At 43.5% G+C, this 110,365-nt stretch overlaps 2 protein-coding genes across 7 annotated transcripts; both read left to right on the top strand.

Annotated features, from left to right (window-relative positions):
• The first annotated feature begins 562 nt into the window (after window positions 1-562).
• Window positions 563-85,441, top strand: ldb2a (LIM domain binding 2a). 6 transcript variants are annotated; one of them, XM_061835055.1, is made up of 9 exons: window positions 563-952; window positions 23,431-23,533; window positions 50,134-50,306; window positions 58,757-58,879; window positions 64,091-64,174; window positions 70,378-70,501; window positions 73,003-73,056; window positions 74,350-74,480; window positions 82,881-85,440. In XM_061835055.1, the coding sequence occupies exons 1-9, from the start codon at window positions 740-742 to the stop codon at window positions 83,112-83,114; spliced, it is 1,239 nt and encodes a 412-aa protein (XP_061691039.1). In that variant the 5' UTR covers window positions 563-739; the 3' UTR covers window positions 83,115-85,440. The 6 variants fall into 6 exon arrangements, with proteins under 6 accessions (XP_061691039.1, XP_061691038.1, XP_061691037.1 ...); XM_061835054.1 differs by having other exon boundaries at window positions 74,350-74,486; XM_061835053.1 differs by having other exon boundaries at window positions 73,003-73,058; window positions 74,340-74,480.
• A 1,192-nt stretch (window positions 85,442-86,633) lies between these two features.
• Window positions 86,634-107,542, top strand: tapt1a (transmembrane anterior posterior transformation 1a). The gene is made up of 14 exons (XM_061835456.1): window positions 86,634-86,896; window positions 88,063-88,193; window positions 89,444-89,562; window positions 91,469-91,631; window positions 93,498-93,633; window positions 93,804-93,901; window positions 94,922-94,991; window positions 95,333-95,413; window positions 97,565-97,674; window positions 98,494-98,553; window positions 98,621-98,689; window positions 98,768-98,844; window positions 102,387-102,559; window positions 105,860-107,542. The coding sequence occupies exons 1-14, from the start codon at window positions 86,698-86,700 to the stop codon at window positions 106,144-106,146; spliced, it is 1,773 nt and encodes a 590-aa protein (XP_061691440.1). The 5' UTR covers window positions 86,634-86,697; the 3' UTR covers window positions 106,147-107,542.
• Window positions 107,543-110,365: the final 2,823 nt, after the last annotated feature.

The raw sequence follows: 110,365 nt of genomic DNA, 5'->3' as shown, positions 1-110,365 counted from the left end.
CATCAATTTTCTTTGCCGCTTATCCTCATGAGGGTCACGGGAAGTGCTGGAGCCTATCCCACCTGTCATCAGGCAGGAGGCGGGTACACACTGAACTGGTTGCCAGCCAATCGCAGGGCACATGGAGACAAACAGCCCGACTCACAATTACACCAAGGGGCAATTTAGAGTGTCCAATTAATTTTGCACGGCGGGGAACATGCAAACTCCACACAGGCGGGGCAGGGATTTGAACCCCGGTCTTCAGAACCGCGAGGCCCACACTCTGACCAGTTGCGTCACCGTTTCTCGGATGAATGAATGAATCCAACAGAATCATTCTTGTTTTGCTATGACGTTGCGATACTGCTATGTCGGCAGGTGCCTCTCCCATCTGCTGTTGAGTAAATGAGGAAGTTTTAGTAGCCCCCCCCCCCCCGCCCCCTTTTAAAAAAGGCGCACGTGAACTTTGCAAAAGTCAAGAGGAAATGTCTGGTTTCGGAGGGTGGGTGGGGTGTGTGCGCGGGGGGGGGGTCCTCGCAGGAAACAACCCCCCCCCCCTCCTCCTCCTCCTCTTCCTCCTTCGCACACTCCTCCACATCTGCCCCCTCCCTGCCTCCTCTTCTTCCTCCTCCTCTTCCTCCGGCGAGCAAGTTGCAGAGTGCCGCTCAGCCTCGACCGTGCGGCCGCCGCTTGACGCCGGTGGTCCCCGCAGAGGAGCGCCCGCCCGCCCGCCCGCCTCCATGTGCGTGTCCGCTGCATGCTGAGATCGCGCGCCGGCCCCCCCCCTTCTCTCCCTACCCCTCAACCCTCCCACCGAAGCGAAGCGCCGAACCGAACCATGTCCAACCCCAACCACGACCCCTTCTACTCGTCCCCCTTCGGACCCTTCTACCGGAGGCACTCGCCCTACATGGTCCAGCCCGAGTACCGGATCTACGAGATGAACAAGCGGCTCCAGACGCGCACCGAGGTGAGTGAGGCGGCGTGCCCGGCCGGCAAGCTGCACACTGCGGCTTCTTGTCGGAGGAGGCACCGGTGAACGGTGGAGGAGTTAAAAGTGCCATTTTTTTATTTTCATTTTTCGAGTTGGCGGGTCCGAGGGTTCGGTGTGGGGTTCAGGTACCCAATAAATTGGTTTCACCTGATTTTTGTCCATTGCCTACTTCACGTGCAGTGATAACAGTTTTTGTTGCCTCGTTTTTGCGAATTCATATTTGAAGTTGTTTGGTGCAATGATACTTTCAAGTAACCAACATGCACCTGAATTATATGATAAAGCACTTTTTTTTTAAAATGAAATATTTGTGAAATGTATTTAAATGTGCCGTAATTCCAGTTTCCCCCCCATTTATCAAGTTTCTCCATGAATTCGGCTTCTTAAACCATGTAACTATTTCTGACAGAAATCGTGCTGTATTTTCATACTTTTAAAGCAGAAATGCTGACTTTATAGTTGCATCACGGGTATAATCTGTTCCAGTCACCAAAAACATTTATGGTGCACCTGAATTAAGTCGGGGGAACAAAACTTTTTTTTTTTTTTTCCCCCAAGGATTTAAAGATTTGTGGAGTCTCACCGTATTATTTAGCTGCATTACAATACTCGTTTTCCCCATTTCTCAAGTTTCAACCTCAAGCCTTCATCTCCTTTTAAACTTGAAAAAATGCTGTATTTTCATATTTTAAGGAAGAAATCACAAGGTTAAACGTCTTGTTTAAATTCATATTTTGTTATCTGATGACTTTGAGGAAAAGAAGGGAACATTGCACATCAGTTTAACACATTTCAATCATGCGCAACCCAAAAGCCGAAGTATGAAATACTTTGTTTACATTAATTCTTCTCCATCTCAAGTTTTCTAAAGGGAGTCATATTCTTCTAATCTGTTGAAATGACTTTTTTTTTCTTCAGAAATCTTCCATTTAGAGATGTTCAAGTGAAAATACAGATTTTTTTTTTTAAAACAGTGCAAATCATTAATTTCTTCTAGTTTAACTCCAGAAGCTGTGCTGTATATTCATATTTTAAGGCATACATTCACTGTGTGTTGTTTTCAACTTAAAAAAAAATTATTAATTGCATGTTCCGTGTTGTTTACTCCTGCTGCACTTTACGCATTATTAATTAGTTGAGTGCAGGAATCCCGAGTTTTAATCCTGAAGTTACATTTAAATGTAATATTGCAATTGTGTGATGCGGTCAAGTACCCAAATTTGTTGCGTTCAAGTAGGAGAAAAGATGCAGTTTCATCTTTTCAAGCAGTTTTTTCCCCTCTCCAATCTTTTCCAGAAATTGTCACCTTCAAAAATCACCATAATGACCAACATTTAAAAAAAAAAAAAATGTCACCTGAATTAATACAGCAAACAGTTCCAAGTATTGTAACTAAAAGTTAAACACAACTGAACTCTACTTGTGTACTGAAGTGGGTTGGAAAACAAAGCCAAAAAGTTGACGCAAATAAACTATTTGGCACAGCTTCAACATCGATTCCGTAATTGTTGTGTGCGCCACTAGGGGGAGCCAGCACACCACCAGTGGTACTCGGACCACACTTTTGACAGTTTTAAGGCGTAGTCGTGTGGAGGAATGCTTAGATTTAATCCTGCATCCAGTGATTTTATTTAAATTTTTATATGAGTATGAAAGTGATGCGTTCAAGAGCACATTTAGTTGTCCTGCATCCAAATGAAGAAATGATTTCTTTGACTCCAATCACGTATGGAAGACCATTTTGCAAATTTTTTCAACACAATGCGCAATTAAAAGACACGTTTCCCCACATGCAGTGTATTCATTTGCATGGATTTGCATGCAAAACGCTGCATGTTTTATGTATTTTTTTTTTTTGTTTGGTTTTTTTTTTTGCTCTCTTTTGAGCAAAATAGAAGCCGGAAGCTCACGCGGGACAACTCTTTTGACCCACCACTTGAAATTATTGATGACGCCTTTAGTTTTTGAAGTTATGAAGTAAGTTTATGTACTTTTTAGAACTGGAGGTCATTGGTGTGCGTACAGTATACTGTCTCACACTATTGTGATTTATTTCTCTCTTTTTTTTTTTTTTTTTTTTTTTAAATTTGGGGGTTAACTGAATTTTAAAGCCAGGCAGCAGCGGCGGCAGCTTGCAGATGGTAGATTTTTTTTTTTTTCCCCCCTTCCCCTTAAGAGGAACTTAAAGCCGAGCGAGGCGGCGCGGTGTAGCCGCGTGATGCATTATTCATATATATCGCGGAGCCCTCTGTCCGAGCACCCCCCCGCCGGACCCCCGCACCGCCCTCGCTCGCGCACAGTGCGATAAAACACGCTTGTGTGTGTGTGCAGACAATCTAATGAGATGTATGTAAAATTCTGCCTTTACAAAGATAATGATGCGGGCATTTGATTCGGATTGACAACCGGCAGAATGGCTGTCGTCCGCCAAGAAATATACGCTTCCCTCAAAAAGATTGCCTCCTTTTTTTATGATCAGGGAAATAACATTAATAATAATAGGAACTATAATGACCTGAGTACGTAGACACCGTCCAATGTTTTTTTCCTGGCGCGCATTGAGCTGGTACACGTGCGAATGCCGCGCCTGCCGCTGGCCCAAACAAACACTTTTTAATTTTATTTTGTTTATTTACATGCATTTAATTGTTCTTTAACATCTTATGTCGCTTTAATCACACGTGACAGTGAAATACATAAAAAATAAAGCATGTAACCAGGAATCATGTGAGATGAGTGACTCAAGGTTTTCTGCAATATGATCCATTGTTAGTTAATTTTTGTCTTGTGGCTAATTGGTGCAAAAAAAGATTTCAAACTGTTCATTGCCGCGACTGGACGAAGTTTGCTGTCAAACTAAACATAAAACAAAGAGAATTACATATTGTGTATTTATTAATACAACCACATAGCATTTGCTAAGTGAATGCTAACAAAGAGTGGGGAAACTCCATAGGCGCACTGGCTAACACTTAGCATCTTTTTGGAGGCAGTGTTTCCTTTGAGGCAATGGATATCGGAACACAAACGGTGTGGCAACACACATGTACAAACAACGGTCTGTAGCAACTCTCACAGGCACGTATTCTTTATCTTTTGCGATGAACAGTATATATTAGTGCCGTATTGAGAAGGCAGGAGGGTTATAGTACAAAAAGTGATGCATCGAGATTCTCGACTTGCTTGGCGCAGCGAGGGGTGGAGTCAAATTTTCTTGTCACAAAGTCTAAAGTCGATCAAGTTTTAACTTGAGAGAATATTTAAGCCTCCGAGTTTTGATTTGGCAATATGTCTTGTCACTAAAAAGTAAAAATGATTTGTTTTAAATAGCCATTACTTTCATTTACTACTTTTAGGCAAAATTCCATAAATTATGATTTTAACTCAACTAATCTCTGGTAGGCGGCACAGTGGGTCAGCTGGTAAAGTGTTGGCTTCACAGTTTTGAGGACCCGGGTTCGGTCCTGGCCCCGCCTGTGTAGAGTTTACATTTTCTCCACGTGCCTGCGTGGGTTTCCTACGGGCACTCCGGTTTACTCGGGTGTGTGTTCTGGTTGTAATTATAAGTGTACCCCTTTAAGAGCTGAGGGGGGCGGTGGGAAAACATGCAACATTAATTGGACATTCTAAATTGCCCGTAGGTGTGATTGTGAGTGCAGCTGTTTGCCTCGATGTGCCCTGCGGTTGTTCTAGCAACCAGTTCAGGGTGCACCCCGCCTCCTGCCCGTTGACAGCTGGGATAGGCTCCAGCGCTCCCCGCGACCCTCGTGAGGATAAGCGGCAAAGAAAATGAATAGATGGATAATGTCTGGTTATTATTTTCCTGAGCAATCAAGCAATCACACTTTGTTCCAAAAGAGATCATATTTACCTGTTTGTCCATGAACTCATCAGACAACAATCATATTTTTGAATTATCATTATATTTTCTACCATGTAACTTTTTTTTTTTTTTTTTTAATTGAGTCGGCGTTCCTCCAACTGTGACCGGCTCAGACTTAAGCGCTAATTGCTGAGCCCGTTTGATCTCAGTTACGAACCAAAACAGCAGTGAGTAAACAGTGTCTCGGTTACGTTTGAGTGTAGAATCTTAACGAGTTCCCTGCGCAAAAAATGGAAGATGGTACGCCATGTGAAAATTGCGCTTTTAGCAGAGTTCCGGTAGACTCCAGAATGCTGCGTGTCAAAACATTTTTTTTTTTTTTTTTTTTTGTCTCCGGTTTCCTCCCGCATCCCAAAAACACGCAACATTAATTGGACACTCTAAATTGCCCCTAGGTGTGATCGTGAGTGCGACTGTTGCCTGTCTCAATGTGCCCTGCGACCAGTTCAGGGTGTTCCCCGCCTCCTGCCCGATGACAGCTGGGATAGGCTCCAGCACGTCTGCAAACCCTTGTGAGGATAAGCAGCTAAGAAAATGGATAGATTGATGGATAATCTTTAAAATAGTTGTATTCAATTTTAAATATGTGCAAAGTAAATTATTATTATTATTTTGACACTTTCATTGCAGTGTTTTTAATTACAAATTACATAATTTGTATCATTTATTTCACTGAATAAAATTGCTAATTCAAAAGCATAAAATATCTCATTGCCCTTTGTTGTATTTTAATGTCATTTGTTTCATCAGTTGTTTCATCATAATAAAAATCATAAAATATAATCACTCATTAATTTTTTCATGTATTGTTATAAAATTAATCCTGCATTGCATGTCATCAAATAGTTAAAATTAATAAGTAATCATATTCTCCTTTATATTATTTTTTTCTGTTTAATTATATTTATTAGATATAGATTTTTTTCATTAATTCATTACTTTTTTATTTAAACAAAGTACATGTAATATTATTCATTCGTATCATCCATCCATTTTCTTCGCCGCTTATCCTCACGAGGGTCGCAGGAGGGCTGGAGCCGATCCCAGCCGTCGACGGGCACGAGGCCGGGTACACCCTCGACTGGTCTCCAGCCAATCGCAGGCCACATCGAGACAAACAGCCGCACTCGCGATCACACCTACGGGCAATTCACAGTGACCAATTAACGTCTCCTTCAATGTTTTAAAAAGTTGCTCGCTCGTGCTGACGAGTCTCTTCGCGGACCGGCTGGAAGAAGTCACGTGATCCACGTGGGCCCGACTCGAGCCGAGTTTCCTTCCCAGCACAACAAGTCACTCGTTAGCTATTCCGTCATCTTTGGAGCGCCTCTAACCAGAGAAGGTGACCGACCTCGGCGCAATGCCGCCTCGTATGAAAGTCGACTCAAGTCACATACGCCCCCCCCCCCCAAACCCACAACCCCCCCCCCCCCCCGTCCTCCTTCACCCTCCCATTTGTCTTATTCATGAGCGAGCGTTTGAACGCACTCGCCTGCCGCTCACGCTCAAGGACTTGACATTCAGAGGAGACTCACGTCGGCTCCCGAGAGGACGCCGTCGTCTCGGCGAGTATTGCTGGCGTCGCCCCCCCGGGTGTCATTTTGTTCCGCGTTTCGCCTAAACGCCTTCATCGGTGCCTTCCGGACCGCCGATAGGAACACTTTTGATCGATTCGAGAGCCGTCCGTCGCTCTGACCTTGTTGAGATGAGTTATTAGTTTTGTGCTTTATGAGTAGCTCCAAACTTCCCCGAGCAAGCTACGCCCCAAAATTGACAAAAAATGTCCATTTATTTTCCATATTTGCTTCAAATTCGGTCGTAAACGAGTCTTTGGGGACCCTCCGAAATGAGCCACTCGTAGCTGCTAAGAACCAAAATGGCAGCCTGTGGATTTATCGGCATGGGTTTCGGAGACTTTTTGTGGGTCCGCTCACCGAATTTTTACGTCATGTCATTATCCAAGCTGCTTATCCTCACAAGGGTTGCGAGAAAATCTGGAGCTTATCCCGGCTAGCTTCGGGCGAAAGGCGGACTACACCCTGAACTGGTCGCCAGTCAGTGGCAGGTCAGATAATCGGCACCAACGCTGAGCGGGAATCGATCCCACGTTACCAGGACCAAAGTGAGTCCTCCGAAATGTTATGTTGCGAAGTAAAAGTGAAGGCGGCACGGTGGAGCAGTTGTTAAAGCGTTGGCCTCACAGTTCTGAGGTCCCGGGTTCAATCCTGGACCCGCCTGTGTGGCGTTTGCATGTTCTCCGCGTGCCTGCGTGGGTTTTCTCCGGGCACTCCGGTTTCCTCCCACGTCCCAAAAACACGCAACATTGATTGGACACTCTAAATTGCCCCTAGGTGGGATTGTGAGTGCGGCTGTTTGTCTCCATGTGCCCCGCGATTGGCTGGCGACCGGTTCAGGGTGTAGCCCACCTCCTGCCCGTCGACAGCTGGGATAGGCTCTAGCCCTCCTTGTGAGGATAAGCGGCAAAGAAAAAGGATGGATGGAATTAAGTGACATTGGGGGCTAGACTTTTTAAAACGACAGTTTGTGGCGTTATCGGAGTTTTGTGTTGCATGGCAAGTCATTAACCTTGGTTGCCGGGCAACGACAGACAATTTACCTTTCCAGCAATTACAATTTTCAAGTTTTTTGATTCAATTTTACGATTGGACATAATTTCTAGGATACGTTTGTCTTAAAAAGACTCCCCAAAACATCCAAAAAGAGGGTAAATAGGCAGACCTACTGTGGGTTTGCAGGTCTGGTTTCTCGAGAGGTTTTTTTTGTGGTTCTGCTCATAATGGACCTTTCCGATTGGCCGTCTTAAGCTCCGCCCCCTTAGCTACGTCCCACAACCTTTCAAAATGGCAACTGAACAGAACATGTTTGAAGTCATTTCTCTATTGCAGATAATATTGCAGTATGTTTTTTTGCCAAATGTGTCAGACTTGTCCAAGAGAGTTCTACAGAGAGGTCTCAACTATTTCACGCAAGGATATTTACGCGGAATTAAGATCTTGGACGGAGCGGGATGCGATGTCAGAGTTACAGTGAAACGTTAGCGATTGACGCAAAAAAAAGTTTGACGACTCACAAACTTCAGATTGAAATCCAACAGGATAAAATAGCGGAATCGTACTGCGCGTGTAAAGCAGGGTGAGTACTTTTTACTTGGAAAGATCACGAGCAATATCACCGTAGTCTCTAAGTGGTTCGATTTTCTAGACACTTCGTCAACTGTGTTTTCGGCTTTGGAAAATGAATCAAGCGGGCCCCTTGTAACCTAGCAGGATATCTTTCATCAGAATTGCACGTTCCCCAAGCGCATCTGAGGACCATTTTCTTCGTAATGTTAACTTTTCCAAGCGCACGCTACTAGCAACCAGCATCGCTTGTGGGGCAATACGGCGAGAGGGGCGTGTCAAGGCAATGCGGCTATCTGATTGGCTAGGTCGGAAAGGTCCATAGACATGTCTAGAAAATTTCGTGTTCCAACGCCAAAACTGGCCGCGGGAGCAGAATTGAGCAGAACTCTGCGATCAAACAAGAGGATGATTTTGAAAACAAACTTTCCCAGTGGAAGTTTCCACAATTGGGCGATCGGAACAGCTCGCGCGGAAAATGAAAAGGGAGCAACAATCCAAAGCCGCGCCGCCGTCGGGATTGACCCTCGCAACCTGCGGCGACTTAAGCGCTTGCGCCCCCGTGATGACACTGTCCGTGTTTCCACCGACGCCTCATTACCGCCCGGGTTCGTGCTTATTCCGCGCAGGCCGTATTGCCACACGGCGCCGCCGCCGCTATCCCATTACCTTCGTTTTCGACTGCCGCGACCCCCGTCGCGACCCGCGACAATCTTAAACGGGGGGGGGTCGGGGGGCTTGGGGGGGGGGATTTGATGCGGCTTTTGATGCGACGCCACGGCGCCGTTGTTTCTCCGTCTGCGGTGATTTACAGGTTGAATTTGACACTTAAGCGTATGCAAATGAGGCGGCGGATTAGCATTCAGAGGAGGAGCTTGATGCGACCTCCGCTGCACCGAGGCCATTAGCATAGAGCGCATTAATATGCAGCGCAGGCACAAAAATCGCTGTAAGTAAAGCAGTAAGACAAAAGCCTTGGGGGGGGTTGTTGTTATTGTTGACTTTTCAGGAGGGGGCGCTGTTATGACACCTCACGGAATACTCGAGAATGAGCCTTTTTTTTTTTTTTAATGTGGCAACCATTTAAATACAGCAATATGGCTGTTGAGGCAAATTCCAAACTGTGCACGGATAATAGATGTACAGAGAAGCGAATCTGAACCGCAGCGAGAAGAGTTAGCAGCGTTGTAAGCGGTCCAAAACGAGAATAAAATACCAATAATGCTATGAGCAGTGCGCCGACGGCTAGATTTACAGTGAGAGTATCCGGTATGGAACAATAATAATGTACTAAGATGTTGCCGTAGACAAAAAGCGGGAAGTGATGCTAATGCTAACGGGCTCTCCCCGACTGGACGCGGGAATCGCAGCCCTGACTCGATTGGATTCCCCCCCCCCCCCCATCCCGCATTCAAACGACTCTCCCGACTCGTCGTCCGGCGCTCCCGCGGAGTGTTCATTACGACCAAATCCCTTGTTCCCGTCAGGGCTAGAAGTGGACGTGCCCCCTCTTGCTCCCCTCACACGCGTCACATTAGCCTTACTATGTGGGGTCAAGCTGAGCGGAAAGGATTAAGATGGACGGTCGGGGAGATCAGCATAATGTAGGACGTGGACGCCGACTCAAAATTTCCATCAGGATAGGAAAAAAAAAAAAAAAAAACAGAAGGGGAGCCGTAATCACCGCAATTTATAGACGTAAAAATTCAAGAATTCAAATATTTGCAGTCTGTTGTTAGCCAAAACAGCAGCAACTAATAAGGCGACATTAATCGAGCACAAATATTTCTGCTTTTTATTTTTATAAAAAGTTCAATGTGTGCTACTAAAGATGATTTAAGGCAGTGGATCTCAAAAAGGCGCCCCCCCCCCCCTTCAACAAATATGCACAAAATCACGGGTGCTCGATGCGTCGATCGCGACCCAGGCTAAAATCCCAATTGGCCGCACGGCAGTCACTTTTCACACAACGTAGTTCAACGGCGGAAGCCGCCAACCGAAGGATCGTCACATCATCGTTAATAACGAGAAGTCCTTCCTTCCGAGACGGCACGCCTGGCTCGTTGTTCCGATCTTTTAAAAAAGTAAGGCGGAAATATTATCTTTGATAAAATCTGACGTGCGGAAGGACATCGGAGATAGTGAGTGTTTCTCGGACGAATCAGCTAACGTGAGTGACACGGACCGATTGTGCAGTTTAGAGATCGTCAACGTGAACTCAGATAGTTACAAAAAAAAATGTTTATGGTTAATTATGTTGTGTAATATTGGCTCATGCGGTTGTGCAAGGGTCACAAACACATTTTACACGTAAAGAATCGTCAATATACTTTCAAAGAAATATGTTTTGCATTTTTGTAGTGGGTAGAGCTTTGTGACTAGGTCATTTCATAATTGGGCATTCTGACCCCCCCCCCCCCTCGATCCTGAGAGGCTGGATGCTTGAAAAGTAGATCTTGGGGTTAAAAAAAAAAAAAAAAAAAGAGTCTGGGCACCCCTGCTCTAGATAGATTCATTAAAGAAGCTCTGATATGATTGTAACGTGTCCTGACACAAATGTGACATCCCTGCATGAATAAAGTATCTTTATTTTTTTTTTTTGTAAAACAAAAAGCATTTCGTTCCAGGAATAACATTTTTTTTTTAATGTAGAACACAGTCGAGTTCTTTTCAGAGAGTAAAGGTGTCTTTTTAAATAAATTCCGATCAAAGGCAGGCATCCAAGACAGGTGGGTGAGCTCAATCTTTGCCAGCTTGCTAATCGCTGTTTTAATTATCCTTTGATTGTTTTAACAACAACAAAATAAAAAAAAATTATCAGGCACCCATAAAAAAAAGTTATTTTAGTGACTGAATCTTTTACTTGATTTATTTCTGCTCAAATTCGGTTTATAAATTCCTCAATCCCGATCAAAATAGTCAAACGTCGAGAGCTCACCCAAATCAAAAGAGTCCTCATTAAAGTGCCGTCGTCCTAAAATATCCTGATGCATATTCTATAATATTGTACAACAGTTAGTATTAAAATTATCGTCATTTCCGGCCTCCAAGCAGCGACTTTTTTTTCACATGCTTTCAACCCTGCGGTTTATGCGGTGATGCGGCGCTAGTGTTCGTGTTGGTTATCAGGCTTGTAAACAGAGTTTAGCACGGCGCTAGCGTTAGCTTGGCGCTAACATTAGCTTGGCGCTAGCGTTAAATTCTTTCTGTGTACCGAGGTTTATAACCAGGTGCGCTCTCTACGCCGGGAATTACGGTACTAGCAAGATTTGAATCTACCTCGGTTTCAGGCCCCGCCCCCACCACTGCTCCCTGCCCCGCCCCCGCTACATCACCTCTATGCACAGAGAAACGCCCAAAGCTCACTCAACGGGAACAAAAAACCACCGCGGCTCGTCACGCTCGGCTTCCCTGCTAAAAATTTTCTATGGAACATTTCTAAAGAATTTAGAAAGAACTTTAGGACACGAGTCCTATAGAATTTCTGATAGAAATTCTATTGTTCTATAGAACAAGAATTTCCATAGAAAAGTTTTTAGCAGGGTCTCCTCGGTCAGCCGGGTGAGCAAGACAAAGTTTCACAACTGCCGCGAGTGACTCAATAGAAGCTGTTTTTAATCGGAGTCGCTCCTCGCAGAGGATAAAGAATGTACACAGCACCTGTGACTGCTTACATGTGTTGATGCGCAGGTTGAGATCAAATACTCAGTCACCTAAGCTATTTGTTAGCCCATCTATGGCGTTTGGAATTGCGTGTTACCGTTAAACGAGCAGGTTTAAAGGCAAAGTATGCGATCATTTTGAATGCGCAAGACGTAATTGGTAATTTGCTCCGACGGGAAACTTCAACTATGACTCACTGATGGTGTCGTGGTACACACGATCGATTCCCGCTCAGTGATGGTGTCTATCTGCCCTGTTACTGACTGACTGCTAACCAATTCAGGGTGTAGTCCGCCTTTAGCCCGAAGCTAGCCGGGATAGGCTCCAGCTTTCCCGCAACCCTTGTGAGGATAAGCGGCTTGGATGAAGCCATGACTTCAACTCTGAGTGGAATTACATATTTTGGGTTTGGGATTCTGTTGAAGAAGAATCGTTCACAACCTGCCCAACTGGTGTTGTTAGTTGACTCACGCCATACGGCGCAAGTTTGAGCTAAAATTGCCCGTATGAAATAAAACACTCGTACCAAAAATTAGAATTTAAAAATTTGGATCGGCACCCGCTTTTAGCGAGGATAACGACCGGAGTGCTCGATCACAGTCGAAGAAGGAAAGTCACCGGAAGCTGCTGCGTGGTGCGATGCTTTACGTTCCCAACGTGGTTGCCACAAGCAAAGTTTTGTAAAGATGATTAGCGGGGGAAGTGAGGGGGGGGGTAGTCGGGGGGGGGGGGGGGGGGGAGAAGTGGATTTTATTCATCCTTTTCTGCCCACGCATAAAGCTGGCTGCTGGAGATTTACTTGGAATCCACTCCCAGTCCGCTAACTCGTGCGTTGCCATGCAAAATATTCAACCAGACGATATTTCATCATTAAAAAAAAAAAAAAGGAAACGAAGGTTGGTGTTAGTTATCAGGCGGGTTGCACTTTCTGCGCGTTTCATCATTTTGCTGATCTTCTCTGCGGGAATGAACCCGCTTGAACTCAAAACTGGGAGCAGAATATCGCCGCTGATGATGATGTTTATTTTTTTTTTTTCCCCGCCACTTGTCTTATTTATTTTGGAACTGACGCTCGGAACACTTAACAGGTGTAAGATCACAGATTTTATTTTATTTTTTTTTGAACATCTAATTTCTCATAATTGCGGGGACGAATGTAGAAAAAAATCCCTGCTCAAGTTAAATGTTATCTTGCAGCGGAGATGATTGAATTCTTTTCGTGGTTATTTTAAACTTCTGCACGGTTGTTTGTTGCTGGGCGGGATTTGGTCGGCGACATCATTTGCCGTCGTGTCAATTTCTGCGCGGTCACTTGTTGCTAGGCAGAAATTATCGGTTGCAAACGTATGCGGCCATGTCAAACTTTTGCCCGTTTGCTTGTTTTCAAGACGAAGTTGTGGAAGTAAATATGTGCCACTGGGAATTGAATTTGAAATGTAAAAAAAAAAAAAAACATTCAGTGTAATTATTCAATGTTAACAATTCAACTGGCTACAAATCCATCCACCCATCCATTTTCTTAGCCGCTTATCCTCACAAGGGTCGCAGGGAGCGCCGGAGCCGATCCCAGCTGTCAACGGGCAGGAGGGGGGGTACACCCTGAACTGGCTGCCAGCCAATCGCAGGCGAGGCAGAATTTTGTTTTGCAAAATAATTTGTGGTCATGTCAAAATATTTTGCGTGGCATGGTGGCCTGTTGCTAGGCAGAATCAGTTGGGTCCACTGCTCCAAGTATCCGACAAAACGACAGGGAGACCCGGCGGGAACAAAACACACCACTGAGGATGTGTTCAAAGTGGTCCCTCGGCACTTGTGCGCGTGTCCATGTTTATGTCTTGACATTCCGGTTAAAGTGCGCTTGTTCAAGGGCAACGTGTTTTTTTAATATTCTGCATTAATTTAGCTTCATTTGCCTAATGCAACAGCCGCCGGCGGTGGCCGCCGCGCGTCGGCCAAGAATGGCAACATTTTCGGGCCAAGAGGGTGTAAAACCCGCATAACATCTGGAGATGATTCAAGCGCTCTGCGGTCGGAAAGTCGCAGTCCAGGTACTTTTAGGACCACAAATTGGATCTGCGGTGGGTTTTCAACGCTGGGAGGGGCTTTTCCACGTTAATTGTGGTCTTCATTGTTTATAGGACGAGATTTACTAAATGTTTGTGCATCAGAAAACCGGCACAAACGTCATCGTGTGTGCTAACCGTCATGAGTTCGTTGCTTGGCGTTAGTGAGTTGCGTTCACTGCCTGTGGGACTCTCCGCCTCACAGCGATTCTGTGCCCTTTTGTTTGATCGTGTCCTGTCGAGGTTGTTAGTTTGCCATAGTCATCGAACCCTTGCTGCATGTCTTTTGGATCCTGCCTAGCCTCGCTAGCGTTTCTGTGCCTCTGCCTTGTCGGACTGCTACGCTGTGTATGATCCAGTTTCCGGAATAAACCGCATTGAACATCATGCCTCTGGTTCGAAGTCCTGCATTCGGGTCCGCCCCCGCACCGGAGGTTCCTGACACTAACAGATGCGGAAGCTGAACCTCTAACCAGGTACAGAACCGGGCTTTTGCCAAATGCGCAAAATCACTGCACGGTTAATTTTGCGGTAAATTTTAAAATGCGCAATATGATTTTTCAACCCTAAAATTGTTTTAAATAGCGTGACTGAGAGGCAGATGCGGGACCAGGACGCAAAGCGGGACAATCATAGTAGTGTGGGCAAAATGAGGACTTTTCTGCTCACGTAAGCATTTTTTTTTTTTTTACATCCCAGAAGCAAAATATGTAACAAAATATTGTTATTCAGCAAAATCATTATTGACTTTGATGAAGTCAGCCCGTCACAAGAAGGAGTCCTGACATGTGGTTTAAGGTTTAAGGTGATCTGTAAAGCTGCAACACTGCCCCCAAGTGTCCCGGAGACTTAGTCCACCACTAAAAATGCATACGTGTTTACATTTGGCGCAGTAACTGATGGTGTGGTGGCGGCGTGGGATCGATTCCCGCTCAGTGATGCTGTCCATATCTGCCCTGTGACTATCCGGCGACTGGTTCACGGTGTAGTCCGCTTTTTGCCCGAAGCTAGCTGGGATAGGCTCCATCTTTCCCGCAACACCTTGTGAGGATAAGCGGCTTGGGTAATGGCATGACATGGTTACATTTTGGTGGCTCTGGATAAAACTAATGATAGTGATGGTGAAACTCCTTGGACCGTGGACCAGATCCCTGACCGGGCTTGAGGAGGAATGGAATACACGTAGCATCCATCCATCCATCCATTTTCTTAGCTGCTTATCCTCACTAGGGTTGCGGGGAGTGCTGGAGCCTATCCGGGCTGTCAACGGGCAGGAGGCGGGGCACTCCCTGAACTGGTCGCCAGCCAATCGCAGGGCACGTAGAGACAAACATCCGCACTCACAATCACACCTTGGGGCAATTTAGAGGGTCCAATTAATGTTGCACGTTTTTGGGATGTGGGAGGAAATCGGAGTGCCCACCCGGAGAAAACCCGACGCAGACTCGGGGAGAACGTGCAAAGTCCACACAAGTGGGTCCGGGATCGAACCCAGGTCCTCGGAACTGCGAGGCCAACGCTTTTACCACCATTCCGCCTCCGCGTAACAGTGTTATATAATCAGATTGTGCTACAGTTGCAAACACAATCGGATTACAAGTACATTTCTAAAAAATTGGGATTATTTCACAGGAGAGAGGGAGAGGAAGGGACGGACGGGGTTGTTAATTGGAGCCCTCGGCCGCTTCCGAACCGGAGGGCTGATCGCCGTCGTCTGGAATTGGCAGCGCGACAGCCGACGACCGGCCGAAATTGTCACAGGCACAGCTCAAAGGGCTCCCGTGCCGCCATCCGCCCGCTCGTTGCCATGATAACCGGCGAGCTTGCGTTCCGCTCTGAAGCGACGTTGGCGAGGTCGGAAGCGGCTCGTCGTCGGGACGGCCGCGTCGAGTTTTCCCGGAAAGCGGACGGTTCGCCAGCGGCTGTTTGGAAGAAATTCATTTTTAATTGCGTTTGCGCAGAAAAGGCGGCACGGTGGACGGACTGCTTAGAGTGTCTCCATCACGGTTCTGAGGACCGGGGTTCAAACCCCAGTCCTGCCAGTGGAGTGTCTGCATATTCTCCCGGTACCTGCGTGGGTTTTCTCCGGGCGCTCCGCTTTCCTCCTACATCCCAAAAATATGCAACATTAATTGGACACTCTAAATTGCCCGTAGGTGTGGTTGTGAGTGCGACTCTTGTCTGTCTCCATGTGCGCTGCGATTGCCTGGCAACCAGTTTCGGGTTTACCCAAAGATGGGTGAAATTGGCTGCAGCACTCCTGTGACCCTTGTGAGGATAAGCGGCTCATTGATGGAAGAATATTCTCGGCTATTCCTTACTTCAATTTTTGAAAACGTTTTTCTTTTCTATTCATATGTATTTTTTTTAATAAATTGCATGAATACTCGGTTCCCGAACGTCTCCATTCCCGGAAAAATCTGTTTTCGAATGAAAATCGGGACTCGAGCGCCCCCGAAATATCATAACGCGCGCGGTCCGACCAGCTTTTTTCTTCCTATTGAGGACTACTAGCCCCCAATCGTGGAACTTCCAGGGGGCGAGTCCCCCCCACCAAAGAGATTTCATACAGTAGTTGATAGTTTTGCATTGCTTTTTTTCTCGAGAACTTTAATAATGCTCTGTTCCATTACCATTTCTGCATTTTTTTCTTTTGATTCAAAGATTTTTTTTTTTAAAGTTATTCTACACTTCTTTTAATACTAAAAAAAAAGTTTACATGGTTGGGGGCCGAGTCGCAACAGATACGGCAATGCGCTCCGAGCCTAGCCTACTCTACTACTAAAGCATACATTCAAAGCAAAAAAAATATATATTTATTCAATCATTTTATTATATAAAGTATTTCAACTATAAATGTATCCCTATTATGCAATTTATTATCAGGAAAAAAAATGCTTTCAAAAGGCTAATTTGGAACGCATTATTTCTTTTTCCATTAATTGTAATGGGAAATATCGATTCGGTTTTCGAACAAATCTCTTCTTGGACTGTGGATTTTGGATTTTTTTCAACACCATCTGATTTTTATGCTGGTATTACATTTTAGGACTCGGTCCTCTTCCCTTTTTTTCCCCCATTTTATTGTATTTTTCTGTTGCGGTTGAAGTTGCAGAAACGACAGTGCTCGATTATGACTTTCTTCTGGCTTCCAACTTAAATTGTCAGGTGTTATTTTTTATTATTTTTAGAGCGTAGAGTTGCACGGAGTACCTGTTTATGCGTCACCCAGCTCGCAGACCATTAAATAAAGCCGAGCTCGCTAAACAATCTTCCTCCGTGTCTGGCGTTCCGGTTGGTTCTGCACTCCCACATGTGCGATCTTAACCAGAGGCTCTTTTCAGTCTCCGTCAAACTCGCTTTCCCCGCCGGTCGCTTCGCAGGCGCCGCGTTGCGTTCCGGGAGCCGAAAAAGGCTTTCAGAAAAATGTTATTTCTCTGAGATCACGGCCCCTGAAAAACGCCCACGCTACACTCCGAGGAGACGCTGGAAGCGATGAGAGAGGAAAAAATATTCATGCAGACGAGCGAAAGCTATGTGGTTAAAAAAAAAAAAAAAAAATATATATATATATATATATATATATATTTAAAGTGGGTGTGGAGTTTCTTAAATGTTCAGTTGTATAGATTTATAACTACGGTGACGCAGCCGGTTAGGTTGTTGGCCTCGCAGTTCTGAGGACCGGGGTTCGAATCCCGGGTCCGTCTGTGTGGAGTTTGTATGTTCTCCCCGTGCCTGCGTGGGTTTTCTCCAGCTTTCATCCCACACCCCCCCTTAAAAAAACATGCATTCATTGGAGACTCTAAATTGCCCGTGGGTGTGATTGTGACTGTTGTTTGTCTGCATGTGCCCTGCGATTGGCTGGCAACCAGTTCAGGGTGCACCCCGCCTCCTGCCCGATGAGAGCTGGAATTGGCTCCAACACTTCCACGACCCTTGTGAGGATAAGCGGCTCACATCCGGACATTTTTTAATCAATGAATTAATCTTGGCATTTAATTAGTCAACCTTCACTCTGCGAAAAGGATTAAGTTAGCAAGCGAACTGTGTAATGTTTCAGAAATATACATTTTTTTCACCGCTTATCCTCACGAGGGTCGCGGGGATTGCTGGAGCCTATCCTAGCTGTCAACGGGCAGGAGGAGGGGTACACTCTGACCTGGTTGCCAGCCAATCACAGGGCACATCGAGACAAACAGCCGCACTCACAATCACACCTAGGGGCAATTTAGAGTTTCCAATTAATGTTGCATGTTTTTGCACCCCCCCCCCCCCCCTCAGCTCTTAAAAGGGTATACTCACAATTACAACCAGAACACACACCCGAGGAAACCGGAGTGCCTGGAGAAAACCCACGCAGGCACGGGGAGAACATGTAAACTCCACACAGACGGACCCGGGATTTGAACCCGGGTCCTAAGAACTATGAGGCCAACGCTTTTACCAGCTGCTCCATCGTGCTGCCCTACACATAATACCATGAGAAAAAAAAAATCAGTAACACTGAATAAAAACAAAACACTGGTTGTAATGTCACTAAAATATTTTTAATGGACACATACAGAGTATTAAATATTATTTATGACGACAGCATGCAGTAATCGTGATCCTGCAATCTTGCGGAATGTATTACATTGTTACTACTTTTTTTTTCAGTCTTTATACAATATTATCCCCCAATCACAATATACAGTATTTAGATTTTAAATGTATTTAGATTTGTCAAAACTTTTTTACAGACCTAAAAAATATCTCAAATGCTATAAAATATGCATATGGAGTGCATTTACAGTGAAGAGCGTATTTCTATAGCGCAGATTTCACTTATTGCGGGGGAGGTTTGTCAGGTTACAAATGACTTGTTGTCAACAACAAAACCGGGCACAAAATTAGATTTGGTATCATTTAAGCGCTTATTATATACACTTTAGTGAGCAGAGCGGTGTGTGGGAGGTGCCAAAAATCACCGACAGCCACTGAAATAAAAATGAAGAGTATTTCAATAAGAGAATTTTAAGAGCGTTATCCATTTTTACTGGAACGGAATGTGTTCAAACATTTGCAACATTTTCATAATGATTCATGATGTTATCGTGTCCAATATTACGATGAAACTTTGCTTTTCATTATATATTCACCCCCCCCCAAAAAAAAGTCTGACGATAACCAAATTATATAAAAACTGGAGCAAAATGTCCCATTGGGATTAATATAAATCCAGTTAATATGTTCCAGGCACCCATGAATATTAAAAAAAACATTAAGATTAATATGCATAAAACAATATCAAAGGAAAATATGACTATTGAAATGAATGAATGAATATCACATTTACAGTCACCGTGATTTGACGGGCGCGTCTGCGCCCGTGCGCCATCGCACTTGCAAATCTGCACAGTCGAGCACGAAAAATCCATCCATCCATCCATTTTCTTAGTCGCTTATCCTCACAAGTGTCGTGGGGGGTGCTGGAGCCTATCCCAGCTGTCAAGGGGCAGGAGGCGGGGTACACCCTGAACTGGTTGCCAGCCAATCGCAGGGCACGTGGAGACAAACAGCCGCACTCACAATCTCACCTAGGGGCAATTTAGAGTATGTAGAGAGCAATTGCGCACTTGCCGCACACTCTCAGCGCACACGGAAACAGATCCAGCGCAGTGAACCAGAGCCTGACGTCTTTTTTTTTAACACGGAAGCACACGGCCTCTAACAACGAGCTGCCGCTCAGCCTACTTCTACTTCCTAGTTTACCTGACACCGCCCCCCTCCGCTCTTAAAGGGGTACACTCATAATTACAACCACAACACACCCCCAACTTTATATCCGCAGGCATGACTGACCACACCTGTACATTTTTTCAAATGTGAGTGACTGTATTTTCCCTTATTGAAGACTTGATGGCATATGAAAGATGGCAAAAAGTGGAGAGGGAGGAGGAATGCTATTTTATCTTTTTTATTTAGTTCTTTCCCGAAGAAGTCTATGGCGTTTGTACACTTAGAGAAGCCTTAGCCTAAGGCAACAGTTTCTGATCAAAAGGTCGGCACTTGGAACTTTCTTTGGACCCCATGTTGGCTTAAAAAACACCCCCCAAAAAAACATTAGAAATGGTTCCAGTCACCGCGCGGTGAGAAACATAGACTCAAGACAACACTCGATAAACTTGTGATTTTTTGTGGGTCTAGATTCCAAAAAATGAGTGGCAGAGTCAAACACGTTTCCAGATGAGTTCGGCGCCAATCATTTTCAACCGTATGAAAATGGAGTCAAAACAAAAACACAACAAGCGCATAAGCAAACAAGAGATTCCTCTGCATATCAGGTGGACATATTTAGTTTGTCCCAAATGCGTCGCAGCGTCCTGCTCCGCACCCTCACCTCCGGGCGACCGGGCGGGCGGGTGCGCCTGATTTGTAGCATATGACAACAAACACGGTCACGCCACGCGGCTCGTCAGGGAGGCTGAAGGCGTGAATGAAGGGAGGATGTTGTCTGTCAGCCAGCTGCGGGGAGGCGAGCGGCGCGGCGCACCTCGCCACTTTAAGGCCGCGGGGAGCCTGAACTACGCTAAATATATCATTTGCAAGTGGCGCGCTCGCTTTGCTGACGGTAGCTGCCCCGCGAGGCGAGCTGCGGGATTTGTACGGCGCCAAAATCAAGCGTACCCCCGCCTGTCATTTGTTTTATTAATTCCACATATACTTGTTGAATTCATTTGGACGTTCTCAAAGAACCTGCGCGGTCGTCGCGTTGTCTAGTTAGCGTCGCGATACGCCACGCTTGTCGGGTGGATTGATTATTTCGGAAAAGCAGAAGCCTTCGCTACCATTTGGGGGCACGTTTGTGAGCAATAATCCAGAGAAATGTGCCTTTTGTGTCCCCTGAAAAAGTATTACATCTTTGAGTTCTGCTCATGAAAAATGGGAGCGACAACGAAAGAGAGGTCTTTCGGTTTTTTGGTCAGTACACTTAAGTACTTCCTGCCATTTGCCTGAAGAGTATTTAATTCTGGCTATCGCTCTAAGTCACTGACAAAGACATTTAGACAAAGATTTGTGGGTTTTACTTAGCTACATAAAATTTAGAAGGAATGTCTATCTATCTTGCTATCTAGCTATCTAGCTTGATAGCGATCTAGCTTTGTAAACAGAGTGTAAATGTCTATCTATCTAGCTAGCTAGCTAGCTAGCTAGCTTTGTAAACACAGAATGTAAATGCCTGTCTATCTATTTAGAAGGAATGTCTATTGCGAAGAGACTCAAGCAAAAAGTCTCTGGTCCTGGTCCTGAAAAGACAAAGTCTTCTGTTTTGGTTTGAAGCTGCCATTTTGGACATCAGTGAACATGGACCACGGAGGTACACACTGCAAAAGAGAGGAATGAAGATTAGCCGACGTAAAACAGAATATATGCGCGAGAACGAGAAGGGGCGGTGGTGGAAGAGTGAAGCTCCGGGGAGAAGAGATGGCGAGGGTAGATGACCTCAAATACTTGGGGTCACCAATCCAACCCGATCTCGTCAGATCTCGGAAGCTAAGCGGGTTTGGCCCTGATTAGTACTTGGATGGGAGACCGTCTGGCAATACCGGGTGCTGTAAGGTTCTCTCCCCGGCTAAAACCCGGCGTAAAACTGCGCTAAACAAATATGCGTTCATCTGAGATGACACGCTGTGGCGACCCCTAACGGGACAAGCCGAAAGAAAAAGGAGAAGAATGACCACCTCATTCTGGAGAACTTGTCCAGTTCGTAGCCAGTTTCACAGACAGCCACTGTTGAATTGTAAGAATTTTTAGTTTTCGTCCTCGCGTGTGGTCAGAGCAGGGCCGCAGAATTCGGTGACTCGCCGTCGAACATGAAATTCTAAACCAGCTTGCCGACGGTTTCACTTGGAAGCATGAAACTTGGTTGACATTTTTATCACGAGCAGACCCACACACACCCAAAAAAAATCTCTCGAAGACATGAACCAAGAGACAAAGTCAGCCATTTTGCTAGGCTCAGTTTGTCAATTTTCCAGAGATCGTTCCCAAGTGGACCTGTCTTAAAGATTATGACATCATCATATCAAATTTAAACAACCTATAATATGTATATTTTTTGATAATATTAAATTACCAAGGATTTTAGTTTTCATGATTGCGGTCTGTGAACTTTGACTCCCTGTAAAACAGGAAACTCACAAGGTCAAAGTTGAACCAAGCCTTTGTTTTTAGAATCTCACGGAGGCCCGGATTGATTTTGTGGGTCATGGACCGAAGGGCAACCCCCCCCCCCCCCCCCCCAACCACGCCTTGATTTAATATGTAAACGTAACTTTGTCAGCGCATGATGGACAAGTTTGTCGGACACATCTGGATGGCGCTAGCGCTAATTGTCAACATGTGGGAAGTGCTCGGCGCGCTTAAAGAAAGGTGGTGATGTGGCATAACTTGTCAGAGGATATTAGCATCAATGCTAAGTCTTGAACGAGGGGTGGGGGGTGGGAGAGCAGGGAGAGAGTCTGCAAATCCCATCTGGACCGCCGGGAACGAATGTAACAACACTGAAGAGCTGCCAGTCTCCAATGTAATCCCATTATCATTAAAGCTCGCGTTAGCGTGTGGAGTGTTATTTGTGACAGGCGTGCAGGACGGAGAACGAATGGTTAAGTGCGGGATTCGGAGAGGCGGCGGAGAGCGTCCTCGGATGGCGCGAAGCTCGCGCCGTTCAAAGCGGCCGGACTTCACTGTGACTTGTCGGGGCCTCGGGCTAAGTCCGCAGTCAAGAATAGTCCAAAGCCCCGCTTACCGTACCGCGGCTTCGCTAAGCTCGCCTGTGGGATGCAAAGACTCTTTGGTATTCAATGAACCTAACATGTTATTTAAAAAAAAAAAAAAAAAAATCTAGCCGTTGTAAACACAGTGTGTAAATATCTATGTCTACAGTGTGTAAATATCTATCTATTTAGCTATCTCGCTTGATAGCTATCTAGCTTTGTAAACACAGAGTGTAAATATCTATCTATCTATCTATCTATCTATCTATCTATCTATCTATCTATCTATCTATCTATCTATCTATCTATCTATCTATCTATCTATCTATCTATCTATCTATCTATCTATCTATCTATCTATCTATCTATCTATCTATCTATCTATCTATCTATCTATCTATCTCTATCTATCTATCTAATCTAGTTTGATAGCTATCTATCTAGCTTGCTAGCTAGCTAGCAGGTTATTCAGGGAATGGCATTATATTTATATGACGGTAGATCGTTTTGTGTCATTAGTAAACGGCGTGCCTGTGACACCAAAACAAATTCCGACTTTCAACATAAACCGTCCCAGCCCTCGTTACGTTACTTAGCTGCACTGCGAGTGTTCCGAATTTTGTCATTTTTATTTTTAACGGTCTCGAACTGGTTTACCAGTCAGCTAAACGGTTTAAATTAGCTTCCCTTTTCTGGAGTATTTGGCAAAGTCAGTCGCAAGTCATAAAACTGGAAACTCGAGTCGAATCCCTCCTTCCCCATCTCTAGCAAAGAATCTAAATAAATAAAACAAATGTACACATTCTGTTGGGAAGAAATTCTCCCTGTTTATTTAAATGTTGATGATATTTTAATAGTCAGTGATGAAACTTGTTTTCTATTCATTTTTTCCACTTCAAGACTCAATTAATCAGCATCGATTCTGGGCAATTTCGTTTTTGCGCAGGAAAGCGACAGTTTGTGGTGGGACGCCTTCGCCACAGAATTCTTCGAGGAGGACGCCACCCTCACGCTGTCCTTCTGCCTGGAGGATGGACCAAAGAGATACAGTAAGATCTTTTGAACTTTCTTGCTGAGAAGCTGCGACACGTGGTCGTTCCGCCATGTTGTGCGCGTCCACGTTTTGTCTGCCCCGGAGATACGAGACCTCCTCGTTTTGGTTCCGCTTGCTCCATTCTCGCTGATGTCTCCGTAACAGTCCTCAAACGCCACCTTCAAAGTATACGCCGACGACTCAGTCGCCCCACGATGTGGAGTACAACGACTTCTGATCAGTTACGTTATCGTGTTTATTATTCGATATCGTGGCTCGGTCGCATCTGCGCGCAGTGGACATATTGATGCAGATAAGGAAGCGGCGCTCGCGCGATTTCGCACCCTCACGGAGGAGGCGAGGCGACGTCTCGTTTTGGATGCGAAATTTCCAAAAGAAAGAAAAATATCCCCAAACGGCATCGAGGCGGAAACCTCGTTTCCCCCGAGGGGCGCGCGAGTCTTGGCGGCATCCGAAGCGGCGACGGCTCACTGTCGTTCGCTCGCCGATTATGGAATCCACCTGTGGAGAAAACGGCGTGATCCGCTGCGGGAGCCGGATTTGACTAAACGCTGAAAAAAGGCAGCTATCCCTTTTACAATTGGAAGGAAAGCTTCTGTTTTCTGCTCCTGCCCGAGCTCCCCGCCGAGCGAGATCCGGGGCTCGGCCGGGGAGCGAGATCCTGGGTTCGGTAGGGAGCGAGATCGGGGGCTCGCCGGGGAGTGAGCTCACGGTTCCGTTGCTCGGCCGGGGAGCGAGATCCGGGGCTCGGCGGGGAGCGAGCTCACAGTTCCACTGCTCGGCCAGGGAGCAAACTCGGAAGACTCCGCGTCATCCCTCCTGAACGACCATCCGAATATTCAACATTATCTACAGCCGAGCGGCGGAGCTCACTCCCCAGCCGAGCGAGCTCCGGAGCTCGGCGGGGAGAGAGATCTGGGCTTCGGTAAGGAGCGATATCCGAGGCTTGCCGCGGAGCGAACTCATGGTTCCGCTGCTCGGCCGGAGAGCGAGCTCGTCCGAACCGTCCGAATATTCAACAATTTTTCCAGCCGTCCGGCGGAGCTCCGTCACTCGGCGGCATTATTTACAGCCGCAGGTTCAAATCTGTACGGAAGTATTCCTCCGTCTTCCCGATCAAACCGATACTACTAGTTCTTCATCAGATGAGGATAAATTCGAGAAATCAGCGCTGGGCATAATGGTGTCGCGTGCAATCGAGCGTTTGGAACGGCACGTAACATGTCACATTCGCCCACGTAGGTCAAGTGACTAGCGAAAATGGCAGCACCCCTGAAAATTCGTAAATGCCGATTTAAAAAAAAAAAAAATCTTCTCCAAACACGATTAAATGAGAGAGCGTTTAACATCACATTGTCAAAATAGAGTACATGTTTCATGACCTATTGGATACATTGTTAGTGCAAACCACCGGAATTTCCCCTTTTAAAGAGGAGCAAAGTCAAGTAAAGGAGCAGATACTAAATGCCTGCCATATGTTTATTTTTTAATAACAATTTGCCGATTTTTAATGAAATCTTTCAAGTCAACATGCTAGCATTAGCCATCCTGTCGATGATATTTCGGAGAGAATTGAACGCCGCAACAACTCCACCGCATTCAATGAAAAGTCAACAGCTAATGCTTGCTTGGATTCACACACGCCTGTAAGATATTCTCTTTTTGAAAAAAATCATTTGCTATTTTGCGCATTATTGTTATTGCGCAATCAGTAATAACAACACCGGCGGTTCGCCCAATCACATATCAGCCGTCCTCGTCTTGCAATTTGGGGGGCCGCGTGTCGGGTTCCCTCACGTCGTAAGCGAGCACATTAAAATCTTTTTTACAGCCGCGACGTTATATTACCTCGTACCTGCTAATATTTTTAATGCCGGCCCGAGTGTCAAAAAATGTCCTGGCGGGGAGCGTGCGAGATGCGTGTTGTTGATGCCGGCCAAATCTCCATCATGCAATTATTGCAAGCCGTGCCGCGCCGTATCCGAATATTCAACAGGAATGCGTCTAATTGCACGCCGCCCCTCCGCTCGCCACCGCGGCCCTCGTCCGGTCGTGGGCGTCTGACGAAAGCGTCGTGATGCAACCGGGGAGCAAGGCTCGTCCCCCCCCCCCCCCCCCCCCCAAATGAGAACAACGGCGTCAACGCGCTCCTCGCAATTGTTGCAACAGCGGGATGACCGCTTATTAAGCCAGTCAGACAGGCTTCAGTCTTGTTCGTTCTCCCCCGTGCCCGCGTGGCTTTTCTCCGGGCACTCCGGTTTCCTCCCGCATCCCAAAAACATGCATCATTAATCGGACACTCTAAATTGCCCCGAGGTGTGATTGTGAGTGCGGCTGTTTGTCTCTACGTGCTCTACGATTGGCCGGCAACCAGTTCAGGGTGTACCCCTGCCTCCTGCCGGTTGACAGCTGGGATATGCTCCAGCACTCCCTGAGACTCTCGTGGGGATAAGCGGCAACGAAAATGGATGGATGGATGGATGGATGGATAAATTGCCCCGAGGTGTGATTGTGTCAACGGTTGTTCGGTTCTAAGTGCCCTGCATTTCGCTTGCAACCAGTTCAGGGTGTACTCCGCCTCCAGCCCGTTGACAGCTGGGATACCCTCCAGGACTCCCTGAGACTGTGGTGAGGATAAGCGGCAAAGAAAATGGATGGATGGATGGATAAATTGCCCCGAGGTGTGATTGTGAGTGTCAATGGTTGTTCGGTTCTAAGTGCCTTGCATTTGGCTTGCAACCAGTTCAGGGTGTACCCCGCCTCCAGCCCGTTGACAGCTGGGATACCCTCCAGGACTCCCTGAGACTCTTGTGAGGATAAGCGGCAAAGAAAATGGATGGATAGTTAACAAAATAATTACATGAAGTGAATTGATTGATGTGTTGATGACATATTGATTCATTTAGTATACACTCGCAACAATGGGTGTAATTCTTATTCTTGAAAACAGTGTTATCATTTTTATTAAACAAACGATGCAGCAATACATGTAGACAGACAAAATGACTTGTATATATACTGTATATATGAAAGTAATATATTCTCTATTTGTTGGAAAAAAAAGGGCAAATATCATTGCGATTTAGTAATCTTGAATTGAATCATGTATTTATTATTATTATTTATTCATAATACTTCCCCCTGGTGGCCAAGTCACACATACCAAAATGATCATCATGTCTCGGCAGCACATCAAGGCTCCACTGTTCTTGTTTTTTGATCTGTGGTCTCGCTTTTTTGTGGATTTTTACCAGAGGTGGGTGCGTTCGGAACGACTCGCCCGGGATGAGCGACGGTTCTCCGTACGAAAACATGAAAAATGGGTGAAACGTCAAAAATCCAAACGTGTCGCTCCTGCCTCGACATATTTCACGACACACATTTGAACATGTTTAGCAGCAGCGTGCAATATCAAGAAGGATGTTTTGCAGAGTTGTACATATGAAAGAAGGGGGGGGGGGGCGGGGAGGGGAGGGGGTGTCACGGCTCGGAGGTGAAGTCCGCCATCCGACTCCCTTTCTGTCGAATCAAAAGATTGACAGCGGCGAGGGTGCCGGAGTGGGAAGCTGCTTTTATTGAATCGGCTGCTGGAGTGTGCGTTGAAGGAGTGGGGTGGGGGGGTGGGGCTGTTGTGGGGGGGGGGGGGGGGGTGGCGTATTGAAGGTGCACGGCGTGATTGACAGGCGGGATGATGCGGCGGCGGTAGAGGCGGCGGCGGCGACGGCGGCGGCTCAGCTGCAGAGCGGAGATGTAGCCCCCCCCCCCAACCCCCCTCCCTTTCCTCGCCGTTGATTGACAGCTGAGGCCCGTCCTCACTAACGCAGCAGTGGAAGATTCCGTGGTTTGGGTGGGGGGGGGGGGTTAGTCACTGAAATCGTGTTTCACGCAGCTTTCGGCGTTTTTGTTTCGCGTTGTTGGTGCTTCTGTGCCACGGGTCTTCAAAATGTGGCACGGGGGCCATTTGTTGACTGCTGCCCATCTGGTATCGGTCCACTGCATGTTCTAATGGTGTTCCCTCTTTAATGTGTTTACTCGTTCTGATCTCGCATGTGGCAAAGCCATTTATTGAGTGTCAGGAGAATAGTAAACCCACAAACACAATGAGCATATGTGCGCGAAAGCTGCTGCGTGGCTTTTCTCCGGGTGGGCACTCCGGTTTCCTCCCACATTCCAAAAACATGCAACATTAATTGGACACTCTAAATTGCCCCAAGGTGTGTTTGTCAGTGCGAGTGTTTGTCTCGATGTGCCCCGCGATTGGCAAGCAACCAGTTCACTTCCTGTTGACAGCTGGGATAGGCTCCAGCACTCCCTGTGACCCTTGTGAGGATAAGCGGCAAAGAAAATGGATGGATGGATGTTTCACACGGCAGGAGAAAGTTGAAGTTGAGGGGTGTGTCCCCTAAGTCCTCAAGGTCCTCGTTGTAGTCTTCCTACTTTTGGTCCAATGTAGGCCTCGCTCGCGTTAGCTCGTCGCTCGCGTTAGCTCGTCGCTACCATTAGCACGTCGCTAGCGTTAGCTCGTCGCTAGTTTTAGCACATTGCCGCTGTGCCAAACCCTAACGGGACAAGCCGAAAGGAAAACATGAAAAAAGTTGACAATTTTTAAATTCACTAATAATAGGTAAGAGCTGATTTAAAAATAATGTCTACATTTTGAAAGGATAAATGATTGCTAAAAATGACGTATCAAGATGGTCGGTCGGAGGAACTTTGACCTTTGACCTGTTTTGCAAAGGAGCCGATTGGCTGTTTGATAAAAGGGAGAATTCCTTAAAGGTTGTGCGGACAAAATAATTAAAAACAAAATTGAAAAGTCAATCATGTTCTCGCGCCGCGTCAAAACGTGGCGAAGGATCCTCGTTTCGAGCCGCCGCCGAGTTAAGGTGACAAGTACGGATTTAACCTTCGACCTCGACTACGTCTGCCGTCTTTTTTTGTCGCCCGTGATTAAAAATCAATTACGTTCCGGCTTTGGCGTGGAACAATTCGTCCATTCGGGTTGAGGAAGCGCGGCGGAGAGGAGAAGAGAATCTTTTCCGCGGCGCTGCCAATCAATAATAAAAGCCCAAATTGAGGCAGGTTGACTTTGATGATTTTTTCATGCAGTCTGCGTGACTCAAGTGGGCGTCGGCACGCTGGCGCTATTTATTTTAGCCCCATGGATGAGAAGCCAGCGGCAGAATATCATTCATGAGAATTATTCTGAGCGCTTCGTCACACCGAAAAATCCATTTCCAGTAAAATCCCCCCCAAAAATATACGTACGTGCAATTTGATTAACGTGTAATAATGCAAGAAAAAAAAAAACCTCAGAAAAAGACTTAAATTATTCTAATTTGTAAATGTTTATGAATAAAACTGCAAATAAAATGACACAAAAGGTTGAAATAGCTTGTAAAAAAAATGCAAATATTTAACTGTAAAAAAAGCACAAAAAATGAGTACAGAATTTCATAAACAGAGTAAAATGACAAATAAAACAATAGACAATGTAGCAAAAAAATGCAATAAATAAATGCGGTTTAACTATCAGATACATAAAAAAATATAGGGCGGCACGGTGAATCAGCTGGTAAAGCGTTGGCCTCACAGTTCTGAGGTCCCGGGTTTGATTCCGGCCCCGCCAATGTGGAGTTTGCATGTGTGGGTTTTCTCCATGCACTCTGGTTTCCTCGGGTGTGTGTTCTGGTTGTAATTATGAGTATACCCCTTTAAGAGCTGAAGGGGGCGGTGCAAAAACATGCAACATTAATTGGACGCTAAATTGCCCGTTAGTGCGGCTGCTTGTCTCAATGTACCCTGCAACCAGGTCAGAGTGTACCCCGCCTCCTGCCCGTTGACAGCTGGGACAGGCTCCGGCGCTCCCCGCGACCCTTGTGAGGATAAGCGGCAAAAGAAAATGGATGGATGAAAAATATATATCCGCCATGAAACATCACATTTTAAAGAATGAAAAATACACCACCTACAACAATAAAAATAATTAGAATTATGTCAGAGATGAGCAATTGATCAATTGATGAGCCCGACTGAACTCTGTTGCTAACCAAAACAGCAGCACCTGTTGAGGAAGTGAAATATTATTATTATATTCTCTTAGATGAACTCAAATGTGCAGTGAGACGATAATTAGTTCACTAGCAGACCCATACGCAGATTGTTCTTGTTTTGGCTCAACTCTTGCGTCGGACGTGACCGGGTCACGGGCGTCCCCAATGTTGCGTCCGCCGGGCGGCGGAGGGCGGGAACGCGGCCCACAGGAAGGCCGGCGGCGGCTATCGGAGGGCACCAGCCGTCCGCGAGGACGGGCCGCCCCTCGGACTTCCCGTCCCGCGCCGCGCCTGGCGAGATGAGACAAGCGCAAACGGCGGCCTCGGGAACAATAGCAGAGCCCGATGTTAGCGGGCGAAGCCGGCGAAGTCGTCCTTCCTCCGGCGCCCCCCTCGCGGATCAACATCCTGCCCTGAATCAGTGCGTCTTCATCAACCGTTGCATTGTGCTGTCACTTGTCACTTTCCACAGAAAACATTCGCGACCGCCGCAAGCTGCGGACCGCTAACAATGGCGCCTTGCTATTATTTGAGCGCTCGTGCTACGACGATTGGGATTCATAATTTGCACGTTCCCATCACAAAATACAATAAAACAAGAACAAGCACAAAATGGAAAATACAAAAAGTTACTCCAGAAAACAATAGTGACTAAATACAAACATCATAAATTGCAATACAATACCTTGAAATCCAATGCAAGAAAAATGGGATTTATTTTTAAACAAACAAAACAAACAAAATTATGATTTTTAAAAAAATAAAAATATAAAATAAAAATGTGATTTTTATTTTTCCAAAGAAATAAAGTGAGTTACAATGTAATGGAATCTTAAACTCTAATAAAATAAGAGTAAAAATACATGAAATTTCCACTTATCTAAGGTAGCTTTGCAAAATTAAAACACAAAATGAAATATTAAAGAATCAAAATACATATTTCAATAAAATAGCTCAAAATTACAGTTTAATAGAAACTGAATTAAAATGAAATGAAGAAAACAAACTACAATGAAATGGAAAAATAAAGTGGGATTAAAAACAAAGTCCAGTAAAATAAGAAAATAAAATAAAAATAAAACAATAATACAACAAAGTGGAAAAAAGCTAAAAGGATGAGATACTGTTAAAATGCAAAAATATTATAATAATAAATCATAAAATATTATAATAAAAATACAAAATGACAGAAAACTAACAATATAAAATAAAACCTGAAAATAAAAATGATTTACACATATAACATATATAAGTACAAAATCCAACAAAATGAAATAACATGAAAAATATAATGTACTTCTATTCCTTTTAAAGAGTTCCAAAAAAAAAAAAGACCAAAAAATTACCTTTTTTTTTTTTTAAATAATTGTTACCTGTGGTTGGTGTTATTTGTTTGTGATCAACCAGGATGACAAAAACAATTCGCGCAAACTGCCGAATATGTTAAGCGGGGTTCCCTTCACTTTGTCAAAAAACTTTTAGTCTGGAATCTGCATTTGATGTAGAATTCAGACCTCCCTTCTTGCCAGAGATCGGGTCTGACATGTTTCTAACTTGATTTATTAAAAAATCCGAGCGAGTTAGCTGCGAGTGTGCGACGGCCGGCGTGCGCACACTTAATTGAAAGCGACTTGCGCTCCCGTGTGACGTCCACGGGCCCGGTGTTTCCGCCGCGTCCCTCTCGGCCCTTCGGTGTCATCTTTTCCGGCCAATTAAACAAGCGAGCTCCACGGCGAGGAGACTTGTCACTGACACAAATCTCCCGAGTGAATTAGTGCGTGAACGGAGAGAACGCGGGGGATTAAAAAAAAAAAAAAAAAAAAGGATAAATTACGCGCCTAGCAAAGCCCTCGTCCTCCTCTTTCCTCGTCTTTGGGTCGCCGTCGCGGGACTTTTCTCGGCCATCTGGAGTGAAGAAATGCATCAAAGTGGTGTGAACGCGCTTGGCTAACTTTGTTCATTTCGCGAGTTCTATAAGTTCTTACAGCGGAGGGAGCACGCGGGAGACGTACGGCGCTTATTTCATAACGGCGACAAAAGTGTGGGTGTTCAACCCTTTCACTGGGACGAAACGATGGCGCCCCCGTTGAACGCGTTCCTAAGGACACCGATTGAGACCATCTGGCACGGTGACGGGCTTTAACGCCGTCTCGGTCGGATTCGACGAGTTGTCTGCGTTTTAGCGAAGGAGGAATTTCTAAATCGATTGATGTTAGACTCCACCCCAGCACCCCCACCCCCCCAAACAAAAAATATTGATGTTGCGCTTTCCAAAAAGACAAAAGTGATTTTGCACTTTGTAAAACCGAAGACGTACTGTAATTTCTGGGCTATAAGACGCACCTGATTATAAGCCTCACCCGGTACATTTTTAAAGGAAAAAACATTTTTGTACGTACATAAGCCGCACCTGTCTACGTGCCGCATGTGCCCACATTGAAACACGAGATATTTACAAAGAGAGTTTTCAAAGTTTTAATAATATACCTTAGCTTAGCGCTTGGGTAACTTTGTTCATTTCGCGAGTTCTAGAAGTTCTTACAGCAGGGGGAGGATGTGGGAGACGTACACGCAGTACCGTAATCTCTGGACTTTGAGCCGCACCTGATTATAAGACTCACCCAGTACATTTTTAAAGTTAAAAAAAAAAAACATTTTCGTACGTACATAAGCCGCACCTGTCTACAAGCCGCATGTGCCCACATTGAAACACGAGATATTTACAAAAAAAGAGATTTCAAAGTTTTAATAATATACCTTAGCTTAGCGCGGGAGACGTACTCGTCTGCGTTTTAGCGAAGGAGGAATTTCTAAATCTATTGATGTTAGACTCCACCCCAGCCCCCCCTCCCCCAAAAAATATTGATGTTGCACTTTCCAAAAAGACAAAAGTGATTTTGCACTTTGTAAAACCGAATACATACCGTAATTTCTGGACTATAAGCCGCACCTGATTATGAGACTCACCCGGTACATTTTTAAAGGAAAAAACATTTTTGTATGTACATAAGCCGCACCTGTCTATAAGCCGCATGTGCCCACATTGAAACATGAGATATTTACAAAGAAATAGAGCACAACAACAAAGTTTTAATAATATACCTTAGCTTTTCTTTCGAAACAGTGCCTGTGACGCGGGAGCAATACGGTAGTAGCGCAGCGCTAACAGGGCTGGGTAAAAAATAACATACCGGTAAAAGTCACTGAGACGCGGAAGTAACACCGTAGCAACACGGTTCAGGCTACCTGCTTTTATTACCTATGAAAGCTTTCTTTCGTCTTTTTACCTTGCTCCAGTTCTTCCCGCTGCCATTTCCAGCATCTCACTATCGATTCATTTATGCCATATTTACGTCCAGCAGCTCCGTTTCCTTCTTTGTCGGCCAGCTCGGTTGCTTTTAACTTGAAACTTGCGTTGTATGCATTTCTTCATACGTTTTCCATGATGAGGGTCGCTTCATGCTCATTTTAACCACGCACAAAGAGCGAAGTTACATTCAACTTGCGTCTTCCTCGACACGTATATCCCACCCGTCTCACTCTCACCTTTTCTGCTCCAGTGCCCCTTAGGAAAAATCCATAAATTAGCCGCATCATTGCATAAAGTCCGGGATGAGATCCTTCCCCAAGTGGAGGAGTTCAAGTATCTTGGGGTCTTGTTCACAAGTAAGGGAAGAATGGGGCGGTTCAGCGTCTGCAGTGATGCGGACTTTGTATCGGTCCGTTGTGGTAAAGAGGGAGCTAAGTCGAAAGGCAAAGCTCTCAATTTACCAGTCGATCAACGTTCCTGCCCTCACTTATGGGCATGAGCTGTGGGTTGTGACCGAAAGAACAAGATCCCGGATACAACCGGCTGAAATGTGTTTCCTCCACAGGGTGTCTGGGCTCTCCCTTAGAGAATGGGTGAGAAGCTCGGTCATCAGGGAGGGGCTCAGTGTCGAGCCGCCGCTCCTCCGCATTGAGAGGAGCCAGATGAGGTGGCTGGGGCATCTGATTCGGATGCCTCCTGGACGCCTCCCTGGTGGGGTGTTCCAAGTATGTCCCACCGGAAAGAGACCCCGAGGACGACCCGGGACATGCTGGAGTTATCCACGAGGTGCTCAGCGTCGAGCCGCTACTCCTCCGCATTGAGAGGTGCCAAATGAAGTGGCTGGGGCATCTGATCCGGATGACTCCCGGACGCCTCCCTGGGGAGGTGTTCCGGGCACGTCCCACCGGAAAGAGACCCGGATGATGACCCGGGACACGCTGGAGTCATCCAGGAGGGGCTCAGTGTCGAACCGCTACTCCTCCGCATTGAGAGGAGCCAGATGAGGTGGCTGGGGCATCTGATCCGGATGCCTCCTGGACGCCTCCCTGGGGAGGTGTTCCGGCCACGTCCCACCGGAAAGAGACCCCGAGGACTACCCAGGACACGCTGGAGAGACTACGTCTCTCGGCTGGCTGGGGAACACCTCGGGAACCTCCCAGAAGAGCTGGAAGAAGTGGCTGGGGGAAGGGAAGTCTGGGTATTCCGGCTGAAGCTACTTCCCCCGCCACTGGAAAAGCGGCGGATGGATGGATGGATGGATTGCATGAGCCGCAGGGTTGAAAGCGTGTGACAAAAGTTGCGACTTACAGTCCGTAAATTACAATATTTGCTTGTCTTTGCTATCACACTTTGCCCAAAAGGAAATTCAGTATTTCGGCTGTTTGGCTGTATATTGCTCCAGACAGGAAGGGGTGGGGCCAAGGTCCAAACCCAGAAACTGGGAGGTGCGAGTCACACATGCCAACCACTATTTAGCCAGTTCAACTTTGCTCTTTCGGGGAAAGTCAACCTCAACGTCTGAGCGCTTCCAAACACGACACATACGCATTTACATCTCAAAGCTTCCGACCCGGGCTAAGTAGTCCCGCGAGGTCCGTTACCGAACAAATCTGCCATTTTGTTTTTCCCTCTTTTATTTATTTTTTCGGGTGTCTCCCCGTGTAATTTAGCCCGTGCGCTTTTTATTTTATTTTATTTTTTTTTTTTACAGCGACAAAACAAGGCGCTCATGAAAAAATGACGCGCAAAGTGCAGCGGGCGGGCTTTTAACAGTGGAAAAACTCCGACGGAAGGTCAGCGAGGCGAGCGCGCGGGGAGAGCAGAGACGGATTAATAATGAATACCGGCCTCATCTGCGAAGCCCGCCGACGGACGGACGGACGGACGGATGGACGGATGCGCGGCAACGCATTCACCTAGAAAAGATTCGCGTACACACGCCGGCAGGAAGCGACGTGATGCGCACGCACGCACACACATTATTATTGACACATGGAAGAAAAATCCATATTTATATATAATACAGTGCGCAGGAGATCCATCAGCCTCTCTGGTCCGCGCAAGCCTTTACTTAAGGCATGAAAAGTTTATGTGGGCCCTTTACACAAACACACACATGCTGTTTGTAGGCCAAAGCAACAGGTGGCAATTAGGGTTTCAAATCCGGTTTTGGGTTTCAGTTTAGACTCTCGCAGTAGGATTTGGAATGATTCTAAATGATGGTTTCAAATGCAGGGTTCGGTGTTACTTGCTAGGGTTACGGATCGGGGGTTTCAAGCCAGTGCCGGCTTGGAAATGAAGGTTAAAAGGTTGGTTCGCGAATGTGGGTTTCAAACCTGGGTAAAGGGGTTTTGAACAAAGGTTGGGGTTTTAAGTCTAGGTTTGTGCTTCAAATGAACGGTTTAAGGTTGTGTTAGGATTTGGATTTAGGATTTCAAGGGTTTCCAATGGACCTTTCCGACCTGTCAATCACTCGTACAATGATAGCCAATCAGATTAGCCGCATTCTGTCTTGACACGCCCCCTCTCGCCGTATTGTCCCACAAGCAATGCCCGGTTGTCAGTAGCGTGCGCCTGGAAAAGTTCATGTTACGAAGAAAATGGTCCTCAGATGCGCTTGGGGAACGTGCAGTTTCGATGAAAGATATCCGGCTAGGTTACAAGGGGCCCGCTTGGTTCAGTTTCCAAAGCCTAAAACACAGATGACTTGGGATCTTTCCAAGTAAAAAGTACGTAGTACGATTCCACTATTTAATCCCTTTGGATGTCAATATGAAGTTTGTGAGGCGTCGATCGCCAACGTTTCACTGTAACCCTGACATTGCGTCCTGCTCCGTCCAGAATCTTAATTCCCTGTACATATCCTTGCGTGAAATAGTCGAGACTTCTCTGTGGAACTCTCTTGGGCAAGTCTGACGCATTTGGCAAAAAACATACCGCAATATTATCTGGAATACGCGATAGAGAATCGACTTCAAACACGTTCTGTTCGGTCGCCATTTTGGAAGCTTGTGGGATGTGGCTAAGGGGGCGGAGTTTAAGATCGCCATCGGAAAGATTCATTCTAAATTATGGTTTCAAATGCAGGTTTAGGTGTTCTTGTTCGGGTTACGGATTGGGAGTTCCAAGCCAGTCCTGGCTTGGAAATAAAGGTTAAAAGGTTGGTTCACGTATTTGGGCTTTAAACCTTTTTCAAGGGTTTTGGGTCTAGGTTTGGGCTTCAAATGAAGGTTTTACGGATGTGTTAGGATTTGGATTTTGGGTTTGAAGGCCGAGTTTCCAATTCGGGCTTTCGTTAGGAGATTGTGTGTCTGCGTGTGTGCATGTGTGTGCGCACAACTGTCACTTCCTTGAAGGTTATGCGGACTTGGATCGCCATGGTAACCATAAATGACTCACGTTGTTGACCACGCAAAGCGCAGCTGCGTGCAGACATTCGTTATCCGAGCCGCTTATCCTCACAAGGGAGCCCATCCCGGCTATCTCCGGGCAGCAGGCGGGGTGCGCCCTGAACCGGTCGCCAGCCAAATTACAGGGCACGTAGAGACAAACGGTCCCACTCACAATCCCACCTCGGGGCAATTTAGAGTTTCCAATTAATGTTGCATGTTTTTGCACCGCCCCCTCTCAGCTCTTAAAGGGGTATACTCATAATTACAAGCAGAACACACACCCGAGGAAAGCGGACAGCCCGGAAAAAACCCACGCAGACGCACAGGCGGTGGCCGGGATTTGAACCCCGGTCCTCAGCAGTGCGAGGCCGATTTTCAAACTGTTTACACCACCGTGCCGCCTGTATACAATTTTTTTTTTTTTTTTTTCTGAGCATCCAGGGAATGACAGTGGGTGCGGTGGGGGTTGGGGGGGTTGTTCATCAACCAAGATGGCCTAAGACCACCCCCTGACCCCCTCACACACACACTGGCGGGTACTTTGCCAGGTATCATTGGCCCTTTCAGATTAGAGCTTGATTATCAGAGACCAAACAGAGACAAGCGGTGCTCATTATCATTGATTCAGACTTCTGCGGGAATTTGTGTGCGTGGGGAGCACGCGTGTGTGTCGGTATTGAACGACACAGCGTGGGGACGCCTTGTCACAGCAGTCCCCTCACGATGACTGTTTTATGGGGAAAGTGATACACGGCGTTACGGGTGTTTGGGTGGTGCTGCCGTTTGGTTATCAGGGGTTGGGGTAAAGGAAGGGGGGTGGGGGCGGTGGGGTACATCTATCCCTACCGTTTCCCAAGGGGGGGGTAAGTGCAGGAAACACCCCCCCCTCCCCCCGTCCAACCCCCCTCGCACTGTTGAATTATGGATGGAGGTGAAGAGGGGATGAGGGCTGCCCTCAAGGGGACAAACTTCCTCCCCTTGCCTCACCCCCCCTTCCTCCGTCTCCCAGCCCGCCTCCCCCCATCTTTATTTCTCCCTCATGTTTTTTTTTTTTCCCCCTCCCACTTTTGTCGCACCTTCACCCTCATCCCTCGCTTCCTTCCAACATTCGGTTCGCTCCACCGAAACTAGCCGGCAACATGCGTGATGCCATTTGACGCTTAAAACGGATGGTTCACTTTTTTTGTGCCTTATGACGCGCATACGCAAAAAAAAAAAAAAAACACAAATTGCCATTTTTAACCCAAATAAATCCTTCAAACTACGTCAGCCAGGAAAATTTGCATTGTGTGTACAAAAAATTAAAAAATGTCACCCACTGAGAATGAAAATTTATTTTTATCATAAACTCATATTATCCTCCGTGAAGGTGAGTTTGCATATTTTTGTCATCCATCCATCCATCCATCCATTTTCTTTGCCGCTTATTTTTGTCATCCATCCATCCATCCATCCATTTTCTTTGCCGCTCATCCTCACAAGGGTCGCGGGGAGTGCTGGAGTCAATCCCAGCGCTATCTTTTCGTACACCCTGAACTGGTTGCCATCCAATCGGAGGGCACATGCAGACAGACAATAGTCGCACTCATAACCACACCTACGGGCAATTTAGAGTGTCCAATTAATGTTGGATGTTTTTGGGATGTGGGGAGGAAACCGGAGTGCCCGGAGGGAAACCCACGCAGGCACGGGGAGAACAGGCAAACTCCACAAAGGCGGGGCTGGGATCGAAACCGGGTCCTCAGAACTGTGAGGCCAACGCTTTACCAGCTGACCCACAGTTCCACCGTGCCGCCGCTTTTGTCATATAATTTGTTATTATATGTGTATTATATTTGTTAAAACTCTAATAATGACTTAACTGTAGAACACGGGTGTCAAACTCAAGGCCCGGGGGCCGGATCCGGCCCGCCGCGCGATTTCATGTGGCCCGCGAAGGCAAATCATCGGTGTCAAAATTCGCGATTCTTGTGAAAATATGTCCCAGCATTTCAAATTGTCATTTATCATAAATGATACTGTTGAGATACGATGAGCATTTTTGTGCTACCAAACATGAAAAATGGTTGAAAAACCCATCGCGCTTGATTTCTGATTCCAAAACGCGATCATAAATTTCATGCGTAAATACGATGAGGCGATTCAGGATTTCTATGGTTTCGGCCCTCGTAACCACAATGTGACCCACGGCAAAAATGACTTTGACACCCGTGCTGTAGAACATTATGAAAATTAAAATTTGCGAAAACAGCAGCAGTATACAAGAAACCACCACGCCTGAGGAAAAACAATCAAGTTGTAAATTAGGGTTTCAAGAGAGTGTAATGGTTTCAAAGTAGCATTTCAAAATAGGGTTTCCAAACTTGGGTTCGGGTTTCAACTTGCTGAGGGTGATTAATTTAGGGTTAATATTCAATATTCATTAGCGTAGCATGCACAAGAAGTCAATTAGCCTGTTTTCCAGGCTTGACGCTCCAGAAAAAGACAATTCTTATCCTGTTTTTTTTTTTTTTTTTTAAGTTGTTCAGGTTTCTGATTGGCTAAGTGGTCTTTCGTGGAGGGGTTAGACCACCTCGAGATTTTCACAAGGGTCGTTCAAACTCGTTAACACTCCACACAATTCCAATTGCCCCCTCGTGGAAAGAAGGATTTGGAGAATAATTCCTGGATACACACGTTAATTCCTTGCCGCTGCGAGATTAAATTGCCTTTTTTTTTTTTTTGGTTTTGTTAGCACATTCTGAGGCTTTAAAGCAGCTTATTGGATGGAAAACTTCCCGGATGGACATAAAGACGGCAGAAATTGGAAGAAAAGTCTGTTCTTTTTTTAAACGTGACTGAATTGGATATCAATTTTTTTTTGGGGGGGGGGACTAAACGTGAAGAGAGAGAGTGAAATTAGGGTTAGCGCTGAGGTTTGAAGTCATTGCTAAAAATTGCGGTTTCAAGTCTGGGATTGGGTTTTAAGTCAGGGTAGCGGTTTCAAACTTGGGTTAGGGTGTCAAGTCGGGGTCTCTTTTTGACATCAGTGTGAGAAATTATTACGTCAAGTCATGGTTAGCGTTTCCAAAGTACCGTAATTCCGGGCCTACACACTTGATCATAAGCCTCGGTACACAGAAAGAGTTTAACGCTATCTAGCTAACACTGTGTCCCGAGGCTTATAAACCAGGTGCGCTAACGCTAGCCGCGCTTACGCTTCCGCCACGCTAATGCTAACGCCGCGCTAACGCCAGCGCCGCATCACGGCAATAAACCGCAGGGTTGAAAGCGTGTGAAAACATTGGCAGCTTGTAGGCTGGAAATTATGATAGATGCAAATCATGGGTTGGAAATTAAGGTTGTCAATTTAGTAATTAATAAAGTTGCAAACCTTATTTGTTTTCAACATTAGCTTATTCAAATCCGAGTTATGTTGAGAAACATTTTTATATAGGCTTTTTTAAGTAACGAAAAAAAATCTGATTTTTGACATCTTAATCGGAAAGGAATCAATTAACATATTTCATCCACGAGGAGACCTTCTGATTGGTTGAATTAAAGGTGTTGTTGTTTTTCCGGTAGCAAAGTTGTTGAGCTGACAAAAAAAAAAAAAACACAAGATGCCAGCTTTGATGACAGGAAGTATGCAGAGAAGACGACCAGAGAAGGAATTAAACTTTTATGACCAATGAATATTTCATGTTCTGGGCAGTGATTCCCACAATCTGGCGCATATACCGCGTATGTATGTGTGTGCGTGTGTCTAGGAGGACCCTGCGAGTTCTGAGTATTCCTCTGGATTTGTGGTTTTCATTTACATAGTAACAGTTTTGGGAAATTCAGCCCTTGAAGCCGGTTCCACTTGGACTCGTGAAATCTGGTGGATCATATCACAAGTTGACCCACCAAAAAGTCTCAAGAAGCCACGGTCAAGATGACACAGGAAGTCTACCGTTTTGGCTAAAAGCCGCCATTTCAGGGTTGTTTTAAAACCCCTACAAGGTTCCTCCGCAACTTCGAATGTTCATCCCCTGGAGACTAAAATTTGATGGGATCTCGATCTTGAGGAGACCCCGGAAAATTCTCAAGAAACCATGACCAAGATGACACAGGAAGTCTAGCATTTTGGCTTAAAGCCGCCATTTCAGGGTTGTTTTAAAACCCCAACAAGGTTCCTCCACAACTTTGACCATTCATCCTCTGGAGACTGTAAAATTTGGTCGGGATCTCGTTCTTGAAGAGACCCCAGAAAATTCACAAGAGACCAAGACCAAGATAACACAGGAAGTCTACCGTTTCATCTTAAATCCGCCATTTTAGGGTTATTTTGAAACTTTAACAGGTTCCTCCACAACTTTAAATATTCATCCCCTGGAGACTGTAAAATTTGGTTGGGATCTCGATCTTGAAGAGACCCCAGAAAATTCACTAGAAACCAAGACCAAGATGACACAGCAAGTCTAGCATTTTGGCTTAAAGCCGCCATTTCAGGGTTGTTTTAAAACCCCAACAAGGTTCCTCCACAACTTTGACTATTCATCCCCTGGAAACTGTAAAATTTGGTTGGGATCTCGATCTTGAAGAGACCCCAGAAAATTCACAAGAAACCAAGACCAAGATAACACAGGAAGTCTACCGTTTCAGCTTAAATCCGCCATTTTAGGGTTATTTTGAAACTTTAACAGGTTCCTCCACAATTTTGAATATTCATCCCCTGGAGACTGTAAAATTTGGTTGGGATCTCGATCTTGAGGAGACCCCGGAAAATTCTCGAGAAACCAAGACCAAAAAGACATGGGAAGTCTGCCATTTTGGATTGAAGTCACCACTTTGAGGTAACGTTGCGCTTTTCTTGGAGTCCTTCACCGACTAATTTGTCAAAGAGAACTTGTAAGATTTCTTCTAAAACAAAAACATTTGTCGATCGTGTGAACTCAAAGTCGTGCCAGAAAAGAGTGGAAGTCTACAATTTTGGTCTGGATCTGCCGTTTTATTGTAATTTGGGCCAGTTTGTCTGATCGCTACCAAATTTGCGCCGGAAATGCTCGACAAATGCAGACGCCAAATTCCAAGATGTTGATTTTCATCCGTTGAACACGGCGGCCAAGTTCGACGGGTCGCCCAGAGGCAGGCCGAAGTTTTAACTTGAGTCCACTTAATTATTGCGCCAGTGACGCTCGGATCCTCCTTTCCCGTTCGGGCCGCGACGGCGGAACCGGCTCGATCGTCGATTGAGCCGGGGCCGATCAATACGTCAGTCCGGTTTTCGACCCCGCCTCGCTCGTCCCGCCGCGCAAGAACACCGGCAAATGCCGAAGGCTAATCATCGATTTGCGGGACTATTTTTAGCTTAGCATATTGATCACAGGCCGCACCGTAGGTCGAACGGCGCGCGGGTTTGTACACAACGCCTCGCACTGTAAAAAAAAATAAAAAATGAAAATCAATAGACCTCATCCAGATTCTTGATCCATTGTGTTGTTCCTGCTCCTGTAATGCGTTTGCTTATATTTGTCAATGCTAGTCATTAGCCATTATGCTACCGACCATTTGCTATTGACGTTGGTATGCGCTCGGGAAAATTAATTGGTTTTCGCTGATATTCGATTTATAGAATACTCGTACTAGATATTAACAATATACTGTATTGTGTATTGTAAAAAAAAAAAAAAAAAACTAATTCAAATAAGCCGAAAATAAAGCAAAACACGCTTGGGGAGTTCAGCCTTTCGATCAGTGATTCCCAACCACTGTGCCTTATCATATTTTAGGGAAGTGGTCAAAAAATGATTCATTATTTACTACAATTATTCTATCTTTGTTAAAAAATGTATTCTGGTAACATATAGTGTCTCGTGAGATTTGCCCCCAGTTTTCACTTTTTAATTCAATTGTTATAATATTAAACTACATTTTAAAAACTATATTTAGGCAACTAATTCTGGAATATGCGGAGTTGCTACTTTTTGGATGAAATGCCTCAAAATCTCTCTTCAGGATATGCGATGGCGTGAACATTGTAACAAATGAAGTATACCTCATGAATAATTAAATTAAATTAAAGTGAAACTAAATTGGGTACATGACAACTAAGACCCTGCCTAATTGAAATAAACAAAAATATTGCAAAGTATGTAAAGTGAGGCTCTAAAATCATAAAAAATAGGGCCCACCTCTAAGCTGTCGCTCGCTGCTGATGTATTGCGCGACCTCGCCACTGCTATAGGACGTTTGCTAGCTTATTAGCGCGCTAGCATGTTCGCTCGTGAGCTCACAATTTAGTGAATGTCGTAGTTAACTTTGTCTTTGTTGTGTGGATCTACGTGAGGCTGTGGAACATTGAATGGAGCCAGCGGTGGTTCACATGTTGACTGGCAGCTACTAGCTACCAGCTGATAGTGGCTGTTAGCCCCTCGCAGGCTTGCAAACCGGCAGTGGAGCTATCAAATTCACTATTACCTCGCTCTGTGTACTGCTTTTTAATTTTTCTTTATAACAGGTTCTAGATTTAGCTTGATTGCTAACCGCATGCTCTAGTGGTAGAGATGGCCCAAGTAATTAAATAATGTGCTATAGCCCGTTTGCTAGCTTATTAGTGCGCTAGCATGTTAGCTTGTGACCTCACAGGTTGCTGAATGTCACAGTTAACTTTGTCTTTGTTGTGTGGATCTACGCGCCTTGCATAGAGCGAGGATGTGGAACATTGAATGGAGCCAGCGTTGGTTAACAAGTTTACTGGCAGCTACTAGCTATTAGCTTATCATGGGTATTAGCCCCTCGCAGGCTTGCAAACCAGGAGTGGAGCTATCAAATTCACTATCACCTCGCTCTCTGTACTGCCTTTTTTTATTTTTTTTAACAAGTTTTGGGTATAGCTTGATGGCTAACCGCATTGGTGTAGTGGTAGAAATGGTCCAAGTTAATTATGTGCTACAGCACATTTGCTAGTTTATTATCGCGCTAGCATGTTAGCTTGTGACCTCACAGATTAGTGAATGTCACAGTTAACTTTGTCTTTGTTGTGTGGATCTACGCGCCTTGCATAGAGCGAGGCTGTGGAACATTGAATGGAGCCAGCGTTGGTTAACAAGTTTACTGGCAGCTATTAGCTATTAGCTTATCGTGGGTATTAGCCCCTCGCAGGCTTACAAACCAGGAGTGGAGCTATCAAATTCACTATCACCTCGCTCTCTGTACTGCGTTTTTTTATTTTTTAAAAGGTTTTAGGTATAGCTTGATGGCTAACCGCATGGTGTGGTGGTAGAACCGGTCCAAGTTAATAAATAATGTGCTGCAGCACATTTGCTATCTTATTACTGCACTAGCAAGTTAGCTTGTGAGCTCACAGGTTAGTGAATGTCAAAGCTAACGTTCCCTTTCATTTCTTTGTGTGCTACTAGATAGCTGATAGTGACCGTTAGCCCCTCGCAGGCTTGCAAACCAGGAGTGGAGCTATCAAATTCACTATCGCCTCGCTCTCTGTACTGCTTTTTTTATTTTTTAAAAGTTTTAGGTATAGCTTGATGGCTAACCGCATGCTGTAGTGGGAGAAACGGTCCAAGTTAATAAATAATGTGCTGCAGCCCATTTGCTATCTTATTAGCGCTAGCATGTTAGCTGTGAGCTCACAGGTTAGTGAATGTCAAAGCTAACGTTCCCTTTGATTTCTTTGTTGTGCTACTAGATAGCTGATAGTGACTGTTAGCCCCTCGCAGGCTTGCAAACCGGCAGCGGAGGTATCAAATTCACTATCGCCTCGCTCTGTGTACTGCTTTTTAATTTTTTTAAACGCATTTTGGGTATAGCTTTATGGCTAACCGCATGCTGTAGAGGTAGAAATGGGCCAAGTTATTCAATAATGTGCTCTTGTGCCAAATAGCCACCGAGGAAAACGCCGTTCTGTACTTTTCTAGCGCGGGAGGGCTGACTAAATCCCAAGTGTGTATTTGGCCTTGTTTTTCCGCCCCACCCAAATAATCGGTAGAACTGAGATGCTGGTGACTGCATCTCACCAATTCCCTACTAAATTCTTTGCCGTTTTCAACACTTCAGAAACAAAAACACAGAAATGATTTTACACGGTCTGTCATATTTGACGCTAAACTCATTTCTTGTGTACAGTATGTGTATTATGGGATGTACAGTATGATCTTTGTGTTTCTTGCTTGTGGGTGTGCTTGTTGTTCGCCCGGCAGCCTTTCCCCTCCCTCTGCGCATCATTATGACTCTAAATGTACAATATGTATCTATACTCTTGGTATGTGCGTCTGTACCTATATGCGTGTGTGGATAGCTCAAAGCGCAGCGGCTTATTGTGACATTTGTACCATACGCGTCAGTGGTTTAGGTCCATATATGGCTTTAACAAAAATAATAATCTAAGGAAATATTACAAAGACACATCCACAGTACCACAAGAAAATGTCTTTATTGTCAAAATGTATTCAAAGTAGCAACCCCCCCCCTGTAATATTTTGAAAATACTCCCCCCTGGAGACAGTTTTACCGAACAACCTGAAATTTGGTAGACCCAAGCGACGCGTGAAAAGACACAAGATGTCGGTTGTTTTTGTTAAAAGCGGATATTTTTTTGGCAAGTTTCTTCAAAAATGAACTTGTCCTTCAGGTCTGGTACCATTGCTAATAACTCGAAAAATGGTTTTCACCATCGCAAGTAAAGGGGGGGGGCGTGGCGGACGCTGCTTCTGAAATAAAAACCCGCTGGACATTATGCCTTTGCCTCGGGGTCCTGCATTTGGGTCCAACCCCTGGCACCGATGTTACGTGATAGCAGGTGCAACATGGCTAATCAATCGAAAGATGGACAGCGCTAAATTGCGATGTGCTTCTATTTTCACCATCGCAAGTAAAGGAGGGGCGTGGCCCGGTCACCGCCCCCGGGCGGTCCCACCTCCGGCCCTCGTCGCAGCCGTTGCGCATTTGGCACGTTAATTGACCGTGTATTTGTGTATTTGGTCACCGGTTGCGGACGCTGCTTCTGAAATAAAAACCTGCTGGACATTATGCCCTTGCCTCGGGGTCCTGCATTTGGGTCCACCCCCTGGCACCGATGTTATGTGCCAGCAGGTGCAACATGGCAGCTAAATGAAACTACATTGATTGTCAAATGTGTATATCGTATTTCCACAAACATGATTTATTTACTTCGGATCGGATGAGGACTTTTATTTGTATGAACGCATTTTTGTGTGTATATACCCCCCCCCCACAATTCCCCCTCCCCCCTCCTGTAAATGATACATGTATTTGTTGCCAGCGGGACTCTCGTGCACTCGCCTCGGTTTGTTTTGTGTACGTGTGTGCAGCGTCCGTACTTTTTAAACGCACGCTGAATGTAGTGTACGAGCTTTTGTGTACCATCCGTGTACGTACGTGCGTGCGTGCGTGCGAGCGAGCGGCCTCTCTTTATTCAGAGCGCAAACAAAAAGGGCTCCTGACGTCTTTTCTGGCTGGCTGACGTTGCTGGCAGGAGTCCTGGGCACCGCCGGTGGTGGTGGGATGGGGCGGAGCGGGTGGGGAATTTGGGGGGGGGGGGGGGGGAACAATCTCGACAAAGTGGCGTGAATTAATGTGACTAATTAACACGGCGTTAATTATTTGTAAATTGCATGTTTGGATACACATTACTTGAGAGGCATATGCCGCTCGTTGTCTTCCCTCCTGAGCACGTGCCAGCTATCGCGCATCTCTGAAGGCGCGCCAGCCCGCCAGCCCGCCAGCCCGCCAGCCAGGGGAAAGACTACACAAAAAGTGAGATATGCTGTCCCAGTGTAATTCATATCGCGTGCAGTAGCGGCTCGAGATACAAGTTTTAATACGTTCTGGTACTATCGAACGTGTTCTCGCAAGTAATCTCTCCCGATTGAAATGAATGGAGATGCAATGAATCCGTTTCCTGCTCACTCGCAAAACACCCCACATTCATTTTTTAAAAAAGAACATTTTCACTTAATGGTATTGTACTGTACACAAATATTACGTAAAATATTTACTTGTCAAGAAATAATTATAATCATAAAAAAATGATGGCCAATGCATTGTCCTTCATTGCTCTTCTGTGGGGTCTTTTAGTGATTGGTGAACGAGCCACCAACTGATATCTTCCTTGTCTTCCATCCATCCATCATTTTCTTCGCCGCTTATACTCACGAGGGTCACGGGGAGTGCTGGAGCCCATCCCAGCTGTCAACGGACAGGAGGGGCGGGGGGTACAGCCTGAACTTGTTGCCAGCCAATCGCAGGGCACGTTGAGACAAACAGCCGCGCTCACAATCACACCTACGGGCAATTTATTGTCCCCAATTAATGTTGCATGATTTTGGGATGCGGGAAGAAACCGGAGTGCCTGGAGGAAACCCACGCAAGGCACGGGGAGAACATGCAAAAACTCCACACAGGCGGGGCCGGGATCGAACCCGGGTCCTCAGCACTGTGAGGCCAACAGTTTACCACCGTGCCACCACTATTATTTGTTATGATGTTATATGTATATGTTATGTGTTCAAACACTAATAATGACTCAACTGTAGAACACAGGTGTCAAACTCAAGGCCCGGGGGCCGGATTCCGGCCCGCCACATGATTTCACGTGGCCCGCGGACGCAAATCATCGGTGTCAAAATTTGTTATTCCTGTGAAAATATGTCCCAACATTTAAAATTTTAATATATCATAAATGATAATGTTGCGCTACTGTAAGCATTTTTGTGCTATCAAACTAGAACAATGGTTGAAAAACGCACCACGCTTGATTTCTGATTCCAAAACTATACATTTCAGGAATAAATAAATACATTTCATAAATTTCACCATCACGGCCCTCTTAACTACAATGTGGCCCGTGACAAAAATGAGTTTGACACCCCCGCTGTAGAACATTATAAAACTAATCATTTGCAAAGGCAAATCATCGGTGTCAAAATCCGCGATTCCTGTGAAAATATGTCCCAGCATTTAAAATTTTCATATCTCATAAATGATGTTTGTGCTTGTCTGTGTTTGCATGTTCTCCCCGTTTCCTCCCACATCCCAAAAACATGCAACATTAATTTGGGACAATAAATTGCCCGGTTTTAGCCAATAACATGACAAAAGAGGCGGCACAGTGGAGCAGCTGGTAAAAGCGTTGGCCTCACAGTTCTGAGGTCCCGGGTTCAATCCCGGCCCCGCCTGTGTGGAGTTTACATGTTCTCCCCGTGGCTGCGTGGCTCTTCTCCGGCACTCTGGTTTCCTCTCATTGTAATTATGAGTATAGCCCTTTAAGAGCTGAGGGGGGTGGTGCAAAAAACACGCAAGATTAATTCGACATTAAATTGCCCAAAGGTGTGATTTTTGAGTGACGCCGTTTGTCTCGACGTGCCCTGCGATTGGTTGGGAACCAGTTCAGGATGTACCCCGCCTATTGCCTGTTGACAGCTGGGGTAGGCTCCACCACTCCCCGCGACCCTCGTGAGGATAAGCGGCAAAGAAGATGGATGGATGGATGGAAATTTGGTGGGCGTGTCTATGGATACAATACAATATCCCTCTGAGTCCTCGTGAAATCATAACCCATAAGCGGTATCCTACAAAAACAGGCGGGACTACACGCTAAGTGGTTTTAGCGGACCACGTTGAAACTTGACTCGGACTGAAAGTTTTGACGATCGTGTTGAAGTTTTTCGCCGTCAAGTAACAGTCGCAGTCCCTGAATGGACGTCAGCCGACATGTCCACCAGAATCTGCGGGCTTTTGCGAGGGGACCTCGAGCTGCTCGTTCTTGCGTCGAGCCGGTTCCAGTACTACAAAAAAAAAAAAAAAAAAACCCAAATCCGAGCGACGACGGCAGAGCTTGAAACGGTCCCAGCGTGGCCACCATTACTCGCCATCTATCACTCTGTCACCCCCGGCGACGCACGCTGGGTTTGATTGTGACGCCTTTTTTTTTTTTTTTTTGGCAAGACAAACTCTGGGCCTCGCTCCACCTCGCCACCTCTCTCTCTCTCTCTCTCTCTCTCTCTCTCTCCTTAGCACCATCCGTCCCTCCCTAACTCGCTGACAACCCTTATTTTTTCATCTTCCCTCCTTCTACCGCTCCCTCTCTCCATCTTTCATCCCCCCCCACCACCCGCCCCCAACCCCCATCCCCCTTGGAGCTCCTGCTCATTAGCAGTCAGCTCCATTGCGAGACGTACTTTGTTTTGCGGTGCGGGCCGAGCGAGGGATGCAGAGACCGAGAGAGCGAGGGAGCGTGAGGGGTCCAATTCCTGCTCACGATGCCAAACGCTGTATGTGTTATTTAGCCATGCCTGACTGTATTGAGTTGGAAAAACATGCCAGTCATGGCTGTGCGCAGACACACACGTGCGCACAAATGCACACACATACATTGAGATATTACCCCCCCCCCCTCCGTAAGTCGCAATAGAAATGGAAATAGTCTTCTGAAGTCAAACTGCAGCTATGGTAAAAGCTTTAATGTGACGTTTTAACCTTTTTTACCCGCCTTGCAGACAAGTATAAAACAGAAAAACGACACACCAGACCAGTTTACATCTTGTAGATCAGAAGAGACCATGCATATAGTGATGCTGGAGTCGCACCGATTTGAACGAGAGGTCACTTTAGCATAGCGATTGTTAGCATGTTAGCATCACATCCATTATTGAAAGGGTATGCGACTACAGGGCGTAACTCAAAACTTTGGTGTGACTGACTACAGGTGTAAAATGCCGATACATCTTCCTGAAGTTGCTCTCTTTTTCGCTAACTCTTAGCATGTAAACGTTTCATCCGAGTTTGTGGTAAATTGCTACTTTTTAATCGAAATGAAGCTCTCAACTCTCTTAACATAGTTCCAAAGCACAGAAATGACACGGAACGGTGGCAAAGCACTTCTTTTTGTCTAAATGAAGTCCGTGAAGTCACTTCAGCGTAGTTCACCACCGAGATGTGGCAAGACTGTGGCAAAGCACTATATTTATCCAGAGGAAGCTCCTCAACTCACCCCAACATAGTTCCTTGGCACCAAGGCCCCACAAGATGGTCAATACTTATAGGTTCCCTCCAAATTCCACTGATCGGTGTATGGATCAACGCAGAACCGCACACGTGTGATATTCAAGCTGCAATCATGCTTGACCCTAGCACCACCCCCTTCTCCCCCCCCCTCGCCCCGCCCCCCACATTCTCATTTGGGCGTAATATAAACATTTTCCCGCTTTTTTTATATACTAACATGGCCGTCTTGCTATAAGTTACCATGGCAACTCTGTGCGTTACTCTTACGTTCTCTATTTATAAAAGGTGTTCAGAAACAAACACAGATTATTGTATAATAGATATTAGCATACTAGCTGTTTGGAAAGTTTAGCAGACAAGCTAGTAGCATGTTAGCATTTTATCCATTCCCATTTGAAAGGGTATCTAGATACAGGAAGTCGTGTAAAATTCCTTTTTCTCTTTATTCAATGTGAATTCTCGCTTCCGTATTCACGTTTTAGCAGCTATTAGCATGTTAGCATTAGCGGTGTTCCGTTGACCACCCCTTTCCTACTTTGTTACCATGGCAACTCTGTGAGTTACTCTTGGGATGTCTTAGCGTTCTCTATTTATAGATAGAAGATGTTCACAAAAAAAACACAGATTATTATAGAATATATATTAGCATACTAGTAGCATGTTAGCATTTGATCCATTCCCGTTTGAAAGGGTAGATGCACGAAGTCGTGTAAAATTCCTTTCTTTCCCTTTATTCAAGGTGAATTCTCGTGTCCGTATTCGCGTTTTAGCAGCTATCAGCATGTTAGCACTAGCGGCGTTCCGTTGACCACCCCTTTCATACTCGTCCCCGCTGCAGCGATCGGCCGGACGCTGATCCCGCGCTACTTCAGCACGGTGTTCGAGGGTGGCGTCAGCGAGCTGCACTACATCCTCAAGCACTCCAAGGAGTCCTTCCACAACTCCTGCATCACGCTGGACTGCGACCAATGCACCATGGTCACCCAGCACGGGAAACCCATGTTCACCAAGGTAGGCTGGACCCACGGTTTTTGCAACTATTCATGCTTGTAATATCTCAACGTTGTCATTGATGATACATGACAGCTTGAAATGTTGGTACTGGTTTTTACAATAATCACGGAAATTGACACTGTAGATTGGGCTTCGCGGGCCACATAATATCATGCGGGGGACCGGATCTGGCCCCCGGCCCTCTAGTTTGACACCCGTGTTTTAACACATATTTAATCGAAATAAAACATGATTCATAACCCATATGCTGTCATCATAGACTTGGTTGCGTCTTCATCCGGTAAACGTCGACACTGTGTGTGTGTGTTTTTTTTATTCTGTGTTTCACCTCACACCTGCGGATTATTAATATACATATTTGAGCGGCCTTGTCAGGTGTTCAATTTTGATTTATGATGGAAAGCATGTTTTCTCAGGGGGGCAAAATTGCATTGCGCTTCAATTAAAAATATTTCCCCCACCACACACACACACACACACACACACACACAACTCCCATTTTTTCATGCTCCATTCATGTTACACAATATTTAAATTTGTTTTTTTTTTTTTTGAGTGGGCAAAACAGGCCGAAATTATATGCTTGAAACAAAATGGCTGACTTCCTGTCTTTTCTTTATGTGGAGGGGAATTTCCAACAAATTTAAACTGAAATTAAAAATGGTTTACAGTGCCAAATTTTCAATTTTGTGGTGTTATGATATTAGAGTTTGCTGGTTTATGACCTTTGTCACAAAGCTCTTGCCCACACACAATGACAAAACTAAAATGTTTTACATTTTTTGCATCATCCATCTGTCTAGATTACTGTACGTGTGGCTTATATTTTGTAACAAATGGGAACGTCTCAAGGTCAAGTTTAGCTTTTAAAGACGGCTGGAACTGGTCCAAATTGGCCAGAAAATAAATGGTCATTTCAACCCACAATGGCCGACTTCCTGTCATGAGCAAGACTTGGCCGCTGCCAAGAGGGGCGTGGCCACGCCACTGCTCTGGGCGGTGACGCCTGGCACCGCTCACAGCTGTTTCACATTGGGACCGTAATTAGACGGGTATTTAAATTGGAGTTTTTGTCACTGGTGTTTGCCAGTTCGTTGCCTTTGAGTTAGTGAGTTGCGTTCACTGCCAGCAGGAATCTCCACCGCCGAGAGAAAGTGGAGTTTGAGCTATCCTCGTCACAGCGATTCTGTGCCGCCATAGTTTAGTCCCGTCTTAGTTCATGTTTCTAAGTTTGCCTACAAGTCATCAGACCTTGCTGCATGTCTTTTGGATCCCTCCTAGCCTAGCGTTGTTGTGCCTCTGCCTTCTCGGACTGCTATGACCTCAGCTTTGAATAAAACAAACATCATGCCCTCGTCTCGGAGTCCTGCATTTGGGTCCAGCCCCGTACCGGAAGTTCGTGACACTTCAGGGCGATTTGATTTTTTTTTTTTTTGTATGGATTTTTGAGGCTTTTTTTTTTTTGGGTGGTTCTACTTATAAAAGTCACATTGCTAAGTGGAGCCAATTTTGGAGGCTGAATTTTTCATTTTTTTGTGGGTGGGGCAGGAATCGGGGAAGGCGGTAGCCGACTGATCAGAGCATTGGCCTCACAGTTCTGAGGACCGAGGTTCAAATCCCGGCCCCGCCTGTGTGGCACTCCGGTTTCCTCACACATCCCAAAATCCATGCATTCGTTGGAAACTAAATTGCCCGTAGGTGTGATTGGGAGTGCGACTGTTGTCTGTCTCTATGCGCCCTGTGATTGGCTGACAACCAGTCCAGCGTGTTTCCCGCCTCTTGTCCAAAGATAGCTGGGATTGGCTCCAGCACTCCCACCATACTCGTGAGGATAAGCAGCTCAGAAAATTGATGGACTGGTGAATGGATGGGATTGGAGTAAAAAAAAAAAAAAACTCTGTAAGGCAAATTCATTTTTAAAAAACATTAAAAATGAGGAAAATGACCAGAAAATCTGATCCGTTCCAAAATGCCACTCTTTCCTTTAATTTCTTGGGCACCGCTTCTGGAAACCTTTTTTTTTTTTTTGGGGGGGGGGGGGGGCGCCAAGGAAGTGACTTTTACCGGTCTGGGCCTGTTAGCGCTGTGCTAGCGCGTTAGAGCCGTGTCTCAATGATTTTTACCGGTATGTTTTTTTTTTTTTTGTTTTTTTTTTTAACTGGCCCTGTTAGTGCGCCGCTAGCATTAGCGTTAGCGTTAGTGTTAGCGTTAGCATGGGGGTTGAATGGACGGAATAGGGGAAAACAAGTCTGTCGGGCAAATTCATCTTTGAAAAACACCAAAAATTAGCCAAATGACCAGAAGATCTGATCGGATACAAAATGCCAGTGTTTAATTTCTTGGGAATGGCTTTTTTTTTGTCACCACATGATAGTCACGCGTACCAGAGTTCTCGATGCTATCTGGACCTGGCTTCAGGGGCTGAATCCCCCCCCCCCCCCCCCCCAATTTCAAGGGTTTCACGGTTTTCACCAGTATGAGCAATTTTTGTTTTTCGCCCTCAATTTTTTTTTTTTTTTTTAATCTGGCATGAGAAAAATATCCACGCAACAATTTTACCAAGCGCTCTAATGATAATTAACACAATACATAACATTCCAATTCAGATAAGAGCACGGTGCCCCCCGGCCCGGTCAACACGAAGCTGCATTTTTATCCCCCCCCCCCCTCCTCGTGATTCTCTCGCTCTTTTCATCTTGCTCTAAATTGGATGAGAATAATTAATTTATTAGGAAAAAGAAAGAGAGAGGGGGGGGAGAAAAAGAAAAAGAAAAGCAGAATTCCAATAAGCAAGCGTGTTCTCCCTCAGCTCCCAGCAGCGCCGCCGAGCCTTGCAGCTCCGGAGGCCCGAATCTCAATCAGCTCTGCTTCGCCTCGCTTTTCCCTTACGCGCCCCCCCAACGCACCATCCCAACCTCACCTCAACACCCCCACCCCCCCATCATCCCCTTGCCTTGCCTCGCTCGCTCACTCATTCTCCCTCCGCTCTCTCTCCTCCACCGTTCCCCCTCTCATCCCAACCCCCCCCCCCCAAACCCCCATGCGCACCCTCGACACACACACACACACACACACACACACACACATGCACACGCACACACACGCTTCCTTCATCCCTAGAGAAATCATCCCCAGCTCCCATCTCGCTCTCCTCCACCCTCTCCCTCTCTTCCTCTTTCTCTCGCTCATTCTCTCTGTTTGTCTCTTCCTTTGAATGTCTCTCGCCCGCAATTCCACATTCGCGGCGTGAGCGCATTTTGAGTTTTATTGCAATTCACCCTAGTCTCATTTTCTTCTTAATTTTTTTTTCGCGATGCTGTCGTAATACATAATTAGTTTTGTGGCATAAATGTGTAATGACAGTGTGCGAACGGTTGAGTGTAACAACTTGGTAATAACATTGTAATAACGACCATTAAGAAATTATACATCTTTTCAACTTAGCCCTAAAAAGTTTTTGTAAAAACATAATTTGAACCCCCCCCCCCGCAAAAAAATCCCCAACTGTTTAAGTACAAAAGTAAAATGTTTGCAAATGTAGGCTTTTGTGTACATATTTGTTCAGTCTTTTTTTTTTTTAAATATAATTTCAACAACTGTAGCCTAATTTGCACAGAAAGCCTCCATAGATTTTTTTTAAATCTATTTTTGTGTAGTACGTGCTCATTAACCTCATGCTACTTTGTATAAAATGATAATTAAATGCAAAAAAAGGTTAGGGCTACATTCAAATATTGGGCTTTTGAGCAAAACTTAAATTGGTACAAAATGTTTTCTAATATCATCTCCTCATCTTGACACTAATTTACATGAAAGTCCAGCTAAGTAGTCACAAAGGTCATGTAAAATTGAATAATATAAATCAGTTTTTAGATTTTTTTTTACATTTGATTGTAATACAATCTCATAAAGTAACAAACATTACATTTGCATGATAAAAAGTAAAACAAAAAACAATTTCCAGGAATGGATTGTGCACTGAACACAAATTTTCAGTTATTTTCCTTTGTTATGATTTTGGGGTTGGTTTTGAATACATTAATACATTTTCATCCAATTTACGTTCATTTGCACATTAGTACCTTGTAATTACATACCAAAAAAAATGTAAGGAGATTGAATTTTGGGGGCAGTGTGGGATTTTGTGCCAAATTTGAATTGCAAACAAACGTGCTTATTTTTATTTTTTTCTTTAGTTTTATAGTTTTTGACTTAAATATGGACTATGTAAATCATCGCATGAAAATGTTATGCGATAATTCCCGCCGTCGCGCATTTCCGTCAACTTTTGTCGCGTCATTTGTATTCGCGGCCAAAGTCTCGCACTGTCCAAATTGATTTAACCACGCCCGGGCTCGCGAGTCGCTAACTGATTGAGCGCCACCGTGTTGTCCTTTGGCGCCGGTCGCCGTCGGAGATGCCCTCGTCTCGGAGTCGCCGAGCGCGAGATTTACAACCCCCTCGGTCCTAAATCAATAGGTTGGGGGGCGGGGGGGGGGGGGGTTGGGCGACAGTGTGCCGACCGTTTAATAGAGCGCTTTTTAATCTGGGGTGTTCTCCCTCAGCTTTTCAGAGGCTATTTATCGTCATGTAAATTGATTGGAGAGCATTGTGCATTTGCCTGTGATTTAAAAAAAAAAAAAAAAAAAGTATCAGCGTGATAATATCCATGCTGGATTTTGTACAAAAAGCTCATATTTGGGGGGTGAAATATTATGTGTCTGCAAAGATGCCGCCGAGATGTGAAATTACACAATCACAATGGGAAATTAATTCTGATTCAAGATATGCGGTAATGTTGGCTATCGAAGAGCTAGCAGAGGCTAAGTTAACCACACAGTTTGTAATGTTCAAATCCATAAATATGTACACGTGTACATTTGAGCCTCAACTCATGAACAACTCGAATTTTCGTCTTCGTCGTGACTGCGAACTTCCCAACACGCACAAGTTTGCGAAACGGTGCTTCAACCGTTTCATTTCCATGCCCACTTGAAGCTTATTACCAAACGGAATATGAAACAAGTTATTAAATGTTTCGGTATTTGACCGCACCTCATAACGTTGGCTAACAAATCACAGTGCAGAATGCCAAAGACGGGCTAACGGAGCTAATATCCATTACGTGGTAGCAACGCATGCAGACAGAAAATACAACATTACTCACAAGAATCTATTATTTACCTGTGTGCGCTCCGAAAAATGATTAATATTACCGAACCTTAGCTGCAACTGTCTTCTTCTGTGTTTTGTCATCAAATCCACATGTATTGTACTGCCCCCGGTGGCCAAAGATCAAATATCACAAGGAGACCCACTGAATTAAAGCATGAAATCATGATAATTCATTGCACATCATATAATTACGATATTACTGTGTACTTAAATTTTTTTTAAAAATACTGCAGTGTTAATTTACTCATTGCAAATTGCTGTGCTGTTTTTTTTTTTTTTTTTTTTTTTTTTGCTGGGGGGACTGCAACAGATAAATGGCATATATCAACTCTTTTGAATGTTGAAAAATGATTCAATTTCATCAATTCCACTTCATTGCAGTCCCCTCAATTAAAATAATCCACATTCCCGAGTGGACGTGCGTTCAGCGTTCCCCCTCCCCCACAGCGCCATCTACTGGACCGCTCGTCACCGTCCCACCCTGGCCCCGATGCAAGCAGACAGGAATGACAATATCATAAAATTGACTGTTTATGTGTGCGTATATGTTTACCCATCCATTTTTCTTATCCTCCGCTTATCCTCACAAGGGGAGTGCCGGAGCATATCCCGGCTGTCAACCGGCTTGTCAGCCAAGTGCAGGGCACATTGAGACAAACAGTCACACCTAGGGGCAATTTAGAGTGTCCAATTAATGTCGCATGTTTTTCGGGTTGTTGGAGGAAACCCGAGTCCCCGGAGGAAACCAACGCAGGCACGGGGGGGAGAACATGCGAACTCCACACGGGGGATCAAACTGGACCCCAGAACTGTGAGGCTAATGCTTTGCATGTGCTCCATCATGCCGCCCTAAATGCGTAAACATTTTTGGTTAATTTTCTTCAATTTAAATGTAGTTTTTTTTTCAGTTTTTTTTTTTTTTTTTTATGGGCCTCACGCGTAGGTGTTGTCCCATCTCTTTTGCACCACGGCGGTTTTCCTCGACTAACCTCTCGAGATCATTGTAGTTAGATGACACGATGATGCTATTTGTACAAAAACAGGAAAACATTTTATAACGGTGTATTAAGTTATTAGGATGTTGAACAAAAACATCCCGACTGGATCTTTTCAGCGATTATTAGCTTGGATTACTAAAATCCTGCCGGGGGGAAAAAAAAAAAGTTGAACCTGTTTTTTGCTACCAGTTATGAAGTGTTTTATGTATTTTTTTTTCTTCCTTCCCGTGTGTGGGCCTCCTTTGGAGCAGCATTGCTTAAAAAAATAAAAGATTTAAAAAAAAAATGAGCGTAAAAGTATATAATCCTGTGAGACTGTTTTGACGCTCGAGACAAAAGAAGTTCAGGTCAGGCAGAGTTGCCAATTAGGCGAGAGAGAGAGAGAAAGAGAGAGAGAGAGAGAGGGAGAAACGATGAAGGAAGAGAACATTTTCTGGCTCCCTTTCGCTGAAGCCGGCGCTCGCCGGGGCGCTCGCTCCAGCTTCTCCTCGTGCCGTGTTGCCGTGACAACCGGCTCGCGAGAGAGAAACGGTGCAAAAAAAAGAAAAAAAGAATCAGCTGATTAGTCGGCATGGCAACGGCCAAGATGTAATCCCAGCAGACACACTTGCTCTAATCAATGCCCCCCCCCCCCCCCCAATACTCCCCACCCCACCCCCCAGCGCAGATGCTCTCCTGAGGATCAACAAGAACGACGCTGCCGGCCATATTGCGCGCCATGTGAACCGTCAACCGATGCCAACGCGCCTCGCTCCGCCCCCCCCCCCCAAAAAAAAAATAAAATAATTAGTAAAAATCCAAGCTCCGCCCACTCTTTGTGGTGCATTTGGGGCGAATTCCCTCGGTGGTGTTTGTCGAACTGCATGCGAAATGCATGTAAGCAAAAATGGCCGATTTCCTGTTTAATTCGGGCCAGGGGTCCTATTCGTCGCAGTTGTTCACTCATTGTTTTCATCCATCCATTTATGTTTTGCCGCTTATCCTCACGAGGGTCGCGGGGAGTGCCGGAGCCTATCCCGGCTGTCGACGGGCAGGAGGCGGGGTGCACCCTGAACTGGTTGCCAGCCAATCCCAGGGCACAAAGAGACAAACTGTCACACTCACAATCACACCTAGGGGCAATTTAGATGGTCCGATTCATGCTGCATGTTTTTGGGGATGTGGGAGGAAAACCGGAGCGCCCGGAGAAAACCCACGCAGGCACCGGGGAGAGGATGCAAACTCCACACATGCGGGCTCCACCAGTTCAGGGTGTTTCCTGCCTCCGTCCAAAGATAGCTGGGGATTGGCTCCAGCACTCCCACCACACTCATGAGGATAATCGGCCCAGAAAATGGATGGATGGGTAAATGTATGGGCTAGTGTTAGTGTTAGCATTAGCATGGCGGGTGAACGGGTGGAATTGGGGGTAAAAAAAATCTCTCAGGCAAATTCATCTTTGAAAAACACCAAAAATGAGCAAAATGACCAGGAAATATGAACCGATCCAAAATGCCACTCTTTCCTTTAATTTCTTGGGCACACCTTTTTGTTTTTTGGGGGGTCGCCAAGGAAGTGACTTTTACCGGTCCGGCCCTGTTAGCGCTGCGCTAGCGTGTTACCGCTGTGAATCAGTGATTTGTTTTTATTTTTATTTTTTATTTTTTTTACCGGTATGTTTTTTTTTTTTTTTAACCGGCGCTAGAGTTAGCGTTAGCGCGACGCTACTGTTAGCATTAGCACGGCGGGTGAATGGATGAAATCTGGGAAAAACAATCTGGAAGGCAAATTCATCTTTGAAAAACACCATAAATGAGCAAAATGACCAGAATATCTGAACCGATCCAAAATGCCACTCTTTCCTTTAATTTCTTGGGCACGGCTTCTGGAAATCTTATTGGTTTTTTTTTTTTGGGGGGGGGGGGGGGGTCGCTGAGGAAGTAACTTTTACCGGTCTGGCACTGTTACCGCTAGAGTTAGCGTTAGGGCGACGCTAGCGTTAGCATTAGTGTTAGCGTTAGCACAGCGGGTGAATGGATGGAATCGGGGAAAAACAATCTGTAAGGCAAATTCATCTTTGAAAAACACCATAAATGAGCAAAATGACCAGAAAATGTGAACCGATCCAAAATGCCACTCTTTCCTTTAATTTTCAATTTGAATTGAAACCCGGGACCTCAGAACTGTGAGGCCAACGCTTTACCAGCTGTTTTCACTGCTGACAAATGTTAAAGCCTTGGCAGAGGTCGTCATTTTTTCCCCAAAATCCATTAACGAGTGACAACGTTGCGGCAGGTTTGCACGGAGGGTCGCCTGATCGTGGAGTTCGCCTTCGACGACCTGATGAGGATCAAGACGTGGCACTTTACCATCCGGCAGTACCGAGAGCTCATTCCCCGCAGCATCCTGGCCATGCACGTGAGTTGCATCGCGCACAAACACACACACAAAAAAAAAAAAAATGGAAAATGCATCTTTTTATTTTCAAACAGAGCGTTATTGTGTTTGTTGGCGTGGTTGGATAATAATAATAATAATCGGCTTAATGCCAGTAAGTGATGTTTAGTCCCTTGATTTGTCGACGATGTCTAGACATGCAGGGTGTTGTAAAAAACATAAATTATTCCACACAATTACATTACAAAAGGGCCTTTTAATCTGCAATTTGATAATCAATAAATCGTTTGGGCAAAGGTCTTGATTGTGTTTTTGACATGGGCAAGGCTTGGGCACTACCAGGAGGGGCGTGGCCGGGCCGCCCCTCTGGGCGGTGTCATTTCTGGCACTTGTCACCGGTCACAGATGATTCGCATGAGGCGCTATGATTAGACCAAGTATTTAAGTTGCAGTTTTGGCGAACTGGCGTTTGCCAGTTCGTTGCTTTGTGTTAGTGAGTGTGCCTCACCGCATCCCGGATTACTCCGATACTGAGATTCATAGTCATTGAATCCCGTTTCTCATTTTTTTTTTGGGATCCTGCTTTCTTGGACTGTGTAATTGTGCATTTCTTTAGTTAAGCATAATAACCCACTGAACATTATGCCTTTGCCTGGGAGTCCTGCATTTGGGTCCTCCTCTGCACTGTTGGCTTGTGACACTTTTGAATGCTTCCAGCTTTGCGGGCCAAGTTTCACTTTTTTTTTAATACTCACTGTCCACAAAGCAAGGATGCTGTGAGATGGTTCGGAGGAGCGAGCACGTGAAACAAGTTTGGGGTGAATACTACGTCCCGTCGGAGACATTTTTCCTAATATTTTGATTTATGAGTGAGCCAACTTACATGTTTTCCCAGATACAAACTGTCGCTCAACTGATTAATTGCTTTGCCATGTGACCCCAAAACGTAGTCATACAGCGAAGAATTCTCCACGAAAAGAGACTTTCAGGTGTTTATTGCTAGTTTATTGTCAAACTGAGCATCAAACTACGAAAATTACAAATTGGGTATTTAGAACAACCACCTTACTTTGCTTTTGGAATGGTCGCTAGCTTAACGCGAACACCAATGTAAAATACCATTAACGGGCGAATGAAGAGCATTTATGTTGTCGTGTATAACCTTTTAAACATGGGCTAATTTATAGACATATTCTTGACGTTCTTTTTAATGTAGATGATAGTCCTTAGAATCAGCAAAAAATAAAAAATAAATGTACTAACACGATTATTACTATTATAAATGGCGCCGACTGAGTCCCTTGATAGCTAAATTCTTCTTCGTTTGTCTCTCTATATCCGTATTATAGTGCCCCCGGTGGCCCAGTCACCGGAAGGCACATCACGTGTGACTGGACGGGGGTTCATCTCATTTGCATTCATTCGAATGGGGGGGGGGGGTTTTGCGATATGAATATTTCGATTCGCATACACGATCACGGAATGAATTAGACTCATTCATTGAGGAAAAATCTGCACTTTTCACTTCGCTCAATGAAGGTGACCTGTCCCAATACTTATGTGCACATGTTGCATCATGTATATGACATTTATGATATGTATGTGTGTGTGTGCGTGTGTGTCTTTTGGGCCAAAAATATGAATTTTACCTTGCCGATAAATTGGCCCCTCTGGGTGCCACATCACTAATTCCAGAAGAGGTGCATTGTGGGTGTTGTGTGTGCGCGTGCCTTCATTAGAAAGCGCAGCCATCAAAATGAGTAAACACAGCAAACTACACACAAACACACGCGTATGCATGTGCGCACAAACACGCGCACACACTGGAAAATAGGAATAAAGTCCACAACTCGAGAGACGTGGAACTTTTTGGACATTTTTTTTCCTAGTCATTCAAATAAAAATGGCCGACTTCCTGTTTAATTCTAATGAATTAATATGAACAGTAATTATGATTCATTCATCTAATTAATAATCAATTGTATTTGGCAAGAGCAGCTATCACATTATCCATATAACGCATGCTAGCGTGCCTTTGCATATTTTTATTTTTACTCTATAGATTATTTTCTCTATTTCTATTGTGCATTGTCACAAATAACCGGGCAGTGGAAGCTTTTTGCTGTATTAATCTCTTTATATATATATATATATATATAAAAAAAAAATATATATATATATATATATATAATATATATATATATATATTTTTTTTTTTTTTTTTTAACTATAATCACATTTTCCAAGGTGCATTATATTCCGGGAGAGCATCTAAATCTGTTTAGTGGCCTGGGAACGTGGAGTACCCATAAAGTCAAATCATCACCTAAATGTAAACGTTGGCGAGCTTAGTTTAGTGTGAAAAATGAAAATGAACAAAGAAGCGGTGAAGTGTGTGAAAACATAACGGACCATTCTAAGGAAACGCCTGCTTAGGGGGGTGAAAAAAGAGTCAACAACGATGCGACATTTGCTTATTGTTACTAAGTCAAAACAATCATGAAGATGAGTGTGGTGTGGTTCCACTCCAGTCCTGTAGGTAGCAGTCTTCAACATTGGAAAGTTGTGCTGAAATTAGCAAAATAACGCAAATGAATACATTTGTGCTGACATTTCTTTGCGTAATTTCCACTGATCTAAAAAAAAAAAAAAATTAAAAACGAATTGATGGCTCATTGGCCACCGAAACTGAAGTCGCCATCCGCCATCTTGATCCTCCCAAAACAACTGTGCTGACCTGTGCAGCCACAACGATTTTTCTGCAGAATATGTACACTTGTTTTATTTATCTAGACTCTATGCTCGAGATGGGGTGAGGGATTCGACTCAGGTTTTCAGTTTTATGACTTGCGACTTACTTGCCAAATACTTCAGAAAAGGGAAGCTAATTTAACAGTTTAGCTAACTGGTAAACCAGTTAAAAATGTAAAAATAGGACGAAATTCGGGGAACATCTTAGTATAACTAAGTAACGTAACTCGGGCGAGTATGGTTTATGTTGAAAGTTGGAATTTGTTTTGGTTCTTAGGTACGCAAAACTCTCTTATTTCGTCTCTCTCGTTAACTCATGAGGCAAAACGATGTACGGTAATATGAATGTAATGCTATCCCCTGAATAACCTTCTTGCTGGCTAGCTAGATAGCGATCAAGATAGATAGATAGATAGATAGATCACTGATCTAAAATAAGACTGGATGGATCATTGGCCACCAAAACTGAAGTCGCCATCTTGATACTCCCAAAACAACCGTGCTGACCTGTGCAGCCACAGCAATTTTTCCACAGAATATGTACATTTGTTTTATTTAGGTTCTTTGCTAGAGATGTGAGGAGGGATTCGACTCAAGTTTCCAGTTTTATGACTTGCGACTTACTTGCCAAATACTTCAGAAAAGGGAAGCTAATTTAACAGTTTAGCTAACTGGTAAACCAGTTAAAAATATAAAAATATGACAAAATTCGGGGAACATCTTAGTCCAACTAAGTAACATAATTAGGGCTAGTATGGTTTATGTTGAAAGTTGGAATTAGTTTTGGTTCTTAGGCACGCAAAACTCTTAGTTTGTCTCTCTCGTTAACTAATGAGGCAAAACGATGTACAGTAATATAAATGTAATGCAATCACCTGAATAACCTACCATCTAGCTAGCGATCTGGAGAGATAGATCTAAAATAAGAGTGGATGGCTCATTGGCCACCAAAACTGAAGTCGCCATCCGCCATCTTGATACTCCCAAAACAACCGTACCGACCTGTCCAGCGACAGTGATTAACTGCATCAATCAGCAGTTTCACGCAAAACCCTCTTAGTTTGTCTCTCTTTACTAATTAGGCAAAACGATGTACAGTAATATGAATATAATGCCATCCCCTGAATAAGCTACTAGCTAGCTCGCGATCAAGCTCAATAGCAATCAAAGTAGAAAGATTTACTTTGACACTGTTTAAATTTGTAAAGTTTTTTTTTTTTTTCGTTTTCTGATGAGCTCAATTCACTTGAACAAAGTTTTGTTCACGATTGTTGTTGTTCACTGTTCACTCTCAGCTTCACCTTTAGAGGCCGACGTTTTTTTGCAAAAAAGCGATGTCAATATTTTCCCAAATTTCATCAGTGGATAAGCAAGAAAACACTTTCTGTGAAATTTTTGATGAATTTCATAATCCAGAACTCTGCGAATTAAATTTGATTTTCAAATGGGAGCAAACAAGTTGAAATTTAGGTCGTAGAGACAATAAATGATGCGTTTAGCGTGTATTTCCCCATTGCGAGTCCTTATTTCCAAAAATATATCGAACTGATTGACTTAAAATGTAATGGTTTTGTGACAAAAAAAAAAAAGCTTAGTTTTTTGCTGTGTCATGATTATAGTGCTTCACAGCATTTTTTTTGAAAAGTTAACATGTCAGGGAAATCGGGCCCTTGGTAATATGCAAGGTTTCTTGCTAGTCACTGTGTTCTACGTCTTTTCGTTGCTTTTAGCCTTTTTTGGCTTACCAAGTCGAATAAAAAATCATTCATGTTACCAGAAGTGAAAAAATATCAAGCTCACATGACCAGTTTTAATTCTACATGCCAGATTTAGAGAAAAGCAACGCCATAATCCAAACTGTAAACCATTTCCGCCACATGTCTTGGGAGTACCAAAATGGCAGCCAGCTGGTTTCAGCCAATTGAAATACAGCTCAATGTGTATGCACTATCCAGTCTTTTTTTAATTTTATTTTTTAAATCAGTGGTAATTTCCTTCGTGTGTGCCAGTTTTGTAGGCTGTACGGCGGTCTCGTTGAATGCTCTCACCATAGCGCCCCCTCATGGAACCGATGATCTCTCCTATCTTTGTTACTAATTGTCAGACTTTAGCTGTTAGCCATTAGCCTAGCTGTCAGTCCCTCCGTTAGCATTACACACGTAGGTAGCTTTAATATATATATTTTTTTTGTTTGTTTTTTTAGAATTTCCCCTGGAGGCTGGGAATTCAATCAATGACAAAGATTAGGACATGAAAATAATAATTATCAGCGTGCCAGTTAAAAAGACATGACTTAAAATGTCAATATGAGTTTTGTTTGTTTTGTTTTTGCCTTCCCAACTTGAGTGTGTCACCGTGTATGGATGCTAATCATCCTAATTGGCCGTGGAAAATTGTTTGTATTAGGATTAATGCCATGAGTATTATTATTTCTTTTCTTTTTTTTTTGGGACTTTTGTCGACATGCTTTTTCTTCTGCAGGCGCAAGACCCTCAAGTCCTGGAGCAACTGTCCAAAAACATCACACGCATGGGTTTGACCAACTTCACCCTCAACTACCTCAGGGTAAGTCTGCGGGTGTGCCGCATGGATTTGATGTACGTGGATATGATGTGGAGAATGGAGAGCGGCGCTTCCCGACTGTGTTATTGAGCCAAGGTATATCGCTCGTATTTTAGTCTGAAAAGAATCAAACTGCACACCACCCAAAAAATAAAAAATAAACCTCCCAGAAAGACTGCTTTAATAATCCGAGTAAACTAATTTCCACAAATTATAAAGTATCATGCTTCAAAATAATAACAATGAATAAAATATTAAATAAATAACAGTATTATACAGTATTATTAGTATTAGAAGTATTAACTAAATAAATAAATATAAATGAATAAATAGATTAGCTAGATTGATGTATTGTTTATTAAATGTAGCGGTAAAAAATTACTCGCTGACATTCGAGACTTTTTTTGAAATGGCATTTTTAAGATTAAAACTCGTTTGCCGGATGGGTATTGATGACTAGCCAAAATATGGTTAACCTAAGATGGATAAATGTATTATTCATTTATCCATTAAGTTAATTAAGTATAAAAATTGTTGAAAGACTTTAAAAGACATAAAAAGTCAATTAGAAGCCTGAAACTAGCTAGCAAGATTAAATAAGCATAGACCACTGGCATGATAGCTAAAATATGACAACACTCAGATTGTTTTTTATTCATATTTAGAACTTGAAAACATGAATGACTTTTAAAAGATATAGATAGATAGATGGATAGATAAGATTATGGAAAATTATGAAGCTAAGCAAATGTATTTCTATGGCGCAATTTATAGACAACGGAACTCAATGTGCTTCGATTGAAAGTGTTTAGACAAAACTAAAATAGTAAATGCAGTATATTATCAGGATTTAATGAAGTACCATGTGATGGGTTGATTCTTTCATATAACTGTCATTTCCGGCCTACAACCCGCGACATTTTCCACACGCTTTCAAACCCGCGGTTTATGCGGTGATGCGGATAATTTGTGCATTTTTTTCCTAACGGCCGCAAGGGGGCACTCGAGCGGAAAAGGTAAGGATGAGACCGGTGGAATATATGTGCCGAGGAAGTGACTTTTACCAGCGCTGTTAGCGCTGCGCTAGCATGTTGCTGCTGCATTACCGGCGTGTCTAAGTGATATTTACCAGTAAGTTTGATTGTAACTGGCCCTGTTAGCGCTACGCTAGTGTGTTGCTGCCGCATCTCGGGGATTTAGGTATGTTTTTTTTGTTTTTGTTTTTTTTTTACCGGCCCTGTTAGTGCTGTGCTACCGTGTTGCTACTGTGTAGCTGCCGCGGCTGTTTTTGTTTTCTTTTTGTTTTTTACCGGTATGTTTTTTTTTTTTTTTTTTTTTTTACCAGCCCTGTTAGCGTTAGTGCTAGCGCTGCGCTAAAGCTAGCACTGACACTAGCTCAGCGCTAGTGCTAATGCTAACAGGGCTGGTAAAAACAAAAAAAACATACCTGTACAAGGCGGTACACAGAGTTTAATCCTAACATTAGCGCTGCACTAAAGCTAGCACGGCGATAGCGCTAATGCTAACAGGGCTGGTAAAAAAAAAAACACCTGTACAAGACGGTACACAGAGTTTAATCCTAACACTAGCGCTGCACTAAAGCTAGCACTGACACTAGCACGGTGCTAGCGCTAATGCTAATAGGGCTGGTAAAAAAAAAAACACCTGTACAAGACAGTACACAGAGTTTAATGCTAGTACTAGCACTGCACTAAAGCTAGCGCTGACACTAGCACTAGTGTTAGCGTTAAACTCTTTCTGTGTACCGTCTGTCTTTGTAAATGTCTCCTGTTTGAATGTGGGTTTCAATGTGGGCACTTGCGGCTTTTACACAGCTGCGGCGTATGTATGTACCAAATGGTATTTCCTTTACAAATGTTCTGGGTGAGGCTTATAATCAGGTGCGCTCTGTAGGCCGGGAATAACTGTAATATTACAGCAAAATGTTGTCCACAGTAATATAATGTCAGGGTTTTGCAGTCACGGTGTAGAAGGTGGACGGGCCCAGCGCAGAGGAGCGAGACGCGGGGAAAATCAAAATACTAAATGAACGAGACACGAGTTGCCGGAGGCGGAACGCGGCTGACAAGAACGAGTACAGACAAAAACCGAACCGGTTGACAAGACGCGGAAAGGGAAACAAAACTAAATGCATTTCAAAACAAGGCTGAAGACCGGAAACACAGATTGTGGCATGTAAAATTTACTACTATTGTATTTGAAAAGAATCGTTTCAAACATAACACAACAAAGTGTTGCAAATCATAGCAGAATATATCATCGAATATTGTGTTTTTCTTCCAAAATGCAAGAACAATATTTTTCAGATTTACTTCCAAACAGCCAATAATATCTTTTTGTGCATATTAATGTCATTTTTCTCAGCTACAGTGTATGATAACCACAAACTGCAAGGGGCTGTTTTTATAATAGAAATATTATATATATATATATATAACTCAGCTGTTGACTGACAAGCTTGTATTTTTCCAAAACGGCGAGATGGCGAGCGAGTGTGAGGCGGAGGAATTAATTGGATACAGAAAATTAGCATAACATTAATGAACGCTCCCCGTTGAGACGCGTAATTGCGAAACGCCAGGCGATTCGGGGGGGGGGGGCGGCGGTAAGGGCACCTCGGCTTGCTTATAATAACCCAATTGATGGAGACACAAAGGGGGTTGGAGGATGGAGGAATTGGGGAGGGGAAAGAGAGAGGAAGGTGGTTGCCTGGTTTTCTTTTTTTTTTTTTTTGGTTTGTCCCCCCTCCCACCATCATGATTAACGCACAAAAGCATCTGCGACGTAATGCACAAACTATAATTTGGCTAATTATGTCTCCTTTTGAGGAATAAACACCAACCTCCGCGGAGTTTACGATCAAGTGTCTGATCCAAATTTAGGAGCAAATGGACAAAATCTGCAGGGATTTTGCAATATTTTCATATTGCAATATTGTTTCGGCAATATTGTTTAAAGGACCCCTGGATGTAGGGGAGGGGGGACATATAATCCCATCTAGTTTGTAACCAAAATGGCCGACTTCCTGTGTTTTATCGGGCTGAGACTATCTTTTGTGGGTTTACTGATGGTAGACATATTTACCAAAGTTCATGTTGGCGAAGTTGAACTGCCTTTGTGGGCCGTTTTTTTTCTTTTGTTTTGTTTTTGTTTTGTTTTTTTTTGGGGGGGGGACAATCTGATATCCGTAGGATGAGTTATTGTTATTGTTTAAACGACGCTTTGAAATAAACTAAATAGCAGTTCGGGCATGTGGCTGTTTGGGCATGGTTTCTTGAGACTTTTTTGTGGGTCTACTCCTAATAGACATCTACTCACTTTCACAGTGCTAAGCGGAGGTAGTTTTGGGTTATGAATTATTTTATGTTAAAAAAAAAAAAGTCCAAAAATGTCCCCTTCAAAACAAAATGGAAGACTGACTTCCTGTGACTTTTCCAGTATGGATTTTTCAGACTTTTTTTGTGGGTCTACTCATGATAGACATCTACTCATTTTCACAGTGCTAAGTGGAGGTAGTTTTGGGTTATGAATGATTTTATGTTAAAAAAGAAAAGTAAAAAAATGTCCCCTTCAAAACAAAATGGAAGACTGACTTCCTGTGACTTTTCCAGTATGGATTTTTCAGACTTTTTTTGTGGGTCAATTCATGATAGATTTGCCGGGGTTGAATTTAAAAAGAAAAGAAAAAAAAACAATTTGAATGAATTCCATGACGAGTGGAACAGTGATTAGCTGATAAAGTGTTGGCCTCACAGTTCTGAGGTCCAGAGTTCGATGCCGTCCCCCGCCTGTGTGGAGTTTGCATGTTCTCCACGTGCCTGGGTGGGTTTCCTCCAGGCACTCCGGTTTCCTCCCACATCCCAAAAACGTGCAACATTAATTGGACACTCTAAATTGCCCCAAGGTGTGATTGTGAGTGTGCTTGTTTGTCCCGATGCGGCATGCGATTGGGTGGCAACCAGTTCAGGGTGTGCCCCGCCTCCTGCCCGTTGACAGCCGGGATAGGCTCCGGCACTCCCCGCGACCCTCGTGAGGATAAGCGGCAAAGAAAATGGATGGATGGATAATTCCATGACGTACGACAATTTCGTCTCAATAGCTACCGACGAAGTCTAGCGGATCAAAATCTTTAGCAGGCCTGCAAAATGTTGAGAGTTTTTTTTTCGTATGGGGAAAACCCTCAGAATTGCAAAAAATTTTGTAAACAAGGTATTTCCCCTCCTGCCCCCCCCCTCCCCCACATTGTTGTTGTACAATCTCGTTGACTATGCAGTCATCAATCTTATCCTTCAGAGCAGACAAATGTTAGCTTCCCTTCTGTTATCTTAGCTCACCAGTCCGTACAAAAACAACCCCTTTCCTCGTACGTACGAGCGCTCGGGGGGGGGGGGGGGGGGGGGGGGGAGTCCCGACACCTTCCCCTGCTCTTTTTCTCTTTGGGAATACATCAACGTGTTTTGCACGTCGCCGAGCTTCCTTCTATTCAGTCTGAAAATAGACGCGGATTTCAGGAGGGGAGAGCCGGCGCTGGCTGGCAACGCCGATCACAGGCCGGCGTTGGAAATCGTAGAATAGCACAAAATGTCGGAGTAGCGCGTTGATGTTGCTGTTGATGCTCTTGTTGTTGTTGTTGGCTAAAGTTTTAAGGTCGACGTGTGTGTTGCTAGGCGACATCTTTCTTTGGGGCGACCGTTGTTGTAATATGACGAGGTGGAAGTCTAGGATTGTGTGTTTTTTTTAATTTGCAATTCAAAATGTAGCTTATTTCTTCGTTATTTTGTAATTTTAAGTTCAAAATATATACATTTTACGTTTCTTAATGGTTTCGCATTTTTATTTGTAAATATACATGTATATATTTTTAATGATTTTTATTTTTGCAAAATATATGCATTTTTCCTTTGTTAATGGATTCATATTTTTATTTGTAAAGATACACATAGGTTTTTAATGATTATTTTTTATTTTTAACTAAACTTTATTTTAAAAATACAGTGGATTTCACTTTTGTCTTGAAACTATTTTGTTAATTTTATATTTAAGAAAAAAATAATAGAATTATTGAAAAATTAATTCAATTCATATTTCATTTTAATTGTTTTATTTTTATTTGTGTGTCTTAAAATATGAAATTCAAAATGTTATTTAAAATAGTTTTATTTTATTAGAATTTGTCTTTAAAATATTTACAGTTTTTGTATAAATTATAGAGTACATCAGAAACATTTTATTTTGGTTTTCATTTGAAAATATTTTCTTTTTATTTACTAGATTTTTTTTAATCATTATTTGAAAACATTGTGTTTTTATTTTGATAAATATAATGGATGATAATAATGATTCCTGTTGTTGGCTAAACTTTTAAAGTTTTAAACGTGAGTGTTGCTAGGTGACATCGTTCTTTGGGGCGACTGTCGTTATTGATTTCGTATTTTTATTTGTAAATATATGCGTATATATTTGTTTACATATATTTCTCATTTAAAAAAAATTCCAGTACATTTTGGTTTTGCGTTTAAATTATTTTATATTTGAGAAAAATATGTATAATCACCGAGGAATGAATTCAATTAATCTATTTTAATTGTTTTGCTTTTTTTATTTGTATGTCTTAAAATATGAATTCAAAATGTTATTTAAAATAGTTTTGTTTTATTACAATTTGTCAATATTTACAGGTTCTTATCACAGTATATAAGAAACATTTTAGTTTGGTTTTCATTTGAAAATATTTTCTTTTTATTTACTAGATTTTTTTTTTTTTTTTAATCATTACTTGAAAACATTGTGTTTTTATTTCTATAAATATAATGATTCCTGCACATTTAATCATTGGAACCATAAAGTCTTTAAAGCGTAAACACCTTGCAGAAAACGTTGCCTATATTAAAATATAAATACCGAAAACAAAAACCAAAAAAATCATCTGGCGCCACTCGGAAAGCACGTTTTAACAGACTCCGTCCGAGTTGCTCCGGTGCACATGACAATCAACTTTTTTCCTTAGACTATTTTGTAAACGCCCATAAAGGCCTGATTTACGGGGCAATTAACACATCAAGCGAAGCAGAGCAGCAAAGCCTGCCTTTTTATGGATTTCTTTTAATGGGGGCACGGCTTAATGTGGCTCATTTGCATGTTCTCTTTGTGAATTTATGAGTATTTTCGCCGTCCTCTCTGCGCAGCTGTGTGTCATCCTGGAGCCCATGCAGGAGCTCATGTCCCGGCACAAGACCTACAACCTCAGCCCGCGCGACTGTCTCAAGACATGCCTGTTCCAAAAGTGGCAGAGAATGGTGGCGCCGCCAGGTAAGTGACGCGCCGCGCTCTTGGAGGACCCGAGCGGTCAGTGGGGGGGTGGGGGTTGGGGGGGGGAAGCATCACGAAATGGACGTCCAAAAAAATGTAAATTCATCTTGAAATCCGCCGGGCTGATGTCTTAAAAATGCGGCAGGCAGTCAAATAAAAAAAATACCCAAAAACATTCCTACTTTTCCCACTAATAACCCTCAACTCCAGTGAATTTTAATTATATTGAAGAAGTTATTTCAATTTAGATTGAGGGGAGGGACATACAGTTTTTTGATTTTCATTATTTTTTTTGCACATGTATGTCAATAATATTGGTTCCTTTTTTTGGGGAATGAATACAGTAATTTTATTTAAGGTGAAGGTATATTAAAATTGATTTTATATTTCTTTATTATTGTATGATTTTATTAATTTAATTTGTGGACATTATTTTATGTTATGTTTTTTCATGTTAATATTTTATTATTTGGGATTTTTATTGCATTTGGGTATTCGTATTATTTCCCTGCTGTGTCTTATTTAAGGCAAGGGAATATTAACATATATTTCATGTTCCTTTATTTATTTTAAACCTTTTTGTTATACTGATCATTTAAATACTAATTTTAGTTAATACAGCACATTATTAATAGAAAAATAATAGTTTTATTATTTTTATAATAGTCGTAGTATTACTATTTTGTGTTTTTTTATTATTACTATTTGTTTTACTTATAATTTAACTTTAGTTAATACAGCACATTATTACTAGATAAATAATAGCTTTATCATTTTTATAGCAGTCATAGTGTTACTATTTTACTCAATTTTATTATTTTATATTATTATTATTGTTACTATCAGGTGTTTTTAAATACAGTAATACTTTTAGTGAATAAAAAAAACTTTGATTTATTTCAGATATTATAATATAATACTTGTCATAGTAATTAGTATTACTATTATGCAATATATATATAGTTATTATTATTATTATTATTACCATCCAGTGTTTCGAATGGCGCTTTTACTTTTCTTCATTACCCGATACAATGCTTTCAACAAAACAACACCAAAAAAAAAAAAAAAAAATGAGTACGGAAGTAAAACTCTTAAAAAAGTAATTAGCGATTTCAAAACAGAACATTTCCACCGAAAGCTTCGCTGTTGGTCCTTGCCCTCCCGTTCCCTCCTTTTGCTTTCCTGCCATTCTTCTCCAACCTTCTCCCGCCAGGAATGTAGCATCCACAGGATTTGCACCTCGTTATGTATATATATATATATATATATATATTTTCGTGAGGGAAACAGGAAGCGATTGCAGTGCGTCAGTGGCGCAGGAAGAAGCCGTCCGATAACACACATCTGTGACAATAGTTTGCCCAGGACGCGCGCGCATCTGTCAATGTCAACAATGCAAAAGAGGAAAGATGCGGATAAGAAAAAAAAAAAGTCAAGTCGGGTACAAAAAAAGGTCACGTGGGAAATAATGGAGGTGAACATGAAGAAAAGAAAAAAAAAAATATATATATATATATATATATATATACACACACAAATATCTGTCCAGCGACCCTCGTGAGGATAAGTGGCAAAGAAAATGGATGGATATATATATATATCTCGCAACCTTTGTGAGGATAAGCGGCAAAGAAAATGAATGGATGGATTATATATATATATATATATATATATATATATATATATATATATGCGCACACACACACTTATCTATCCAGTGACCCTCGTGAGGATAAGCGGCAAAGAAAATGGATGGATATATATATATTATATATCCTGTGACCTTTGTGAGGATAAGCAGCAAAAAATTGAATGGATGATTATATATATATATATATATATATATATATATATATATATATATTTATTTATTTATTTATTTATTTTACACATTTTCTTTGCCACTTATCCTCACGAGGAAAATCATTTTTTTCTATTTTGGAGTGTATTTTATAATAATACAGTATGTAGTGATAATGCTACACATAAATGAAATCATAATATGGAGCTTTTACTCCTTATTTCTGTGATTGTGTATGTTCATTTAATATCATACCATATCAAAATTATTTGTATTGTGCATTGTAATTATTATGTTTATATGAATATTATTATCATTTAGGATTAAGTGTAAAAAGAATAAGATCATTAATGCAATTAACAACAACAAAAAAACATAACATAATAAATTTGATAAGTGACATTTTACTGCTGTGAAATATGAGTCCACTTAACCCACGTAACGTTTTAATATTATTAGCTGTCGTGACCATTGTTAATTTTAAATCATAAATTTTCAACTTTCGTGGGGAGAAAGTTGGTCTTTTTTTTTTTTTCTTAACTGTCATGTAAGTGTGACAGCAACAAAGTTTGGTTGAATGTTTTGATATTTGATCATCATGCCTCACTCTTTTCAATGCTTTGAGATTTAAAAAAAAAAAAAAAGCATATCAGTGCCAAACAGAACACAAAACCAAGCCCACCTCTTTGACTTTCAGCTGGACACCCGCAGAACTTCAAAACGGAAATATTCCCCACCAATCACAAAAAAGGTATCTTTTGTTCTCAGACGGAGAAAAACGTTCCCGCCGAATGGCTTGACTCCGCTCCGTGTGCGAATAAGGACTGCCGTGCATGTTGGAATTCTCCTAAAAGCTCGTGTCGAGACGCTCAATAAAAAAAAACAAAAAAAAAAACATATTCAAGCACGAATCTCACCTGCGCCTCAACAAAAGACAGAAATACATCTGGACCATGTTTCTGAACAAGGTCCAAATACTGTATACAGTATGTATCGGGGCTGTCATATTCATCAGTCGCCCTGACAACCCAAAAAAAAATAATAATAATCTGCATGCTCGATTCCCAATATTTGTGAAATTTAACCTGAAACCAGAATAGATTCAATTATAACTATTATGCATAGTTATCAATAATTAAAAAATACTATTTTGTTTATGCACTTTACCACACAGTTATAATTTGCTTTTTTTCTGGAAATAGAATATTTACTAAAATTACACGTTTCTTGTGATTTTTTTTTTTTTAATTATTTTTCATGACTTAATGTAGTTTGTAATATTTTTTTAAAATAAGTTTTTACCAATAACCTTCCATTTATAATTTTTTATCATTACTGTTAAAATAATTTTTATAATTAAAATAATAATTGTATTGTTTAAAATGTCATTTATAATTTTATTATGAATAATCAACCAGTTATTTAATGGTTAACAAATCCATAAAGTGTTTATTTTTACAGTAAATCAATGAGACAATAATTGATTGAGATTACAGATAAATTGAAAAGGAACTATAATAGATTTTGAAATAAATTTGAAAATAGTTACATAATAAAATATGATCAAAAGCTCTTTTAATGTTATTATTTATAATTAAGGACAAACCAAATTTAATGGCTATATAGTGGTATTTATTTCAACCGTAATTTGTATTTTACTATGTACAAGAAATGAATTAACCGAATAGTTGAGATATTTTTTCCATTTGAATGAGACAATTTTCACAAGAAATTACACAATTAATCCTACGTTAAAAACATTATTTTGGTTATAAAATTCAAATTCACGCACACTTTATTTTGTAATTGATTTAATTACAATTAATGAAATGAAAGGTGTTTGTACAGTTATTTTGTACTCCTCGATTGAATTTTATTAGTTGCAGTGAATAGAACCCCCGCCGCCGAGAGCTTCCGCCACTAGTGCGTTTTCCCCGACCGACGCTCGTGCATGTGGCCGGCCGCCGCGCACCCCTTTGTACCCCGACTGTGTGCGTTATGTCCCTGGCGCGGCCTCTGTTTGTCTTTGCTGGTCGCGCCAAAGCTGAGCCCGCCCGACAGACCACCACCAAGCGGAGGAAACGGAAGAACTCGGCCAGCAGCGCCAGCAGCAGCGTCGGCGCCGCCGCCGGCAAGAAGCGCAGCCCCGCCACCAACTTCAGCCTCTCCAGTCAGGTACCTGTAAGCATCGGCTCCATCCTGGTTTGACTCCCTTTACTTACCTTTTTTTTTTTTTTTTTTTGTACAAGAATGCTAAGAAAATATTACCAAAGAAGTTTTGAATGCGTTACCTGGCTATTGTGTAAAGCAGTGCTTTTCGCCCGAAGCTAGCTGGGATAGGCTATACGTCTCTCCCGCGACCCTTGTGAGGATAAGAGGCTCGGATAATGGTCCCTCAATTGCTTCCTTTGATTTTTCTGTATGTGGCCCTGAAAAGAAAAAGTCTCGTAATAGTATAGAAAAACAGAAATACTCACAGGCATATATTCTTTATCCTCTGAAAAAAATAATAAAACTAGAATTACAGCAGCAGTATGGTTTCATGCATAGAAAGAGTACCACAGATGCAATATTTGCCTAGAGGATGCTTGTGGAAAGGTACAGAGAAGTTTAGAAGGAGCTACATTGTGTCTTTGGGGGTCTAGAGAAAGCCTATGACAGAGTACCAAGAGAGGAACTGTGGTACTGGATCCGGAAGTCTGGTGTGGCGGAGAAATATGTTAGAATAGTGCAGGACATGCACGAGGGCAGCAGAACAGCGGTGAGGTTTGCCGTAGGTGTGTCAGAAGAACTTAAGGTGGAGGTAGGAGTGCATCAGGGATCCGCGCTGAGCCCCTTCCTGTTAGCGGTAGTAACGGATAGGCTGACAGATGATCTTAGACTGGATTCTCCTTGGACCATGATGTTCGCAGATGATATTGTGATCTGCAGTGAAAGCAGGGAGCGGGCGGAGGAACAGTTTGAAAGATGGAGGTACGCACTGGAAAGGAGAGGAATGAAGATTAGCCGAAATAAAACTGAATATATGTGCTTGAATGTGAGGGGCGGAGGAGGAAGTGTGAAGCTCCAGGGAGAAGCGATGGCGAGGGTGGATGACTTCAAATACTTGGGGTCAAAAATCCAGAGCAATGGTGAGTGTGGTAAAGAATTGAAGAAACTGGTCCAAGCGGGGGTGGAACAGTTGGCGAAAGGTGTCTGGTGTTCTATGTGACAGGAGAGTCTCCGCTAGGATGTGAAGGAGGAGTGCACACACCACAATCACCACCAGGCCCGGAACGGATTAATGGCATTTGCATTGCTTTCAATAGGGAACGATGACCTGAGACACGAGCGTTTTGCCCGTTCCGAGCGTCGTCGTGGAACAAATTAAACTCGCATCTTTGACAAACGACTAAACAAGCACCGATCGGAAGCGGCGATCAAAGAGAAAGGCGCGAAAGGGTTTTTCACAGGTTCCGCTCTCGCGTTCCCAACTCGACTAAATATAGATCGACTGTGGGAAAACTTTTCCCGGCAAACTTGAAACTCCAAAACAAATCTTTGCTTCACTTTTTTTTTGTTTTTTTTTTTTTTTTTCCCAGTGTCTGTCTCTCTTAGCGCCGCCGCCGCTCGCTTTCCCCCCCCCCCCCCAAAAAAAAAAAAAAACAAAAAACCCCAAACGTATTCCGTCTGTCTCCCACACACCGCGTCCTCGTTTGCTTTCGCTGCCGCGCGTTTCTGCGCTCCGCTTTGCTCGTCGCGTCATTTTTTTTCCCTCGCGTTTTGTCGCCCTCGCCGCTCGCGCGGGCGTCGACAAAACGCGGCGTGCAATTGTTTCCTCTCAAAACAGCCTGGGTTGGTGCCAGCTCTCATTATTGCATGTGTGTGTACCCCCCCCCCCAATTCCATATCCTGCCCCCCCCCCCCCCCCAACACGCAGACACGTTCACACTCCTCTTGAACGCCGGCAGTGAGGATGCTAACACGCTGGATACATATGTTGCACACCTGCCGTCTTTGTCTGAGAAGTTGTTGAGCTTTTGCGCGTGTGTGCGTTGCGCGAGCCTACGTGAGCCCAATGACAACAAGCGGTGGACCCTCGCCAAGGGAGGAGGGTCGGGGGGGGGGGGTGCTTGTGGTGGTGGTGGTGGTGGGGGGGGGGGGGGGCTGAACAGCCGCTGGAGGAGAGAATGTGTGTGCGCACGCGTGTTTGTAGGTGTACGTGTGTCTCTGCGTGTTGAGGATTGGGAGCCTACAGTGTGCAACAGTGATCTCTAGTGGCCAAGTGAGGATTTTTAAACGAACAATTTAACAATTCAATTGAAACGAATTCATATTGAGTTAATCCGTTCCGGCCTCTCCCCTACCCCAAAAAAATAACAAAACACACACAAACAAACTGTCATAATTACAAAAAATATATAGTCTATCAGGGCGGCACAGTGGTCTCAGCTGGTAAAGCGTTGGCCTCACAGTTCTGAGGATCCAGGTTCAACACCACCCCCCCCCCCCCCGGGCCTGTATGGTGTTTGCACCTTCTCCCCGTGCCTGTGTTGGGTTTTCTCCAGGCGCTCCGGTTTCATCCCCTCCCCCCCCCCCAAAAAAAAAAATACGACATTAACCCTTTCCTGGCAGGGGTTGCATATCTGCAACAGGTTTAACATAATTGAAAGTTTTAAGTCCAGAGTATCAATTTCTGAAAGTATCAGATTTTTCTCTCTGCAAAATTTTATTTGGTCCCGAGAGGGTTAATTGGACACTCTAAATTGCCCGTTGGTGTGATTGCGAGTGCGGGTGTTTGTCTCTATGTGCCCTGCGATTGGCTGGCAACCGGTTCAGGGTGTACTCCGCCTCCTGCCCGTTGACAGCTGGGATAGGCTCCTGCACTCTCTTGTGAGGATAAGCGGCAAAGAAAATGGATGGATAGAGTCTATCATTTTGTAAAAATGGTGAATAGAGTGCAGATATATAGCATTTTATCTACACTATGTGGTGCCCAAAAGCTTTATAAAGCCACAGATCTAAAACCAGCAGGCAGCTGCTGGCATGCAAAGCTCACAGGGAGAAAATTCCGAGTTCATTGTCTTGCCCAAGGACACTTTAACAGAGCCAGTATTCAAACCAGCTACTCTTCAGTCAGTGGGCGACCCTCACGACCAACTGAGCCACAGCCTGATCAAAACATCCATCCATCAATTTTCCGAGTCGCTTACCCTCACAAGGGTCACGGGGGGTGCTGGAGACTATCTCGCGAGTCGGGCGGGGGTGGGGGGATACCCCCTGAACTGGTTGCCAGCCAATCACAGGGCACATAGAAACAAACGAGCATTCATACTCATATTCAAGAGATTTGAGTCCCCGCGCCTCAGAATGTGAGGCAGACAATCTAACCATTTGACCACCGTGCCGCCTGATTAAAACATACAAGAGAAATTCAATAGAATGTCAAAAAAAAAAACATTGTTTTTGCTTCACTTCCATGGACATCGTGTTGCTCCCTCTGCTGTGTGTGTGCGCACTGATCATCGAGGGGCACAGTACACACTACTTACAACACAATATTACGTTACAATATACATTGTATGTGAAAATTACTGAATTTGTTTTACAAATTATGCAAATACACTCATGCTTCTGGAGTGTTTGTTTTTTTCCCCTTATTCAAATAATCTGTAATCCATGTGTGAAAGGAGTTTGTAGTGGCATGAACTGAATTACAATTTATAAAATATGAATGAAGGCAATTAGCGTAATTCCCAGCTGACAGAGCGCACCTGGTTACAAGCCATAAAGAGTTTAACGCTAGCGCCGCGCTAACCCTAGCGTCGCGCGTTTATGCGGTGATGCGGCACCAGCGTTAGCGCGGCGCTAGTGTTAGCGCAGTGCTAGCATTAGGGCATTATTAATGCGATGATAGTGTTAAACTCTTTCTGTGTACCCGGGCGCCGCGTGTTTTTGGAATGATGCGGCGCTAGCGTTATAAGCCTCGGTACACAGAGTTTAATGCTAGCCTCGCATTAACGCTTGCGCCGTGCTTACTGTTTTTTTTCAGGAGAGTAATTGAAAGCGCACCGACCGGCGCCTATATCAATTTTTGGCCATGTGCGTGGAGGGATTATATTTAGGATTGGGCATCATTTAAATTTGAACAATTCTGGTTCCCTTTCCAGTTTTTGTTTTGCGCGTTTATGGGGTGATGTGGCGTTAGCATTAATATGACGATAGCGTTAAACTCTTTCTGTATACCGAGGCTTATAACGCTAGTGGCGCACTAACGCTAGCGCCACGTGTTTTTGCGGTGATGCGGTGCTAGCGTTAGCGCGGCGCTAGTGTTATAAGCTTTGGTACACAGAGTTTAACGCTAGAGTCGCATTAACGCTAGCGCCGCGCTTACCGATTTTTAAGGAGAGCAATTGAAAGCGCACCGACCGGTGCCTATGTCAATTTTTGGCCATGTGCGTGGAGGGATTATAATTAGGGTTGGGCATCATTTAAATTCGAACAATTCTGGTTCCCTTTCCAGTTCTTGGTTTCTGTGTGTTTATGCGGTGATGCGGCGCGAGCGTTAATGCGACGATAGCGTTAAACTCTTACTGTATACCGAGGCTTATAATGCTAATGCTAGTCCCGCATCTCTGCAAAAACGCGCAGCAGTGGAGGGATTATAATTAGGGTTAGGCATCATTTAAATTTTAACCATTCTGGTTCCCTTTCCAGTTCTTGGTTTCCGCACGTTTATGCAGTGATGTGGCGCTAGCGTTGATGCGACGATAGCGTTAAACTCTTTCTGTGTACCGAGGCTTATAATGCTAGCACCGCGCTAACACTAGCGCCGCACGTTTTTGCACAGCCATCGCCTCTGATAAGTTACATTTTCTTGATTTGCTTGGTGAAGTTATCAATATGGTGGCATTGTTTTTGCGTTGAGGGATGAGTCCGCGTGCCACAGACGCACGATGAAGTTTATGAAGTGCAGTCCTGCATGGGTGAAAAAGCTTTTCCAGTCTTGTCTTTCCCGGCTCAGATGTGTCCCCCTACGCTCACAAAAGTAACAAACCCTCAGACTCGAATACTTGTCAATTCCATTTCCTGTTCTATGTTTATTGTCATTTTCCTCTTATCAAAGATTTTTTTTTGTGGCGAAATTAAAGGTAATTGCTATAAAAAATATGCTAATGAGGCAAGGGGGCCCATTCAAAATCTCGGGTGTCGCGCCGCTGCTAACGCTAAAACCTAGCTTGTAACGAGATGAGTAGTCAAGTAGGCAGCGCTAATTAGCGAGCAATTAACACACCGCCAAGTCTCGCACTCGCCACCAGCTGTTGTCATCAGAGGAGTTTTTTTGGCAGTGGGCGGGTGGGGGTGGGGTGCGGGGGGGTCCAGAGGAAGGTTGACGGGCCTCCTCGCGAGAACAGATGGCGAGCCGCGCCGCACTTGTTGGCAATCGGCGCGTTTTGGAGCTAATGACTTAATTAGCTATGCAAATGGACAAATCAGTGTGGATATTGTCATTTAGTTGGAAAAGCTCACCTAAATTAATTAGCCCGATTAAGGCAGAGCTGGGAAGAAAAATGGTCGCTTGGGGGGGGGATTTTTTTTTTTTGGGGGGGGGACTTTCATAAATACAGCGAGCAACACAGTGGAAAGGTGATTAGCACGTCTCGCTCAAAGATCTGAGGTGTGGGGTTCGAATCTCGGCCACGGCTTTCCTTTGCGGAGTCGGCATTTTCTCCACCGGGTATTCTGGCCGTCCTCACATTTCAGCTCATATGCGCTCGGTTCATCCATCCATCCATTTTTGTTGCTGCTTATCCTCACGAGGGTCGCGAGGAATACTGGAGCCTATCCCAGGGCACATGGAGAGAAACAGCCGTACTCACGATCACACCTACGGACAATTTAGAGTGTCCAATTAATGTTGCATGTTTTTGGGATGTGGGAGGAAATCGGAGTGCCCGGAAGAAACCCACGCAGGCACGGGGGAGAGCATGCAAACGCCACACAGGCGGGGGCCGGGATCGAACCCGGGTCCTCGGAGCTGAGTTTTACCAGCTGAGGATGCCGCCTCATCTCCAATATCACAATTTAAAAAAAAAAAAAAAAATCATCTTGCTTGAGTTACCAACACCGTAACGTTCAAGAGGGTATTAAACCAGAAGGCGGTGGTGTCAAACTCGAGGCTCGGGTGCCAGATCATTTTATGTGGCCCGCGTGAACAAATCATGTAAATCAACTTCCATGAATCTGCACCCAATGTTTGGAATTTCCATACATCTGGAGCATTTTTTTTTGTTATAACCCTTTTATTACAGTAACTTCAACACTAGTTCAACAATTATCCTTGACTTCTCATTTCAAAACTAGATCTCCAGCAATTTGTTGTAATATTACGAGGCAATTCAACATTTATGTGCGTATCATATTTGCGCTTTAAAGAAAATATGTGGACCATGACAAAAATCAGTTTGAAACCCGCCTGTGTGGAGTTTTCATGTTCTCCCCGTGCCTGCGTGGGTACTCCGGTTTCCTCCCGTATCTCAAAAAAAACATGCAACATTAATTGGACACTCTAAATTGTCCGTAGGTGTGATTGTGAGTGCGGCTGTTTGTCTCGATGTGCCCCGCGACTGGCTGGCAACCAGTTTAGGGTGTACCCCGCCTCCTGCCCGTTGAAAGCTGGGATAAGCTCCAGCTTTTCCGCGACCCTCGTGAGGATAAGCGGCTAAGAAAATGGATGGATGGATGATACTCACCAAATTTGGACGTAGGAGGTTTCCAATCAACGGGGGCGATAGCCGCCCTGTGATTTGCCGGTCTCTTTCACCCAAATTCAGACCCTAATGAGAATAAATAATCACAATAGAAGATGGATCAATCTTAAAAAAAAAAATTAATATCCATCCAGGTTAGCTCCCTCTGTGTTGTTATGATATGATTGTAATGGTAAACATATCTTGGATTGTGTACACGTTTGTGTGTGTAACCCATCAAGGCGAGCGGCGCTGACACACATGACCAATGAAGCGTGCGCTCCATTTAGCGGCGCCGCTTCGGCCCAGGTTCCAGTCTCGGTCATTGTTCGGTCCTCTTTCCTAAAATGAGTCTTAAAATTCTTCTGATCGAATCAAATTTGAATGCGTACACGTTATGGATAATTGATTTTTGAATCGGTTGCGTAGAAATAGTTCTACGCAAGTTCTGCCCATCCATCAAGTGTGAAATTAAACAACCGAGCACGGTAAATACTCGATTCTCGAACAAATCGGTTTTTGAAAGAAAACGAAAACGAGATTTTTTCTGCTTCTGTTTTTGAATGAAAATCGGTACTCGAACGCCCCCGACAAAACCCAGAAATAATATAACGCGCGCGGCCTGACCAGCTGATTTTTATTGTGAAATTTAATAATGCTCTGTTGCGTTAGCATTTCTGCATTTTTGTTTTGTTTCAAAGTTTTCCTTAACTCGAGTTGAGTTGTTTACTTTTTGGAAAAATTCAAAAAATGTTTTTTCCCCCCTCATTTATTGTTTTTTCAAGTTATTCTACAATTTTGTTAATACAAAAAAGTACACGTGGCTGGGGGCCGAGTTACAACAGATACGGCAATGCACTCCCCGCCTAGCCTACTCTACTACTAAAGCATACATTTAAAGCAAAAAAATATATATTTCTTAAATGATTTTATTATATAAAATATTTAAACTATACATGTATTTCTACTATGCAGTTTATTAATCAGGAAAAGCTTTAAAAAAATCCTCTGAAAAGTCCAATTTATTAGACATTGGAACGCATTATTTCTTTTTCCATTAAATGTAATGGGAAGTATCGATTTGGTTTTCGAACAAATCGCTTTTCGAACCGCATTCTGGCATCACTGTACTGAAAAATTAGTTGTATAATTCTAACAAGTTAATGATTACAAATACAACAACTGTTTTAAATGATAATTTATTACAAGCCAAGTTAATGTTTTTGTATGTTACTTTTTGTAAAAATATATATTTTTGCTTCCCCCCCCCCCCTCATTATTGCTTGTTTAAAGTTATTCTGCACTTTTGTTAATTGTTTACAAGGCTGGGGGCCGGGTCGCAATAGATTCAGCAATGCACTCCCGTCCGAGCCTACTCTACTACTAAAGCATACATTGAAAGTACAAAATAAATATAAATCTTACATTATTTTATTATATAAAATATTTAAACTATACATGTATTTCTACTACACCGTTTATTATCAGGAAAAGCTAATAAAAATTGCTTTAAAAAGCTCAATTTATTAGGCATTGGAACGCATTATTTCTTTTTCCGTTAAGTGTAATGAGAAACATCGATTTGGTTTACGAACAATTCCCTTCTCGAACCGCCTTGTGGAACGGATTGTGGTGGAGAACCGAGGTTGTAGTGTAAATATTAAGTACCGCTGTTAATCTCGTGAGAAAAATATCAATGGGTGAATTTGTCAATAACAAAACATGATTCATTTTAAACAACGCGTGATGATTAGCAGATGATTGGTATTGACTTATGCAGTGATGATAATCGGACGCACGCAAAAAGGAACGAGCTCATTCTCGCTCTTCTTTCCGCCGTGACCAGGACGTGATGGTGGTCGGCGAGCCCACGCTGATGGGCGGCGAGTTCGGCGACGAGGACGAGCGCCTGATCACCCGCCTGGAGAACACGCAGTACGACGCCACCAACGGCCTGGACGACGACGACGACTTCACCGGCTCGCCGGCGCTCACCAACAACGGGCCGTGGAGCGGCAAGGCGGCCAACGGCGGGCCCGACGGCAAAGCGGAGAACGCGGCGTCGCAGGCTTCCCAGTAGGGGGCGACGTGGCGGGGGAACAAAGCAATAGCCACACTAGCTGGACGTTTTTTCCAAAATGTATGTAAATGTACAAAACTTGCAAATAGCGAAGTGTGGACTTCTTTTTTTTTTTTTTTTTTTTGGGCAAGAAAAGCTTTCGGTGGACTGTTGCCGCTGTCGTCGGCGGACGCGGGTCACGTGACCTCACAGGGCGGAAGCCGCGAGAAAGCGTTTTGTTGTTTTTGAACGCATCCGCCGAGGCCGCCGCGGAGCCGGTCTTTCTCGACGTTTTCTAATTAGCGGGAAATAACGGTCCATTTTGTTTTGGGATTTTTCGAGGACGGGGGGTGGTTGAGCGGGTCACACATCCGCCTCGCAGATCAGACGTTCGGGTTCGAATCTCAGATGTCGGATTCCTCACGCGTCCAAAAAAATAAAAATAAACGTGCATGTTAGCTTAACACAAGACTCAAAAATTGACCATAGGTTTCATTGTCAATGGCTTTGTTTACGTGTGCCCTGGGATTGGTCTGGGACCAATCCAGGGTGTGCCGCACCCCTTGGTTAATCTCGCCCCGTGACCCAAATGGGGATAAAAACTATAGAAAAATTTATGTTCATTTTTCCCTCTCCAGTCGTTACAACCATTTTTAAACAAAAACTTGGATTGTGTTTCCAGCTCTGTGACTTTCCCTTTAAATAATTGGCCTTTTTCTATCTTCAATACTCCCAAAACTGCATGATTTATTTGAATTATGTTCTTCATTTAAAAACAACAATAATCATATTTTCCTCTTATCAGTTTGGGACGGTTTTTGTAAATAGAAGTCGGGTTTATTTTGTCCGTTAGCCGCAAGGAAGCAGTTCGTTTACGGCAGCTGTTTTGTTATCCGAGGAAGGTTCCAAATTTCTCAAGGGGGGAACGGGGACAACCCCCCCCCCCCCCAACGACCCCAACTTCCCCGACCGCGTTTAGCTAGTGCACAACCAAAGTCACAATTCACCCAACGCGGTACCACCCACTTCTTGTATATTTGGCGCCGCTTACGAAAAAGAAAGCCACCCCCGTAGAAGTCTTGCACTGTCCCTTTAAATTTTGATTTACATTTCCTGAAAAAAAGTCAGGTTTTTTTTTCCTGCCTTGTTTTCCTCTGCCAATGTTCTGCAAAAAAAAAAAAAAAAAAACAGCGTCGGCACAGCGTTTGGAGGTCGCGTCAGAGCTGCGAAGGGGCTTCCGCAACGCCAGGAAAACTGTGAAAACCGAGGACGAGTTAAGAGACTTTGAACAATCGCTGCAACCTTGCGGAGTAGGAGCCCCTTTCACGCCGCCTGCCAAAAGTGTGATTTTTTTTTTCCCTTTATTTTTTTCCATTTCTCTGTTCTGTAAAAAAACAAAACAAAACAGTGTAATCACATTAACATAGCAAATTTTTTTTCCCATGATTGTGGATAAAAACAGGGCCATAAAGAGACCTGCACACGGGAATGTCCTGACTTGTGCTGGGTTTTGTGTGAAAGGCCAACGCAGATTTGTTACAGCTCTGATCTCTGCTGTGAGAAATAGCATCAGATCTGTATCAGTGGCATGGATGGTGCGGAATGCTGTGTCTACGCGTGAAATCCGCCTTTGCTGCATTCTCTGTGAAAAACTCAAAAGCAGATGTGTAACGGCGCGTATCGCTGTCATCCAGGACACGGAGTTTGCGGCAATATCCGGCTTTTCTGCGATAAATGTTGAGTAATCTGTTGTGGCGCCGATGCTGAAAGCGTGCAGGATCTCTGCGTGAAATAAGACAATAATGAAGCTAAGCTCGGGGACAAGTACAGTACACTTTCACCAAAACCGAATGGCGGAAAAACTCGACAGATGGCAGGATTCCAACACACACACAACTGCGAAATCGATCCGGTTCAGTCATTTCGCAGGCTCTCCGTGTGAATGCAGCCTTTTTTGGGTGAACTTTTCCCGAGAAGGCAAAAGGCGCACATCCTCACGCGACTGCTTATTTATTTGCAATTTTTTTTCCGTTTTTTTTTTTTGTTTGTTTGTTTTTTGTAAGGAACCAAAACACATTTCTGAATATGTTTGAGGCTAGTATTATTAGACACCATTTGTACATGATATAGCAGAGGTGTTCCGTGTCATAACTGATGTCTGGTATGTATGCTTTACCATTAACTTGTGCCAATAAAACCGTGCTTACAAATAACGCGGGGGGCGACTCCTTTAAAACGGATAAAAAGGTTTAATAAGGTGGAAAATCGACTCGCGACGAAATTGAAAACGATCTGCCTGCAGATTATGTTAATTAGCGGCGTCTCTGGGATAGCTTTATGGCTTTTAACAATGTTTTTTTTTTTTTTTGGGGGGGCGGGTACTTTTTGGGTTTTAAAACGTAATTGTGGGCAAGGTGCCCGAATGAGAAACTAATACAGGAGTAAATTTAAGATTCCAGTCGCTGGATTAATAAAGTGGAGGGGAAAAAAATAATTTGAAAAAGGGGGTTATTTTCACATTTTAATGGGAATAACCTGCCCTGCTGTAAAATATGGATTTTTCTGGGCCGTTTTCTGTTTGGTGGAATCGACTTTGCAAGGCCACTCGGTGGATCTTTAGTGACACCAAGTGGATTTTACAGGATACTACATCATTCTCATTGCATGCATCGTTTTTTTTTTTTTTTTTTGCTTTTACTGCATAATGCTTTGAAAGAAGATAAATTTGAGGGAAACACTACATAATAATTTGAAAAGAACAGCAATAAATATATTTTTGTGGAAAAAATTATATTGTGTACAGAACTCCGTAAAAGTGAAAAATATTAAACATTGATTTTCAAAAAGGGAAAAATAACTTACTGGCAGCATTTAAATACTTAAAAAAATAATAAAAAAAAAATAATATATATATATATATATATATATATATATATATATATATTTCTGTTTCTTTTTTCAGAAGACCCAGGGATAATTAATAAATCTTTCATTAATACCAAAAACAGTAAAAAAAAGTGTTCAATCTATTGTAATTGTTTTTTAATAACTTGAAGCAAAGCAAAGCAAATTTATTTGTATAGCGCATTTCATACATGAGGTAACTCAATGTGCTTTACATGATTAAAGCCATTTGAAAACAAAGAGATAACATATTGAAAACGGGATAAAAACAATAAAAATGACAGGAAAGACAAAACCGCATACAGTGCAAGTAATACGATCAAAAAGTGTATATTCTAAAAAGCATGAGAGAAATAAGAGTTTTCAACCTGGATTTAAAAACATTTACGCTTGGGGCTGACCTCACCTCTGTTGGCAACTTATTCTATTATATTATATATATTATATATTTGTGTGCAGCATAATAGCTAAAAGCAAAATCATCGCACCTATCTTTCTGTTTGTCATGAAGAAAATTTTCATTGAAAAAAATATGAATTTTAATTTCACAACAAAATGCAAAAGAAAAAAGAAAAATCGATTCACACAAAAAAATGTAAACGAAAAAAGAAAAATCGAAGAAGCGCGTACTTTGGTCGCCATTGTGTGGTGACGTCACAAGGGCGCGACACATTCAGTCGAGTTGCGTCCCAAAGTAAAGATGGCGGACGCGTCGGGGACGGAGCTGTCAGACGAGAAAGAGAAAGAAGCGGACACTGAGCGCAAAAGCAAGGAACAGACGCGACCGTGGCAGGATGCGAGCAAGTCGGGGAAAGTCATTTCTTCTCCCCTACCCGAGACTTTGGGCATTTACGACATCGGCGCTGACATCAGGCGCGTGCGAAGGGACCACTCGCCAGGTAAACGTTGCACTGTCCCCCTCCACCCGCCCCCACTCATGCTAACAACAATAACACTTCATTACACCTTCATTCTTTCCGCTAAATTTTTAGCAAGCTGACTTAAGAGAACTAAAATCGAGGGACTAAATTTGGGACGCTTAGCCCTAAATGTTAGTTTTAGGGCCCACGCAACCCAATCAGGTTAGTTCGTGAACGAAATGGGTTTTGTTGTCATTATTATCATAATAATGACAACAAAACACATTTCATAATAATTATGGTAATGAAGATGATGATGACCTGCTACCACAAAATAAAAAGTATAAATCCAGTTCTCACAGTCAAAAACGTGGATAATTAATTTCTAGTTACAATGACGCCGGATGTACTTCCGGGTGACAAAAGCTAGGGTTCACGACAGGCCAGCATTTTAAAACACAAAACAAAAAAACTTCCAGAGCAATTGAGAAAACGGGAAAGTGGCTGGTATTGTGATTTGAGCCTTCTTCCCCACTGCAATAGTTTATAGGGTGAAGTTTCAGTTGAAAAGAAGTCACCTGAGGTCAATTTCTTCTAAGGGAGACATGAAGTCAATTCTCCATTTAGTTAACAAAACACCCGGAAGTGCAAACTGCACCCATGTTTACAAACAGTGTGGAAATGTCTGTAAAAATCCAGAAGTTAGTGAGTCACGTTGCCTTGAGTGCACATTAGTAGTCACTGAACCACCACAAAAAAATGGAATAAAAGACCATCTGTAGTTTATGCCAATCAACAGGCACGACATACCCCATTTAATACCAAAGCCATGAAGATTAATCGTCAAATAATGGGCTGTTTACCTTCAACAAGGAGATCTTTGTGTAAATTCAGAGCATCTGTTTACTTTGCGTCGTTTTCTGTTGACGCTGCGCCTTGATTCCTTCCATGCCACATGAGAATCTGTTATCCTTTATCCAGGCAAGGCCGATAAAAGTAATTAAAAAAAAATGAAACAACAACATGGATGTGTCTTTAATTTGGTTGGTCATACAAGTCGACTGTGTGAATTCAATTCAGAATTCAGTTCTGCATGTTTACAAATCGAACCGGAACATACCTTTGTGTGTGTTGAATAGCCATTGTTGTCAAAACAGTACACCTGACAATGGGGACTTTGTTCACTACACACAATTTCGTTCCAGATACGTCCCTGACGCACTTCATCTGCACGGAGCTGACCCGAGGCTACTTCCTCGAGCACAACGAGGCCAAGTACACCGAGCGTCGGGAGAGGGTGTACACGTGCTTGCGCATCCCGAAGGAGCTGGAGAAGGTAAACAACCCCCCAGAGAAATTGTTTTGTGCTCACACTTGTAACATAAAACAGTAATATCTATTATTATCTTTACCCAGTGAAATGAATGGAATGGTAATTAGGTAATGCCAATCCACCCCCCAAAATCGCCTTAAATGCATATTTTGTATCAGGCGACACAGTACTAGACTTGTTCGCACATCTGCCTCGCAGTTCTGAAGACCAGGGTTCACTTTCCATCCCCTAGTTTTAGCTGAATTTGCCTGGTTGTAATTTTTCTACACTTTTTCAATTCAGTGTCTACCGTATTTTGCTGTTTATTGTCATTATATCCATGCATGCAAAGTGCAAGGTAAAAATGAATACCGTAATTCCCGGCCTACCGAGCGCACCTCTTTATAAGCCTCACTCGGTACATTTGTAAAGGAAATACCATTTGGTACATACATAAACCGCACCTGTGTAAAAGCCGTCAAAAGTGTCCATTTTGAAACACGAGATGATTACAAAGAAAGACAGTACACAGAGAGTTTAACGTTAGCGCCGCCGTGCTAACAGAGAGGGTTAAAAGAAAAAAACATACAGGTAAAAATCACTGAGACACGGCAGTAACACGCGAGCGCAGCGCTAACAGGGCCGGACCAGTAAAAGTCACTTCCTCGGCACATATATTCCACCGGCCTCACGCGTATCCTGTGTTGGAAAAAATGCACAAATTAGCCGCATAAACCGCAGGGTTGAAAGTGTGGAAAAAAAGTCGCGGCTTATAGGCCCGAAATTATGGTAGATACAAATGTGTAAAATGGAATGCATAAAAATGGATTGCACAAGATGCGGAAATCAGCATGCCTTCCCATATTGATGAGTAGCAGAGCTTGAAAAAATGAAAGTTCAGGGTGCTGGAGGTGATCCCCAGTGGACGGCGAGGAGGTCGGAGAAGTGCCTAAATATGAGTTCAGTGTGTCAAAATACTTGACCCACACATTAATACGTCTCTCTTCCTCGGGTTTCTATAAAAATATCTCCAGTTTCTTCCATGATAAGTCATGTGGCCGCTTTCAATCAGAGGTTACCACTCTGTATTTACTTGCCTCACATCTCCCTCGGTTTAAACAGTGCGACGTTGTTGACGCTTTAAAAGGTCGTCGTCGTCGTCTTATGGGATTAAAATGACGCGTTTGCCCACATGAAGGTACGCCCGTTATGAGCTGGTTACTTTCGTCGCACCTGTGTTGTTGATCACTTTCCACCGTTGTCGTTTGTGGCAGCTGATGATCTTTGGCTTCTTCCTGTGCGTGGACGCTTTCCTGTACGTGTTTACGCTGCTGCCCCTCAGGGTGCTGCTGGCCCTGCTCCGCCTCCTCACCCTGCCCTGCTGTGGCTTCAGGTCAGCAACAACACCTGCTGTACGTGATCCACGTGTAGACGGTTTCATGCTGCGTCACGTCACTCTGTATTCAATGTAAAACTTAAAACGGCGGCGGAACTGGTGGTCTGCGTTGTGTATTTCTGGAAAGCGCATTATTGCCAAAAAAGATCCAATAATCATTCAAACAAATCGTAATTAAACAATATATATTCAGTCACTCACATTTGAAAAATGTACGGGTGTGGTCAGTCATGACATAATCCTTTGTACACTCGCAAAATCTTTTTCGACAATATTAATAATTCTCATAAATACATTTTTAATTCACTATTATTATGATTATTTTTTACCTTTTAATAATCGTGATTCATACCACAACTACACCATGTTTGTGCCCGTCCTTTTCCCTCTCTTACCGTAGGGCACGCACTTGCCCCTACTGCAGAAGAAGCAGGTACGCTCCCCATCAGTCTGTCTTGCGTTCATTCACAAGCTCCAACCTTCCCTCTACCTTCATCCTCAACTCCATCATGCCCCTTAGATGTTTCGCTGCTCATCCTCATCATCATCACTCTCCATTTAACAGCACCTTAGTGGTTAGTGTTCTCCCCCCTCCGTCACCGTGGCTACAGCTTTCAACCACGGCAGCGGAAGTTTGCTGCGCGCATGTTCATCCTCTGCGTTGTTTCCTCTTGAAAAACCCAAAAAGCAGCCTGTGTGTACCTTTTGAAGCATTCAGAAGTTGTCAAATGTGTCTGAGGAGTTTTATAAGAAGGAGAACAAGAGCGAAAAGTACTGGTTGACTTTTGCAACTGGTGCTCAACGGTATGCAGTACTCAGCTACGACCAGCAAGTGGGGCTGCTGATTCAATTACAACTTGTTTGCGTTCGAAAAAACAACAACACAACTACGTATTATCCATCAATGTTCTTAGCCGCTTATCCTCACAATGGTCACGGGAGGCAACCCCAGCTGTCAACGGGCAGGAAGCGGGGTACACCCTGAACTGGTTGCCAGCCAATCGCAGGGCAGATTGAGACAAACAGCTGCACTCACAATCACGCCTATGGGCAATTGAGAGTAACATGACTATGTATTATTTCAAAAATAATTAAGAGATAAACCTTAATGATGAAAATAATTTTCCCATTTTAATGTGAAGTACATATGTTCTTCACGGCAACTTTTAATCAGGTTTGAAAGGGCGGAGAAGGAGAGAAAAGCCGTCTTGCACGGCTCTTTGACGCAGATTCCGGTTTTGGGACGGGTATGTTATCAGTTCTGTGAAGTGGTACATACTCGAGATATATTTATTAATGAATTCTTATTCTAGAATGACACTTAAGCATTAATAATACTGATGGATTAGCATTTTGAAGACGAACTTGGTTGCACACTGACCTTTCTCCCTTTCTTCTCTTGGAAAACGCTCCATGTGTACTCGAGGCAGCCATGTTGGGTCAGGAAGGAAAGGGAAATAACTCCGTGCTCACTTTGACCGATGAGTTATCCTCTCCTGATGCCAAAATATGGCTTCAGATTAAAACACTTAAATATTTTGATATATTAAATGATATAATGCGTGAAAATCATGATGTCCCAAAAATGCCTTTGCCTTTTATAAGTGCACTTTTTTTTTTACACCTGTGATGTCTGTCATGGAGCCGCGGGCTTCTTTTGTCCCACGCAGCGTAGACGATTGTTTGGAAAATTGCATTTTTGATCCATAAGCATATCTAGGGCTTGTTAAATGTGTTCATTTTTCATACTCCAAATGTGTTTTCTTTTCGCATGTTAAGTAGATTGTCTTCAGACGTCTGACATGCATGACTCGGTTGAAGAAGCGGAGCAAATGCATCAAGGTGAACGAAGGATAACGTAGTCACCGGTATAAATCGGCGACGCGCTCGTGTGTGTGTCCAGCGGGACGAGGCTGCTGCAGCCGGCTCAGGTGTGCGACATGCTGAAAGGCCTCATCCTGGTGCTGTGCTTCTCCATGATGCACTACGTGGACTACGCCATGATGTACCACCTGATCAGAGGGCAGTCTGTCATTAAGCTCTACATCATCTACAACATGCTGGAGGTGCTACTTTCACACAAACGTGTCACAAGACGACGGCGTTTTAGTACCAAAGTAACGTTAAACCAGCGCTCAGCAACCTTTTTGAGGCCGAGGGCTACTTCGTGAGCACCGATCGTATGAAGGGCTACGTGACCTGTTTGCGGCATATTTCAGACTCAGTTCATTCCACGTAGATAAAATATTTTAGTTGTAATTTTTTGTAGTAAATGGCATTACAGGTATTTTAAAATTTTAATTCACGTAAGCAAGTCAGATTCAGAATTTGAAGCACAAATAATAGTAACAATTTGTGGCCTATGGTATTTTTAGAACATACCTCGCGGGCACCTTATATGGTCCTCGCGGGCTACCATTCATCCGCGGGCACCGCGTTGGTGAATCCCTGCGTTAAACCATGTTGCCATTGTAGTACAAATTACAAATCAAGTGAAAATTGAGTCAAAATAAGCAAAAAGATGGGAAATGACGTCATGCGAGACTTTCATGTTAAAGGAAAATTCCGGTGGTTTGGAGTAACAATGTATCCAAGAGGTCATGTAATATGTACTCTTATCTCGATAACGTGATGTTAAATCCTCTCTCGTTTAATAGTGTTTTGAGAAGATTTTTATCGACAATTACGAATTTTCAGGTGCTGGGGAGCGAGCTCATGGCTCCGGCGCTCGGCGGAGCTCGCTCGTCAGACTCCGCGTCATTCCGCCCGAAGAACAATCCGAATATTCAACATATTTACAGCCACAGGTTCAAATCTGTATAGAGGTATTCCGCCATCTTCCCAATACTGCTATTTCTTCATCAGATGAGGATAAATCCGAGAAATTCCCGCTGGCCATAAATGGTGTTCCATATAATCCACCGTTTGGAACGGCACATAACACGTCACAGTCGTCCATGTAGGTCATGTGACTCGCGAAAATGGCGGCACACCTGAAACTTCGTAATTGTCGATAAAAATCTTCTCAAAACACTATTAAACGAGAGAGGATTTAACATCTCATTATCAAAATAGAGTACATGTTACATGACCTATTGGATACATTGCTCCTCCAAACCATTGGAATTTTCCTTTAAGGTCAACTGTTCTGTGTTTTTTGTTGTTTTTGTTGTTGCGTCTTTCACTGTCCAACTTCTTTGTACACTTGTGTGACAATTACCGTAATTTACGGCCCACAGAGCGCACCTGATAATAAGCCTCACCCAGTCCATTTGTAAAGGAAATACCATTTGATACATACATAAGCCGCAACTGTGTAAAAGCCGCAAGTGGCCACATTGAAACACGAGATATTTACAAAGACGGTGCACAGAGTTTTAATACCTTATCTTAGCTTAACATAGCAACAACACGGTAGCACGAACAGGGCTGGTTAAAAAGAAAAAAAAAACATACCGTTAAAAAAGAAAAAAACAGCCGCGGCAGCTACATGGTAGCAACACGGTAGCACAGCGCTAGCGCAGCGCTAACAGGGGCGGTTAAAAAAAACATACCGGTAAAAAAGAAAAAAAAAACAGCCGCGGCAGCTACATGGTAGCAACACGATAGCACAGCGCTAACAGGGGTGGTTAAAAAAAAAAAAACATACCGGTAAAAGTCACTTTCTCGGCACATATATTCCAACAGTCTCCCTCTTACCTTTTCCACGCGAGTGGCCCTTACATCAAATGCAAAAATTAGCCGCATCACCGCGTAAGACGCAGGGTTGAAAGGGTGTGTAAAAAAAGTCGTGGCTTATAGGCCGGAAATTACGGTAACGTGTTATTTAGTTAATCAGTGTGGTGACAATTCGAGCTGACACTGGAACTGTTGTATTTCTATTATTTCCTATGGGGTTAAAAAAAAAATAATAATAATCCGGGGGGGCAAAGGTTGCAGATCGCCTCTTCTCCTCCTTCGGCCAAGACATCCTGGATGCTCTCTACTGGACTGCCACAGAGCCCAAAGAGCGCAAGAGGGACAGCATCGGGGTCATCCCTCACTTCCTCATGGCTGTCTTTTATGTTTGTATCCTTCCACAGTGGCACTATTAGGTGTTAAAAAAATACTTGATACACTGGTAGGAAGGAGTTGTACCTTGTGGGTTGTCTTTGTCTTCCTTGCTTAGCATCGTTTACAAATATCAACAGTCCAGCGACTCCCTGCTTTAAACGTTTTCTTGAGCGTTACATAATCAGTCCTCCACGCCATCCTCATCATGGTCCAAGCCTCCACGCTAAACGTGGCTTTCAACTCGCATAACAAGTCCCTGCTCACAATCATGATGTCCAGCAACGTGAGTACAAACGCAAATGCGCACATTCACGTCCCGGTCCACAGGAACCTCGATAGAACAGTTACGGTTTCCCCTCAGAGGGCCGTTATGACTTGTGAAATCATAAAAACCTCTGACCGCATAATCATGTTTACATGTGGAATTTATGAAGTAGTTTTGGAATCATAAATCAAGGGAAGGATTTTTCAAATATTGTTGATGTTTGGCAACACAAAAATGATTGCAATATTTCAATATTATCATTTTGGATATGACAATAAGACATTTTGGTGCAGATTTTAGCAAAAACTGTAGTAGTTGTTGCACATGATTCACCTCGGCGGGCCACATAAAATCACATGGTGGGCCGGATCTGGCCCCCGGGCCTTGAGTTTGACACTAGTGGTTTAGCATGTTAGCGAGTCCTTATTTCCAAAAATATATCTAACTGACTGACTTCAAATTTCATGTTTTTATGACAAAAAAGCTGAGTTTTTTTGCTATGTTATGATAATGCTTCCCAGCGTATTTTGGGAAAAGTTAACATCACGGAAATCGTGCCCTAGGTAATACGCAAGGTTTCTTGCTAGTCACGGTGTTCTACGTCTTTCCTTTGCAATTCACCTTTGTTTGGCCTACTAAGTCAAATTAAAAATCCTTCATGTTACCAGAACTGAAAAAAATGTCAAGCTCACGCGACCAGTTTTAATTGTACATGCCAAACTTTGAGGAAAAACCCCGCCATAATCCAACCTGTAACCCGTGTCTTCTACACGTTTTGGGAGTACCAAGATGGCAGCCAATGGTTTCATCCAATCGACATACCGCTCGATGTGTAGACGTTATCCAGTCTTTTTTGTGTGTGTGTGTGTATCGCCACAAAAGAAAGTGCTTCAAAGTACTCGATGTAACGGTTAAATACCCCCTCCCCCGCCTCGTCCCTTTTGGTCTGTTTTAATCAAGGTTCCACTGTACATGAGACTATTTTGTATTTTTAATTTTAATTGGAGCTAAAAGTCATGTGACCGCCTCTCATTTCAGTTTGTGGAAATCAAAGGCAGCGTATTTAAGAAGTTTGAGAAGAACAACTTGTTCCAAATGTCCAACAGCGGTAAGATATACGTCAGTGTCTTATCAGGAGTGAACAGATAAACATTGGAATACATTCAGAAATGTCATCTTTGATAGTATTTAACAATATAGTCTAACAATAGCTTTGGGCTTGGAAGTGTTCCTACATTTGCTCTCAAGCATACCGATTTACTTGATAAAATGTTTATAATTCCCTCTAACGGTGTCTGGAAATTTGTACTCTTACTAGCTTTTGTGAGCTCATTTAGTGCTTTGAGCGTGAACGTAATATTACAGCTGTAGAGGAAATGTCCTGGGAGCGCGCGACACGACAGCAGTAGTCACCGTCGTGATTTGACGTCATCTGTCTTCTCCTGGCAGATATCAAGGAGCGCTTCACCAGTTACGTTCTCATGCTCATCGTGTGTCTGAGGAACATGGAGCAGTTCTCATGGAACCTGGGTAATAACCTTTAAAAACTGATTTTTGAATGTCTTTTCGTTGGAACAGTGTTGCCTAACCTTTTCGATTTTATGGGATCAGCATCTACAACTCAGAATCTTTACGTTACCATGACGTAGTCTGCTAACAAAGACACAGACGGCTAAATGAACCTACAAAAATACACGATACGCTGTGAATGGCTCTCTAACACTTGGGACAAACATGCTAACCCATGATCTGTTTTGTCCTCTAAAGCAATTATTTTCAAGCGCATATCTCACTTTTGAAAAAGCTCACAGCACACTTACAAACTAAAATGCTACAAAAAAAGTGGACACACTTGCCATGTCTCAGTGATTTTTACCAGTATGTTTTTTTTTGTAACCGGCCCTGTTAGCGCACCTTCACTAGCGTTTGCGTTAGCACGCGCGGCAGCGCTAACGTTGAACGCACACTTTCAACCTTGCCGTCTATGCGGTGATGCGGATTATTTGTGCATTTTTTTCTAACGGCCGCGAGGAAGTGACTTTTACCGGACCTGTTAGCGCTGCGCTAGCCTTAGCGCTGTGCTCGCATGTTGCTGCTGTATGACTGGGTGTCTCAGTGATATTTACCAGTAGGTTTTATTTTCACGGGCCCTGGTAGCGTTAGTGTTAGCGCTAACACAGCGCTAGTGTTAGCACTAGCTTTAGCGGCGTGCTAGGGTTAAACTCTTTCTGTATACCGTCTTTCTTTTTAAATATCCCGTGTTTCAATGTTGGTTTCAATATGGGCACTTGCGGCTTTTACACGGCTGCGGCTAATGTATGTACCAAATGGTATTTCCTTTACAAATGTACTGGGTGAGACTTATTACCAGGTGCGCTCTGGAGGCCGGAAATTACGGTATGTAGTTTCTGTCATCTGATAGAAGTGCATTTATTTGTTCTGTCTGCCACGCTACGTCGCTGGCATGAATAGATGAATAAAATGATTCATTATGTTTCTTAAATAGCAATTTTCTGACTAATGAAGTGAATTACGATCATTTCCCGCGGCACACCTGTGCCACTGCAACAGTGGTTGGGAATCGCTCTTCTAGAGGGAGCCCTCTCGAGTGGCGATGGGCCGACAGCCCGATTGACAGCTCGGTGACAAGCGTGGCGTGACAAACATCGTGACGCTCCGAAAGGCAAACGCGCGGGCGCTGACTGACAGAGGCCGCCTGTCAACAACGCCACGACACGGACGCGCACGTTCCCCTTAAAACGTCATTCACGGTCCACGTCCTCAATGCTTTGCTGTGATGAGCGAGTGTCGCGAGCTTTTCTCAGGATGAGCTTCTAAGCACATTTTGTTATTTGTTTTTCTATAAAATGCATAGCATTGTTTTGTTATGTAAACGATCACAAAGGCTGCTCTTCCAGTAAAAGTACTGTAGTGGAGTTCAATTTAAGTTGCGAACATCCTTTGAGGACTTAAAATGGATGTCTTCTTCCTCTACTAGCGAAGGGTTTGCATGAGAAAATGTAGCATTTAAAATAACGATTTATAACAAATATATTTATTTAGCAGATATCGCCACCATCCGTCAGGGTGTATTCCGCCTTTCGACCGAAGCTAGCTGGGATAGACTCCAGCTTTCCCGCAACCCTCGTGAGGATAAGCGACTTGGATAATGACTTGACATATTTATTTAGCAATTTGTTTCTTTTATTTTATGCTGCACTACATGATACCGACAGCTGTTTCTGATATTTTGACTCAAAATGTAAACTGATAAGATCCTCCAAAATCATTGCCACTTTCACACAGAGATCCTGTAAAATGACGCTGACATCCTATATAATTGAGACACACTTTTAATGCAGAGTTTCTGTAAATTCACACCTAAATCCTGCAGATTTTACAACCGCTTCACATTGACATCCTGTCAAACGACTTCCTCTGTCACACAATGACCTGGCATAATGACCGCTCCCGCCCCACCGTCTCATTCGTCACCCGCCGAATAGTCATAAGCGAGCGACAGATCTCTTCAACAGTTCCGTTTCCGCTCCCTCACGTCGGCGGCCAAGCAAAAACAAAAGCTGGATCAGCTGGATTGACACTTTGACAGTTAATTTTTACAATAAAAACCGACTAATTGACCATGAGTGCACGTGCACACGTTTGTTTCCTATGCTGCAGAGCACCTGTGGGTGTTGTTCCCTGACGTCTTCATGGTGCTCACCTCCGAAGTGGCCGTGGACGCCATCAAGCACGCCTTCATCACCAAGTTCAACGACATCACAGCAGATGTAAGAACTGAAATATAACGTGATAGTGGGACTGTTGAAGAATGTCTGTGTGTGTGTGTGTATAGATAGATAGACCTGCAAGCAAAATAAAAGGCAAGATAATAATTTACAAGATTATTGTAGACTGCTAGCATGATTTCTAGACACTAGCTGGCCAAACTATGACTGCAGTTCGCTAGATTGATGTTTTGTTTATTTAAATGTAGAGCTAAAAAAAATTACTCGCTGACATTTGAGACTTTTTAAATGGCATTTTTAAGAGTAAAACTCACTTGCAAGATGGGTATTGACGACTAGCCAAAATACGGCTAACCGAAGGTGGATAATTGTACTATTCATTTAGGTGTGAATTAAATTATGAATAAATTAAGTATACAAATCATTGAAAGACATTAAAGATGTGAAAAAAGTCATTTAGAAGCCTGAAACTAGCTACCAAGATTAAATAAGCAAAGACCACTAGCATGATAGCTAAAATATGACAACTCTCAGATTGTTTTTTTTTATTCATATTTAGAACTTGAAAACATTAATGACTTTTAATAGATAGATAGATAAGAATTTCCAGACCCAATAAGTGAAATTGGTCGTTAGCGAGGTGCTAGTGTTAAACTCTTTCTGTTGCTAACGCTAGTGCCACTTCACCGCATGAACCACAGGGTTGAAAGCATGTGAAAAAAAGTCACGGCTTGTAGACCGGAAATTACGATCTCTTTTTTTTTTTAAATCCAGAATTTTGATGAGAATTTTCTTTCTTTTTTTTTTTTTTTTTTCCAAATATCGCTCTCCTCTGACTTGTTTTTCCATGTCGCCTGGCAGGTTTACAGTGAATACAGAGCCAGCCTGGCCTTTGATCTCGTGAGCAGTCGACAGAAGAATGTAAGTAGGCAACAGTTTGTTTTCAATCTGCCCTCATTCTTCTGACATCGAACGTGATCCGCGTCAGGCTTACACCGACTACAGCGACTCCGTGGCCCGCCGGATGGGCTTCATCCCGCTCCCTTTGGCCGTGCTCGTGAGTCGCCGCGGCTTCTGAACACTGTTGACCTGCAAACACACGATGTCAACACCTCTTTTTGTTGTGTTTGAACAGCTCAGCCGGGTGGTCATGAGTTCAGTCAAGGTGCGAGGAGCGCTGTCATACACTTGTGTGCTTCTCTTTTATCTCGGGTAAGATCCAATTTACTGCAGGTTGCTCCTTCAAGCAGATTAAAAATAGTAATAAATTGGTATTGGACACATAGATTTGGGATTTTCAGAGTCATATTTAAAAACATTACAATTGTGCCAATGCTTAATGGAAACGTGTCATTTGCCAACATTAAAATTACTGTATCTGGAAGTTGTTTTTGAAAGACATGACATAGAAATGAAAATCCATCTTTTTCGCTCAAAATACTGCAATTTTCACAAAAGAAACATTGCAAAATTACTACACTGATCCTGAAAAAAAATCCTGCCTCTTTAATACTGAGAGCCTATGAAATCGGTCCTACGAAATGATCAAAATTACACAAAATTATTTTACACAGAGGCGGCACGGTGGCTCAGTCGGTAAAGCGTTGGCCTCACAGTTCTAAGGTACCGGGTTCAATCCTGGACCCGCCTGTGTGGAGTTTGCATGTTCTCTCCGTGCCTGCGTGGATTTTTTTCCATCCATCCATTTTCTTAGCAGCTTATCCTCACAAGGGTCGCGGCAGTGCTGGAGCCTATCCTAGCTGTCAGTGGGCAGGAGACGGGGTATCAATACCTTAAAATGGTGTCCCACAAATGTAATTGAATTATTGAATTAAAAAAAAAAAGAATACAGGAATAAAAGAATACATACATGGTGGATCAGATGGAAAGCGTCACAGTTCTGACATCCCAGGTTCAATCCCGGCCCCGCCTGTGTGGAGTTTGCATGTTCTCCCCCGTGCCTGCGTAGGTTTTCTCCGGGCACTCCGGTTTTTCCGCCCACATCCCGAAAAAAAAACATGCAACATTAATCGGGCACTCTAAACTGCCCCTAGGTGTGACTGTGAGTGCGGCTGTTTGTCTTCATGTGCCCTGCAATTGTCTGGCGACCAGTTCAGGGTGTTCCCCGCCTCCTGCCTGTTGACAGCTGGGATAGGCTCCAGCCCTCCCTGCGACCCTCGTGAGGATAAGCGGCTAAGAAAACGGATGGATGGATTTTACACAGAGACATTGTGAAATTACCAACTTTCACAGAGATCACACAAAATTAGTCAGTTCGACTTAAAAATCATGCAAAGACTCTCACACGAAGATCCTGTACAATAACAATTTCTGTCACATTCATTCATCTTTTGTGGCGCTTATCCTCACAAGGGTCGATGGAGCCGATCCCAGCTACCTTCGGGCGAGAGGCAGGGCACACCCTGAAGTGGTCGCCACATTTAAATGACCACCTCTTTGTCTGAAAATGAGTGGCCTTGTGAAATTAGCGTGTCTCACAGACAAATTCACTTCCATTTTACACAAAAAAAATCCTGTAAAATGATTGCGTCTTTCTCCGACACCTGATTTTTAAAAATATTATTTTATTGTATGATTTTGATTGCCCTGCATGGGCAATTTAATCAACAGCCCATTGACAGAATTTGTATGTGTGCCCGTTTTTTTTTTTTTTTTGTCAAAGCATGCACGCTGTACGTCATCGAAATGACTCAAAATATTCCCACACACACACGCGCACACTCACCGTTACATAAGCGTCGACATCGTGTCCTCGCGTTGTCCCCCGCGCTCGTTCGCCGTATCCCATCAGGCCGGCGCCATTGAAGAGATTCCTCCTCGGGGTGAACGGTACCGTGCTGTCATCTCGGCTGGCATCTCGGCGGTTTAAAAATAGCCCCGGCCGCAAGACGGCTGCTGCGCCCGGGCAACAGTTCCGCCATCCGCCGCGCTGACGTGCATCCGCTCGTAACGCCTCATCACATGCAGCGGCAGCGGCAGCGCCGTAGACCTAATTTTGTCTGCTCGCTATCAGCGACGCCCCGTTTAACCCCGATGATGGCACACTTGGACCGCAAATGCTTCACGATGGAACCAGTAGTAGTTTTACACACCATCGAGCACGTGCTCAAGAGCTCATACATACCCCTTAGCAATATACTGAGAAATATTTCTGTTTCTATTTTGGTGTCTTGACTTAGCTACGTGAGAGAGTCTACACAATAGTACACATCTTAGTTCTGCAGAGCAAAATGGCACCAACATCATCATCATGCAGATCACTCAAATCCTCATTTGGATAATTATGATTCATTTGTTATTCACTTGGAAATTAACCCGTTCATCGGCAGGGTGGGAATTTTTTGCCCGATTGAGATAAAGGTCTCCTAACAGGCCACAATCAAGGAAATAACACTTCTTTTTTAGTTTATGGTTGAGTTATATGATAACTTTACTAATTTATAATCTCGTGCCAAAAATGGGATGCTGCCCGCGAGAGGGTACTTGGGTTTCCTTAGTAGATCGTCTCAAAAATAGGACCTTGCTCATTAAAGGTTCAATTTTTTTAAGGGGAAAAAATGGTATAGCTATAATAACTACAACTACAACAACTAGTTTATTACAGTTATGTACTGTAAATAAGTAAATCAGCTTTTCAACGTTCCAAACTTTATTGTGTCCTATGTCGCTCCGACCTACGCAACGTAGCTTTATCTAAACAGCTAATAGAAACGGGTTTCAGTACGATTATCGATTATTAAGTTGCAGATATCAGAAGAATATATCAAACATTAAGTGAAGTCTACATCGTGTGGAAGAGGAAGGAACAGCGCTTTCCCGATACCAAATTATGGCTTCAGATTAAAATACGTAAATATTTTGATATACTGAGGGATAAAATGCGTGAAAATCATGATGTCCCAAAAATGAAACGCTGCCCACGAATGGGTTATTAAAGAGTAAGTACATTTGAATTTACAGTGGGAGGGAAAAGTACATAAGCAAAACTTTACATTTATGCATTAATTGGTCTTCATCGAAATCACAATTACAAACAGATTTTGCTTAAACTAGCACCACACAAACGATTATGTCTATATATATTTTTTTAAATCAACACTCACAGGACAGGGATGAAAATGTAAATAAACCCTTGCCTTGACCATTCTTTGGCAGCAATAACCTCAACAGAAATTTTGGGAAAGATTTCACGAGGTGTCTTGTGTGCATAGCTCTAAGATCAACAAGGTCATCTTGTTAAATTACCGTATTTTCCGCACTCTAAGGCGGACCTAAAAGCCTTTAATTTTCTCAAAAGCTGACAGTGCCCCTTATAATCAGGTGCGCCTTATATATGGATAAATATCGAGCCTTGAGCGCAGCCCATCTAATGGATGCATAATGTAACTCTAACCTCTACTGTAGCGTCTGTTATATGCGCCTTATAATGCGGTGCGCCTTATATATGATGTTGTTATTTTTTATATAATAGGCCATTCATTGAAGGTGCGCCTTATAATGCGGAAAATACGGTATTGCTTTTTCACACGTGGATCCTGCAAAATGACTACCTTTTTCACGCAGAGACACGGCCACCTTTTGGCCACTTTTTTCCACAATATCGCTGCAAAATTACTGCCTCATTTACTTACAGAAACTGGAAAATTACCACCTGTTTTAAAGAGAGATCCTGCTAAAACTACTGCTTCTTTCACACAGATACCCTGTAAAATAATCCCCTTTTGTATCCGCAGGCTGGTCACACTGAAGGTGCTGAACAGCATCGTGCTGCTAGGCAAATCATGCGTGTACGTCAAGAGGGCCAACATGGAGGGCAAACTGTTCCAGAAGCCCCACACCGCGGCACCCTCTTCGGCGAAGGTCCCGCACAGCAAAGCCGACCACGCCACGGCTACAAAATCCTCAGGTAATAACCGGCCAGGTCCAGCCAGCGGTTGGATTCACACAGCTTTACGTCTGGAGCCTATATTATAAAGAGACCCTTCCAGAATGATTGATCTGGAAAAAAATATAGATACAATGAATACTCTGTTCTCGAACGTCCCCATTTTCAAACAAATTGGTTTTCGAAGGAAAATTTCGAGATTTTTTTGCTTCTGTTTTCGGACAAAAATCCAGGACTCGAATGCCCCGAAAAAAACATACAAAAGCATACATTTTAAGCAAATAAATTATTTTATTATATAAAGTATTTAAACTATACATGTATTTCTACTATGCAGTTTATTATAAGAAAAAGCTATAAAAAAATGCTTTAAAAAGCCCAAATTTTTAGGCTCTGAACGCATTATTTATTTTTCCATTCATTGAAATGTGAAGTATTGATTTCGGTTTCGATCACTTCTCAGACCGCCGTCTGGAACGGATTGTGGTCGAGAACTGAGGTTGTACTATACATATATCACAGAGCTCCTGTAAAATTACTAGATTTGCCACAGAACTGATTGGCTGTATCGGCTCCAACTGTATTTAGCATTAGTGCTAATTTTATGTTATAATGACGTAATTTGCCAAATGAAACTGCCAAGATTGTATGTTTAGCAATACAGTCCCGAGGCATTGTATTGAGCAAATCAAAATTTAAATAAAAAACATAATAAAAAGCTGTTACTCTTCTGTCACAGCGCCACAAACTAGTCAAGGGCGAAAAAAATGTGAAAATCTAAAGGACATTTTTGTGTTCGGAGTCTTTCTGGCGGCACATGTTTATTTTGGCCGCGATGGAAATGTTCCTGACGAAATGAAAATATTCCTGATAAAATATCCAGAATCTTCCCGAGAGCTAATGATGAGTAGATATAATGCTCCATCTTGGATTTGGTTGATTTAAAAATGTTTCACACATTGATCCTATAAAATTACCCTAATTTCCGGCCTACAAGCCGCGACTTTTTTCACACGCTTTCAACCCAGCGGTTTATGCGGCAGTGCGGCTAATTTGTGCATTTTTTTTTCTAACGTCCGCAAGGGGGCACTCGAGCGGAAAAGGTAAGACTGAGACCGGTGGAATATATGTGTCGAAGAAGTGACTTTTACCAGCCCTGTTAGCGCCGTGATAGCGCGTTGCTGCTGTATTACTGGCGTGTTTCAGTGATATTTACCAGTAAGTTTTATTTTAACTGGCATGGTTAGCACTAGCTTTAGCACAGGCTAGCGTTAGCGCGGCCCTAGCGCAGCACTTACGCTAGTGCTTATTTTAACCGGCCTTGTTAACATTAGCGCTCGCGTTAGTGCTAGCTTTAGCGTAACGCTGGTGTTAGCATTGGCGTTACCGCCGTGCTAGTGTTAAACTTTCTGTGTACCGTCTTTGTAAATATCTCGTGTTTGAATGTGGGTTTCAATGTAGGCACTTGCGGCTTTTGCACAGCTGCGACGTATCTATGTAGCAAATGGTATTTCCTTTACAAATGTACTGGGTGAGACATATAACCGGGAATTACGGTAATACCTCTTGGCCGTGAAATTATGTAATATTGCTGCCTCTTTCACACAAAGATCTGGTAAAATAACCGCCCATTTCACAGAAATATCTGACAAAATTCAGAGAGAGACGACCTCATCTAGCGCAGAGACCCTGCAAAAGAACGGATCGTGTTAAATAAGTGTCTCTTTGACACAGAGACCCTGCAAAATTGACTTCCTCTTTCACTTGGAGATCCCCACACGACGACGTACACCTCAACACACACGGCAGGTGTGAAATGTCGTCTAATGGTTGCCATGGCATCAACCTGAAACTGACGTCCAAACGATGCTTGTTTTAGACGCTCGCTTCATCAGGCCATATGCAGTCACTTTTTCCTGGAGGTGGCAGCGTCTTCCTGTCATTCGGCGCCAAATCCCCTCATCTCTCACCTCCGTGCGTGTGGTTCCGCCCACACTTCTCAACAGAAGCTTTTGAGGTGACAAAAGATCCCGATGGCGTGCCGCTTCGTGTCCGCCTTCTCTGGATTCACAGAAGCCACGACACGCCACATCTTTCGGCAGAGATTTGAACCCGCCCCGTCAGCTACCACGCTGACCTCGCGTTCGACCTCACGCTTGCTAAACCGCCACTCCGCTGCGCAATTGCGTGTCTTTGTTTTCGAACCTCATCTGGATTCACAGTACATCGCAAAGACACACCATCTGCTTTTGAGTGTTTGTCCGCAGGGTACTTTGACATCGGCCGTTTGCGTCAAACGAGAACGCAAACGTACTCGCTGCAGTTGTTTTCCCAGAACTTCTGCACAGAGGCCTTTCACACTGATCCTAAAATGACCACTTCGTTTACTGAGATTCTGTAAAATGAACGTCTTGTTCACACCGTTTTTGAATTCACCTCAACAGCAGCATTTGGGTTAACAGTGAAAATGCTTTACAAAAATGCCTGTTTATTGGATAAACACAGGTGTCAAACTCAAGGCCCAGGGGCCAGATCCGGCCCGCCAGAGGATTTTACGTGACCTGCAAAGGTGAATCATTTGTGTCAAAATTTCAAATAGCCATCTCATTAATGATAACAGTGAGCATTTTTTTGTGTTCCCAAACCACAATAGTTGAAAAACACCGAGTTCATAAATTCCATGTGGAAATATGGTGAGGCGATCAAAGATTTTTTTGGTTTCACAGTCATAACGGCCCGGTGAGGGGAAACCGGAACTCCGATGTGGCCCACGTTTGACACCCCTGGTGTAAAACAAAGCCTTAAGTGTTTTGTATCAAGAGAACTTTGCCTTGCTAATGCATATTGAGAAACGCCATAGACGGGCGAATGAAAGAGCATTCATACTGTGGTATTGATAAACCTTTTAACCTATATTTGAACACCAACGTAGCACCTCGTCTTTTTCTTATACTCCCCACTAGTGGCCAAGACATTACCAGATGCCCGACGCCAATTAAATTAAAGCATGAAATCATGATTCACACGCTTTTTGATTCTTGACATATTATTTAATATCATTACCGTATGTCTTTATAAAGAACAGGTTATAAACTTTTTAGAGGAGGCTAGTAGAGCAAAACAAAAAAGCCGTTCCGTTCATTTCAAATTGGAACGGATGTTTTGATATTCAGGTTTTTATCAATATGGATTCTTACAAAAATGTCCTGTCCTCAATAGACTCACACATAATTTGTATTAAAATATTTTACGGACTTTTTAACCCAGATGGGAAAGCGACTGACGCTAACAATCGCCGTGTTTTCCTTTTCATCTTCACAGGGGACGCCAAGCTGAGCCCGAATCCGCCCTCCGTCCCTCCTTCCTCCTCACCCTCCCCTTCTTCGGTGACCACTCAGCCGGCGCCGAGATGGGACCTTCCTCTACCTCCCGTCGACTCCTCGGCGTCTCCCCCTCGCCGGCCGCCCCCCGTGCCCGAACCCCAGCGACCGGCTCCTTCGCCCCCCAGAGAGGAGCAGGCGCGCGGGCACGAGGGGAGCCCCGAGGCTCCCAAAAAGGACCTCCTGGAGATCGACCGCTTCACCATCTGCGGAAACCGCATCGACTGAGGACAGACGCGAGGAGGGTAAGGAATTGGACGCGCGTTGTGGTCATTTCCTGTCGAACCGAGACATTCCGCGAGAGGAAGCTCGCGCGGGTGGATAATCGATAATGTGCGGTCGCCGGATCGGAAAGGACCACTTTTTAAGGTACACAAGAGCACAGCTGGAAGACCCGCAAAAGGTGCCCGGAGGGGAAAGGGACCCCAAAGGATTGCCGTCCTGAATGTCACGACGCTGCAAACGCTTCGGTCTACGCTTTCTGAAGACCGCGACAAGCCTTTGCGTTCGGTTTGAAGTTTTATGACTGTATTTTTTTCAAGGACAAGCAAAGTTTCCAGCGAACGCTCGGGTTTTCGTAGTTCCCCAGTTTGTACCCGATTTCGCAAACGGGGCACGCAAAATGTTTCAACTCTTTCGTACAGGGGACCATGCGAAATCATTACCTGGGTCCCAGAGACCCTGCAAAGTCACCATCTTTGACAGTGATAGCTTAACAAAATGACTGCCTCTTCAACACGGAGATCCAACAAAACTACCACCACTTTCATACGGAGATCCAGCAAAATCGTAGCATTTTTTTTTCACGCGGAGATTGCAAAATTAGGGATGGTTTTATACATTGCTTCCTGCAAAATTACCGACGCTTTCACACAATCCTTGCAAAATGACGACCTTTCCGTTCCAAATGAGTGCCCCTTTTACCCAGAGACCATGCAAACCTATTGGCTGTTTCACACAGAGACCCTGCAAAACTCCCGTCATATTCTACATACAGGAAAAAAATGCATAATGATTGTCTCGACATCGCAAACACGTGCAAAATTAATCCGCCACTCCCACAGTGATATCCTAAAAGATTCTAGATCACGCCCAGGGTCAGACCCGCTCTTACCGCAAAATGGCGGTCCACCTCTTGTGTTTTCCTCCATTTTGATTTACAACCATCTGTCCCAACACATTTGCCCACGAGTGTCCCGGGAGCTGGACCAAGCAAGCTTGCTGCCTTCATGAGCCTTCGCCGTCGCGTTTACATCCCTTTTCACGGTTTGCACATTTGGAATGTGTTCACGTTTACTTCCATTGCAATGAAATTGTTTCCTGCTGAAATATGAATAATCCCCTTTTTTTTGTTTGATACAAGATGTGAATAAGTGTGATTTATTGATTAATTTAATCTTATTTAAAGTAATTTCCAGCCATGTTGGAGATACTCGAGTTGATGCACATTTGGGAGTAGAAGTCCTGAAATGTTTATTGCCGTTGTGATAATTATTCTTATGTGTTGAACATATATTTTGGGAGGAGGTACTACTTGTGATATGATCATAACTGAGCTTGTTTTGTGTCCATGCCATATTGTTTGAAAAAATTATATAAAAAAAATTGAAAATTGTTTCACTCATGTAACAGTGTTTACAGAGTTCTTTTTTTTTTCTTGTTAAGATAGGAGTGTTTCATTCTCCGTAGCTCGGTGGTTCGAGCACTGGTTTGGTAAACCAGGGGTTGTGGGTTCGTATCCCACTGGGGCCTCCACTCCCTGAGAAGGGTTGCGTCAAAAAAAAAAAAAAAAAAATTGTGCCAAACGTATGTGTGCGTTCATCTGAGATGACACGTTGTGGCGACCCCAAAAGGGACAAGCCGAAAGAAACTTTTTTCTCTAGTGTTTCATTCTCAGTCCCAAAGAGGCCTGGAAATTAGTTATTTTATGATTATCATCCTTTTTGTAAAAAAAAAAAAAAAAAATGTATTTTTTCCTCACAATTGCCAGCCACAAATTTCATTAGCTCAGTGGTTTCCTAACTTTTTAGGGCACCTCCACCGCGCTTGAAATTTTCAGCGGAGGGGGGGTTGGGCATGCTACAGCAAAAAAATTGTGAATTGGGGGAGATTGAAAAATTGTTAATGGGGGGGGTGATTCCCCCCCCCCCCTTGTTTAATTATTAGCTGTTAAGAAGCCAAAGACAGACCCAACCACCAACGCCAACAAATGGTGAGTAACCTTTCTTGTGTATAAAATGTAATTGCTTCTTTCACACTGATATTCTGTCAAATTCACTCCTCTTTCACACAGAGACCTGCCAAAATGACTGCCTGTTTTACGGAGACCCTGCACATTTACTGTATTGCATTTCTCAGACAGACGTTATGCATTGTTATCAACTTTATCACAAATACTCTGCTAAGTTCTTAATTCCTCATTTGCACAGAGGCTCGGGAAAATTACTGTTAACAGAAATATCGTGCAAATGTATTGCTTTTTTCAAACAGGCGCTGCTAAATTATCGCTGATTTCATTTTGAAATTGTGCATAATTCCAGCCTTTCACAGAGAGAGGGCAACAATTTTATTTCCCTATTCATATTGAGACCCAGCTCAACTATGGACTGGATTACACAGTATATTGCAAATATTGCAAAATTTATTACTCCTTTCATTTGCAACCCAGCAAAAATGACCACCTGTTTTACACGGATATCCTGCACAGCCCGATAGGGTAAATTGATCACCTTTTTCCATCCTGAAAATGTGCGAAATTGCCTCCTTTCGCCGAGCAAATGTTTACATTTTCATTCGTACCGTGACGTAGAAAAATGCTAATTTCACACAGCTATTCTGCGCGCGTGCCCTTTCACACATATAACCAAGAAAATGACTTTTATCAAACATCCTTGACTCTTTTTTTTCACAGAGACCCTTGTTTTGAAAAAGGTTTCACACAAATGCTGCAGAAATGACAGTACAGCCTTTCCATCAGAGACACTGCACAATAATGCCTTCATTCACAGCAAAATCACTGACTGCCTTTTCAAACATCCATCCATCCATTTTCTTAGCCGCTTATCCTCACAGGGGTCGCGGGGAGTGCATGGAGACAGACAACACTCCCACTCACACTCACAATCGCACCTCGGGGCAATTTAGAGTGTCCATTTAATGTTGCATGTTTTTGGGATGTGGGAGGAAACCCACGCAGGCACGGGGAGAACATGCGAACTCCGCACAGGCGGATCTGGGATCGAACCCGGGACCTCAGAACTGTGAGGCCAATGCTTTCCAGCTGGACCACCGTTCTGCCCCCTTTTCACATAGAAATCCCAAATCCCCTCCCTTAAAAACGGCTGCCGCTCAGTCATTCTGCGGAAATTTCCGAGACACTCTGTGAAGTGACTTCCTGTTTTTTTTCCACAGATAGCAAAAGATTAAAATATATACTTCGTATCAGTTTTCTAGATGGGCGTATTTGAGGAAATCCATTTCGCAGTGTTTTATCAGTCTCAATAAGACTGGTGTTGACCTTGTTGCCAGTAAGATGGGATTGACCCCAGATGACCTCACCTGTCCCAGAGGCCTTCTTGTGTGTCACACTGTACGTACGTCAAGTGTGCCACAGACGCTTATTAGCGGGCCAATAAGCTCTTTACGTAAGGACGCTCCTTTCAACGTCCCAAGCAGGGATGTGCAAACTTTTTCAACATAAAAAAAAAAAAAAATGTAGCAAAATGAGCAGCAGGTAGCGACACTTTGCGGTAATGAAAAATTCTACGACCAATTTGCAGCTAAACATTTAAAGAAATAAAAATAAATCACAGCTTGGTTTTACCAATGAGAACAAAGACTTTATTTGTATTTGTGTGATATCGCTATTTTTTTTATTATTTCCATTCTTATACATGACATCAAAAGTTTTGGTTATTTATGATTGTATGTTTTGTTTACAGCGCTTTGCTACACCTGCGCTACATACATTTTTTATTTTAAATGTTTAAATCTTAGCTCTTTTTTTTTTTTTTTTTTTTGGGGGGGGTGTGTGTGCTTGATAATTCCTTTCATCTTTCCCTTAATCCTCTTTGCGAGCGTTTCCCCTCCCCAGCCCAGAGGGAAGGTGCGTATAGACATCCAATACCTCCTCCGGCGAGACAATGACATCATTGTGTCCTCCAAGCCCCCCCACCCCACCCCACCCCTCGGGAGGTCAGGGGCCCCGCGGTGGCAAGGTCCTGTCGGTCGAGTCCGGTGGAAGCCCTAACGTGGTACAATTTGAACTTCAACTGAGAGGCTACACAAGGGGGTGCCTGTGATTATAGCGCGTATGATTTATGAAATAAAACGTTGACTTTAGATCGTTTTTTCACCAAAAATGTATTCACTTTACAGTTGCTCGTGCGCTGTGCTGGGTGACAATGTACATGTATAAAGTTGTTTTTAAAATGGCTACATTATTTAT

The sequence above is a fragment of the Syngnathoides biaculeatus genome, chromosome 11 (genome assembly GCF_019802595.1).
Source record: "Syngnathoides biaculeatus isolate LvHL_M chromosome 11, ASM1980259v1, whole genome shotgun sequence".
Taxonomy (NCBI): Eukaryota; Metazoa; Chordata; class Actinopteri; order Syngnathiformes; family Syngnathidae; genus Syngnathoides; species Syngnathoides biaculeatus.
Note: the sequence above shows the minus strand (reverse complement) of the source record. Positions and strands in the feature narration are given on the sequence as shown.

Bases quoted from the DNA above. Each gene is read 5' to 3' on its own strand.
- ldb2a (XM_061835052.1), top strand. From the start codon at position 740: ATGCTGAGATCGCGCGCCGGCCCCCCCCCTTCTCTCCCTACCCCTCAA. The intron at 50,307-58,756 runs GTAGGCTGGACC...ACGTTGCGGCAG, and splicing joins GGAAACCCATGTTCACCAAG to GTTTGCACGGAGGGTCGCCT. The intron at 58,880-64,090 runs GTGAGTTGCATC...TTTCTTCTGCAG, and splicing joins GCAGCATCCTGGCCATGCAC to GCGCAAGACCCTCAAGTCCT.
- tapt1a (XM_061835456.1), top strand. From the start codon at position 86,698: ATGGCGGACGCGTCGGGGACGGAGCTGTCAGACGAGAAAGAGAAAGAA. The intron at 98,690-98,767 runs GTGAGTCGCCGC...GTGTTTGAACAG, and splicing joins CGCTCCCTTTGGCCGTGCTC to CTCAGCCGGGTGGTCATGAG. The intron at 98,845-102,386 runs GTAAGATCCAAT...TTGTATCCGCAG, and splicing joins GTGCTTCTCTTTTATCTCGG to GCTGGTCACACTGAAGGTGC.